Source organism: Strix aluco, chromosome 10, assembly GCF_031877795.1.
Source record: "Strix aluco isolate bStrAlu1 chromosome 10, bStrAlu1.hap1, whole genome shotgun sequence".
Taxonomy (NCBI): domain Eukaryota; kingdom Metazoa; phylum Chordata; class Aves; order Strigiformes; family Strigidae; genus Strix; species Strix aluco.
This window is the reverse complement of record NC_133940.1, coordinates 13,893,719-14,037,897: the sequence shown is the minus strand read 5'-3', so window position 1 is coordinate 14,037,897 and position 144,179 is coordinate 13,893,719. Positions and strand designations below refer to the sequence as shown.

General features: G+C 42.8%; 1 protein-coding gene across 1 annotated transcript; it reads left to right on the top strand.

Moving 5' to 3' along the window:
* Positions 1–42,384: 42,384 nt before the first annotated feature.
* On the top strand, positions 42,385–140,870 carry TRPC5 (transient receptor potential cation channel subfamily C member 5). The gene is made up of 11 exons (XM_074834982.1): positions 42,385–42,529; positions 73,083–73,481; positions 90,446–90,967; positions 106,713–107,049; positions 110,362–110,501; positions 114,564–114,886; positions 119,403–119,598; positions 135,628–135,834; positions 136,018–136,059; positions 137,743–137,832; positions 138,559–140,870. The coding sequence occupies exons 2-11, from the start codon at positions 73,104–73,106 to the stop codon at positions 139,291–139,293; spliced, it is 2,970 nt and encodes a 989-aa protein (XP_074691083.1). The 5' UTR covers positions 42,385–42,529; positions 73,083–73,103; the 3' UTR covers positions 139,294–140,870.
* The last annotated feature ends 3,309 nt before the right edge of the window (positions 140,871–144,179 follow it).

Sequence of the window (144,179 nt, the reverse complement as noted above, 5' to 3'; positions counted from 1 at the left end):
TTCCTCCATCCAAATTCTGCCTCCCTCTGCCAAATTTTCACTCACTGCGAGACCCAAGAATCCAACTGTCCTACTGTGAACTTTTGCATAAAATGTTCAAAAAACTGCTTGTCATGTGCAAAAGCCAGGCTGATAACGCTGATTCCCTACAAGGACAAAATCAATTGAGTTCTCACAGCCTGGTGCAAACACTGAGTCATCCTGCAGCCTCTGGAGCTGCTCGGAATCCCAGTTAACCACTTGCTTGTTCCCACAGCAGCTACAAGGGGAGAAATTAAGATCTCAGGAAAGTTGTGGCTGCCCCCTCCCTGGCAGTGTTCAAGGCCAGGTTGGACGGGGCTTTGAGCAACCTGGTCTAGTAGAAGGTGTCCCTGCCCATGGCGGGGGTATTGGAACTAGATGATCTTAAAGGTCCTTTCCCACCCAAACCATTCCATGATTCTATGATTCTATGGAATTCCCAAGTAGCACCTCCGGCACTCACATAAACAGGGATTTGAGATGTCACAGTGGTGTGGGGTGTCCTCCCATGTCATTGCCAATAACCAACATGAGAGAGGAGAGGGACCATGAGAAAGGTCTGTGTTGAGTAGGTGGGAACCCTCTTTGTGTTAAGCACCATCCTCGTCTCACACCATAACACTCAAATCATCATGTTGAAACAAACTGATTTCCCTCCAGCCTGCCTCTGCTCAGATCTCCACGCTGCTCATCCTTCTTTGGAGAAATCCATGGGTTTTCCTTGCAAGGACCGATTGTGTTTACTGGCATGCAGAGCTCATCCTTGACCCTCCCGTATGGAGCAAAAGCTTGGTTTGCTGCAACCTTGTTGAGGGGTGCTCTTTGGGGCTCTGGCTGATGCATGGGTTAAGAGCAGTCTCTTATCTTGATGGACTCCCCATTTTTAAGGATTAATACTTTTTTTAAAAAAAAAAAAAAGAAAGGAAAAGGAAAGAAGAGCCATTGTGAATTCGGGAATGGATGCCAGTGCGAAGAGAGTTTATTTTCTGCCTGCAATGCTGAAGCACAGAGGGGAAAGCAGCAACTGCTGCCTTGGCTCAGTTACACACCAGCTGTGTGCAGGCACCAGGACCACAAACGGTGGTCTGCATCTGTGGAGACAGCCGGTTAGATGATCTTTGCAAGAGAAAACAGTAAAAAACAGTGATCATACATACAGTGCCTATCTGGTATCTGAGCTCAAAAGCAAGCCTCCCACTCGCTCTTGGCCTGATCGAGTTGGTGCAGCTGGGGGGTGCTGGGTCCATTCCAGCACTGGGGCTTACGCTCTGTGCCGTTGTCACAGCTGCAACACCCAGCACCTCACTGACACCTTGCATTGTATGAAAATGGCCCTCCATGTCACGTTTGGGGAATTTATAGAAAATAAGGATGCCTTGGGTGTCCATCCACTGAGCATGCCCACCTCATACCAGGTTATAATTTACAGTTTATAACTCTGCTTTTCTAGAGTTGTGGTTGAATTTCCAGTGCTTTGTGTGCAGTCCTGCTTTTTAACGTGGCTTCTGAAGTGTCAGAGACACTTTCCATTCTGCACTCCCTAAAAAGGCAGAATTTCTGCCCAACTCTGATCTTTAAAGCTCCCTCATGATAAAAATAGATAGAATGGAAAAAAAACATGTGCTGGCTTTATCATCTCCTGCCCTGTGGGCTTCCGGCTGTGCCCTTCCCGAGTGGCAGGCAGAGGTGGTTCACAAGTCACCTAAGAAGAGGCAATTTCCGTAATATTAGACAATTATCAACAATTTTGTGAAAAAAAAACCCCAAATCCTTAATGTTTGCTCAGAACAACGTCTTTGATGTTTGGTTGCCAATTCCGGACGTGTCCTTTGGTTCCTGCCTGAGCACAGGGTCTCTCAGAGGAGCTCTGCCTTCCTTCCCCAGCCTGTGCCCGCAGCAGCCTGGCTCCTACCGCCTTGCGTGTCTGAGCCATTGCGTTTCCTTTCACTCTTAAATCACATTGGCTTTGACTCCTATTCCTCCCTTTTATTTTCCTGAAATGAACTTTAAATGGCCTCCTCCATGTCTCCCTGGTCTAGGTCTGGAAGGAATTTGCCATGTGATAACTCATCTGATTACACTTCTTTTGCTCATGTTAGCTTTTTTTCCTTACATACTAATTTTTTTTTTTTCCTTTTTGCATCTGTTTTCCAATGCCGTGGTCATACAGGTATCACCACGGATAACACCCTTGGGGCTGAGCCTGCTCGTGAACCTGGGAGGAAGCTGGACTCTGTGTCAAGCTGGGGACACTTGGCTGGGGGGACCACACAGTTCATTGGGTGCTAAAATCAGAGGCAAATTCATGTACAAAAGTACTGGCAAAGGAGCTAGTGAGCATCCAACCTCCTGCAGCACCACCACAGTCAGAAACTGCCCTTCACATTACTACTTCAACAGCCCCAAGCTATAAATCCTACCACCATCTTCCCCTCTGTATATAGGGCTGGAAAGTACAGCTGTCGTTCCCAGGTGTAGCAGTGCCTGTACGAACAGAAGCCATAAACACCATCCCCAAGATGTATCACAGGCTCAGGAGACAGGGCTGAAAAACAGAAACAAATTAGGAAAATAGTGGTAACTAATATTTTTTTCCTGAACCAAGCCATATTGCTGTCAATGTGACTCAGACGTTTTTCATTTATTGTCTCTGATTTTCCCATTTCTTAAAAAGCAGAAAGGTCAGGGAAGTGATTTCTGTTACAGCAATTCAGAGGAGGAAATTTTTTAAAGGAGTTTTTCAAAGAGGAAAATACAAAAGGATAGCTTTTCTTAAAAGAAAAAAAGATGCCTGGCAATAAAAAAAATCACCATAAAGCAGGCAACTTTGTAAAAAGATTATTTTAACAACATTTGACAACAGTAACGGTGAGTTATTCTGAAAAATCCCATCTGTGTTTTCACAGAGGTACAAGGAGACAAGGATGGGGTAGAGGGGAGCCTACTTGTTTGGCTTGAGTATTTGGGAAATAGGGAAACTTTGCATAACTCGGACAGCAAGGATGAAAGGCAATATAGTTCTTGGTAAAACTGCTAATAAGAACAAAGAGGTTTATCAACATTATATTCTCTGTGTCTTGAGTACCTTCCTGTATTTCAGCCAAATTTCTGAGACTATGCAAAACCCAACTGATGGAAGAGAGAAGAAGTAAAGCCTCCATGGATTTGTGTTGTTAAGCTGGGAAAACTATGGCAATGGGCTCCAGTCCAGGTGGTAAGGGCCAAAGGAAGCTTTGCTGGATTTTGTGCCAGGTAATTTCTGACCTGAGAAATGTGAGAAAGCAAATTTCTGACTTGCTTAATTGCTTAGTGATGCTGAAAGACTGTCTAAATAGTCAATAGGGAATGATAAGGCATAGGGGCTAGCCAGGATCAAATGGGGGTCTCCTGCCTGACCTGGGCTTGCTGTGTCGAGCAGAGGAGCGTCCCTGTCCAGGAGAGATGCTCACTCCACGACCAAGCTGGTGATCTCTCCCTGCACACATCTCATCTTTGGGAAGTGGCTGACTTGAGGGCATTTTTAAAGTGCCATTTATTTAAATTTTGCTGTTTAATCTAACGCCCCTGCTGCAAGGCTGACGTGGCTGTAGCAGTGAAAATGCAATTCTGGTTTAAAAATAACATCCCCATGGAGGACGTCATTTTAGATCCATTTTTCACGCAAACTTATGAAAAAGGTCTTGTTTAATTCATTTCTAGATGGAAGTGGGGTTGGATCTCTGTAAACGGTGATGTGGTACCACTAATAATACCTTGTAACTTGCTGTACTTGCATGCATAGGCTTCTCATCAGACTAAAGATCTGCTTGTAGATAAGATGGAGAGTTTATAAAGCAGCATAATTAATAACCCACTATATTATTGCTTACCCATCCTTCCTGCCAACCCACAACAGGCCCAAATAAATGATAATTACTAGAGCAAATGACACAGAAATATGGCTCCAGCATTCCTCCAGAAAGCACTAATGTTTTTTAGAAGTTATTTGGCCATCAGGAGTGATTGGGAAGGGTGCCACTCCCGGCAGAACAGCGTTGCTTCTCCTCTGAGCCTGCCTTACTGCAACAGGCAGTTGCCTGCGTGATCTCAGTGTCCCAGGGCTGATGGATGGCTGCTGTGCTTCATGTGTTGGGAAGTGACAACATAGATGGATTATCCCTAATTTTGAGTCCAGTTTAGCAGTCAATTCACCATCAGTTTCTAGCAGGCAACCAAATTGTTTTTGCCTTGAGTTTTCCTTAAGTAATGCCTTAATTTTGGGCTGCTGTTAATCAATAGAAATAAGGCCAGATTTTGATGTAATTAATCCCCTATTTAAGCACCTGAGCACCTCTGCAGTCCGTCCCAGGATGTGCAGTGGGGCTGGTTGCAAAGCCCACACATGCAGCAGGCAGAGCTTAGGAGGAAAAACCACAACAACAACAGTCTTCTGGGAAGGAAAACAAACACCTACAACTTTTATTTTCCAGCTGTATTAATTATTCAAGAACTGAAAGAGACGCTGGGAGATATTAATGTGGTTGGGCGAGAGGAAGGATTGCTGGTTTATGAGGAAGGCGGAAAGGGGCTGCGTCACGCTGCAGGGTCCCTGAGCTGTGTTGCCCAGGGCAAACAGGCACCTGGGCACCCGCACAGCAAAGCCAGCATCTCCCATCTCCTAGGGGAGATGAAACAAATCTTTAAAGTAAATGTCGGGGAATGGATTTTGTTTTGCCACATCAATCATTGTGCCCTCCGTGGGGTTGCCTTCCTCTGTAGGGTGGGTCCCCCGGGGGAGACCCCACACGACCCCAGTTCCCTACCCGGGCTGGATCTGCCCCATCAGTTGGTGCTTAGGGCTGTCATTGGCTTTTCTTTGTAGAGAAGGCTGCAAAGAGTCATTCACCTATTTAAACCCAAGGGGACATGGGACTGCTGACGTGGCAGTGAGGTTTACACTGAGGGAGAATGCTTTCTCCTAAGGGATTGCGGCTTCCTCTGCTCAATAAGCAGCCATGACCATTTCATATATCTGTTGAGAATATTTAGGTTTTTAGACACTATAAATCTTGTTTTCAGATAAAAGATCCATGAAGCCCAAAAATGTGCTTCCTTCCTGAGCACTTTTCCAGTCCCTTGAATTCAATGCGCACAATAATGAGTGTTAGGTTTAACCTCATTGTTAGCACTTTCCCCACTGCATATTTACAGTTGCATGAGACTGGAGTCACAGTCTCCTCCTAATTTTTCCTGCTCCTGCTGGGGATGGCAAAATCATTTCCAGGGCTGTAATTTGGAAATAATGTTCGTCAAGAGACTAAAGAACAGCAAGATCAAATTGGTGCCATTCTCCCAGCAGGCTGCGAGAGAGCAGAGAGCAGCGTCTGGCGGGGCTGCTTGAAAGGATGGATGAGGGGTGAGGCATGCCAGTCACTCCTGAAAGAGCTGAAACTAAAATATTGCATGTTGCAGTTGTTTTCTGTGGGGTGGTTTGCAATATTTCTGTTGCAGTGCACCCCTCAGGCCTCCAAGCAGGAGGGAGAGGCTGGAGGCTCTGGCTGCAGCATTCACATGCTCCATCACACCTTTTCCTGACCCAAAATCGTGTCTGGGAATATTTTCACAACTTGAAGGAGAGCTGAGCCTCCTCTGTCATGTTGGTTTCCAGGCAGCTTAGCCCCAGCTTATCTTAAACAGCCTGATATCTCAACTAGAAAATTCCCACAGGAATAAGTGTTTGTGCTGCATTTCTGTTGCAACTGCCAGAAAAACAAATCAAAGGGCTTTTCTCCTCAACGTATTGAGCCCTGACACCAAGAAAGGCATTTTCCATCAGCACAGGCAGAGGCCATGGTCCCCAGTCAAAAATGTCCAACTCCCAGCAAGGGCTGAGGGCATCGGGAGAGCTGCTGCTGTCTGTGGGCGCTATCGGGGAGTATGTCCCTATCGACAGTTTCTATTGTAGGTGCAATTGCCAGCTCTATACAAAACATTTTCTTTACAAAGAAGCATTTTATTTTAGCTGTAGGTATGAGAAAGAGCATTGATGTGATTGCTTGCAACACAGGACATCAAACAAGGAGGAGGCAGTGAGTATAATGAGACCTCGGGCAAGGAACAAAATTTGATTTTGAAGGATGAGGCTTCAGGGGATGCTCGTTTTTTTGATACAAAAACACTTTCCTATGCCTGGAAGTAAAGCCTGAATCTATGCAGCCCTGCTTGCTGGGGAAGAGAGGAGGAAATGAAGGTAAAAGCTTGCTCCAATTTCATTTGGAAGGGAAAAAGGAGAGGGAAGCAGCACTCTGCACCCTGACCCAGCTGCCCCAGGCAGGGGGCACTGGCAGAGGTGCTGGGGGTTCATCTCAAGGAGCAGAAAACAAACAACATTTTGCTAATACCCAGATACCAAACACACTCCTGGGGTGCAGGTGACACTGTCGATAGGCCAAAGGTTTTCCCTTAACACCCCGTTTTCATGATTCAAATTTTGGTAGAAGCAGGGAACTTTGTGCATCTCTCACCCCAGGCACTGCAAAAGGCCCAGTCCCGCAGTGTCACACCACCCCAAGCATGTCAGAGGCACCGGAGGACACAAACTCTGCAGTCCAATGCTGATTTCCATGCAGTGCAGGAGGAGCAGAGCGCCTGGGAAGGAGGACATGGGCCGCAGCCCACAGGCTCCAGGAATGACTGGGGACCAGCCTGCCGCCACAGAGTCAGGGCTACTGGCATTTCATGGGAGATCAGCTACCTCCAGGTGAAAAAGAAACCTCCTGGGCTGGCAAACCATGTGAATGTGCAAAGCAAAAGGCTACACTGAGCGCCGCAGCAATAGCAGATTTGTGCTACTAAATTCTGCCTGAGCTGGGATGATTTTCTGCCATTCTCATGAGCAGCAGCAAGTTGAATCCCATGTACTAAATGGCATTTTGGCACTTAGCAGTGAATGATGGATTCTCTCAGCCACCTCCCCCCTCTCCTCCCTAATGAGCTCCAAGCAGTTGGTGAACAACACTGGATCTTTAATTTTATAAGACGTGTGTGAGAAGAACAGATATTTGTTCTTGGCAGGCTGCTTCAATCAGTTCAGTCTTTAAAGCGATCGGCCTCAGAGCAGTTATCAGCTTACCAGAGCACTCTTCGCAGTCCCTGTGATGTCGCACTGAGTCCATCCAAATGCCTTGCTTGGGTTTCTGAGTTTTACCCCTATTACAGTCTCGTCCTGACATCCCACAGAGCAACTCTCTCCCCTTGACCATGTTTTCTCCAGCCCTGGATTTGCACTTCTTGGCTTTGGCTGGAACCCGAGCCTGTGTTCAGGTCTTCTTATAGACACCATATATATATATATATATATCTTACACATATGAATGCCTTGAAGGTGGCCATATGCAAGGGCTGGGAACAGCAGGAGTGGCCTCTTCCCTCACTCTGATTGTTTGTCTTGGAGAGGGGATGCCCTATCACCCAGCAGAGCAGAGCCACTGCCAGGAGGCACCAGTGGAGCAGGGGGTAATTAATCAGAGGTCACTCCCTTTTTCACACTAGCATCATGTAGGAAAACCCAGACACCGTGTCCCACACGCGGGCAGCAGCATGGCTGTTTTGGCTTGTGATTCCCTGAGCCCCAGGAGGCTGTTAAGCAGTTATCCTCATGCTGGCTGGGGCTTTAGCTTCTGTGTAACTCTGTTTTCCGCAACGGTCTGCTGCTGTGGGTGGAAAAAAAATCCTAAAGTCATACGATTTTGAAGTGCCTTAAAATCCGAGTGGGAAATGCTGCGCGTGTTCTTGTGCAAGCTTTAATGCATGATTTAGTGTACATTTTTGTGCATGCTTTAGTGCACGCTTTTGCACACACTTTAGTGCACACTCTTGTGAAAGGGCTTGCTGGGATGCTGGGCAATGCAGGGGAAGGATAAGCTTGGCAGAGGCCTCTGGGAGCTGTTGGGAGAGGGTCCCCATGGCGAGGGAGGCTGGCAGCTGGGAGGCAGGAGGCAGAGGAGGAGCAGGAGCATCACACCATGCTGCTACCCAGGCTTCAACTGCAGCAATGCCAGCCCCGGGTCCCTGCTAGCAAAGAGCAAAGGGGCTGTTAGCTGAATGCTTGGCTTTCTCCTAACAGCCCTACTGAAAAAAACAGGCTTGGGAAAACTAAGAGCTGCTCACAGGCTCGGAGCAGGGTGGGAGAGGCGTGTCCAGGGCAGCTGAGCCCTCCCAAGGCTGTTTCCATCAGATTTCACTTTAAAATTATTTTAGTGGCAAGACAAAAGTGAAGTCTGCAGGAGGGAGTGCAGAGTGACTGTCACTTGTGCCACTGAATTTACATGGGGAAAAAAAGGTGATTGAACTCTGAGGACTGGGACATCCTGCAAGACTCAAATGCCCTATTTCTGGGCTGAGGATCCACAGGGCTGGTGGGGTGACACCAGGGCTCATCTCAGAGCAGCCAAATCCCTTTAACCTGGCAGAAACCTGGCCAGGAAGAGAGAGTCAGGTGTCCATCTCCTTTACCAGGGCTAGACAAGAGTCACAGCTTTGCTCCTCAATGAAGAGAAACAGCAAGTGAAAAGTGCTAGTCTGTACTTAAATACATCAGAGAGGGAGAAGGAAACATCCAGGAGGAGATGACACAACACACTTGTCACTCAGCAGTTATTGACAAGACTAATTTGTTTCTAAATGCTGCAATAAAATGATTCCCAGAATAGTGCAGCTGTATCATTATGGGGAAAGTAATAATTAAATCTTACTTATTGGTTTTCATATATACATGCGTGGATGTGTGTGTAATGTTAAATATTGTTGAAGTAGGAAGGTAAAGCACCTAGAAGTCTTGAAAACCATCTTCAGGTCCCAGCTTTGCTGCTGTCCTCATCGGGAACAGGACCTGGCTCTAAACACAGCCTGCAATGCTGCTCCTCACGAGATCTCCAGGTGCTTTACAAACACTAACACATCTGTCCTTGGAAACTGTCTCACAAAGCAAGGTGGGTATTTTCTATTACCATAGCATGGACATGGGAGATATTACAGGTTACAAGCCCCTGGTCTGATTTTCTATGACTTGTCAAGTAACCATGGGATTCAAGTCTCCATAGAAACATCTGTCATTTTAAAAATGTTTACCCATAAAAAAATAAATTGGTGATAGATGCCTTGCAGACCTAATTTTGCCTGCCAAACTGATTAAAATAGTACTGGGGGGAGAAAAAAAGACAAGAAAAAGCTTTTGCTGTTCTTCTCCAAACAATTTAATCTTACCAGCTGTCACATAACACAAACCATGCCCCAGGCTGCTTTTGAGTACCTGAGCTCTTCTGCTTCCCTTCTGACCTCTCATTTTTGATAGTGTCTCTTTAGAGATCCCTCTTGTTTGTGTAGCACTGCTTTAGAGGGAAGTGATGTGCCAACTATTAATACCAAATTACTGTTCATTCCAGAAAAAATACATCTCCTCCATCACGACGATGGATCCACGAGCTATTGCAGAATTGGGTGGCTGGAACATGTGGGCCTGGGCAGGTTGAAAACCTGAATCAAAGCCTGATCTGGTTTAATGATTTGACAGCTTAGTTTCAGCTTTGGTCCCTTCAAAGCAGAGGGCAGGCTGATCTGCCAAACATCAAAGCCAGATAAGCAACTTTGCCCTGGAAGGCAGTAATGCCATCAAAGGCTTTGGGGATCTTGGTCACTGGTTAGAGCTCAGGGTTCATTTGAGTGTTATGCTTCATAAACTATTTTAATTCAACAATATTTTAATCTTATCCCATTGTCTTCTGTCTCCCAAGTAATTCCCATTACTAACTAGACACAGAGCCCTGGCCTTGGAAGACATGACTCTCTTTTCCATCTCTGCTTAGCTGGAGGGATGGCACACTTGGGCAGCCTGTCTGCTCCTACCTCTGTCCTAAAACCAGCACACAGGAGGGCACTGAGATGGGCTCATCAGCAATGGCTACCTTCATGTTGATTCTGTATACACAAAAGCAAATGAAAGGACAGGGGGAGAAATTTCCCACCTGTCAAGAGGGTTCAGGCAGCAGCAGAAATTTCCCAGTGGGGTCGCTCCTGTCTTGTCAGATCCCTTCACACGGATGTGATTCCTCACCCATCAGCTTCAGTCCCCAGAACCACCAGCTCTTATGCTTCAGAGAATATAATTGTTTCTGGGAGGGCCGGACAGCAGCCTGCATGGCGCAGACACACGTGGACCAGTGCGGTTGGAGGGTCTGGGATGCTGTGCAGCGCCAGCAGCCATCCAGGCCAGGCAGCGGGTGGTGATGCCGAACACAGCACAGCAGTTCTGACATCCTTCTGCCTTTGGGGTTTGCCGTGGTGCCAGGAACTCCTGAAGGAATTTCATATTTGCTTGGCTATAACACAGTTACGGTTTGATACAGTTAAGAATAAACTTTGCTGTAAATTTCAGGGATTTATTATATGTCTCCTTGCTGGTTTTGAGTTGAACCATTGAAACCAGGACAGCTGACTCATGGGACTGTGCCCTTGGCCCTGCTGCTGGGGTGTAGCATGGCTCTTCTCCCAGGCTAAAACCCTTAAGTGAATTATCCTCCTGATCTGGACCAGAAACACACTGAGCTTCATCCCTGGCAGTGCCACTGAAGCATGGCACAGAGTCAGCTCTGGGGATGCTAAAATGGATGGGAAAACATGGGGGTGAAGGCCCAGCCCTGCAGGGGTGAGGCTGCCACATGGTTAGGACACTCTGCTTTTTCAGGGGGAGTGGAAGGATTTGAGGTGTGTCTCATTTGCAGCTGAGATTTTGCCATGAAATAATAGGTTTTCCTGTCACTTTAGCAAAGCTTTGCCTCTGTAACTCCTTTCTTTGTCCCACCTCCCTCACTGCCGGCAGATAAACCCTCCTGTAACTCTGTCTCTAAGCCAGGTCCTGCCTCACAGCCTCCCCAGGCCCCCACAAAGGGCAGGTCCCCTGTGCTGTGCCATGCCGTGTTGTGCTGTGCTAGGCCATGCCGTGTCATTCCATGCCATGCCAGGGGTCTTTACTGTCTCCAACTTGCACACCCACATGGAGGGAGGGATCCTGAAGTTATGTGCAAGTAATGGACCTACAGAGGCTCCTGGTGACTCTGCAGAGACCCCAGACCCCAACTTAGATACTTAAAATCAGAGAGCAAAAAACCCCCAAGACATGTAATGCCTAAACAGTATATAAGGAAACAGATATTTCATTAAGAAAAAAAATCTCTTAATTGTAACAGTCTCATAGTGAGACAATAAGTCATTTGACCAACATTTTCAGACTTACTGCAGGACTAAATGGTTAAAATAAAAGAAAGAAAACCCAATGAAATAAGAGTCTTGAGCAGGTTTTTTTTCCCCTGACCCAGAATAAATGATACTTCAAAATAGATGACATAACATTTCATGACTTATTGTTCTTTAAAAAATCATTAAGTCAACAACTGTTAGACTGACTCCTGGGAGCAAACTTGGGAATGCCATTAATATTAAAGTCCAGGACATCTGTCAGTGTAAACGCTGTCTCTTTGCAACTCTTTATTTGCAGGTTGAAAATAATTTCTGTAGTCAATACATATTTGAGTCACACTTGTAGGAGAGTGAAAAATACCTCCTGGTTTAAGGGTGTCAGATTCTCCACTGGAGATCTGTGCCGAAATAAAGAATATTTAACTTTGAGAAAAGTTAAATTCTATTCACCATGCCCTATAGGCAGTTACTTTTAAAGAAATTAGGGTAGCAGTTGTTGTAATTTAGAGTCTCTTACACGCATAATACAAAGCAATGAAAAATAAGACATGCTCAAGTCTGCTCAATGCCTTGAGAGAATGTACTTTAAATTATTCAAAGCAGTTTGTCTCTCATGTGGTATGCACGAAGCCCCTACATTCATCCCCCTCTCTTGGGAGCTAAAGGCAGGGGAAGGCAGCTGCAGGAAGGAGGAGGGCTGTGAGCACACTTTGACTGCTGCCAATGAGGTGTTTTGGCTCTGTCTCACCTTGATGTGGGGCAAAACCCCTCTGCCCTCAGTGGGATGCTGTGCCACGGTGCTGTGCTGGGATTCCCCCTCCCGTCTCTCAGAGCCCGTTTTTGGAAGAGCGGCTCATTCAGTAGCAGCCAAACATGAGTGACAGAGCTTAGAGCATGCACAGTGATAAAAATCCTTCTCTTTTTCCCTGGAGAAGTGCAGACTGTAGTCCACGGGGCAGTACTGTGTGTTGGCCTGTGGGGCTCCAACATGAGACCATTGTCCTCCTGGCCAGCATCTCCCAGCTCTCAGGTGGAGTTGTGCTTACTTTTCACAGAATCACAGAATCACAGAATCAACTATGTTGGAAAGGACCTTGAAGATCATCTAGTCCAACCATTAACCTAGTACCGCCAGTTCCCATCTACACCATATAAATTTCTTTCCTGGCGGGGAAGTATTTGCTTCACAGATAGCACTGGGCATGAAGAAAGCTCTGCAAGTGTTGGCTTCCTGGGGTGAGAAACCTGGGAGCTTTGATGAAGGAGTGCAAGCAAAGGAGAGAAAAAAACATTTAAAGAGCAAGTCGTGGGCACAGCATGGCTCAGGGCTCCACTTAGCACCTTCAAAGGCCAAGAAGAAATTTATCTTTTTTTTTAATATGTTCAAACCCAGGGCCATTATGAAACCTTTTCATTACAAAATTTGGTTCTGAATTTGCCCTGGCAGCCCTCTAAGGGGATGCTTCCAGCACAGAGAAACAAGAGGTCTCACAATGATTGATGGAAATACAGAAATATTTGGAAACATTAACAGCAGGGTCAGACAGGAATGGAAACTCGATGAAGCGGAGGTCCAGCTCAGTAATTTAAGTGGAACCAGCTTATCAGGAGGTCCTAAAATAGAGCTGGGTTGGTAACACTGCCCCAAACCTTCACTTTTTAACATAACAGTAAGGTTTTTCACTAGGATTTCTGGCAGAGTTTCTCTTTGCGAGTAAAGCAAACCCTTACAGACATCTCTGGGACTGGCAGTGCCTGGGCTCCTTCTGCAGCACAAGACCAGAACCAGGGCTTTGCTTGGAGCCACATGACTTCAGTGTGGCCCTGGCCACCTTCTCACCGTGATCCTAAAGAGGTCCTTGAGGAATGAAGGCAGTCCAGTGGCCTTTCTACTTGTCTCCCTCTGCCACTTGAGCAAAGAATTCAGTTTGGCAATAGGAGCTTACTATATAGCATAGTATATATAAGCAGGTAAACCTGCCTTCTCCATGAAGCAGAGGAAAACACTGTAGCCTGTGACGGATTACAGACAGGGCCAAATCTCTCATGTGGCTGAGGAAGATAGGCCCTCACAATTCCCTCCAGGAGCCAGTTTGTTGTACACCAATTGACATGAAATAAAATCCGGTCTAGAGAAATGGAGAGGTTATGAAGACTGAATGAAACACAAGAGCTGAGCTCTGCTCTGCTGCCTGGCTGCTGTGGTCCAGCCCTGTTTGCATCTGGGAAGCAGGGAACAAGAAGTCTAAAAATTAGACCTAGTATTACTATTAGGCTTAATATTTTCCAAGGTGGAGGGAATAATGTGTCAGCTTAAACCTGGTGGGTGGGATCAGTTCTAGTTTAGTGAGTTGTTTCCACCAAGCAGAGCCCACGGGAGCTGCAGAGCTGCCCTTCACAGCAGGGACAGACTATCCATCACCTCTCAGATCCAAGCTGGATGCTTGGAGGAAGGTGCAAGTGATGTCCATGAGCAGTATCCCATCACTGCTTTCCAAGGACATGGCCTCCATCAGTCCCTGAGGCTGTCCCTGTGCAGGGACATGGTCCATGCTGTCCTAGAAAGAGGACACGTGTGTGGCATCCCAAGCAAAGTGATTGCCTGGAGAATACAGCACCTGAATGCTGACAATTAGTATGTGGCTTTTAGCTGCAGAAATGACTAAAACATTTAGAACAATTTGTTTAAATAAAAAAGAAAGTCAGATGTCTGATTTTATTTTAAAAAGGCTAAGGTTCCTCCCTTTTATCTTCCAGATAGTTCAATAGCAGCTAGATTTGGTTTGGGCTGGCTTTCAATTTTTATTTTGCTATTTCTACTTAATAAGATGCTTTTGAGATGAGAGCTGGGGCTGTCCAGGTTACTCAGCCAGCCTTTTCCCCTCAGTTTAAAGATGCAGATGGGATGAAAGTTCATTTTGTAAACAAGGTGGCCTCTAAAGGAGGCTGAATGTGAAGATGAGGCAAGGAATATTTTGACATTTTATGCAAAATGTGTTACAAATTAAAATCTCAGCCTTGTAGAAGAATACAGACTCCTTGGCATCACCAAGCCTTTCTCAGGGAGGGCAGGATGCTCGTGAGGACGTGTGTGGCTCCTCTGCTGTATCACAGTCACAGACCCTAAATAACTCTGGTTATTTAGAGGCTGAGAAGACATTAACAAATATTCTCCTCCCGATGAAATCAATTTAATTGGCTTGACTCGGCTAGGAATAATGGTATACTTCATCTCCTCTTTGGGCATTTTTCAGACTATGTGCAGTGGCTGTAAAAACAGTTTTTATGATCTTCCTTCGATGGAATAATGAAATGAAATCCCCTATGTCCGATGCACCAAGCACTATAATTCATGGGTGAAACAAGAACGTGTGTTTGGGGGACAGCTCAGGACAGAAGGCAGGTTTTATTTATTGGGTTCAGGGTTTTTTTTGCTACTGCACTTCATTTCATTATGTAATGTCTCATACTATATTCAGCATTAATTCATGGGGCATTATTTGAAGCTTATAATGTAAAACCAGTGAAGTGTGTACTGGATGAGTGTTTTATGTGTGTGCACAATTACTTTGCTGAATCTGTTTTATCTGCTTTCAAGTGCTTCTTTCTCATATATCCCAATGTTTTAAATAGCATTTTTATTAAAGTGTTTAGGATTTAAGTAGGTAAACTCTACTGAATGATGCTTTCTGGGGATCTCTGGCATTTAAAAAATTAAAGTGGTATAGCTGAGCCTGGCTTAATTCTCTGAGCTCTTTAGCATGCGTTGCGTGATTCAGATGCCAAAATTGGGGCTCTCTATATCCTCTTCAGTCCTATGACCAAAGTAGACAGAAAAATTTGGATGAATTGCAGAAGTGGTAGATCAGAGGTCTTGAGACCTCTCAAACTGTCCAAAGCCAGCATTGCCCCATGGAGACAGTACAAAAGCCATCGGCACCAAGCTAACATTTCAAGCAATAAAAATGAAGTTGTTCCAGTTCTAAAGGCAGCAAGTTACCTGGCTGCATAACTGCATGTGACAGCCAGCATCTGTAACACTGTCGTGCACTGGGATTTTTGGTTACTGCCTCTGCTTTTCCAAACCACTTATTTGTTCAACCATTTGTACATTCTTCTTCTTTTTTAGGGAGACTCTTTCATGATGTGCTCATCACTGAGTGTTCAGGTTTATACCTACTCTTAGAAACCTGCCCTGATCAGGGCAGAGACAGGACTTGCAAGGGCCATAAACCCCTTGATCCCTCCTGTTGGGGCAGAGATGGAGACCTGCAGTGCATGAGCTCTGCACTCGCTTCTGCTTTCGGGGTAGCAAAGAGGGGTCAAAGATGAGTGAGACAGAGCAATGAGGGGGGGAAGGATGGTTTTGGGAGCCTGGTTTGGGCACTGAATTGCCAGTCTCACTGTCGGCAAATTCAGACCCCTTTTTGTTATCTGGTACTTGTTCCTGCTCCCCTTACCTCCCTGGGGAACCAGGCACATCCCCAAATCTCGGGATGCACTGAGCGCAAAGACTGACTCCAACATACACGTGCACACATGCACTCACACACATGCATCGCATCAGCTTTCTCTGCTGTGACCCTCCCAGCCCACAGCAGAAAGCACAGAGCCTCCTCGCACTCCGACCTGCATTTTTGCATGCCCAAAGAGAACAGTTTCCCTGCAGAGAGCACGCTGCAACATGCGCTGCAGCAAACCTGTCACCGGTGCAATTCACGGCAGTGCTGTGTGAGAGAGGTTTGTTTCCATCTGCTGTGGATGAGATGTCTGGCTCCTGTTCCCTTTTTTAGCCGTATTTTGCCTCCTGTGTGCCATGCCATGAGGCCTCGCAGCAGGCTGCCATCGCTCCGGGGCTCTGCGCATCCCACCCGGGGGGCAGAGCAAAACTGCCTCATGATGAATGAAGATAAATGGTGATCTCACGCTGATGGGCTCATTAAATTAACCCTTAAAAACACTTCAGCCCATATAGATCAGCGGGGCATGGGCAGCCTCTCCCCCCTCCTGCCCAGCCACCCGCAGCCGGGGGACAAGTGCAACTGAAGAGCCCTGCTCGCTCCATTAAACACTAAACTGCTGTAATGAAGTGTGATGGCAGTGATAAACCCCGCCGTTAGCTCCTGCCTTTGGGACATGAGAGCTGTCCGGGCTGCAGGGAAAGGCTGGGACCCTGTGCAGACCCGCTACGGGAGAGAGGGACACGCAGAGCAAAGCTCCCCGGAGTCCCCATCCCCAGGAACGACTTTGCAGTCGAGCTGTGCGAGGGATACACTCGGCATTTCTGCACAGCATTTCAACATACCTGTTTGCTTATGCTCCCCTCACGGTCAGATGCTTCTGCCCGTTGTATTTTACATCATTCTTCAGCTTGTAAAAAACTTTCCAGAATACCGTTTGCCCTTTCTTTACATGTTATTAGGTTTTTCTGCTGTTTTACAGAGTCTGCCATAGTATGTGCCTGCTCTTAATGCTTTGGAAATTACTGTATATTTATAATGTGTTCTGGATTTCCTGCATCTTCATCCGTATGGATTAGAGATGCTGCAGTTCAGTGGTGATAGAATAATTTTAAAGAGAAAAAAATATATATGGGAAATATTATGAATGCAGGAGCTTAAAACTGAAATTATTTTTATGGTTTATATTATTTTATCTCCATGAAACAGATAAACATGGAAAACCACAGCTTTCTAACCGCGGCTGGTCAAACAAATCATGTACTCGGACAGAGACACAGCTGAAGCCTGGGAAAGCGGCTGTGTTTTAGGCATCTGCCTAATGATCACAGCAGTGGGATTTGAGTGGCAATCGTGGTACAAGGCAGGTATCAGCCAGTTCAGTCAGATGAGGATAAATGTGACTTTTGGAGCCAGTGAGATGACGGTGGGGTCAGGTACTCAACCTCCCCTACACCTTGCAGGGTGGGGTCTTTGTGCTGGGTGGAACACAAACACAAACATATTGAAAGCAACAAAATCTATTTAAAGATCCAGTTTGGCAAAGACTGTAAGCTTACAAGATGCTTCATCCCTGTTCATTGAGTACTTAATCCACTTTGGAGATGTATTTATCTATAAGCACAGCCGCAGATCCCGCAGAGTGTATGAGATGGGATTCATGTTCATACAGCTAAGCACGTGCTTAAGTGCTTTGCTGAACAAGATACTCAGAAGCTTAAATGGTGGTGCATGTCTGATGCTGAGAGCAGGATCAGGCCCTCTGTTTGTATCAACAAATCTGACTTTAAATCGTGGCAAAACCACTACTTGTATTATACGTGAGAGCCCTTCTATTGCCATCAGCTTTTTCAGCTGTGGCAACAAATCCAAAAGCATGTCTGGAGTTTGTAGCCTGAATGTTTGCCTATTAAAAATATGTCTACAAGGAAAGCACATTTGTGGGTTATGTGGTTCAGGATGGGAGGATATGAGCACCCTTTCCCAGGGTTTTGAGTGATAGAGTCCAGCACTGTGCCCTGGGCACAACCAGGAGCCCCTGCCTTGAGGATATGGGTTGTGGCACTGACCCCACCTGAGGGGACTCCAGCTCTGACCTCACCAGAAATGTACCCCAAGTGTGCATGAAATTGCAAGGCAGAATCTGTTCTGCTGTGTAAACAGGGGATTTTCTTTCTTTCCATATAAATCATCTGAAGTTCCATGCTTCCTGCCCATCATGATGTGATGCTTTGAAGACAAGAGAAGAAAAAGTGATGGATGTGTGTGGTTGCAGAGGACAGAAGTCAGACTGGGAAGTTTTGATAGATACTGAAAGCCCATCTAGGTTTTCAGCCAACTATAAATTCATTTTGCAGTAGACAGATCATTAGAGAATGAGAAAGGAACAAAAAAGCCCAAACCCCTTTTCTGGCACAGATGGGGGATTTTTTCACATCACTTGGAAACTCCTGGGTATGGTACAGGATGTTTCACATGGTCACTGAGATTTCAACGTATGCGATGTGGAAAATATGTGTTTCCCATAGCAAACACATACAGCACAGCAGCTAAGCCCCATTAATCCTTATTTAACTTGCTAACCATACTGTCAAATCTTATTCCTATACTAATAACTGATAATATTTTACTTTACATTGGGTTTTTCCTGCACCTTGGGGTTGGTGGAGCCACATTTATCACTGTGCCAGCTGAGCTGAAGGGAAAGCTGTGTTCTGGCAGTGCTGAGGAGCTGCTGAAGGATGTTCCTTTTTTGGGGGTTCATCACTTCACATGCCCTGAACACCATAAGGATCAGCCAAATGCCAGAGAAAGGCAGAGGCAATGGTCAAGGCCATGAACATTCGTCCTGCTCCTTATTTTCTTGTGGACTTTGTGGCCACCAACAGGTTACACACACCTCTGAAGCAGAAATAACCCTTCCCACATCCTGCCCCTTGCCATTAGGGACTGTAGGTCTAGGCAATGGGACTGGAGTCACATATAGCAGCCCACACTGCACAGCTCCACTCTCAGCAAGATTAAGGAGCAGAAGAAAGCAGTTAAGGAACAAGTCTGGTAATTTTGCTAATTCTCAGACCCTATATTGTTATTTATGTAGTCCTGTGGAGAAGGAGAGTCACAGGTCCCATTGTCCTCTCCCCCAAGCCATGAGCTGCTGTTACAGCCCAGTGCACTGACCAAATTGCTCAGCCATATTCTTCCAGCAGCATGCCTTGATCTTCCTGCATTTGGAGAGCAGTGATGCCTTTAAATAATGCACTGTCAGTTGATTAACAAATATACTACCCCAAGTCAGATATAGTGCTACATCTACTCCTCCAAACCATAGGATCATAGAATACCAGGTTGGAAGGGACCTCAAGGATCACCTGGTCCAGCCTTTCTTGGCAAAAACACGGTTTAGACAAGATGGCCCAGCTGAATCATAAAAATTCTTGGGGAATCCACCACTTCCCTGGGATGATTATTCCAGTGGCTGATTGTTCTCATCGTGAAACATTGTCCTCTTGTGTCCAATTGGAATCTCCCCAGGAGTAACTTGTACCCATTACCCCTCGTCTTTTCCATGTGACTCCTTGTAAAAAGGGAGTCTCCATCTGCTTTGCATTCACCCTTTCAATACTGGAACATGGTGATAAGGTCTGCCCTAATCCTTCTCTTCTCAAGGCTGAACAAACCCAGCTCTCTCAGCCTGTCCTCACAGGGCAGGCTGCCCAGTCCCCTGATCATCTTTGTGGCCCTTCTCTGGGCCCTCTCCAGCCTGTCCACAATGTTTTTGTATAGTGGGGACCAAAACTGAACACAGTATTTCAAGTGTGGCCTGACAAGGACTGAGTAGAGTGGGATAATGACTTCATCTCTGCTGGTGATGCCCTTGCTGATGCAGCCCAGCACCCCGTTGGCTTTTTTTTTGCAGCAGCACACTGTTGACCATATTGAGCTTGTTGTCCACCAGGACCCCCAGGTCCCTTTCCACAGAGCAGCTCCCCAGCCAGGTAGATCCCAGCCTGTGCTCCACTCCTGATTATGTTTTCCCAGGTGCAAGACCTTACACTTGTCCTCGTTGAATGCCATCAGGTTCTTGTTAGCCCACTCTTCCAGCCTATCCAGGTCTTCCTGCAGGGTGGCTCTCCCTTCTGAAGTGTCCACTTCCCCACTCCATTTGGTATCATCAGCAAACTCCATCAGGGTACCCTTGATTCCATCACCCAGATCACTTATGAAGATATTAAGCAGCAGTGGACCCAATATCAACCCCTGGGGGACCCCACTTGTGTCAGGTTGCCAGTTTGACAAGGAGCTATGTACCACCACCCTCTGGGTGCGGCCGGTCAGCCAGTTCCCCACCCACCACACAGACCTCTTGTCTAGACGATAACGCATCAGTTTCTCTAGGAGGAGGCTGTGGGGAACCATATTGAAAGCCTTGGAGAAATCCATAATCCATAATGTCTCAATCAAAATGCAATGATACAGCATTTATCCTCCCCTTGTTTATTATTTCTGAGTTGTCTTTAAACATATATCTCATTTAGGGCAAACCAAGTCACAGCTATATTAGATTACAGCAAGGAAATAGGATTATTTTAAGTAGATAATATAAAACATGCCTATGGAAACTCCATGCTAATTGCATTATCTTTGGTACATTGTGAAAGAATTATCTGTATTGTATTAGGTGGTGGAAACATGCCAAAATGCTATTTAAAATGTGAGTGGGTTATAACGACAAGTCAGTCATTGGTCACAAATAAATTAAAAGGCAGGAGATGTTTGCATTCATCATTTCTGACTTTCATTTTGTACCCTCTCTCCCAAGGCTGTGGCTGTGGAGACCAACCGCACGCCAATGGCTTAAACACAGAGGTGAAGCTCTTGTGATTGTATTTCCCATCAGACAGCCCTTTCAACTCCAATCCTTGCTGCTTGGAAAACATGAGAGATGACTCTAAAGAGCATGGAGAGCAAGTGCCAGCAAACGCCACTTGTAGTCAGTGGTTCTGTTTTTGTGAAACATTAAAGTTTCCATCATAATTTGTCCAATCTGGACCAAATGACAGTGACAAAATTTGTAACGATTTTTTTTCTCCTGCTGACAACTGGCTGGGAACAACACAGGCGGCTGTCAGCAGCGTCATGGTGTGCTTGGAACTGGAGCCCAACCAAGTGTCATCAGCAGGATCGGAGATAATTTATTTGACAGGCTACTAATGAACCTAAATATGACAACAAAAATGACTTTCTAATCTACCCAAGAATTTAGAAACTGAAAAACCTGATTAGAGTCTCAGTCTGGGGGTCACACTGCCCTTAGCCCCACAGCTCACAACTGCTGAAGATTCAGAAGAAAATTTTAAAAATTACTGAATTGCCAGCAATTTGTCTGAGACAGCTGAGAGTCAGGCTGTGGTCCTGGCAACCCAGGTCCCTCATCTGTTGCTGTCTCTGCCAAGTCTCACCATGCAGCCCTGGACAACTGACCTCCATTTTCTCCTGAAGGTGGATAGCAGCTACTTCCTGTTTAAAAAAGCTCCATTTGAACACAAATCATAAAACACAGATCAGAGGACTAACACTGGTGAATCTCATTTGAATGCATCTAATATCTTTGGCTTGGAGGAAGGGAGATGGGAAATTTTATTGCTTTTAAGGAGTTCAAAACCTTCAAGATTTTCATTAACAAAATCACGTTGTTCTACAGAAAACTGACCCTGAAGAAAGCAACATCAGCTTTTTTCTTTAAGCCTATGGAAATACCTCGGGTCATTGTTTGCTTCATTCTTTAAAGCTTTGTGCCGCTCTGGGTTCACGCCACATGGATGTTATCCCTGTCTCACTCCAGTTTTCAGCTCAACCGCTGAGGCAGAGAAGCTGGAACCCTCTGGGCCTCCCCAGGAGACAGAAACCCACCAAATGCTCTCCAGGGCAGCCTGAAAAAGCCCAGAACATCAAAGCGGTTCAGCAATCCATCCCCTTTTTCCTCCAAAGCACTCGGAGCAGTAGTGATTTCCTGGAAGACAGCTAACAGGCCCAATTAAACCTGGCTTTCAATGAAATTTTTGCAATTGCTACCCGTGCTGCTCTCAGGCCTCATGTATTAATTATTCCTTTTCCCAGGCTCTTCAGTGGGCCCGTTACAAAAAGAAAAAAGGCAAAATTAAAAGCACATTCCCTGATTAAATCCCCGCTCTGGTCTTTCTGGTTTTAACCACCTCCCTGTGGCTAAAACCCCTCATTTTACTGAATTCTGCTCAGGCAGGGAAGGGAAGCAAAGGATGGGCATTTGGTGCTTGGGCTCACCTGGGCCCACACCAGCCCTGTGGAGAAGCTGCTGGAGCAGCAGCCCCAACACCCAGCAAGCCAGGATGGTCCAGCAAGAGAAAATCTGAGACACACTTTAACAGGCCAGTATTGCCTGGTGGAGTTTAGCCTGGGGATGTATTTTAAGCAAGGAAATAGGATTTCTTTGCAATTTTCTACTACTTTCCCATTTCGCTCACATGGCAGTTCACCTGTCTCTGCTTAACTGAACGGAACACAAGCTGTTGTGGCTTGATTGAGAGCTTATATGGTTTTTCTTGCCTCGGTTTCCAGGCGCATTTCTCCAGGGCATAGAAGCCAGCGGGGACGTGCGGGAGTCGTGTGTAGGTTGCTCCAGTGTGTGCCAATAAAATGTTCGCAGCACATGAGGCGCTTGCCGGGAAGATACGGGAAATCTGTTGCTGAGAAAGGATTTGAGAAATGTTTGTGCCAGTTTACAAACTTTTTTGGCAAGTGAGGGTTTTGTACTCTGCCACCTATAAAAGAGGCATCTTGGGGAACAGTGAATTGCCAGTGATGGGCTCTGTGGGAGATACAAATCACAGCTAAGCTGCTTTTATTCTCAGATCCTATATTGTTATTTATGCAGTCAATTATAGAGCCGTGTGCTAAATTGTACATCTGAGGAACCTCTGACAACCAGACCAGCACGTAGCTCACTAGTCCAACGTTCCCAGGTGTCTCTCCAGCTTCCTGATCTCTGGTGATTTTGAAAGACACTTTTCACAGAAATGTGCCCTTCTTCCCACCTAAAAGTAAAATTTTGTGTCAAAATTACATGTTGTTGAAATCCAGCTTGGGCGATATTCTGCTCATAGCCTTTGGCAGATTTCAGGTCTCATTTTGTAGCTCATTAGATCTGGGAGTAGGAACCTCTACCATTTGATACAGAAATGTTGTCATTGAGGACCATAATGATTTCATCTAGTTTTGGATGACAATGAAATATGAGATTTGATAATAATGACATTCCATGGCAGCTGCTTGTAGAAGTTTTCTGGGTTTTAATGTCAATCTGCATCTCTTGTCAATGCTTTATTCAGAATTTGCTGCAATGCCCTTGCCTTCTAGGAGAAATGATGAAAGAAATAGCCCTTAACTCAGCAAAATATTTCTGAGTAAGAGATTTTTGGTAGGATAACTGGCTGCAAATTAACTAATTTTTTTTTGTATGAAAAGCTTGTTATTTTGAAGATAAATTTGCAAAGAAAATTTTCCATTAGAAAACCTGCATGAAAGAATGTCTCCATTTTCTATGTCATTATTAATAACATTGCTCTATGAGCAGTGTAATTAAGATATTCATCAAATACCTTAATATCTATATATCAAATATCTAGTTTCAAATCTGATGTAGAAATGAATCTTTTAAAACTTTGGTTTTCAATAAGAAGATGTCATTCTTGGTAAATTAGGATAAAGTCCATTATTTTCCTTTAGCTGTACATGTGGTGTAAAATATTAAAAGCATTTCAAAATGTTATTGATTTTCCCATAAGTGTGACAATTCCAACAAATGGTACCTTCAGAATATATGATATATCATTACAGGGGTTCCGGGTAGTGACCCTATTAAAAATATCTGTTGCCAGCATGCATAGAAAGCATTATCAAGACCATATTACCCCCAAACACTTTATGAGCCAGTGATATGCATTCACTGAGCCAGAAAGCCTCTGGCCTCCTTCCACTGAATTCAGTGGAGTTGGATGATGAAGATTTTGGCTTCATAAACTGCAGTATCAGCCACCTGGATAAATGGCATGTTTTGCAGGCGCGCGAGCGGTGCCCTGGGCCCTGCCCACAGCTCCATCCCTGCCAAAGCATCCACCCCCTGACCTTGCCAGGCTTTCCTTGTCCCTCCTCCAGCTCCCAAATAATTTCTCTGTTTTCAGTCCCCTGTCCCCGGCTGTCGGTATCATCATGGGGGATTGTGCCCATGCGCAGGGAGTCGTCCCCGTGTCCCTGGCTGCTCTGCATGCAGAGCTGTTTTTTTTCTCTCTGAGCTTATCCACAGGGCCTGCGAGGGCTCACGGGGTGTTCTGCAAATTTCCAAAAATATCAGGATTGAGGGCAAAGAGGAGGCAAGTTTGACTATCATGAGTGAGAGAAAGAAAACTGAATTTAGCAAGATATCTCGGCTTTTTAGTGAGGAGGTGTGCTCCTGACCTGCGGTACCCCAGTCCCTTCTGGTGCCCGTCATCTGCTGCTCCGAAAACGGGCTCTGAAATACAAAGTTGGGGATAAAGTGCCTGCACCAGATGAAGGGAGGAGGGCCTGGATGACAGGACAGGTAGGCCTGGGGAGGTTTACTGTGAGGAGGTTGCTCCCCATCACCCCTGCTTCACCCAGATACCCACTCATGGCACCCACCAGCAGCTTGGCAGAGATGGACAAGCCAACAGAGACCATTACCAGAGCATCACCCACTTTTGGTGCAGATGCTCTCAAACTGAATCCTTCCCATGAGGACAAACGTGGTGTTTAGGTATGACCTTGACTCTTTAACACATTACCTATGATAGTTGTAGGAATACCCAAGACATCTGCTGCTTCAAATGCTGGCCTGTGGCACCCCGAAGTGCTGGGCACTCGCTAATACCCTCATTCCAGCACTGCCCACTACTCCCTGAGATAAACTGGTGCATCTTAAACCACAAGCAAATTAAAAATTGCAGCATGGCTGCAGCAAGCCATGTTGCAGAAATCTTCCAGTTGTCTGCACCAGCTATTTATTTGCCTCTGTCTGCCTCAAAAGCAGACAGCTCTTCCAGTCATCCTCAGGATTTCTGCTGATGATTAATGCACAGCAGGAGCATCTGGAAAGCCTCAGATGAAACAGACTGTGGTAAACGGATCACTTTTGTAAGTGATAATGAAAATGCCATTTTGTCCTTTGTGAACACCCCAGCTGGCTCTGGACCCACCCCAGCATGGGCAGAAGTAGGGCCATTTTTATTCGAGGGTCACTTTCATTAGAGACATCTGGGGCTTTCAGAGGACACAGCTGCACCAAACACCAAGAGTATGCCATGATTGGCTCCTTATATTGTGCTGGGAGATCCTTGGACACAGGACAGTGGAGTCATCCTCTTTTCTATTCCTTCTTCCACTTGCAGTGCTATATTGCAATTCCTTGGACTGCAGCTGGACTCATCTACAGAGAGCAGGTGGGCTGGGAGAATAAAGATAAGGAATGTGCTTTATACTCAGCTTTCAAGCAAGAGTGATAACTGTGCATTTCAAAGGATGTCTACCAAGAAGTAGGGCTGTTATATGTGTTTAATTAATTTGAAAAATGGTCTGTTGTTTTTCTGTGTTCTTATTCTTTTAATACCATTCTGCTTTTTCTCAGTTAAATATATGTCAAGAGCTGCAGCTATTTTGCTGGGAGCAAAAAACCCTGTTTCCTTACCTGTTTCTGTTGCTGTTCTCTATAAAATGTTGAGAACATAAGACACCACAAAGATACAGTTCTGTGACAGCATTTACTCTCTACATGCTAACAGGCCCAAGTATATATAAATGTGCATATACACATACTAGTGTGCATGTGTATATATATATATACACATGTACACTGCTAAGACACTGGAATTGGGTGGGTTTTGCCATAGACATCCCAGAGACCACCTGGGGTCCCAAGCTCTTTAAAGGGATGCCTCTCTGTCTCCAGGCAGAGGGAGGTAATAAGTCAGAAACAACTAATGACATCATTTATCTCCGCTAGAGCCTACTTTTTTGTTACTTCAGACTGTGCACAGGAGATAGGATTCACACCAGGCAGAAGAGTGTACGACTACCAGTCCTGAGCCACGTTTCTAGCCATTATAAGCCTCACTCCCCTTCTTCTGACAACCTTTTGGCTCAAGAGCACATATCCTCTCCTGATCTCTCAAAATACCGCATGACTCAGTTACATGGACATCCTTTGCTATCATTTGCACTTTCTTGTTCTTACAACAAAATCATGACAATTTCTTCCTGCAGTTAGGGAGCTGCTCTTACCTGAAAGGGTGAGAAACTCTGATTTAGGGGAAGTTTCTGGTCTTCCTGGTGCCATTTACATTTTGCCTTCACTGACATTATCCCCAATGTAATATAAATGAAATCAGAAATAAATCGTCCTTTCTTTTTACCAGTAAATCAACTTTTTCCTTCCTTCACTTTACACCTCTACAGCCTTGTATTACATGTGTCGTACAAATGAAAGCCCAGCTGTAGCAGATTTCTAAAGGCACAAACACTGCTTTGGTGGATACGCCAGGGATGACAAACACTATCAGGATGCAAACCTGGGTGTTTTGCTCTTTATCTAAATTTGGGCTAGAGTCACATTATGCTCTAGTCTCATAGTAGGGGTGAGCAACAATTACAGGATGAATGAATATACATATGTGTGTATATATACACGTGTACAGAACCACTGAGAAATTTTTTATCATACAGTATGTCTGAAATGCAATTGCAGATAAGAGATCCTACACTTAGGAAACGCATGTAGTATCAACATCCTCTGCTTTGCCAAGCCCAAAGCCTTGGGGATATATCAGATCCAGTGAAATGCAGAGAGTGCCATTCAGAGATGGGATCTAAATTTGGAAATTTTCCTGCTTCTTTCTGTTACAAGTTTACTACATGGGAAATATTTTCCCAGATCACAGCAAAAATCACAGGGCTGACTTTGTCAATCACCATCTTCTTGCTGGAGCCTGGGAACGCACTAATATGATAATGATTCCTTTAAGTCCCCGGCTGATTAGGTGTGAACAATGACTGATGACTCCTGTATCATTAGGGATTTCCTTTCCCTCCCCTCTTCTCCCCATTTGGGAACACCAGAAGAAATGTTTGCTAAACAAGAAGTAGTGCCCTGCCTTTTCCTTGATTAAAAAGTTCCCCCCAAAAAGGAGGAACTAAATTTGGAATTTATATATAAAGAGCTGGTGCCACATGAGTCGTACCATAACTCTCCACCCCGTGAGGCAAGGAGCCAGCCAGCAGGGAACGTGCCAGCGCAGAACACCCACCACTTGTCACTCTTCTGCTGTGCACAAAGCTCTGCAACCAAGACACTTCTTTCCCATTACCTCCGGGGGTTACGTTGGCATATTTTATGTCCTTTAATAGCACCTGATGTTAAATACAAAATGACAGTAATATATTGTAGAGTTTATAAAAAATCACTGAGGGCTTTCATATCAGGAGGCAGCTCCAAAGCTGACTGGAGGGTTTTACACATGCATGGGAAATGCATATGAAGACAAACGTCTTTTTTTTTAACTGAACTTTATTATTAAGAGACACTCAAAAAAGAGAAGCAGGGAACGTCTTGGATTCCAACAGAATGCAGAATGCAGAATCAAAGATGTGGTGAACAATCGCATCATTATATGTCAGAAGTGAAGTTAATTTCAAAGGGGTGAAATTTCTCATTAAAAGCTAAAAAAATATACAGATGGCACTCATTTAAAGTGTGCTTTTATGAAAAAAATGGGCTCTATGTATCTGCTTGTCTTCTGACTTGACACTGCCGCATCCAAAGCTGAAATGTGTGCTCAGATTTATCTCTGAGACTTTTTTAATAATGTATGTTCATTATGGATTATTTTCCAATGTGTTGTAAAGTCAATGGGCATAATACTCTCCTGAGGGCTCGGGGACTTTTATGTGCCACTTTGAAAGATGAGGTGCACCTTGGAAATTCAAAGAAAACTTGATTTGTGGGTAAGAGACAACACTTCATTGCAGGGAGCATTCAAGTTACAGATGTCTTCTCTCCTTCTCCTTCACTGCACCTCCTGAGCAGCATGCAGAAACATCCAGACCAGTCTGAGACAGCCTATGCTGAATGCAGGAGGTGATAAACTGAGAGCATGCACATCAGAGATGCTTCCAAAATTAAGAATAGACAGGTTTAGTGAGGAATAATACTGGTACATGTGTTTTGGGACTATTTTTACTTTCATATCCAATTTTGCAAAGTGCTCCCTAGCACACCTGATGACAAGGGACACTGCAGGCTCACCGTGTGCCAGAGACTTTCCCACTGGATTTTTGGCTACAAACCAGGGCCAGAAAATACTGCATGTGGAGCCAAATGATACTCCAAGAGGAGAAGCAGTCTGCCACAGCTGCCCAGTGCATCAGCTCGATGCTTCAAATTAAGGTGTCTAACGAGGACTTTTGACCAGTGAGGGGCTGACAAGGCAAATAAATTAACAACTTGCACAGCTCAGAAGCAAAGAGGTGACTGAGCAGCATAGCCATTTGTTATTCAGAGTAATTTCTCCAGTTAGGTGGCAAACAACTTGCAATTGTGAAGGATGATATTTTCTGGGGAAGTGGAGCTGTCACAGCACTATTTGGATCTTAAATTAAGGCCACCAACTTTCACTGCTGTGGTATGCTGAGGTGGGAGGGGGTCATACCAAATGCTGAAGCTCCCCTTCCTCCCCAGTATCCTGCCATAGTTACCACCAGTCTGGAAAGGGACCTCGAGAGCTGCTGGGTTAGTATTGCTTATGCAACTGAAAACAGACGTAACAATGATGAAAAACTAGATTTTTATGTGGTGCTCCTTTACCAGCACATTCCTGGCTAAATTTGAAGTTGCTCTACAGCAGGGGAGACACTGGGAAAGCAAATGCTCCTGACAAAGCTCGGTGGGACTCTGCAGTTTGCCCAGGCTTATCCCAGGACAGGAACCACTTTGGCATCAGCAAATGTTTCATGTGCTCACTGAAACGTCGGGAACCAAAAGAAGTATTAAAATCAAACACGCAACTGTTCCCTGGCTGCAGGAAGCAGAACCTCGCCACGGCAGGGCAGCAGCTGCTCTTCACACTGTTCTCAAGGACCAGGTAGCATGAGCATTACAATTAGTGAACAGAATTAATTCATTCTTGATTCAGTCTTTAATTTCAATGTTCTCCAAGGGGAATCTTTCTGAGACTTAAGAGTTGAAAGCAGAGCACAATGCAAGAAAATGAGAACATGCTCAATATAACTAACGATGCAGACAACTTCCTCCCACAGAAATTATATTATATACAGGAGCTTATTTCATCTTTCGCTCTAGGGGAACGTATTATAAATTCTGTTTACTAGAGCAGCCTGAGACAAAATGCTTGCATTTCCTAACATGGAGGAGCCTGGCAGATTCCCTTGCATTGTTCACAGCTCTTAGTTGTACCAGCTCACTTTTCTGCTTTACTGTGTGTTTCTAGTAGTACCACCGTGATGGCAGAGCCTTCAAAAGAGTAAGAAGTGCTGGACTCTAAGAAGTCCCAGTATAAACTTTCCTCAGTGGGAAGAAAATTATTATCTTCCCTCATTTTGTTTCATGCACAGAACTAAATGAATCAGATAATAGAAATCACAGGCTGAAGAAGGTAGTGATTTGCAGGAAAATTTGTTTCCACTGGTTTTGAGCAGAATAGGCATGGGAAAAATCGATCAGATCAGAGACACTAGCTCAGAAAGGATCAAGATGCATTTGACTTTTTAGGATTAATTTTCTTTTAAGCTGCTTATTGTAAGAAATGTGGTTGTGTAAAGAACAACATAATTACATGTGAGGAAAGATGGGCTGAAGAGAAAGCAAAGCTGATAGCCCAAATGGATCAGTTAATTATCTTTAAAAACTAATTTTTTGGAGGAAATCATGTCTTTCTGAAATGATGCTAACCTTTGGTCACAACTCCCTGGTTGTACTGGAAAGTATCGTCTAATGCATGCTAAGGAAATGAAACTGAGTAGAAGCGGCAAAAAAAAGAGATAGCACAGGGATGGGAGAGTGTGTGTGTGTGTGTGTGTGTGTGTGTGTGTCTGCTCCCCCCCCCAAACTCTGCTCCCATTGGTGCACCAGCTTAGCTGCTTTTGTGTAGAGAGGATGAGTGAGAAAAATTGTCCCTGTACGTTAATCTTGATTTGGGCTGGGGGAAGTCTTGAAAAGATGGAAGGTTTTTGCTTTTGCTTGCTGTTCAAGGCATGGTGGATTGACAGCACTGGAGCAAGTTTTGTGATAAAAGCCTGAGCTACCAGTTCAGTGTTGCTTGAGGATTAAGGCAAGAGCACCTCTCTTGACGCTCTCCCCTACTCTTGCTGTTACTGAAAATGCTTCTCAAGCAGTAGTTATGGTCCTGGTTAGCTGAGGGAGGTCTAGAGGCCATCAAGCCCCTTTAGTATTCTGGGAGAGAGAAGGTTTGATCTGCCCAAGATACAGATGGTAAAAACTGTCTTTTACTTCTTCACCAATAATTAGCTCCAGAAAACAACAAAAACAGCAAAAACATCCTGATCAGACTAATTACTTTGCTGCATGTTCCCAGCCTTGGGCAGGAATAACTGTCTAAAATTTCCCAAAGGGGGTCCTGGAGGGCCTATTCCCACTCACCATTTGAAGACCACCCACTTGGATGTCACATTGAGTATCTCCCTGGGTACAGAGGTGTCTGGAAGGTATTTAAAGCACTGGCATTACACACTTACTGCTTTTAATTGTATTTTCAACTTAAATTGGTTTTATACCACATGAGGTATGAGAGTCTGTGCTGGTAGGGAAAGCTAGTGCTAATCCGCAGGAAGAGTCTCATCTCTGTATATTCCTCATGCTCATCTTTCAGTCAAGTGACTGCAGATTAAGACCCCACAGAGAATACATCTGCAGAGAAAATGGTTACAGCAGCATCTTTATGAAAGCTCTCTGAATGGATTGAGGTACATGGAGGGAAATAAGTCATGGGGAGAAGGGAGATGGGGAGATGCACTCTCCCCAAGGCTCATGAGCAGCAGGATTTCGACCACTCTCTGCACAACTTGTTTTTATAACATTATTTTCACTTGGTTTGATGGAACTGGTTGTGATGTACACACAAGATGTGTTTGCTGTGGCAGGTGTCACTGCTGGTCCTATAGCAGAGTGTGTTTGTGTTTACCAGTACTGTGGGACACGATCCATCCTGAGCCCAGGACCACAGTCCACCTGGAGCTGCAGAAAACAGGCCTTAGCTACTAAAAGCATATAAACATAATGTAATTTCTAAATACACACCATTGGAGAAACACACACCCGATCCCTTAGAAAGGCTGAGACAGGCAAAACATGGTGTCTTCACTCTGCAAAGGTCTGGTTTGTTCAAGTCTCATCCCGTCTCTGCTATCCCAAAGTCCTTTAGATATGGGAAGGCACTGTGAGAATAAGAAAAAGTTGATAACGTCAGTTAGGGCCAATATAGATATATATATATTAGAGGCTTTAAGGATTTGGATTTCATGGTACACATACCCAAGGTTTTTGAAAGAAGCACTGTGCTGTTTGCTTTTGCCAACCTCACTGCTGCGTGGTCTGCTCAGCCAGGTTTGCTCCTCAGGGAGCTTTCCTGCAGACACACAGGGTCATACCATCTTCTGGGTTATTAGAGCAGCTGTGTCAATACTGGCCAAACTATACTAAACTGCCTCCTTGTTTCCATAGTGACATTTCTGCTTATATGAGTAATTTTGGGTTCTTCTTTGTCACACTCAAAAACACAAAGCATAAAGGAGATATAACAGGCAATGTAACTACTATGCATCAAGTGCATGTCCCAACTGGGACCAGTGGAGCTGCATCCATAGGGGACAGCACTGTACAGACACACCTTCCTGGGGCAGTGCAACTGCACAGATGTCTGTCCCCCATTTTCTGGTGTACAAATACCCCAAGGAGCAAATTGTCTTCAGCTTTGTTTCCCAGCTTGCTAATGATACCTGCCTAAAGGACAGGCATCTGAGAGCATCAGATACCCAAAATAATCTCAGAATACAGTGCCTGGTAGATTGGCTGTGGACCAACATGAGACCAGTGGTAGTGCTCTGGAGTCCATCCAGATGTGACTCTGAACCTCGGTAATTCCTAATCCTTCAAATGGGAAAAATCTTCTTTTCAGAGAAAACCACTACAACTCTTCTGACCTCTCATCTCTTTGCTCTTAGGGTTAAGTCCTTGCTACTAAGATTAAGTTTGGGTTTACCGGTAGAGGTGGTTCAGTCTCCAGCACCAGTCTGCATGGTGTCTTGTATCTACAGTGCTCCTCTGCTCTTCATGGTTCAATGAGAGCTGTAGCTACATCATTACTCTAACCTTGTGCGAGTTAGTGAAAAAACAGCAACTTGTGGTTACATGTGTTTTACCAAATTCACATTCTCTAATTGCAAAAGAGACTCCACAGTCTGAAGAACAAAAGACCAGGGTCTAGTGATCAACGTGATAAATTTGGCCATGTGTGCTCTGTTTGTTCAGTGGAGTACAGTTGTCAAATAATAGGCTTCCAGGCTCTGTGAAGCAAATTAATTTTGTATCCTTTAATCAAAAAACTTATATTTTTCAAAACAATACCCTCTTTTCCTTCCCTGAGGGCCCTGCAGAGCATAAAGCAATGCACAGAAAGAAGAGAAATAGATGGAGAAAATAAACATAGTGACAACATGACAAATCTTTATAATCTGGTAGAAATTTCGTTCTTTTTTTATTGCTGCATGAATCTGAGCCTGGATTTCTGTTATCTGCTGTGGTAAATAAGAATGAATTAATGTGAAAAAAAGTGTATTTATAGCATGAATATACTGCTGAGTAATATAGTGGGTTTTGCTGCTTGGGAACACAGAGACCAAGTCTTATCCCAGTGAAACACTTTTGTCACCCTGCCAAGTACATCCTGCTGACAAATCCTAAATCCGTGAACAACCGGGGCCATAGGATTGCCTATGTGTGAGTCAACCACGACTCCAGGATTGGAAGATAGCAAGTAGATAATCAGTTAAAATAAAAAATACTGTTTTTTTAGAGAATATGTGAATTAACAGTGGAACTCCTTGCCACAGGATGCTGTGGGTGCTAGAAGATCACAAAGTTCAAAAGGAAGCAGGAAAAATTAAAGAAGGAAAACATCACTGAGGTGTCTCAAATACAAAGACAACATCTCTGGACTGGGAAGTCCTGGGGCTGCAAACTGTGGGAGTTTGGGAGCATTTCCTAGGAAAGTGTTGTTACCTGCTTGCCCCTTTTGTAATCTCTCCTGTCTGCTAGACAGATCTTCAGCATGGTGCAGCATGATCATTGCTATCTTCTCACTGAAGGATTTGCCAACAGGCTCTGTCACTTGTGCTGCACTTGTGCTGCTGTGCCTAAAATGGCAAGAAATTACGGGATTTCCAGACCCTAAGTGTTTAGGCCTTTCTGATTCAGGGACAAAGAGAAGGAGTTTGGGTTAAATGGATAAGAGCCCTAATGTAAATAAGGCACTGATATCTTCAGTATCATGCCATGGACACTGGATGTGAGCAGGATTAGACTATATGGTGCCCAAAGCACTGATGCCTTGGAGGTTCCCTCTCTTAAGTAGTGACTTAAGAATGATCTTCAAGAAAGCATAGACCCAGCATTTTGGTGTTTCTTAACGCAGGATGAACCCAGTTTTTAACAAGCTCATCTTCCCCCAGAACAGTTTTTCATACAAGACATACTGTGTTTTTGTATTTATTCTCTGTGATAAAGCTTTCCTAGGGCTCAGTCAGGTACAATTTTGGTGTTTAGCACTGTCTCAGCAATCTCATCTGGATGAGTAAGAAAACTGAACATATCTCTCCTTTTCTCTTATTCTGGAGTGTCAGAAGAGAATGAAAATGAGTTGAATGGCCTCTCTACCTATTCCAAACAAACTTCTGTTTCCCCCTGTAAGTGTGGTTGAAAGGAGCTCTCATTCATGTTAGTGTCTACCCTGCGGAACTAGCTAACAGATAGGGCAAGAGGGTGAAAAATGGTTATAAGCTCTCATTTTCAAATTACTAGCTTTGTGTATTGCAAATTCATAAATAATGCTGGGGAATATCTCTCTTACCCCAGTGGGAGCAGACACATCACTGGGTTACATTGCTTTCGTGTGTCATTAGTCTTCCCAACCACTCTTATCTCATGACTAAATAAATAGAGTTTACGTCTTCAAGGGGGACTCACAGCAACATTTTGGATTCCCTGTTCCCTCACACCTTAATTCTGATCCAGATTAAGGGACCCACTTCAGTGAATACCTGATTTTCAGCAGGTGTGATAACTACAGTGAGACTTTTCATGTGCTGAGAATCAGGCACTCACCTAACTATCATCTCAGTGAATCAAGATCTGAAATTTTCTCTTTGTGAAGTGAACATGTGCACAGAGATGAAACACATGCAGTTAACAATGGTACAACATTTCACATACACCTGAATGGGCGATCAGCATTTTATCAGGAATGACGGCTATCTCTGCATACTACCTGAAAGGAATATATTTAGCAGCAGAATTCGTAAGCCTAGATTTCAAGCACTGTGTGAATATGCAAGGCACTTCAAGGCTGTTGAACACCTCATCTGTTGCCACCAAGGAACACTTAATAAAAAGCAGCTATAATAATCCTTGCAGAAATGCCAGCGTTGATTGTGAATGTTTGAAGATACATCTTTGGACCTTTGCCAAAGGCCTCTCAACCAACCGCCTGCAAGGTCAGATGGCTGCTGGCTGAGATGCCTCTGCCCCTGTAGGCATCGGGTCAGGTCTGCCATCAACAAACGGCCTGGGGAGAAGGACTGGCAGTGCCAGCTGGTGCCAGCCCATTTCTCACTGGCAAAATCACTTCAGCATAGAGAGAGTTTCTTTTTGAGAGCAGTGAGGAAGGCCTCGCTACTAGGGAGCAAGGAAGATGTCAGAGCACCAAGTTATTACTCACTGCAATTACATTTATGCTTAAAATTATGGATTAAACCCTATCTACGAGGTCTACAAAGAATAACAGATAAATTCAGTCAATGCTCTGCTTTAATTTTTTCAGATGAATGTTTCTTTTTATACCAAGCATATGGTGCACTAGATTTCAAGTCCCATTGATAAAGACTCTAATCTCTGTAGTCTCTTTATTATATTTTTCCATTTTCTGCTGAGTTGGAAAAAGGCGTTGCATACCATCTGTCAGCGTGATCATAGTGCAATTTGCAGAAGTTTCAGACCGGTACAGCATTAGTAGCAGCTCGCTTATGGAAGCAATATAGCCCCATTAAAGAGTTACTTCACAAACAAAAACTCATTTGTGCAGCATGTTAATGACAATAATGCAAATGAATCTGTCATGTTTGTAGCTACTATCCCTAACCACCCTATTCATGAATATATGGTAATTAAGCTATTATTGCAAATATAACTGTGTCAGCACTACTAAATTAAGGGCTGTACTGTAAATAAAAATGGGGTCATAAAAAGAAAAGAAGGCAGTAAAAGATGACGGATAGAAATACTAAAGGCAAGGTAGCAGAGGCTTTGCACACCAAAGGAATTTATTTTAAAAGCTCCTACTAAAGGATCTGTTTTGATGCCATAGCTTGAAATTGCAGATGAATGCTGATACATAAAAAATTAGTTCTTTTTGTTCTCAAATGCAATACTAAATCCCATGACACTTGCAAGATTGCGATGAAACCAATGAGCGATCATCAACATACTACCTCTCCACTGTGACTCCATCTCTGAGCTCATTAACAACTATGTAAGGTATGGAAAGATGACTGAACAGACCCCTTTTGTAAAAGTTTGCAACAGAAAAGTGAGAGGTTCCTATTCCCAAAGAGTAATCTGTAGTCTGGACTGCACAAAATCAGTTTTTCTTATTTGGTAAAGTCAATCCCACTGTATACTTTCTGTCTCTTGTGTTGTTCCCAGTGCAGCTAGTTTTAAAAGCTGAACAAAATTATTCCCACATGAAGAACCCTATTTCTATTCAACAGAAGAGAAATTGGATATTTGTGGCAGAAACAATTTTGTTACACAAATTTAAATCATGAGAAATGCCACTGAAATCAATATTTTGCTTAGGCTCAACTTGCATATAAATGAAATTGGAGTCTGGCTCTAAGTGACCAACTCCAGGGGTACACCACCAGTCTTGTTGGTGAGACCTGGACAGCCATTATCATGCTTCAGTTTGAAAGACGTAAGGATTGAAGAGATGGAAAGAAAAAGTCCTGAATTAAAATACATGTCCTTACTGAGGGAGAGAGAGAAAAGATGGGAATGATTCAGTCTGGGGAGGTGATACACAGATGCACAGAAAGAAGGGTAGACAATCATGAGCCATATATTGCATATTCTGCATTTGCAGATTTTCCTGAGTCCGTGATTTTCATAGAACATAAAACCAAAGAGTGCAATGATCAAAACTGCAAGACACTGCATGCAAAGAAAGGCACTGTGGTAATTAGTCTGAGAGATGCACAGCAGATACACAGCACTGAAGGTGGCACATAGTGAGATTTAACTGTAAAGTGAGAGTTTTCTCCACTGTATCAGATAGAGGAAGTTTATGTTTTTCTAAAGGATATAACCCCTCCTGCTTCAGCACAGAAGCCAATTGCCAGCAGAGATTGGAAGATGCCTTTTCTCCAGGCTGTTTATTCCACTTCCATCTACAGTGTGATTTCCTGCCTTTTTTCTCTAACTCAGCTAGAACAGAGCCCTGACAAGGATAGGGTGCTGTATTTGATGTCCCCACTATGCAAATCCTAATTAAACATGGACAAGGATATGCTGCATTGGTTTGCTGGTAAACTCCCTAGAGATTAATTTATATAGGGACAGGCACAGTATACAGCTAAGTGGTTCAACAGCATTTTGAGATATTGTCTGGGAAGAAGAGAGCTGGATGAACTCTCAAATCTGCATCAGCTAGCAGCCACCACCCATAGCCGATCCCCTTCGAAATATCTTTGACAACTCTGAGGGTCTGAACTGGAGCCAGCTGTGGATTTTACAAGTGGCTCCTCTATCACTCAAGTGCGGGGCACAAACCATCCAGTACAGAAGTGATCACCTTCCAACCTGGCATTTCAAGCAGTTTGTGCTCCAAATCCTCACTCCTTTCTCACCTCTTCGGTCCCTCCTGGGGCTTAGCCTGAGGCTGTGGATGGGGAATACAGTACCATCGGAAACACGCTGCAGCTGCTGCAGGTAGAGCTGACAGGAAACCCTTCCCACTGCCCTCTCAGGCAAGCATTTGACAGCACTTGCTTTTGCCCAGCTGGCATGGGATGAGAGAAATGACTTTGCCAGTAAGTTTCCTGCTCCATCTAGAGATTCAGTGGTTTTCTTCAAATGCAGGGTGGCTCGGGGTCGCTGGGGAAAGTAAGCTTGTGAGCCAAGGACAAAACGTAACAATAATAATGTGAGGCAGTGATGGAATGTAAAATAGTTTCAGTCACTTAATACAAAGTAAACCGTGACTAGCTCAGGAGTAATTATTTATTTTTAAAACTCTCCTTTTTAAAGAATTAAGAACGACATACTAAGGAAAGACCAAGTTTGAAGACAGATATCCAAACCAGAACAAGCAAGCATAAAGGCAAATTTTCAAAGGTATTCATCATAAAGGCTAAAATTAGAGGTGAATTGTGGGAAGATGGAAATTAAACTCCTTTGGTCTCATACAAGTGCCTGCAAATAGCAGCACATGCTTGAGTGCCCCTGGCTGCCGAGCCCTCTGTAGCTCCCCAGGGCTGTGTGCGGTTACACCATGCTCTTCCCATGATATTTATTGCCAGGTCAAGGCCTTTGCTTCCTTTCTGACAATTCAAATATGTACTAAACCCCCCATCTGTTTCTGCGGGGGGAATTGTCAGGGCATTTCTGAGAACAGACCATCAGGTGCACGAGCATGAGCTCTGCCAGCAGGCGCAGGGAAGCCGTGCTGGGGCCAGCATGCCCTGCAGAACTGCACACGCGGGCCACATGCAAGGGGAGCGTGAGGAGGGCCCAGTAAATACATTACAACCTGCGTTTGCAGTGAGCAAGAGACACATGCACAGAAGGAGCAAATAGCATTAAGTTAATGAGCAGCAATCTATAAAACAGCGGTGTGAGCGCTGCTCGTGGTCATCAATCTCCTCCGGGCTCCTGCAGGTAGCAGCACTCGTGAAACAATGCACTCGTGTAACAGAGTCAAAGCTGACTTGATTCATGCTGAAGGACTGAAATAAAGTTGAAGGAGGGAATAACTTGTTTTGAGGCTGTCTTTCTAAGGGGTAATTTTTGTCATTTCACCTGCTGTACAGCTCAGTGATAGCCTTTCCAGAAAATAACCATCCTGATGTGAGCAGCCAAACAGACTGGTGGTATGTCTGTCTGCAAGTGAGAAAGAAAAATGTAAATTCTTTATTAGCAAAAGAGAAAAAAGGACCATGAGTTTAACAAGTAAATTGAGACAAACTGCCCTTGGGCTAACACATCCATTGCAGGATGGAAAGGGATATTGTGACAACAGGAACTAAACTCAATTTTCTGTACAGTTGAGTGGGAGCAGCAGGTGTAAATCCTAGGGCCTGATCCTCCCTGATGTGAATCTGTGCTCTGCCACCAACTTGTCCTGATTGCGCACCAGGGAAGCAGCTGGCCTGGAGTGTTTGCTCAGTATGCATTCTCTGGAGCAAAAAAGATGGAATCCAAAATAATGACAATAAAGGTAATCCAAAATAAAATGAAAACTACTGAAGGAGAGGCATAGAAATCTCCTGCTCATGTCTGCATCACCAGCTGTAGCCCCAAACATCTTGTCAAGCTATATTTCATCAAGCTGCACCATTTCTTGCAAATACAAGTAAAATGGCAGCCCTGCAGGGATTACCTGCTGCCCAGTTAACAGCAAAAAGATTTTGAAGTGCAGAAAGTTAAAAAGATTTCCAGTTTCCTACTTTAATTTTCATGTTCTGATGACCTGAGGTCATCTGAGGCAGCGATAAAAAAAAAGAAAAAAAAAATCTATGGTATTTTCTTAAGGGACGAATTATTTTTAGCCATGGAGATTTAAAGCTCTCTCCAAGTTCTTGAACTTTCAGAACTTTTCTTCACTAAGGAGCTTGACAGCAAAGCAGGTTCTCTTTTTCCCAACTTTTCAACTGATCTAATTAAAATATGCAAAATCTCCCTTTCTGCACGATGAAGGAGCACATTCTTTTTTTTGCAGCGAGATAAAAGGAATTTTCCAGAGGCTTTATTTCTAAGAATAATTGCTCCCCTCTCTGTTTTTAGGGCTCAGCTACTGTCCTGCTTCACTTTATGGTAGAGAAACAGGAAATAAACTTGTTAAACATTTTACTTGTTTTTGTTCTTGAGATTACTGGCACCAGACAGCTTTTGTGAGATGAAATGTGTTGTCAGTGCACCACTGGGCCTGATTCTGATTGACACTGGTACCACCACACACTGCCAGAGCTTGGTGTAAATGGAAATCTGGTCCTTTATGCTTTAATTTAGTTCAGGTGGCTCCAGAGGAGTGACTTCCCAAAGGGGACATACATATATATATTTTTTTAATGGAGTTTGGGTTAGTATTGCTTTTCAAAAATGACACTGCTTTTTAATCAACCTGCATTTATGAGATTTTTAGGGGGTGTTTTTGAGTGAAGCTCCCCTCTACCCAGCACACTGTCACAGCCCTGGGACCAGAGGGAGTGTAAGCTGCAGTTTTTCCCCGTTTCCCTGCTTGCAGGGCAGCCTTGCCACCAGCATTGGTCACCAGATCTCCAACACCTTTTCCTATCATCCCCTGGGGCAGCATTGCACCCTTTTTATATGTGGAAAAATCAACCCTTTGCTCTTACAAACTGTGGTCAGCTTGTAAGAGGCCCTGGCTGCACAGAACCCAGGGCCAGGATCTGCTGTAAAATGCAGAGTAAAAATGCTATAGAGGATATACAAAAGAAAATTAATTAAACTGCTCAGAAGGGATTGCTAGAGAAGCCCTGACCTATGCTGTCACTATACAATGACCTGAGGCTTTTGCTTCATGGTTGCAAATTTTTTTTCTTTCTCGCTAAAACTATTTTCTGTCCATAATCTGAACCTAATCTTGACTGCTAAAGGGACTCTCTCCTTGGGCTCAAGGCCATTCCCTGGCAGTAAATTCAGTTCATCCCACTGGAACAGGGACAAATGGATGTCATTTACAAAGCCAACTGCACCCACTCAGCACATACACGTATATACGGTACAGCAAAACCCCTGCAGCAATGCATCACGTGTCCCAGTCCTTGGATTTAAAACCCAGACAAACTCTTAAGCACAGGTTGACTGAATCTGAGCAGTAAGAAAATAATTTTGTGTTCTTGGACTGACACAAAATGCAGGCAGAAGTTTTGAATAAATTATTTGCTCTGAATCATTTAGTCAGCGCTACTCAGTACCTCGGAGGACAAGGAGGGCTTTTAAACATTTGCAGTGATAAAATACTGAGTTGACTCTAGTCCTATTTTGCAGGGGAAGAACTGTTCGTCCCCATGCTCTGACCGATTTAACTTGTGCATTCCTAGTGTGGCTGCTGGTAGGCTCCGGCACTTTGAACTGCGGAGCCCATTGCTGTCTGCGTAACATTGTTGTGCCCCATTAAAGCCATTGTGGCATTTCACCTTATAGGTGGGTGCATCTCTGTGACAGATAAAGTGGTCCCTGTGCACAGACTGCAGCTAGTAAAGTGCTTTCTTATGAAAAGTGCTAGCAAAGTGCAGTGTGTTCAGAGTGTTAGTATGTATTATTCATCCTTTAATAATATCACAGAAAAATTTAGGAGAGTATGGCAACAATTTTTGTCATTAAAGAGGGTAGGACATGGGTTTGACGTGTCTATAAGGCCAATTACAAACTCCTCTTGAGCATCAAGTCTCGGTTTTAAGCATAAAGTGGTAAGAAAGGCTCATTGTAGTAATTATGGTACTTACAAAGGATAAACAATGTAATGTTGGGATTTTGTGCCCATAACAGAACCACAGGGGAGTAGCGTGGGGGAGCAGGGGAAGAAACTCAACGTGCTCCTGCACGGGTGCTTCTAGGATGGTGTGATCCTCCCCATAACAGGTCTGGCTGTGGGCAGTGTCACAGCGTGACAGTGAAGGCAGGATTGGTGTGAATGCCTCTGTTGGAGCTTCGCTCTTCTGGCATGAATAAAGTGCTATGCTCAGCTTAAAAGTGTGGAAAGAGGGGAAGTGAGCCCCAGCATAACCAGTGATGCCTGGGGGGGTCAGTGGGAAACAGAAGGAGGGAAAGACAGAAAAAGGCCCTCCTGCTGACCAGAGGGAAGCTTTCCTGGCCAGGGAAAAGGTAAAAACTGCATTTCACCAGATTCAGTCTGTCAGTAAATGGGTTATGAGATTTTCTCAGTTATCTAGTAGATTTAGACACCCGTGTGTCAAAGAGTCTGGGAAACAAAGAGGAGAGAGGAACTCAGAGCCCTGAGGTGGCTGGAAAGTTCAAGTCGAGAGCTGGTCACTGAACTGGGTACCCCTCGACGGTGTGCTGATGGGTACTAATGGCCTGGCAGGAAATCTGGCTGGATGCGGCCAAGGCAGGCCTTTAGCTTTGCCCCACGCCGGGGCCCCAAGCTGGGGTGCCTGAGGTGCCAGACCACCCACAGCAGCTCGTCACTCCAAGGGCTCTCACTGCCCCAGGAGCAGCCGGGACAGAGGGACACCCCTCAGCCTCCCCGCTTCAGGCTCAGCCGGTGGTGGCCCAGTGTTGTGCCCAGGCCAGGCCCTGAGGGGTGTGAGGGACCGTGGGGGTGGAGGGGTGGGGGGTTGTGTGGATGTGGGTGTGGATGTGGGGGTGTGAGGGTGCGTTTGTGGGCGTGTGGGTGGATATGGGGGTGTGTAGGGGGGTGGGTGTGTGTGGGTGAATGTGTGTGTGGGGGGGCGGCTGTGTGTGGGGGTGTGTGTTGGGGGTGTGGGTGGGGTGAGGGTGGGTGGGTGTGTGTGTGAGGGGAGTCTGTGTGTGTTTGTGAGTGTGGGGGGGTGTGTTTGTGGGTGTGTAAGGGGAGTCTGTATTGTGTATGTCTGTGTGTGAGAGAGGAGGCGGTACGTGTGTGAGGGGAGGATGTGTGTGTGAGTGTGTGAGGGGCGGCTGCATCCGTGTGAGTGTGTGAGGGGAGGGTGTATGTGTGTGTCTGCGTGTGTGTGCGAGGGGCGGCTGTACCCGTGTGAGTGTGTGAGGGGAGGGTGTATCCGTGCGGGTGAGGGGCGGCGTGTGCCTGTGAGGGAGTGCGAGGGGCGCTGCGTGTGCCTGGGCGCGACGCTCCGCTTCGGCTCGGGCCCGGCAGCCGCCGAGGGGCGGTCGGAGGCGGCGGGGGCGGCAGGGAGCACCGCGGGCACCCGGCTTTTTTGGACGGGGTCGCAGCCCTGCCCGGCGCCTGCCCGCTGCCGGGGCGAGGAGCGCGATGCCGCGCCCGCCCTGCCCTGCCTGCCGGCGGCCCCGCGGCTCCGCGCCGCCGGCAGCAGCGTAGCGCCCGCCCGCCTCGGGCACCGGCTGGGCAGCGCGGGCGGGGCGGCATGGGGGCTCCCGCCCCCCGCGGCGCTCGGCGCGGAGCGGATTACAAATGAGCGGCGCGGCCCGGCGCCCCGGGTCCGCGGGCACCCCGGCATGTAGAGCCTGACGGAGCGGCGCGGAGGTGAGCGGCCCCCCGGCGCGGGAGAGGGGGGACGGGGCGGCTGGCGGGCGCGCACCTTGCGCGGGGAGCGGCCCCTCGGCCGCGGGGCCTGGCAGGAGGACGGGGCTGAGAGCCCCCCCTCCGTCCCCTCTCGGCGCTTCCCGAACTTGGAGCCGCGGCTGTTAAATACTCCCCTCGCCCCGCGTCCTCGGGTGCCGCACACCCGCCGCGTGTGACAGGGGCCGCTCCTTTTCATCACCCCCCCCCCCACACACACACCCCCCCCCCCCGGCTTGGAGGGGTTCTCCCGCTGAAGTTGCCAGCCCCCGAGCGGCCGCGGTGCAGCAGGGCCGGGCCGGGCGGCGGGGCCGCGCTTCCCCGCGGGAGTTCCCGGCACCGCCGGGACGTTCAGCCTAAGGGACGGTGCTGAATTTTAGCTGTCTTTGCGCTAAATGACAGCGCTACCCCGTCAGCCACCTGCTTCCTCACATGTACGGGTTAAATACAAACGTAAGTTGTTATTAATTAGGGCATCCTTTTGACCTGGCTGTGAGTCGTCTCGCTGACCCACGAGCCCTCAAAATGGGAAAGGTAACACTAATCTCGGAGGGGGTGTTCTCTGCTGTGATGCTCGCAGAAGAAATGCCTCATTTATCATCCCCTCGGTCCACAAACTATCGGGCATCTTGCAGTTTATAGTTTACCAAATTCCGCAGCCTAAAAAAAAAGTCAGGGATGATTTTCAAGACTCTTCGTAAGTTCATTTGTTTACTATGGAGCCGTGACTTCAATGGTCTCTTTGGTATAAAAACCTTCTGCTTGTGTGATATTTTTGGTGGCATTGACAACAGATTTGTTAGTCATGGTTATGAATATGGTAATGTGCAAGTCTTCCATTAAATTCTACATGCTCTAGGTAACATGGTTGAACAGTCATGTATGAAGTCTTACATCCTCACTGCTGCTGCAAGGGAGTTGCTTTGAACTTCCAGTCCGTTTGATCACTTCCTCTTAACTTTTCCACTCTATTATAAAAAATAATTAATCTTCCTGCTGGTCAGATGTAACCCCCAAGTTTTGTGTCAGGTGCACCTCCTTGCAAGCAAGCTTATGTAATGCGGCGCCCTATGCAGAATGCAAGAAGTGATGGAAGGAAAGATTTTTGGGAAGAGGATGGTCATGTGGTTACAGTGCCTCCGTGTGTGTGCATGTCCCCATGGGAGAAGAACTGAGGAGGGTTATTTACTTCTGTTCTGTGGACATCCTGCCTGATCCTGGGCAAGTCTCTCAGTCTTCTTCGGTGTTGCCTGCCTTCTCCATAAAATATGGCTTATCCGGTGTTACTGCTTCTCAGGGCTGTGTGAAGCTTCTCAGAAGCCCTTGAAAACACTTTTCAGCCAGGGAGGTACTGTGTAAATGCAAATTACTATATTGCTGTTTTAAAAATGCTTTTCAGAAGTTAAAGCGGTATCTTTAGGCAGTTTATTGAAACTGCAGCCAAATGTCTTTTCAGACAGCTCCAAAGCAGACTAAAGAAACTATTTTCTTGAGTAATACTCCCCTGTAAAGAAATCTAGTGTCATTTCTCAAGAAAAGAAAAAAAAAAAAACAACCCACATTTGGGTGTTATCAGATGTGTCACTCTTTGTTCTGTCCATGAATATTTACCCCCACTTTCTCTGCATGTAACTTGGCAGTAATTATCAGCTGGAGAAACACTTCAGTCCTAGACTCTTTAACCTGTAAGTGGTAGATGAAGACATGAAAGAGCTTACCCTGACGATTACATCAAACTGACCCACTGTGAGTCCACTGGTCTCTGTGGTATGGCTTTGCTGTTCCATCTGGTTGTACTGTTACTCCGAGATTTAGCAATGATCAATATGCTGCCAGTTAGGAGCAAGTCTTCCTAGGCAAGAACTATGTCTCAGATACTGCTACAGGGCACATTTCTAGCATTAAAAATAAAGAAAAAGGTCCAGGTCCTGGCTTTTTTTTTTTTTTTTTTTTTTTTTTAAAGCTATGAAAAGAAACTAGATGGAAAATGACTTGAGTTTGGGACTAACCTCTGATCAGCTTTAATTTATCATGCAAGTACATAGAACATTAACAGAATTCCTTAGTTTTATTACTGGGATTTTGGGAAAAGTCTTTATATTTTGATGTGCATTGCTTTCATTCTAGCATATTGAAATGTCATTGGTTTTGTAATACATTTTTTAAAAGGCATGGTTATTTTTCTTAACCACCTTCTGCTTTGGTAGAATCTCAATAGCTTCTCAGAATCGCATTTGAGGTAATGCAAGATACAAAATTCTTTGATTAGCTTGCTTTTTGCAAAGATTTATTTTCAGGCAACATTAAAAAAATTCTTAGAATCGCAGTTCTGAGGTCTTTTCATGTTGTGGATTTAATAGACAAGGTACTGTCAGCTGAGTTATGAGTCTTGCTAATAATATGATTATGTTGGTTTTTGAGAGATATAGTTCTTGAAAACGTACCTAAGAGGAAAAAATTCACAAAAGCTATGTGCAAATAATTTTTTTTCCTACAACAGATGGAAGAGCTCGATAATCACCACTCAAGGGTGGCTAAAATTAGTTTGAAACAGAAAAGATTATTCCTACAAGTACAGTAGTATAATTTGTATGAAATGAGCCAAATCCTACTAATTGTTACACTGGTGTAAATATAGAGTAATTCCTTTGCCTGGAGTTGCTCCTTCTTTATGAAGTAATGTAGAACACAGGGGATTATGATGCTGTTGATTTGTAGTTCTTCTTGACATATTTGGTATATTTGTAGTTCTTCTTGAAACCCAGTGGCAGAATATGGCCCAGAATTTAGCCTCCTGTTCTCATGTTCACAGTAACATAATATTCACTCACTGAGACTCCAATTCAAAATTTGCTGTAATATGATTGTGGGTAGAGGGTTGCTGAGTGACTCAGATGAATGTAGCTCAGAGTAAACAAACATGTAAATCATTTCTGGCTAGAGAGAGAGAAAGGAAAACATGAGAGAACAGAGAAAAGCCAACCTCAAGGATGAGACATTTATAATGACATGATCAGCAGGGATCACCAAGTTCAGCAGGATTCAGCCATCAAAAACTCAGGACTGTATTTGCCAGAGTCTTTTACCTTTGGTAATGAGAGGAACCTGTATGAAGTGAGTGCCTAAATGCAAGTATTACAAGCAAGCAGAGTTTTCCACCTGCTAGGTCTGGTACAAAGGTGAGCAGGCTCATCTCGAAAGCTACATTTGGGCACATTTAAATGGCCCACTATGAGACCTGGGAACCAGGTATACTGCCTGTCTCAGAGAGGCAGGATGCTGCCAGTGACTGATTGGTGGTCTCTACAATGTCCAATTGGGGAAAAATATGAGCTAGCCAGAGATTCCTGGAGGTTTCTGAACCCAAAATCCTGGCTAGCAGTGTGGTGTTGGTATGACTAACTGCAGAAGGATTCCAGACCCAGCTTGTGGTTCAGGTTAAGGAGTACCAGAGCAAGTCAGTGGCTTTGAAACAACTGTAGGTTTCTTCTTAGCTAGGTGATTCTCTAGCACAAAATCAGAGCAAGGCAAGGGCTATTCTCATTTGTATTTCCTGCCAAGGGAGACGACCAGTCAGCACAAATCACTGCAACAGAGCATCTTGCCAGTCCCAGTGCAGTTAAAAGGCATAGGAGGATGGAGCTGTCTCTGTGTGTGGGAGACTGCAGTCACCAGAAAGCTGGGGCAGAATTTTTATCCCTTTCAGCTGTCTGAGCTATTACGCTTCAGTGTGTTTTCAGGGTAAGTTAGGTTAAGTTTACTCTTGGGGAAGCAAGAAATGTGCTGGCATCCAGGGCTGAAATGAGGAGAGCTGGGACTCGTACCCTTCTGCTGCACAAGGATCAGTTCCCCAGAGCTCTGCCTCCATGATGGCTAACCTGCCTCCTGTTTTGGCCACTTTTACCGTCATGGTAAAGAGAGGATGCTGTGTTGTTTTGTGAAGTTGTTCAACATAAAACCTGGGCTCTTCCTGAGATTTCCTGTCTTGGAAAGCAATGAGGAGTCTTTAGAGTGAAGCATGGCCATAGGTATGGCATCCTTGCAGTGTTTTCTATGAGATGATGGCTGTGAAGGGAAGGAACTGGAGAGACAAGGTATATTTCCCTATGTGTATGAATAGCAGATAGACCTCAGTCGTCATTTCTCCATTTTTTAATTTTCTTTAGAGTACATCAGGTTTTATATAATGTTGGTCAGAGCAGCCATGATAAGAGACTTGACTTAGGCAGCAGGATAATTTTTGCAAATAGGAATTATGGGTGTTTCTGTTAGATTGTTAGACACGTATTATTATTTATTCTCAGCTCAATCTCTGGATTCAAGCCAGGAAGCTACTTTGTTCTTATTCCCTTCTCTCAGTCTCTCTCCCTCTTCATGTGCAATGAACATGTTCCAGTGAGAATTGAAGCAATTTCCTGGCCCCCTTCATGTGTCCTGCATCTCTTTTGCATCCTTAGAGAGGAATCTGATTCACTGTTTGGGAAAGACTGATTTAAGCACCTGAATAGAGTCAGATGTGTTTCCTATCATGTCTGTTAATTAAATTGTAATGCTCATTACCACAGGATGCTGTGGAGGGCAAAAGCATAAGCAGGTTGAAAAAGATGAGATGAGTTCACAACGAACAGAGAGTGGATAGGAAGCACGATGGTCTGGATGTAACCTCTGGCTCTTTATGAATTGCCAGAGGCAGGGAGAGTGCAGAAGGGAACAGTCACTGTAAATGCAGTGGACACAGACTGCTGCCCATCACCAGAGATAACATCCTGGGATAGAAGGACCATGGGTCTAATCTCTTCCTGTGCTCTCCCCACACATAGCTTGCTGAAACAGCAATTCACTTTCTTCTCAGTAAAATACAGAGGGAAGAACAAATCTTATGGAATAGTGTTTATTGGGCATTTTGGTTACAGAATGATAACCACAGTAGAGATTTCAGCCTGCTCACACAGGTGTTAATGGATTAACATAGGAAGCTGCAAGAATTTCATTGTGTGAAGCCTTACTGGCAAAGCAGTGTGTGAGGATGAAGCCATTTGGGGCTCAGGGCACTGACTGGGACAAGAAGATGAAATAATTCCACTCTCTCATTCAGTCTTTGTGTCCTATTCGTTCTGGTTTGTGCCACATTATGAAATGGAGGTGCTGATCTCTTACTTAGCCCGGAGCTGCAGTTAATGGAAATATCTGTATTATGTGTATTGGGGTATTTGAAAGTTTCCAGGTGGAAAGACTTCCAGGTTTATAAAATTGCCCTAATGCCCTAAAATTGTTACTAATGGTAACAAGAGAAATAAAGATTCCTAGGATGTCAGCGCCTCATCACTGACTCTTCACCCTCCTCTTGGGAGGCCAGGTTAGATGCAGGGACATGGTCACTGAAAAAATGGACAAGGGTGAGATGGATCCCCAAGATACAGCTAGGAAGACTATTTCAAAGAGAAGCATCTGCTGCGAGAGAGGGATTTTTTTAACAGGAGACGAGAGGTTACGTTGGCAAAGGAAGTAACACCTGATGTAGGGAAGAGGACAGGAGAGCACAGAGAATGTTCAAACAAAAGATGTGAAGTCCCTGCAGTATATGTAAGGCTATAGTGACAATCCTTTACCCAGATCTTTCTTTCCTGTATAACACCATCAGGGGATCCTCATTTGGGAAGAGCAGACTGAGTCTCTGAAGAATCCTAAAAGTCTTTGTAAGTTTGCTTTTCCAGCAATATCCTGTTTCTTCAGCAAGAAGACAAAGACTAACCTCCCTCTTGGGAAAGTCCATGAGGGCCGTATCTGGAGCTGGCTGTGCCCAGTGGCTCCACAGGGGTTGCTGGAGAGAACAGAGCTGCCCAGCCAGCAGCCCTGTTCTTCACCAGCCTCCTGGTTCCTCGACAGGGAGAGCAGCTCCCATGAGGTCCTGGCTGACACCCCATTGCCAGCTCCCGCTATCAGAGGGGTGTACGACAGAAGATAGATACAACATGACCACGTCACTGATCCTGACAGACACCGAGTCCCCTGCTCTGTGCCCTAGATATAAGGGGCACAAACTGAACCCAGACCAGGGGTGTGCTCTATAGCTGGGAGAAGGGCTTCAGGCTTCTCAGACTCAAGGTCTAAAATAAGTGTCTGCCTTAAAATGTGCATCTTTGTTTAAGCCTGGAGCTCTGTGTTTATGGAGTGTTAGGGCAAATGTTCTGACATTTGTCTGTGGGTTTCTATTGATCTTGAAATCACGCCAAGTTTGAAATTATATCTTTCCAGCTCTCCTTACTTTTTCACCATATACAGGGGTTGATGCTGGTGTGCACTGTACTAAGATTACACAAAGAGTTGGTGTCGAGGAGTGATATGTTATGGTCCTGCAAGCACGCGCGCCTGTGCACACACACAAAATGGCTTCACTTCCACATTGTCTCCTGCAGTTTTCCCTGCACCCTGTCTGTAACCTAATCAAACAGGCTGAGCAGCTGGTGAGTGGGCGCCTTGCCTGTCAAAGACATGGGTATGAATATCAGCAGTCAACAAGCCATCACATTAGCTATTGGCACAAAATGTAATTAGTGAGGGTAGACACCCCTCCCAAAAATAAACCCATTGCTGTCCACAGAAGGCACATGAACCCCTGGTTGACTGAAATAGTTTGGGAAAAGAAAGAAGTTGAAGAGTGGCTTGGATGAAAGTGATATATGCAGGATGCCGCAATGGGTGAAAGAAAGAGGTGTTTTAGAAGTCTTCTAGCTTTTTATCTGAGGGTTTCCGATGAATCTCCAGTCAAAAATAGTTCACCTGCACTGGCCATGCATCTATGGAGTGGGTCAGGTAGCACAAATACTAGCAGATCTTTCTGGGTTGTCTTTTGATTTTGCCAAAGATTTGAATGTATGCATGAATGGAACAAAACAGAAAATGAGGCGTTTTTCCTACAAAAACCTTACAGATACCCAAAATGCCATTCCAGCCTACCAACATAACAGTCACCAAGCCCCAAAAGTTTGTAAGTTTTTATGCAAAATGGAGCATCTTGAGAAGTCAAGAGCCTGGTAGTTAAATCAGCAGAGGGCTCTGGAGAGGAAAGGAAAGGATGGGATTCAGGCTGCCAACACAAGGGTGGCCTGGCCCAAAGTCTGTTTGGTCTTTCTTGTATGGAAGAAAGATCAGATTTGTCAGAGCTATTAGCTCTGTTTGGTCCCTGCTCAGAGACATTTCCAGTCCAAGGCTAAGCTCAATTCTCAGAATTCCCAATTCTTGCCTGTCTGAAGGAAAATGTGGCTCTAATTGGCCTGTCCTCTTTCACCAGTCCTGGGGCTGGCCATGGGTTGAATTGCTGATGACATCTGAAGGGACCCTCTGGACCTGTGAGTGAGCACAGAAGCAGCAGTGTGTAATGGAAAAATTCCCACTGACTTCACTGCACTTTGGATCTGGGCTTGAAGAACGATGTTTTATTTCAGATGTTCTCACTGTCCTCTGAATGGCTTATTTGCATTCTTTTCTAAGGCCCAATAGCTGATGGCACCAGAATTCAGGGTGAAGTATTTGGGGTGTCATGAAGGAGCAGGGTTGCTGCCATGACCTTCCCACGCGCGTTTGGATTAATTCTTTTCTTACAAAAATCAACTGGAAACAAAGCTCCCTCCCCTGTGGCACTGACCTATGCAGAGCAGGCTGGTTCAGGGCTGTTTTGTGTGTTCACTTTTTTAGGATCAGAGCCTTTCTTTTTTTCCTGCTTCTGCATGCAGAGCTTCTCCTCAGTGACCGGAGGTGTGTATGTGGAGCAGGGACACCTGCCTTCACTGGCGGGGCAGGTGACTTGTGAAGGTGACCTCTTCAGAAGCATCTTTCTGTCCTTCCCAGAATGGGGGCTGACTCAGCCCAGGAGTTTGGGCTTGTTTTCAGGCTCAGCCCTTGGTAAGCATGGAGTTACAAATAGCTGGATAAAAGCAGAGTGCATTGTTTTGCACTGTGACAGGCTGAGGTGAAGGGAATTAAAGAGTTGCTCCAGACGGGGTCAGAGAGATGTGTTTCCTGCAGTCCTGCTACGTAGCCCCTTTCATGGCAGTGCTCTTTTAGAGTCCTTTAATCTGGTTATTCTGCTTGGCTGAAGTCCTTTAGCCACCAAACTTGCAGCACCGAGACTGCGGTGCTGTGAGAGGATCCTGTGCTTGATTGTTCCTACATTTGAACTGCAATAAGACCACAAACACCTGTCAAATCTCCGCTGCTGTCAGATTATTCACAGCAGCTACATTGTTAGATGGATTTTGTTGTTGTTTACAGACATTTCAGAACCTGATCCAGGTTCTACAAATGGCTCTGGTATTCCTGGATGTTTGGCCAAACACATTTTTGCCAGCAATGGCTTGTAGACTGGTCTCTCACTTTCTGTGAGGCCTGTGGGAAAATCTGGGCAGCCACAGGATGTGGCTCTCCTTGATCCAGACACTGATGCTTGAGCTTGAGAACCTTCTCTGTTCAAATGCCCTCCAGTAGTACTGGCAGGCTGAGTGCTGTTGTACACATGACAGCATGGCGTTTCCTCCCTTTTCAAGTGATAACCATGCATGAGTGGGTACACGCTGAGGCATACAGCAGTGTGCAATCACACAGCAGTGAGGCCTGGTCTGTGGCGTGTTCCTATGCTTAAATGTTGAAGTGTTATGAAGAGAATGCAGAGTTTCGAAAGAAATTGAATTAGGCTTTTAGTTCTCGTTCATTTCTGGAAAATCTGAAGTATGTTAAATGGTATTAATACTGTGCCCATATTGCAGTTGCTGTTTAAATCGGCTTTATGGATTGAGCCTCTTAACATGGAGTTAGGATAGATTAGCAGCATCGTCACCCATTTTACAGACAAGGAAAGAGAAACACAGCAGCATACTCATGATCATGCAAGATCAAAAAGTCAAAGCCAGGTCTTCTGCTTCCTTGATGCCACAGCACACAAAGCTGTCACTGAGTTCAGTTTATTAATTCAGAAGCAAAAGAACAGTGTGCAACTAATAATGTGGTTACATGAGGGATACCAACATGCTGTGTAGATTTTGTGATGGATGGATTCCTGTTTTAATCATCTTTTATAGCTCCAACATATACAATACACCTTTGTGAGTACTAAATGGGGAATCAAGTCATAAAGAATTTAGACTTCAGACAGGGGGGCACAAAGCCCAGCCCACTTCCCACAAAGAGGCCATTAGCAGTGATGCAGTTGCAGACGGACACATTGTGTTGTTATGACCAGTTTAAACTCAATATTGAACATGTCCAGTGCTAAAATGGGACTGGCAGTTGCGAACATAAAGTAGGATATTTATGGAATAATTATGAAACACTCTTAGATGGAGGATCCAAGCGAGAGAGCTCGCAGAAGAAGCTCCTGTAGAAGTTTGTAGAAGCAGCATGTAGGTTGATTCTTTGCCTGTCTTGCTGGATGGTGGGGAATGGATCAAGCTGTGGGGCAGTCTTTTTTCTCCATTACGTAGATGTCAATCTTATTGCTGCTAAGGTCAGCCCAAAACAGGGGTAAAGGACTGAATTCTAATCTGCAAATATGAAAAGTGAAGAATATGGGCAGGTCTTGTCTTCAGTAGAAGTAAAGTCTTTTATAGCAAACATCGTTTATAAATATCATGGATAACTGATGCTATTCAAAAGTACTGGTTTGTTTCCAAATTAACCAACACATAACTAGATCTACTCTTTTCTCATTTAAATTCACTATTTTTTTATCTTGGTTTGGATCCAGAGGCCTGATCAACTGGTTTTTTATCCAGCACTTCTGTTGAATCCATATGGATCAATTATCATTACCAAGAGCATCGTTAGTCCTAAACAGAACCTCTCACACCTGAAAAACGAATGCTGGAAACAACCTTCTCAGACTGCAGAATTTTTCTAGCCTAGATGGACCACCTCTGTGCAGTAGGGATGCTGGAGACACAGAGGGGTGTTTGAATACCAAAAGGTTTTTTAGTTTGACCATCTCTGTTTTCATAGAGGTTTGGAGAATGACTGCATTTTGCATGAGTGCCCGAGTCTGGTGAATACTACAAAGTAATGAACTGTTCCCGGTGAAAACCCAGTCATCTGCATTAGACCAGCCCACTATGTGTTTGTAGCGCTGCTGATGGTGCCTTTCATGTCTGGGCAGCTGGGGAGACCTTATGGGGCAGAAAAACATAGATTTAGCCCATAGGAAATACTAGAACCCAACCGCATGTGATTATTTCAATAAAAAATCCTGTTTGTATTTGTTACAGCCCAGGAACATACCATGACCTGACCATTGTCTTTACGCTCCTGGATAATGTCAGTACAGTCTTTGCAGAGCACCCTCCAACCTTTCATCTTACTAAGACACCCCGTTTTTGCATGCAGATAGATAAGGTGCCAGGAGATGGTCCTGCAAATTTGTGCTTTTATTTGGTCCTAAAGCTCCCCTGCTGCACACATCCAAGCCCAGCAAAGCACTGGTGACATATGGACAGAGACATACTCCTAAATTGGCACTTGTTGTCTTCTCTTGCTTTTTTTGGGGGTGCTGAGTAGGGAAGATGTAGCTCAAAAGTGAGAGTGACAATAGACTAACTCAAAACATAGCACGCTTTGGGGCTAAGAACTGAAGAAGTTCAATAACAGCATGTGATAGACTACCTTGGTGGTACATGAAATGAGAAGCAAAGCATGGAGATACTTTGATGTGGTACCAAAGCTTTGCAGTACCTTCCCTGCTGAGTTAGAGCAGAGTTTTAATTTGGTGAGTCTACTCAATGGCATCAGCCCAGTGTAATGAAGCAGGAAGGAGTCCAGAATAGTGGCTTCGTGTTTCAGTTTTACCTGTGCAACTAGGAATTCTGTCACTGAAGTCAGCAAGACAAGTGAATCTGCGTAAGTAGAAGGAAATTTAGAGTGCGCAAGGTCCATTTGAAACAAATCTGCTCTGCTTTGGCTGAAGTAATGTGAAGGAAGAGCATAGTAAATTAGTAACTAACATTAGAAGGGAAAATAGAAAAGGAAGTTAAAAGAAATGAGAACTCTTAAGTATTTTCTTGCACTAAGATGTCATATAAATATATACAGACTTAATTAGGAGAAGGTTACTTGAAATCTCAAAGCCAGCTATCAGCTTCCCACTTTCTCACAATATTTTGTTACAGCCTACTATAAAAAAGGCATTTAATTAAAACAGATTTATTCATCTAATCATGCAGGTGTTACAATGAGACACTGTTTCCAGAACTTGGGTCTTTTTGTTTAACTTAATGGAAAGTAATAATATCATGGGAAAGGTATCTCCCATGTTAATAGGCAGTATTCATCCCTTGTACATTAGCACTGGTTTGTTCTGTCTTTGCCCTGAGCCTAGCAGACTGCAAACACACTATGGGATTTTGTCCCGCATTTTACATGTGTAAAGGGAGGATTTTCCCTGAGATGTTTTCAGTTGTAATGGTGTAGTTGCTTATATTGCTTACTTAGACTTCTCTGTGTGCCCTAAGGATTTGCAGTCCTATGCTAATGTAATACATAGAGTCACCTTGACTTCACATTTATCAGCTTATGCAAGTGCTAACCTTTTACTGCACTGCAACAGAAATGTCATTCCTGTTCAGCCTCGAGATGACAAACAAACAGCTTCATTGTCAATAACAGATTTAGGAGGCTGGCTGACTCAGTGGCTTTGGGAGCATAGTTCTTGTCAAATACTACACAAACCAAAGTGGGCAATCTTGTTTTTTTCCCCAAGGAGGGATGGTGTTTGTTTGTTTGAGTGGTTTCGCCTTTTTCAGGCTTTAAGGTGGGCATACTTGAGGTACACTGAATATTTCCTGCCAGCTTTCCACTCACTATCTGTGGCATTATCTGGTGCAGTGTTGGAGCTTGTTTTGGAGCAGCTTGAACTGTAGGATCCTTGGCAGGAATGCAGTATCCCTAGAGCTATCACTGTCCCTCATTTTCTTTTATAGAAAGTTGAAGTCCAGAATGAAATTTGGGAAACATATGCAGAGCATTTGACTTTTTCAACCTGAAATGTCAGCCAAGTAACATTTGTGGAACCAGTATAGCCAGACACCAGGCAATAGTCACTCTGTAACAGCCTGGACTATCCTGCTAAGGATTTACAAGGAGACCCAGTAGCTCACCTGAAATAGAGGGGAATTCTTGGAGGAGTCTAGCTTCTTTTACCCAGACCCCTCACTCCTGTAGCTCCCCTTGAAGGTGATGCATGGTATCTTGGCTAAGTCAGCAGAGGTTTGGGACTGGTGTTAGTATTAGCATGGTATGTTGAGCAGGCTTGCTGGCTTCAGAGGGTGTCTCACTAACCAAGTGGGACACTACTTTACCTGACCTAGCACATTCAAAGTGAGCTTGAGTGCTGCTGTCATTAAAAGCACCACAGAAAACTCAGAGCACAAATAAAGGGAAACTGGGCAATAATCTTCACAGAAAAAAAAAACTATTTCAAGGCCCAGAATATACCCTTAGCAAAACATTTTGATTTTGCCAAGGAAAATAAGTCATCCATGACTGAGTGAGGGTGGACTGTTCTGTGACACCTCGGGGATGAAAGAAAATCCAGAGAACTAGGAGGAATAAGAAGGACTTGAGGCAGAAAAGCATCTGCAGTTGGAATTCCTCCAAACTGCATACTCTGAATAAATGCCACTTGGAGCCTCAAGACTTGGCCTTGGGGAAAGGTACAAGGACTGTAGTGCTTCCCTTCCCATTGCAAGCGTGTATGGGCAGGAGACGAGCAGGCATCACTGGGGTCAAAGAGAACGATAGTAACACAGCTAGTGCAGGGTGTGATGCATAATAGCGTGCCAGGGTCAGTCGGGTCAGCAGCAAGAAGTACCTTTAATTATTTTAAGGTAGAGCTTGGAGCAAAAGAAGGGCAGAGGGAAGAGCTGTGGTCGCCATAATAATATGTGTAGAGCCCAGGGCTTATAGCCCTCCTCCCCTTCATCAGTCATCCTCCCCATGGAAATACAGAGGCAACCAGTGGGGGGAAAAAACCCAATCTGTGTGTTCAAGTAACTAATTTCTAACAAACACAAAAGTGCTTGGATTCATCCACTAAACTGACATGGAGTCAATTAATTGCAGTAGACTTTGAATGTGTCTTGTAGGAGACAGGAGAAATTCCTGAATGCATAGGATTGAACTGAGACATTTAAGAGATGCACCAATTCTCACTCCAACTGAAATACCCCTCTTGCAAGGAGAAAGGCTGACAAATGAGTGGATGAGTTCTTGCCTTGGGAACTATAGGATGAGCAACAACAGCAGCATCATTGTGGGGAGAAAGGTAGTGCTTGTGCTCACATAGAGCCAAACAGGTGAATAGCTAACTTTGCAGCTATGTAAAATCAGGGAACCCTTTGTGGGTGTGGCTGATGCCCTACAGTTTTCCGTGCTTGCTTATATCTGTATGAAAGCTGGAGAACATGTATGTGGCTGTTCGGCACAGCTTCTGCAAGCTGCTCTTCTGGAGCAGGAGAACAGTATTTGTGGTTGTCAGAGGTGCTTGCTGGTAGTAAGATCTACACTACTGTGTTTTGATCAGAAATCAGTAAAGATGGACTTGAAATGTAGCTCTGAAAATAGCTCTGGAAAGAAGAAGCCAGACTGACTGGGCCAAAGGTATGCAAGCAAGAAAGCAAATAGCAAGCAACTGGCCTAATGCATTTTAGACAAAATTGAAAAGAGGTCTTCACTGACAGCAAAATCCAGCTAAAAAAGAGAATGCAAGGACTCCTCAGAGTGCTGGAGGGCACAGGAAAGCTGGCACTGAATCTAGCTTCCTACTTGAGAGCTGTGCTGTGCAAAGGTATTTGGTGGGCAGGGGATGAAAACCTTAAAAAAACAGGGACTGAAGAAGCTGAGGAAAGATAGCTAGGCTACAAGTACTGTAACATTAAACAGAAAGATACTTCTGGTCCATTGTGGCACTTCAGAACACAGGGCCTAGGAAACAACCTCAGTACATTGAGAAGAATTTGGCCTTAGTTCATCAGTGTAAAAAATCCATTGTTTTATTTATTTTTTCATGCATGTGCTAGCTGAAACTAGCTACTAAATACAAATACTAAATACAAAACCATTCTTTATTATAGTTATAGAAAGGGACCTGAAAAATGAGGTCTTGAGAAAATTTTGGACCTGAATACTTTCAGTGAAGCCAAATTAAATCCTGTATGTAATTAAGCTGGTAGGGATGCAGGGTTATTCTAAAGAGTCAAAGAATTAATTTTACATTTGTGACAATGTACCCCCAAGCAAAATCAGGCTCAGTATTTTAATCAATCATGTAGTCCATCTAGAAACAGCTCAGAATTTGAGGAAAGTCCCAATTTTCTCTTGCAATGATGCATGTAACGTATCAAGTCTTCAATGGATACTTTTTTTTGCAGTCATTTTTGCTATTTTGTTATGAAAACTTGATTGTGGGTAATAAAATTTAATGGACAGTGTTCAAGAATGCTAACAGCTAATTAGATGAACAAAAAAATGTGTAAAACTAACCGTAGAGCTTGAAATTATAGAACTGTACATGGTCATTATGCCCATGCCCATTGAAAGTGTAAGTGAAAAAAATCCCCAGGACTTCATTTAATATCTTTGCCAATTGTTTGTTATACAAGCTGGGTTTAGCCTTTTGGATCTGTTTTTTAACCAGACACTTTATCTGCGTTGTATGTCTGGAAAGAACAGTGCTGACAGTATCTTGAAAATGAGAGCTGTGCAGTGAGAGAAAGTTATTGAAGCTAGGAGGAAGGCAAAAAATGAATTCTAGAAACAGAATACATTCCTGTTACAGCAACTAAGACCAGGGCCTATTGTGTGTCTTTACTTGTAGCCACCAGTGATGTAATATACTCTGAAACCAAATGAGAGAAGCAAAGAGAAGTGCATACCTGAAAAACTACTTTCTCAAAGGTGCAGCAGAAAGGCAGTGGAAAAATCCCCAGTTTGCTGTGTCACTGGGACGTGGCTGTCAGATAGATCAAATGCTGCTGCTAAAACTCCCAGCCAGAATCCTGATTTCTTTTCAATCCCATAGAAGCTCTCAGCACCTCAAGGATTTTACACACCCTTTATTTTGCCACATTTGATGGAGTATACTTTATAACAGACAGACCCGATTCTGGTGGGAACCACCAGACCCTTCACACAACTGACATGAGAAGCCAAAGTCAGAGCAGAGCTGGGGACTAATCTCATTTCCCACACATTAATTCTGCTTGTTTTGCTGTAGACCTGATGATCTGTGAGAAACTCGGCTGATGTGGTTATGCTGTTTCTTCAGTCATCCCAGAGGCCGTTCCCAGCCCTCCTGACAGCTTTGAAGGTTTGCAGAAAGCTAAGCCTCAGGTAGCTAGACAGTGGGGATCTTAGCTTGATACTCATTTCTCTAGTCAATGTCAAAAGACCTGCTCCTCTGGAAATAACTCTCAGAAGGGAGGATTACATCGTGAACACTGTGTTCACAGTAGGAGGTAATTCAGAGTCCAGGACTGGGGACAGACCGAGCAAGCAAGAGGTAGAAGTACCTCTCCAGTCTCTACTCATTAAAATAGCATATGTCAGGTGAAACCGCATCTGAGTGATGTCTGACATCTGCAATGGTCCAGCCAGCAGTTTGCATAGTTATTTAAATTCTCTGTCTGTGTTTTCTGTGTTTCAATGAACACCCTGAGCATAGCTCCCTTTCTGTTTGCTTCCTGTACAAATTTTGTTCATGCAGCCCCTTTTAGGTGGGGCAGAATAGGTGATAGTGTCTTCAAACATCACCCAGGCACGGAGGTAGGAAGGATAAATAATGCAAACTGGTGACTTTCCATCTCTGTTCTTGTATAAGGACTGGAATTGCAATCAGCATTGATACCTTGACAATCATGCCCCAGAATTAGCCCCTCACTGAGAGATGGATAGGACTGTTCAAACCTCCCTGAGCCTTTTGTTCCTTTCCCAGGCCCTCTGCTAACTCCTGATCTAAGCATCAGATCCCCACATTTTCAGATTTTCTTCACAGCCATCATAGATGGAAGCTTTCAGATCAGAAATCAAGAGGAAAAAAAGCAACAGGAAGGTGAAAGAAAATGAGGATTTGAGAGAACAGTGCCTGTCAGAAGAGGCTAGCAGTCCATCATCACTGTACATCTGCTGCTGCAGTGCCTTGTTCTACTGAAATCATCAGTAGGGCAAACAGCTGTGCTACCTTGAAGCCTTACTCTCCTCTACAGTCTTCCATACATAGTTCAGCCATCAGTCAGTGGTTGAGGTGTGAGCCTGGAGTGGAATGGGGTTCTTTGCAGGCCCTAGGCTTCCTGTTGAAAGTTGGTAGTGTCTCCTGCTTTTCTTAGAAAATGGGGGTGATGATACTTTCTATTCTGCAGGGAACCCTAACCAGAGGTGCTATTAAGCAAAGATTTGCAGGAGGAGGGCACTTAGGCCCAGGGCTTTAAAGAAGAAGGAGAGAAATTTGAAAATAGTGCCTGTCTGGTAATATACATGCTGTTTGCATTTCAGTCTATAGCCACAGTTATGACTGTGCTTAAATAAAGTTGTCTAGTGTGTAACATATTTTCTCAGCTGATTTTAAGCTCTGCATGGCAGTAATAGAGGTGTCTTGGAGTAGAGAAGCTTCAGCAGGCCTTGGCTGTAAGTAAGCACGTATAGAAATTCATTTCTTTTCTGCCAAAAGTGGTGTTAAATTGGTGGCTGTTTTATCTGATTGAGTCAAAGGGATCCTCTCACGCTACATGTGAGCAAGGGTGTATGATATCTAGCTGGCATGATTTAATGGCCTTATAAAACTCTTCATGGAGAATACCCAGTGATGCTTCTGCACTGTGTTGACTGAGTGATAACACCCTTTCAGTTTATAAATAGCAGAGCAGGCAATCCTTAAAGTGTGCAGGCGTGAGTCAGTGTACAAAAGGCCACCGTTACCCTGACCTGCCTGGTACCAGAGCAGAGCACAGACACGCCTTGCTGCATGGACCATGCTGGGTTTTTTTCCAGCCAGGAAAGGGCTTACAGAGAAGGTGGTGCCATGGCCTGGAGGGAAGGTTTGGCATGCCCAAATCAAGCAGCTGTACTACTGCTGAGTCCATGGGCTCCAAAGCCCCATTCCTCCCCTCTCTGCCACCTCAGATCTGCAAACTTTGGTTTAAAGTTAATGAGATTTTTAAACCTAGAGAATTTGGGACACTTTCTCTCTTGGTTTCTGAATCAATGAAGTTCACTCAGTGACTCACACTCTTTACTTCACACCCTAGAGGCTAGAAACTTTTTTTTTTCCAGAAGAACACATTCTCATGTAATTATTGAACTCCCAAAGCTCAGGGCTGAAAATAAACCCCAGCAAATGTGGCTAGACTCCCAAGGAAGTGACAAGCATGGCATGACTGTAATCTAGTGTAGTCTAGTCGTGCAGACTGTGAACAGTTATGGAGAGCACACAACCCTAGGGAAAATTGCTCTCCTGGGGTAAAACAACTCCATGATACACTGTTAAGAGTGATACCACTTACATGACCTTCCTGAGGCCTGCTCAGCCCTGACTGCGTGGTGTGGTTTATCCTCAATCTCAATCTTAATGCCAAAACAGTTCCTTTCAGAGTCACTTTACAGATAGTGCATTGCTGCTCCATTGGCAGAGATCAGTATCTTGTAAGCCATCTGTACTGTAAGAAACAATGCTATCTTGTCAGGGAGATGGTGAGAACGATATCCTACATGTTGTATATCTGCGATTTATCAGCTCTGCATAGACATCCAGGAAAGACAGGTGCATAAAAAGCACAGCTAAAGGTGCATCAGGAACACACATATAGGAAGAAACCTCAGGAAGCCAAGAGCAAAGACTTTTTGCACGTAGATGTTGTTTGAGTAAATTAAGCAATTAGTCACCTTTCTTCTTTGTAGGTTCAGTGCTCATTATTCCTTTCATGTGCAGTAAATCACAATTTTGATGTATGTCTACCATGATCTGACCTACATTTTATATAGAAGCCAGGAAAACATAAACCAATTCTGCAAAGCGATATTCAGGGAAAGTAGAAGAGCAGTGCATTAAAATTGCAGGTGCGTGGGGAGGAGAGGCCACAGCTACTGCCTTGTAGGGTCCACACATTGTCTCATGCCTCATTCCTTTGCCAGAAGTATAACTCTCCTGCCTGGCAGAAATATCTGAGAGATGCCCAAAGGACAGGAGGGGGGCAGAGGTCTGTGGCATCCCAGTAACTCCAGACACCAGTTAGAAGGGCTAGTTGGATGAGAGCAGAAGCAAAGAGCCTTTACAGAGCCTAGGAGGGGATGGGAGATCCCTATAAGGAGAGGAAAAGAAAACTAGTAAAGACAGCTGTGGTAATTACCACTTCAGGGGTGATTTTCATTAACCTGCAAGATCTTCCTCTCAGCAGAAATCAGACAGGAAAGGGGAAAGTTAAGCTGTGTTAGAAGAGACCTGAGAGGGAGGAGAAGGGAGAAAGGAAGGACAGGTCGTCCTCTCAAGAGAACCTGGGGGAGAAGAAGTAATGCCCTGAATCGGTCTGTGAATCCAACAGTGAAGACAGACCCAGGGGCAAGGTATTTGTTAACTGTTTTCTTTTTAAAGTTTGCAAAACATTAGTATTTTAAATAGTTTATTCTTCATTAGCATAATTAAGAATACACAAGTCTAAACTCACTGAAAACAGAATTAACAAATTAGCAGGTGCAGGAATTTGGAAGCAAGAGGTTTTGGAAAACAGAGCTTGCAAATGTCGGCATTAAGTAGAGCAGTGAAATCGTGCCAAGCCTTATTTATGGATTTGTGCATTTCCTTTGCATAGGCCCACTCCTGCAGCCAGAGGAATACATCTCAATTTAAACATGAACCCCCTGCAGTTATACTGTAGCTGAGCCTAAAACTGAGAGCATACAAAATAAATCTCTTCTGAAGAAAAACTGACGAGCCTCACCTCAGATGTCTCTTGAAAGCCGACATATCTTGAATGAACACTTAACTGAACAGGGAAGCAAACTGCAAAATTAAATCCAAAAGAAAATGGGAGAAAATTTTAGAATAGCATCTCGAAAAAAGAAAATACAAAAATAAAGCAGCAACATTAAGCTATACTGCAGACAAGAACTTGGGGAGGAAGAAAAAAGCATCTTATGCCCATGTGAGAAGTTCCCCTTAGGAAGACCAAGGACTTCCAAGATAACATCCTGCAGAATTTTCAGCATGTGACACAGTAGCCCTGTGGAATATTTAAAATAAGGTGTTTCCCTTGTAAGGTGGGACATTTCCATTTTTTTTATCATTACTTCTTGTGCAACCTTTCATGGGACAGAACTATTGTCCCCCGTCAGGGCGTGGGCCCCAGGAGAGGGAAGTCATTGCCGTCAGAGTGGAAAAGGGTGCCAGAAGGCTTCCACTGCAAGATCATGTGAGCCCAAGGGAGAGAGACTGCAGTATTGCTGTTAACCACAGTGGCTGCCTGTAAGGTGAGGAGCAGGTGTAGGCAGAGGCAAAGCTCCTGCTTGGTTCTCTCCATACAGAAGGCAACAATAGGGCAGGGGAAGGGCATTTCACATCCCTCTAAAGGGGCTCAGTGACTCAGCTTCCCTGGAGGCATTCTGACTGCAGATAGCTCTGGCATTGTGCTTGTCTCAGTAGACACCAAAGGATCTGTTACACATATTAAGCTATACATATATACATATGTGTATTTCTGGGCAAATTTGGCCAATTATCACTTGCTATCATGAACAGATGAAGCAAGTCACTTCACTTCTGTTTGCTGTGGATTTCCTGTCCATACAATGAGAGGATGAATGTTGTCTGTCCTTTAAAAAGTACTTTTAGATATGTGGCTGAAAAGCCACGTAAGAGATGAGTGTTACTCTTCTTGGTAGCCAAAGGGCACAATGTAAGTTTGCAAAGATTAAGAAATAACATGGTTACTCCTACAAATCTCTGACCCAAGTCTCTGATTTTGTAAGAATGATCTGGTAGTTGAATAAGCAAGTTTTAGACTGGAGATATTATTCAGGAACCTTATTAGGACATTAATAGAAGCAAATATCTGTGTCCTATGTGTTTCTTTACTTACAAGCAGTATAACAGTATTACTCCTCTTCCATACTGCTTTATGTCTGTGTAGCATTTTTTTTGTGTCTTTTAGATTCACATGCTTAATTTTTTAGAGAACAACATTTTTCCATTTTGAATTAATGTTTTTTTATCTCCTCTAGCCTTTCTGTGGGTCTTCAAAAACTGTCCAGTTTGCAGTTCTAGGCTCTTTCCTGAACTATCTTAAAGAACTAGGATTTGGCTTCTTTATTTTATCTGCAGACTATTCTGTTTATTATCATTTTCAAGGGAATCTCCCTCCCACTTTCTATGAAGATTTCTCTTTTCTTTTTTCTGCATTTCTACCTCCCCATAAAATACCCTGCTTTACTGCACAGCTGAGGCAGTCATTTTGTCAAGGGACTGTCTCAGCAGACGTGGCAGTGAAGGATGCTAGGACCAGGCCCAACTTGTGCAAAACCATGACCAACAGAAACTGTGATTGCACTACCATTGCAGTCTGTAACACTTAATCTCCATCATTTTAAAACGTTACATTCAGCAAGACCTTTTGCTTGTAGAAATGTTTTGCCTTCTCAGCCCTACAACCATCTGGGTGGTTCAGACTACAGAATTTGCTGGCGAGGTGTGCCTGAACCAGCCGGGGTCCAACATGGTGGGGAAGCTGCACAGCAGAGGGGACTGCGCCCTGCATCAACTGGTGCTAGTGAAGGAGAGGTAATCCCCCCATGCTGAGGTGTGCTGCATTCAAATCAGTCACCTGCTCTAAGTACTTCAAATATTTGGATTTTTCAGAATTTTCTTCCTCTGTCTGGAAGCCCCTAAGAAATCATTCTTTCTCCTGTGAAGGTTTTAGAAAGGAGAGATGTCTGAAAGCTTGTTCCCTTTCCACAGAGCTCAGGCACACAAGTGTCGCTGCCAGGCACTAGTACCCTCACAGGAGCAGGGCAGCTGCTCCTTGCCCATCGGGAGCTCTCTTTTTGGTTCCATTTGTGCAAATGACTGTGAAATGCAAGTGCTGTGCTCGCTGCCCTTGGGGCACAGATTCCTTGTGTTCCTGTCCCCTGTGTTCAGTAGCCGCAGGGAATTTGGCTTTTAATTGCTCCATATTTACCATAGTTTGGAAATTAACTCAGGGAAGCAGTATTCATGGGTCTTGCACTTTTTCATCTCCAAAAGGTGCTGCAGGTGAACATAGTATTGTCTAAAACAGCCTTTCTTTGCAATTGGGAGACAGTTACGTGGGAATTGAGCACATGATTTTTACTCTTCTTTCCAAGAACCTCCAGTCTGGTTTGAATGACAAAATTAGGAACAAAACTAAAATGGAGCCAGAGCTGGAGTCACTCTTGCACAGTAACCCTGGACACTGTCAGCGTAGCAGCCTGCAGGTGATGGCTGCTGCATACGCTGGGTCTTGGCTGTATTTTTACACAGGTGCCAGTGAAAACAGTTCCAGCAGAGCTTGTTCAGAAATGGTAACTGATAACCATGAATAAATCCAACCATTCCTGAGACAAGAAACAGAGCCTAAACAACTGTCACTGTTAGTTATTGCTTGCTGCAACTGCCCTTTCCTCATCTCAGCAACTGTGCCGTAATCTTGTATTTTCCTTTTGCGACTGGGTAGTTTACTTGCACTTTCAGCCAGGCTGAGGCAGGTCATCAGCTCTCCTAGAGACAATGTTCACAGATTAACTTGTTGATTGAAGAAATGATTACAACGCTTGTTGAGCGAGAGTGGGAACAGGCAAAAAAAATCTCTTCAATAAAATACAGCAGCTAGAGATTACAAACAGCAGGCGCAAAAACAGTGGACATAGAGCAGAGAGATGATAATGATGCCATGCCACATTAGTGCTGCATTAGCAGATAAGACAACAGGGTGGCTTGCTTGACAGTATTTCTCAGTGTAGTTGACATCTCTTTTTTGTTGTTAGATGGTGAAAAATGAGTAGATAGCCCATCTCAAAAGAGTAGGGCTCAGAGCAATGACGTCAGACAGACAAAATAAGCTTTCTGTTCTGTCTGCATTTTCAAAGATACACACTGTGAATATATTCCAGGGCGCTTTTTTTTAAACTCCTCAGAATGGTACATTTTTATTTATTCACACCTATGTGATAGCTGTGTGGAAAGAAGTGGGAGAATTACACACTGTAAATGCTTCATTGTAATAGTAGCTAAAAGCATGTGCTGCAGTCATTGCATCACCAGGAAGTCATTTTAGTAGCCCAGAGTGATTTTTGTTGAGGTAATTCTGAAATACTCCAGGGATGGGTCAATACTACCCCCTCCCTCTGCCTCCCAAATGGGAGCTTTGTAATTGGCTCTGCACCAGACGTTTTTTCTGTCATCCTTTCCATTAAGACATGCTGGAAGCTGTGTGTTGCATTCAGGAGAGATGAAACCAAATCTGGGCTACCTAAACCCTGCAAAGACCATGCTGGCAGATCTGGAGATAGACACAGATGTGGCTCGCCCTGAACCCAGGGTTGACTGTTGGCCCACGTTCTGCATGGCTGCTTAGGCTGTGTGCGAATCACAACAGCAAGGAGTAGAGATGTCCTGGTTATTATTGTCCAGAGGCCGGAGAAAGCAGTCTGAAGTCAAACGTATCAGCAACTTCCCTGGAATGCAAACACTATACATGTGTGCGTGGAATGAATTTCTGTTTGATAAATTCAGGCAAGCTTGGTATTAGCTTTTGCTGTCATTTCCCAAGAAAGGGTACTGTTTTTTGTTTGAGTTCACTTGCAGAGTATAAGGCTGAGCAGCCTCATACCAGCTTGGTCACAGGCTGTAACAGATTCTGGTTTAAGCTCACACATCTAGGGCTTGTCCAGATTAATATGAAATGCTGCAATTTCTTCTGTGCAACTAAACAGAAATTAATGAAGCTAATGAAGGTTATAACACAAACTAGGTGTTTCTTAATACTGTTTCCTTGGTGACTTTCACCCTTAAATGACACTAGCACATCCTGTTCAGGCAAGAGGCCTTAAGAGTCATGTGTGATGGAGGAGTAGGTAGCAAATACGCTGAGCTGAGCCAGGCGACTACAAATCTTTTTCCACCGTGGCAAAGCAGAGTCTCCCAGAGAATTGTTTTCCCCTGTTACCCTGTTAAAACTCAGGGCTTTACTCAGTTGGATTAATTAAGCAGCCTGCCCACAAAATGTAGTGACTGTGTATCTACTGAAATGTTGTTACAGTGTGTATTTTAAAATACAGCTAAAATACACAATTAAGAAGTTTCCCATTGAGGAGAAACTAACTTATTTAAGTCACGGATGTACAAAACGTAAATGTCTGGACAACACCTTTTTGAAATACAGTTCTGCTGAAGAGAACATCAAGCTCAGCAGGTGGGAGATGGAGGACAGAGAACCACTGGGGGCAAAAGAGAGAATAATAACTTTTCTGGCTTGCTACAGGTGATCATTGGTAGCAGTGAATCAGTGGTAGCCCATCTCTGCAGCTCCATGGAAAAAGGCCCTTTGAGAACATCTTGTTCCTGTGAAGCAATGGTCTGCTCCTGTCCCCAGAGCTATGAAAGACTCAAGTGCTGAAGCGGTAGGTTCAATAGAGAAACCTAGCAAGAACAGAAAAAAATTCATAGCTGGCTTGAAGAGGAGAGCAAGCAGTGTGAAATGTCTCATCTTTTTAAATGGTTAGGTTTATGATATGAGTTATTCTCTATGGTCAGGTCAATCCAGATATGAAGAAGGGCTTGTGTGCTGGCAAACTTGTCAGTTTTGTTTCCAACTACAGCAGTTAGATACAACAAATGCAAAAGTCTTTTCCTGCAAATTTTCCTTACTTACATCTGCAGATGGGTATAGTTATCATGGAACTTTCCATCTCTCCAAAATTAAACCTTCCTTTTCCATCCTGAACACCAGCCTTGGCTACCAGCTAGCTGGCTTTGATTCTGCAGAGATATGGCGAGGTGGAGCCTTGCATCTACAAACCCCTCTGTGAAACTCATGGGATGTTTCAGGCCGGTAGAGCTCAGCCTAACACCAAGGCCAGTTTCATTGTGTTCTTCTCTCTGGGTTCTTCTGCTCTAGTCATCACTAGAGCATGGGAGAGCCCTTCAGCTCCTCACCAAGACAACATGATTCACATCTGTAACATGCTGGCTTTTAGGCTCTCCCCATGGGTTTAAGCGTATGTGGTGGAGTGTCAAGATTTGTTATTTTCCTTTGAATTACGTCTGTAGCTGTGCTCCTCTGCTTGAGGAGGCAAGGTCAAGCCAAGTGCTTTGCCCATGGAATGGAATGGAAAGTGGTAAATTTTGCAATGCTCTTTACTTTGTGGGCAAGTTTGTGCTACAGAGTCATACAGGCTCTCAGTAAGGCTGTGTCCAGCAGAGAGAGCTTATTCATCTAGTAGAGAATTCAGCTGTGCCAAGATTTCCATCCTCTAGCATTAGGCAGCCTGGACTGACATGATTGAGCATCCTAAAGTCAGAAGACTGAGAACTGAGTTTGATTCCTAAATTTTAGTTAGGACCACTGATTGCTTAGAGAGGAACAGGTACTTTGTTAAGCCCAACAGTATCTCCAAGCATGCTACATATGCGATATCTTTTGTAATGATATGTTTGTATATACATATATATACCCATATGCAGTTGGTCATGACTCATCAATTGATTATGCAGCGGAAGAGAATTATACCAAAGAGTTGGCCTTTCCAAATCAAACATATATATCTTCGATAATTGTCACCATCCCCAGGAAGTTAAGAATTGCAGCTGGGACTTGAGTCAAATTATGACATTTTGAGTTACTGGCAAAGAATTTTCTTTTGGCTTCTGTAAATTTATAATCTGAAGTTTGAGGTTGTCTTCTTTTACAAACACCTCTCAGATTAGAAGGTTACATGCAGTACCCCAGTGACTGTATGTATTCTTAACTATGTCTGAAGTGATGACGAGTGAAAAACGTTCTAAGAAGAATTTTTCTCTGCATCTTCTAAGGACATACCCTCCAATGTGAATCATGAACGACTGCAGCCTTGCATTTTTATCACATACTCTATTAGTGCTCTCCTTTTCACTCATCTTGGGCAGTGAAACTAGATTACTCATCTCCAATTTTATTAGCTGTCAGTTTCTCATTTTTGTGTTGTACTGAACCCTGCAAGTTTTGGAAAGCACTTATTCCAGGGGAATGATATATCTTATATAACTTATGAGCTGAATATAAACTTCCTGAGATCATGGGGCCTTTGCTAAATGGAATTTACACAGCCATATACACCAGAAGGTCATTGCAATTTTATAATTTTAAAATACTTCTGAGGTTGTACATTTATTCAGTAGTAGCTCTTTTTGCATTTAAAGGCATTAGGAAAAATTTCTGCTTCTGACCAAAAAGGTGGTGAGTATGATGCAGAGATATCATGAGAAGCAGTGAGACTTAGGGTTGCAATCTGGTTCCCACTGAACTCCATGAAAAAAGCAATTTTCTGAAACAAGAAGGTATCTTTGCAGAACAAAAGGAACTGCAGAATGTTACAAAGTCAGTTTTATTTCCTCAAAGTGTGGGAGGTATAAGCTCAGTCAGGCATTGTTAGTAAATAACATCTAGAGCACTTAAAAGAAGGATCCAATCACAAATTCAATTGGTCTATTAACTACATGTAATATTATTTACCTAAGTGGCCCTTCTGGACTATTTCATAACTCAGGTTTATAACCTTTTTAAAAAAGATCAATATTACTGAGCACGCAGCCTCTGAGCATGATGAAAGAGTCTGGCCGTTTTAGCAGTTATGGTCCATGATTTCCAGACCTGAAGTCCAGATTAGAAATGCAAAATGAGGAAAATACTCTCCCTGAAATACTAAAAAGAAAAAATAGCCTTGGAGAGAAGGATGGAGGGAAGCAGTGAAGATGTGTGGCAAGAGATCAGTTCTTTTATTGGGCTGATACAACTAGAAAATACAGGCAGGCTTTCCAGCACATAAACCCTCTGCAGATCTGAGAGAGAAGATGTAGTGACATTTAAAGCCACACACACAGTTTTGCCAACATGTGTCAGAGTGAATCTCCAGTAGGAGGGAACAACCAACCGCTCTATTTGCAACTTGGCAGATGGGGTGTTTTGTTGTCTGCTCTAATGTGTGATGCGAGTTGGCTGCTCGTACTGAGTCCCATCACGTGGGAAAGGTGGCTCTTGTCTATTGATCGTGTGTTCAAGATCCAGAATTTGATTTGTTCGTCAGGTAGTCAGATGCTCACCTCAGCTGCGAGTGATGAGCTCCAATATCTAAATTCAATACTCCTACAAGTCTCCTTCCATTACACAGGGAGCTCAGCAATCAGGAGCAATGGTGCTTTTCTGCCTCTTAATCAGCATCATAAAAAGTCAAATGATGATAAAAGCAAATAAAAGCCAGGAAGGTCCTATTTTATAATGGGCCTAGTGACTACATGGATGTAAACCAGCACTGGCTCCCGCCCTTTCAGTTATACTCACCTCATTTCATACAGGTCATTCTGATTCCCGTGAGAGAGTGGCATGTGGGAGAATGTAGTACATGCAAAGTGGGAAATGAGGGATGGTTCTACTGCTAACAGATCCTAAAAAAAATTTTAGTGGAAACTCATGAAATTCTTAGAGACAAAAGGCAGTGCTGCTGAGTGACCTTTTCCTGTCTATCTTCATTAACCATGTCTCAAACTAATGACTACTACTTAGTGCAGCTCCCCTGGCTCTTCTTTCTCCTTGCCCTCTCCTCACTGCTTCTTACACATTGCTCAGGCAGCCCCCCTGGCCTTTTCCCATGCTACCATGCATCACTCTAGATTTTGTGCAATTTTTATAATGTTCTCTGACAAGAAACATTAGAAAAGAAAGCTAATTTTCATTCTTTCTGTTTGTTCCTCCTTGGTGCTGAAGCAATCTCTGGTTCACCTGGGCATGATACATCAGTGTGATGAACTGATCATTTGGTATCAAGTCGTGATTCAGGGTGGGAGACACGCAAGGGTGTTGAGGACAGTGCAGTGTCTGTAGAGAGTGCTGACTTTAGATTTCTTAACAGTTGGTGACATGTTTAAAGGCACTTAGTTTTCAACAAAAGCCATTGGTTTCAGCCCTCAACTGAAGTAATGCCATTCCCATGTGATTGTAATGTGTCCATCCCAAGAGTCCAGTCCAAAAGCAGGCAGCAGGAGATCCCAACAAACCCACCTGTGGCAGCTGTGATGCCATTTCACTCTTCAGAGTGTTGTTGCAGGGGATATGTCTGAAGATCTGTCTGAATTGAGTGTTGGAAGATGCAGAGAAATTTTTGCAGGGATAGAAAAACCATTTTGTGTTATTAGACAAAGTAATGTAGCTGGAAACCTTCCTTCCCCACACCAGACAAGCTGTTTCTGCCAGGTGTGGCTGCTTTTCAGGGGCTAAAGCTCTCATTTCTGTGCCAGGTGACATAGAAGTGGTGTCAGGCTGAAATGGCTTGAAGATTTGGACTAAGTTCAGGAAGAAGGGCAGCTCAGCTGCAGAGAGGTGATAGAGTCCAAACTGAGTAGTAAGTCCTCTTTCCCTTGTGTAGTTTGTTGTCTGGCTTTCTTAGTTTTTCTACACCTGTTTGTGCTGCAGGTATCACCATTGCATTAGCCAGTCATCTGCAATCAGGCATAGACTGGAAAAAAATTTCCTTGCCCCAAATACTAACTCAAGTAGCAGAAAATGCCTCTTTGTGCAGAGAATTCATATGGAAAATGTGCGTTTTCAGGCCCTCTGCACAGATTCCAAAATTTTAAGGTGACTGTGCTTCTATTTTTGCTACCTTTCAGGTACTTTATTGTTTCTTTAGGCATGTGTGAATTGCGTACCCCTTTTCTTACCTGGATTTCATCAATGTTTGTCATTTTGTAATTGTTAAGCAGGAGACAGTACCACTCTGGGACAAACAAGTGGTCTAGGGTCTACCAGCATTGTCTGTTTCTTTCACCAAGAGGTGCTGCCTCCAGGAGATTGGTGGTGTTGGGAAGCAATAGCTAGAGAGCAGTGACCCTAGGGCTCTTTTGTTTCATCCACATGTTTGACTGATGCTCTGTTAGCCAGTTTTGGAAGAGAAAGACATCAGGTTTGGAAGGTCCATGTGTAATTGTACAGGATCTCAGGTTGAGGGGTGGCTCAACAGCTAAAGGTTTTGCTGAAATATTCCATGTAACCCAGCCAGGCATATATTTGTTTTGATACTGCATGCTATCATTTCCAAACCCAGTCAGCAGTGTCTGTTTGTTAGGCTGTGCAGACGATGGCATGAGAAGAATTCAGGGCAAATCATTAATTTTGTGAATCTTTCCTGTTTGGTTTTATTGCAGGTTTTTATGTGCTTGAAGTATTAACAAAGTGCTTTCTTGGACTGGGGTTGTACTGGGAGGTGAGATCTCACTGAGAAGTCAAGATATCTGAAGCTTTCTTTTCTTTCTATAAAATTGTTGGAAAGGAAAGGGATCCAATTCTGGCATGATGTTTCATAAGGTGACATTTGTTGTAACTCATTGCAAATGTTATTCACCATCTACAAAACATTCAATTAAACTGAAGAGCAGTGAAAAATACCCGGTTCCACTTTAGCAGCTGCGCTTGTCACCAGAATCCCTCAGGTTTTTTGGTGCCAACAGATTCCCCCCTGGAGACCTCCACACAACTGCTGCTGTCCTCTGCCACCAGTCCCCACTGGTTGCTGCCCCCTGCTCCTGTGATTGTCACACAAGGAAAAATTTCCCTTCCCGATTGGGCTTATCCTTACTTTCCTAAAGATCTCTTTGGTCCTTACTTGTTATCAGACTTGTTCTGCATCCTTTTGTGTCATGTCAGTATTCAGTGGGAATTGGCTGGACCCCACAGGGATAACATTTTCAAAAACGACATTTGAAAAATGACTTGTGATCCTTGGTTCTTTTGAAAATCAGAGAAGTTGGTTATGCATGCAGTTTATTGAGACTTCAAGCTCCTAAGTCATTCAAGATTGTTTCTTAGTCCTAAAAGCTTTAGTGGCATAACATTTTCATAGAAAATAAGCCAATATATTTATGATGCTTTCTGTTCAGATCATAGGTCCTTTTGCCTCTACCACTTTCACACGTGCTTCAGGTTGAAGCATATGTGCAGATCGCTGTAACTCTGGAAATGTAAGAAACAAAAACTTTTCTTGTAGGAAACCAGGATGCTAAGAGACCACATTTTTTGAGATGCCAAACTCGTTACAGATCTCTGGCTCCCCAGGAAATTCGCAGATGTAACTTTGCTGTATGCTACAACCACCCACTATTTTGCAGTGTCAGCTGGGCTGGAGCTCAGATCCACCCACTCCCGCCGCACTGGGCCTGTTACACTGGAGCTGAAGGCAAAATGCAAATTGGCTCTGCTGAAGACGGTTGCCTTATGGCATGCAGTGGGATGGTAAAAACAGAACCTATGGCGTCTCACTCCTGGTTCGGCACCTGAACCACAAGATCCTCCTTCTCATTATCTCTTTATCAAAACCTCCTATTTTCCCTGGATAGGGCACTAAAATGGAACAAAACTCTGGCTAATTTGCTGCAGGAAACCATTGAGCTTTGGGCAAGGAGATGCAGTAAGTCATCCAATTAGTTGCAGCAGCTGGTGTCCCCTGGTCCTGATTTAATGCGGTTTATCGATGCCAAACAGAGGTAGATAAGCATAGCTCTTCTTTCCCTTACATGTGAATACCTGTCCAGCCCATGTTTCCTGACTTCAGTCACCTGTTAGGCTCTTTGAGCTGTGGAAAGGAACAGCAATTCATTCAGTTTGCTACACTTATTTCAGGGCAGGGTTTACTTCTCGTTTTCCTAGACCATAAACAACATCACTGCCTCTGAAGAGCAAGGGTGGTGGCTTTCTACATCAGCCTGTCTTTAGGTCCTATTTATAAATGAGGAGAGTGAGAAAATATGTTTAAAAACATGCAAGCTTTAAAAATAAAACTATGACCTAGTCAAAGAGTAAACATTAAGGAAAAATAAAAAACTATTTTAAGAGATGGCAGCAGAGAAGAAGCTGCAAAAATAATCAAAAGAAATCTTATTACTGTAAATACACCTATTTGCACGTGCAATAGATTATCCATAAACAAGATCATGCTTCTGACCAGATAAAAGAAATCAATGGCATAGTGTGTAAACCAGATTTTAAAATTTACTCAGTGTCTGTCATTCTGCATACCTCTTCTGAGTAGTGGTGTAACCTTTATTTTTTCAGGTAGCCTTTTAATGTGGGGTTGCTCAGGGGGTGTTACAGTCACTGTCTTGAGAATAAAACAGCTTATAAAGGGATTGGAAGCTTTTACCACGATGGACCTTTGGAAATTTGTCCCCTGTGAGGAACAGAGAGGGGTTGCTTGTCTGCTTTGTCACTTATGCATGCTTCTTCTTCCCCCATAGGTTTCCTGGTCACTATGAACAATGGCCCAGCTATACTACAAAAAGGTAAACTATTCACCGTACAGAGATCGGATCCCGTTACAGATCGTGCGAGCAGAGGCAGAGCTCTCACTGGAAGAGAAGGCCTACCTCAGCGCTGTGGAGAAGGGGGACTATGCCAGTGTGAAACATGCCTTGCAAGAGGCAGAGATCTATTACAACATCAACATTAACTGTATGGATCCTCTTGGTCGCAGTGCCCTTTTAATAGCCATAGAGAATGAAAATCTGGAGATCATGGAGTTGCTTTTGAGCCACAGTGTGTATGTGGGAGATGCTCTGCTGTATGCAATACGGAAAGAGGTGGTGGGAGCTGTGGAGCTGCTGCTGAATTACAGAAAGCCAAGTGGTGAGAAACAGGTTAGTTGAATGTTCCAGTTCAGTTTTAAGCTATTATCCTGCGTTAGAAAAGTAGTACTGCACAGAGGGCTGCTGTGCAGGAGTCATAAACCAAAGTTTTTAATGTAGGTCTATTGCTTTAAATGCCCAGAGTAGACATGGGCAGTCCTGTTTGGATGATAACTTTCCAGTCTGAGCAAACATGTTCTGCCTGGCTTAAATACTCAGCATTTTCAATTTCACTCAGTGTTCTTTTTCAGTCTTACAGTGTTTGTGAACATACTGATTTATAGGTTGATTTATAGATGCGCACTTTGTAAAGGAATTTAGGGCTGTCTGAGAGTATATTACAATCTATAAATATGAATTATTGCCATGCTGTTGTACTGGTATTAAGTGGAATTACTTTTCATAAGTAAATCCTGAAAACACACAAGCTTATAAATAACTGTAAGCAAGCAAACAGTCTGCTAGGTTTCAGTACTTAACTGTAGTACAGACATATCATCTTGGTCTCCATCTCCAGAGAGCTCTAGTTCAGAAATACTGAGGCAGTACATAACGTTACCACATGAGCTAAGCAGCTATATATCTGAGCAGTGAACAACTATGACTTGTAGGAAGGATCCTTAGCTACAAAGCCATCAGTAAGTTACATAAGGATCTTTGTGAAAAACCACGAAGTCTGATTCCTGTCACTTCAAGTGTCACATATCACACTGTCCGTAACTTTTTCTTTTTGCTTCTTTTCATTTGCGAGTACTACTGCCAGTAACTAGAATAGTTTATCTACATTACTGACTTCTGACAATTTTTGCATGTTCACTGCTTAGAAAGGAACATTAAAAACTTGAATAATCCTTGATATATCAAGCCTCGTTTTGAAGTCTACTTGAACACATCCCTCTGTGTGTGAAAGAAGAAAATGCAGTCATTCATAGAAGAAAATGTTTTCAATGGATAGGTCCTTTAGTACATAGTTTTTCAATAGTAATTTTATGTAGCCAAAGCAAACAGGAAGGATCAACCCTGACAACATTCAGGAGTGTTCAGCTGAATACTTAGATAAAGCAGCATTCTGCATGCCATAGCAATGTGATTCTAATATGTGGTTTAAGCACTAGGGAGATGAAGAATCTCTTCTATAAGACCTAAAAATTGAAATACTAGCACTAGGTTTTAGTCTGACAAAATATAAATAACAAAATATGGACCATACATGGAGAATGAGCCATTTTTTTCTCGGTCTTCTAGAAAGTTTGACAATCCTATAGGCCAACTGGACAGAAAGTACAATAGAAGAAAAGGTTTTTTTCAGTAGCATGAGGAACTGCCAGTAGTTATTGCAGGTTAATGACAAGTTTCTCCTGAAATGTCATGGAAAGCAAGTGATGGGATTCATGTGGATTTGTGAAAACTCTCTTGAATGCAAAAACTTGTGTCCACTTAAATTCACAGCCTTGCTGGCTTAACTGGACAGAGACAGAGGTCCATGAGATAAGGTTGATGTTTTGCAGCTGAAATTCAGCTCCAGTGTCTCTAGTTCTGTGATACATTTCATAGTAGGTCTGTTTCCTTTTTCTCTCTCTGTCAGTGTGCAGCTATCCTTCTGTAGCTAGGTTTCTATCTGCTGTGCAGTTTACAACTTGAAGGAGAACATGTGTGTGGGAGAAGAGATGCAGTGCCAGTTTCAGCTTTATTTACGAGGTTTGTTACAAGACCAGATTTCATCAGTATGTTTTAGACTAGTACTGCCTTGATGCAAGATCCTATGTACAAACTAGGATTAACTTCCCTGGCTGCGGTTCAGGTTCTTCTGTAGAGTGCAGGAAACATTTGCCAGTCAAAGGCCGCAGGACTGGACTTCTATTTCAGCAGTTTCACTGATTGTTCATGCAGTGATGGCAATTAACATTTATTTCATGCAGTGTGATATAACATTAAACTGGAAGAAGTGCTTAGTTAAGCAAAGTTGGGACAAAGTTGGTTAGCTTGTCAAATCACAAAGCTAGCATAGGAGGACTTTCTGTACACAGGTTTCTGATGCTATTCCACAGCAGTATTGATATATGTTCAGTAATTATCTTTGCTGGACCCTTTCTCAGAAACTCCTTTGGGAATCCCATACCTAATTGCTTTCACAAAAAGCACCTGATAAATCACATTAGCACAGCTTTGTCCCACACAGCTTCTTATATGTTCTAAAACATACAGAAAACCTGCTTTTTTTGTTGAGTAGTAATAAAAATTCACACTTCATGAAATGGCTTCCGTCTAACTGAGAAATTTGTAGGATAGTGTCACAGCACTTCTTATATATAAGATTTAGTATAATCTATTCGTTAAATGTACACAAGGTTCAGTTTTCCTGAACAAACAGCTCCTTGACTCCTGTAGAAGCCTGCTTCCAATTAGGGGCTGTCTGTTTCTCTTTGCTGCGCTCTGGGCAAAGGTACAGAAGCAGCATCTTCTGATGGCTGTCTCTTAAATGTTCAGTACATCACCTTCATTCATCTGGGGTCTGTGAAAACCTGTTAGTCCCCATTTTCCTGCTGTCGGCCTCTGAGAAGTTACTATTTGACGCTATACCAAAGTCTTGTTTCTCTAACTGCCAGGCATGAAGAGCTGTTCCTATTTGCATCTGTTCACGTCAGCTCAGTTAATTGTTGTCTTTGCATCTCAAAAGCAGCTGAATAGCATCATTCAGCATAATCCATTTTATGGGCATGTATCTTCACTCATTCCCACAACCTTGTCATTGTACTGCAATCCTGACCAAAAATGTTACAGGTTGCATTATGCCAGCTCTTGTGGGGTCACAGTGACTGTATCTAGCAAAAGATACACCCAAAACAAGGTAGAAAACCATGGCCCCTTACAGACTTGACCTGCAAAGAGGTTTTGCTCACCAGCCACAGTGTCTCTAAAAGGTGATGTGTCCTGGGCACTCCATACCTTGAGTCTCTTGAGAGCTGCCAGAGGGGAAGAGCTCTGCTTTTCCCCTGTATGCTGACCTTTCCAGGGAGCAGAAGTGAAAAAAAATTTCAAATATAAGAAGTGACCTTTGCTGTGTTCCTTATGTAAGAGAATCAGGGTCTCATTCATGATGTAAGGGACAGGGAGAAATGGATGAAGAGACTGGGACGCAGAGATGCTTGTGTCCTGTTATTAAGTGAACGCAGGCAGTCATTACTCTGCAAACCTTTGCTAGACTGCTGTTTAAGTGCCATTTACTGAAAATACCATGACAATGGCAGGGGTAAGTCATAGCCAGTAACTATAACAACACACTTCTCCCACACTGCAGCTGTGCATGTAAGGGGTGTCTGGGAGAGGAAGAAATTACTCTGTTTACATGTGGAGCGTATGAGAGCCAGGAACATGAACCATCTTTCTCTAAAAGCTGCTACAAAGCACATGATAGATGAGTGTGCTGAACAGTGATGTGTTCGAGTAGATGTATTTCCTTTTAGGTTTACCTCCAAGCAAGGCTCACAGGCTATTTTAAGAACTTATAATTTCTCCTCAAATCTGTTCTGCCCAGTCCTGACAATTTACAGCCACGGTTTGGGGTACTCCTCTGTGAGTGTCTTGATAAACCTGGGAAGAAGGCTTCACCAGTTACAGCCAGAATAACTCTATGGCTAATAAAGTTACAGCTGTTTTGAAAGATACTATCACCTATAGGAGATTTTGGGTTCAGCGAGAGAGTCATCTTGGTGAAAACATCTTACTTCAGCTACCATGGGAAGACCACAGAGGTGTGCTGGTATGCTTCACTCCCAGCAAAGAGTAAAGCCCAGGCTTTAAAGGACCCATTCTCTTCTTCAGATCAGAGCTAACCTCTCCTCAGATATACCACACCATGCTCTGAGGTGCACTCTCACTTTTTTTTTTTTTTTTTTTTACTGTCAGTGTGTAAGCATAGTCCTGAGTGTGATGGAAGATGCCTGTGTGCAGAGCATGTAGTGCCCCAGGCTGCGACAGCTCTGCCCACCCACCGCAGCATAAGTAGGAGCTTTGCTGACCTCAGCGGGACGTGGTCTAGACTTGGCACAACACTAAGAGCTGAATTCTCAGGAAAATAAAGGAAAATTCAGTTATCTACTCAAAATAGATTAAGTAACAGAAGAGCTTTTCTAGTTCTGTGATTTTTACAAGTTCACTTGTTATTTCCAAGTGTTATGTAATTTACTCCAGTTAATCATCTGAGCTTTCTTTTTAACCCATAATTCTCTTTGGCCAGTCACTTTGTATTGCTGATTGGTCACTTAAATAGTAGGATAGTTTGTTTTTCCCCAAATAGATGACAGACATTTGGAAAGAAAGCAGCCTATTCATGAATATTAAGAGGAACAACAAAACAAACTAATATTCATGGAACCTGAAGGGTCTGCAAGTGTTGCTTTTCCTGCAGAGATTTATAGTCAGTGAATATGTATTCCCCAGGAAATAAAAGTGAGCCTAATCTGGTGCTTTGATAGTTATTATTTGCTTTTCAGGACAGTGAAGAGTCTGATACTGTACTGCATAGTGGCAGAAGAGTAGTATACATGTACTGCAGACTGCTTGGGATGGCAATCCATACTCAGGTCTTCCACATGATAAGTGTCATGTTATTTAAATAAATAAGATAACAAACCACTGAATAATCATCAGAAGGAGTGGGGCCGGGTTAGAAATAGTAAAAAACAGCACACACAGGTGCAGTATTGACTTTGGCCCAGGCTTATTGAGTCAGGTGGCTCATCTCATTTGGAGTAGGAATGTTAAACTGCAAAGTTGTTTGTGCACAGGACAGGTCCAATACATACAATGGCAAAACAAGATTTTTTGTACTATTCTATAGGTACATATCAAAACCAGAGATCTAGCTGGGGTCCTGTGAAGTTGAAATTACAGGAAACTTGAAATTACTTGTTTAATTTTTTTTGATTCAGTACTCCCATAGGCACAAGGGAATGTATATATGAAGCCTGTTGAACAAATTATCTTTTCCAGTAAAATCTTCTGTCTCCCAACCTATTTGATCTTTTTTCCTAAAAGTCATATCAGAAATTTTTTTTACTATACAAACATCAATACTGTGGGTTATGTTTTTAGCCAGACTGGAGTCTGCACCTAAATTGCACCAGCAAAGAGGAGGGAATACACGTCTGTAAATTCACATTTTCCCTACATACTTGATTCACTTTCAATTTATCATTAGTAATAGTTGTATTTCCAGACATTTTGAAGCCCACTGAAATCAGTACAAACTTTCCTTTTGACTCCAGATGAGGTCTTCAGGGGCATTTTTTTAATAGTCTCTTGTGTGAATCCTGTGAAGTGGTCCCAGTTCTCCACTAAACACAGATCACAGCTCACAGGGCAGCACTCAGTTTGCACAGATCTCACATAGTTTTTTGCCTTGCTACAGTGGGTGTGTTTCCAGCGCACCAGACACAGTCTGTGCTGACTGCTGAGTCCTCCTTCCATTCTTTAAGAAGCTGTAAACCAGTCATCAGAATTATACACGTTCACGGTGTATCCATAAGCACCTTTACGGATAGCTGTTTTCTTCACAGCAATCAGAGCTGACATCAAATGTTTACATAAGGATGATACTAGCATCTCTCTGGTATCTGCCAAAATTAGCAATTTGCTCATGGCAGATGGCTCCAAATTAATCTGGTTCACAGATGGGACTACAAATGCAATTCCTCAATAATGAGAATAAAATGAAAAGGGATCTCAGTATTTATGACTGTGAATCAGTTTGTTTCGATGATCCAAAGGTGTTCTGAATCAATGAGATCTCAACAGATACCTATCGATACATCTTCCAAAAGAAGGAGCTTTACAGATATAAACCCTGGAAGAGTATGGTTGTGAAGAGAAAACTATAGAGAATAAAAGGCAGGTTTGCAGTCTTAGTTGCTAATCCTCAGATACCTGCTGGTGGAAGGTCGCTGCACTTGATAGTATTAGCAAACTTAAAATTTGACCTCAAAAATCCTCTTTCAGATGAGCTGATGAGTAAAAATCTGCCTTAATCTCTGTGTAAATATTATAGTTTAACAGCCTAGAGACAATCTTTTGTGAACCAGAAATTATATGTTACATTAAACCATTTTATTCTTGCCCAAATCCAGTAACTTTCTTGATACAATGTGGTTTAGCTTAATTTTCCTACTCACATAGAGTTCTTTGTCCTGTATGCAGAGTCCAGTGCAAAGTTTAGCTCTTACCATCAATGGCCCTTGATATCTGCAGACTTGCTGATACTTATTAGATGTACAAGCTCATTGCTAGCATTGTCAGCCCTGTGCTAATCACTGACAGGACTTTTTTAAGTCAAAGGAAGCAGATCAGTTGTCAGGTATCTCATGACATAAAAGCTAGATCCTGCAGGCAATTAGAAAGAGAAGAGTTTTAGAAGCAGCTGGTTGTTCCTCATGGCCTGGCTGAAGTGGTTACTGCGGATCTGTCTCACCTGCAGGCAAAGCACGGAGAGGTTCCCTGTGGCAGGACCAGAGGATCTGGGGTTTGTAGCTGTGAGAAATGTTATCCTGTCTCCTTCAGTAAAAGGTTTATGTTTCTTTTAGAGGGGAAGGAGAGACTTGTGGACTTCCCAGCTGAAATTGCTAAGCCTTGCAGCACTGACTCCTAACCTATAAGCTGAGGATGAATGTGGGGAGATTGCTCACATACAGGCTGAACGAAGAAGTCTTGCTTACACGGTGGCAATAGACATTCTGGGTGCATGTGCTGTCTTCTTCTGGAATGTCATGAACAGGGCCAGTGCCATTGAGATTTGCAAAGGTGTGAAGTACAACACAGTGATCAAACCCAGTGCAAGCAGACCTGTGTAGCCCTTCTGCAATGTTAACCATTGCATAGCAGCAGTATTTGTGTTCTTCCTTGAGTTTAGAAAGGTCAGCTAATTCAGGAAGGTGTTGCTGAAACCTGGGCATCTGTATCAAGCCTATAGGCATGACCTGTTCTCATTGAGTTCTTGCTATTGAGCACTGTAACAGAGAGGGTAACAGGCTGATTGGTATGACTCAGTGCAGATACTGTGCCCTTTGATATGACTCAAACCAGCCATTTCCATGTTAATATGAGAGGTTCAAAGTGAAAAGGGAAGGCTGAACTTGGTTAGATACACTCTGAGCAAGAGCTGGTTCTGAAGAATAGAAGCAGTTGAGAAAAACTGGCCACAAGTTCTCATTATGAAAATATTTGAAAGGCACAATAAGGAAGAAAGATTGTGTCTGAAAACAGAAAACTAGCTGTTACTGCTCCAAAGCCTAATGGGTCTGCTAGCATCCAAGCTTTTCATTATTTTTATTGATGCAGTAATAATTCACAGCTATAGTTAACATGCCTTTGACATTGGCGGCTGCCGTCGAAATGAATTCCATCTAATTAAACTAAACAACAGAGAAATCAAAGACCACTTCAGTTAATGATTACATTTAACTGGGAATTTCTTTCCTCCCTCCCCACTGCCTTCCTCCCCAAATAACCTTAAAACTATGAGAAGGAGGTGTGAGGCAAAACAAAGAACTGGGGTGATACATCGCATAGACCTAATGAGTAGCACTGCGGTGAGGGCTTGCAGGCTGCAGTGCCAGCTACCAGACACCTGACAGTGGCAAAGAAGTCACTGGCTCCTTCCCCTGGGCCAATGTAAAGTCTCTTAGTTCCTAGGAGAGCTGGTGGGATGAGGCCAAGAACTGCATCACAGCATGCACCACCATGTCGTGTTTGTAATTTAACATATAGACAGGTGGAAAAGTCAGGAATGCGCTGTTATAAAAGGGGCTTCCCAGGGAATTATCTTTATTAATTTGTGGGAGTGTTCTTAGCACTTGCCTGCGTTCACCAATGTGTTTTCAGTCTGGAGTGATGGATGTATGGGATTCAGCTGGGTGGACTACCTGTCACAAACTATTTATAGGGAAAAAAATTCCTGTGTTCCTACACAAGTAAACTTTCAGTCTCTCTATAGATCTGTTGATTAGGCGTTAAGTTTCAAAAAAACATATTTCATTACCAGCCCAGCATCCATTAATGTGCCTAGTTTACTCAGAAGCCTTTGCTCATAAGCCCCGATTACAGCACTAGCTGCTCCCTTACATCAGCCCCCTGACATCACACAACACATGTTTTTGCCTCTGATCTGTATGACTTCTGAAACCCAGAAGGGGCTTTTGACATGGCTATCGAGATTCCCTGATACAGGTATGCAGGAGAGTCTGCCTGGGGTAATAATTGGAACACATTTTCCAAGGAAAGCTTCATTGTATGGGGAAATTGAACATAACAAATTACAGGTTCCTCTGAAACAAAGCTCTGGGATCTATAAAGAACTGCAGGAGGATTTAGTAGGAGTCCCCTAGTCCTTATCTGGCTGTTAAATAGAGCTGTGCTTGGGTTTACAAAGTGGAATGGCACCTTTATGGCTTGTTTATCCCTGTGATGGACAGTCTTTTTGTGACAACAAGAGGCGGGGGGGGGCATCAAAAAGGCAAGATGATGGAGAACAGTATTCTCCCTTCTCTCCGCATTGTTACAGCAAGGGAAGGCTGTAATCCAAGGTCTGTGCTCTCTGTCATTGCCTTGGGAGAACATGTTGGAAAACCGCTCAGGCCTGCAAGAGGCTCAGGGTCACGTGTATCGTTGGTACTTAATGCATGGCAGTGCGAGAGGGCTCATGTGCTCCACTTAAATACTCTTCAGGCAGACAGATGATGAGTTAGAGGCAATCTCTGAAGCATGAGGAGCATATAATTAGCTAGATGTTTTGAACTACCTAGCATTAGAAATAACAAAGGAAGTCACTGCCTAAGTGGTAATAAAGGAAGATCACAACCACATAGATTTTATTCTCATGTGAGATCCTGCCACCTGTCTAGGTTGTAATTTCCTTGCTGTCACAAACTCTGGGGTCTTTTCAGAAGTCACAGTGTCTTCTTGGTTAGTATAACAATGCCAGAAGCACAGCTTAATAGTCAAAATGGGGGGAAACGCAGCCTCCTGCTTTGTGAGCATCAAGATGTTTTTGTGCAACATCAGACAGTGCTGGGCTGGCACCAGATGCAGTCACTCGCTCCTCTCTGAGTTATCTTATGATCGAATCTGATTCTTTTCTATTTTTTTAAAAGAATGTGATTGAATAGGAACACAACCCCAGCTCTCCCAAGCAAAAAGCCTCCCTTTTCAAGCCCTGTTAGCAACATATTACCTCACCTAAACTTAATGAAACATCTCTCATCCACACGCGGTAATAAATTACAAGAAATAGGGACATTTTATGTACAACGATGACACAAAAGGCTATAGATAGCATGATTATTAGCCTATATTAGCACATCTTGTCCTTGTTACCACTAATAATAGAAAATACAGAGACCAGATAAAATGAATTAAAAAGCTGGACAATTCTTCCCTCCTAGAATAAATCCTGGAAAATATTAGAAAAAGAGTAGCCATAATAAAACAAAGATTACCTTGAAGACAACCTGCAAATTTCCAGCTAATCATGGACTGTCTTTGTTTCAACATGCTTGGTGCCAGGAGGCGGCTTTCCATAAAACAAAAAAATATCTAAGGTGCAGCGATGTTCCAAGGCCTTTAGTGTAGTTAAGAATTTTACAGGACTGGATTAAGTAAGCTCTTTAACAAAATTTATTTCCAAACTTAAAAACAACATTAAAAATTGTTAGGCTTTGGTCTTTATTTTTCCCCAAAACAGCTGCTCCTATCACAGAGTAACTCTTAAAATAGTAATGAAGAAAGGTAAAAAAATGAACAAACAGTATTTTATATTTCTAAATGGGGAGAACCCAGCTTCAGCCATATATGAACTAGTCTGCCTATCCAGACTTCAGGAGACAACTTATTTTACTCGCATGTCAGCAATACTGGATTTACATATGAGTTGGTATCACAGGGTCTCAGGAAAAAGATCTAGCAAGCAGCCAGGGAATCTCTGCCTTTTGGCAAGGCTTTGGTAGATCCATAACATGCTGTGAGCCAGGTTCTGATGTCAATGTCACTTTTTCTCTAGCGGCTTCATTAATGTCTGGATTTGTAACAGTCCCAAACTTCTGTCCCTTGGTTTTTTTTAACTGGACAAGTGTCATTATTCAGCTAGCTCCAGACTATGTAAGCGTACGATAAAACCAAGATTCATTTGATAGTTGGTCTTATCATAGAGATAATGTGGCAGAACATGTTAAGTTGTGACTACAATGACTTCTCAACCATTCTGACACAGATGAGAAGCCATAACCAGAAGAGGGTGCAATTGCTTATGGCACCACACTGGTCTTCTCTAAATAACGGTAGGCACTTGCTAGTCCCTCTTCCTGCTGGATTCAGTACTTCCTAGCTGGGACAAGACACAGGAATTCAAGGCAAAGCAGACCTCAAGACTGCACTTCATTTAAATACAAGAGGTTCAAACACAAGCTAACTGTTTAACAGCATCCCTCTGTGACTTGAAAGATAAACTCCACACTGACTGCACTCTTTCTTCATTTCATCAAGTGCCTCATCTTACTTCCTCATCTTATTTCCTCCACCCACATCAGAAAGGGACAGTGGCTTAGAGGAGAGTGTGCTCTGTCTGGAATAAGTTGCCATAGGCCATTTAGATGCATATTTGCAAAATCCTCTGCTGAAGGGTTCTCTCTGGATTCTTCTTTTTAATCCCCAACAGAAAAGTTATTATGTAGCGTCAGCCACAAATGGTGACATCTTTTGACAATCTTTCTGGCTGTGCTGCATTTCCTAAACACATGGCTGAACACAAGTTCTGATGCAGTTCTGCCACTGTCAAATGCCCTAGGTTTCAGTTTAGCTCTGAAAACTAATCCCTTGGGTCTACCTCCTTTTTTAAACACATGGATAAGAAGCCAAATTAAAACGAAGAATCTAGAGCAGATATATCTGTATTTTGCTTTTATTTATCAGTTGCAGAGAAAAAAAGGTTGGTTATACAGGTATCACAAATCTAATTTTTCACATTATTTCAGTAGTAATGCATTACATCATGCTATTTTTTTATTCAAAGATAACTATTTCAGTGTTAATATGTACCACCTGGTAACCTTGAATCAGTATTTGGCTTGCTACAAGGCACTAAAAGGTACTAATTTTTTCTGGTTTACAGTATCAGTCTGAGGGGCAGAGACTTTATTTGGCTTTACAGGCGCATCACTGAGCAGATTTTACACCAGAAGGAGCCTTTTCTTCAGCTGGATATTCTGGGACAGCTGTATTGAAATCACTGGTATATTTCAGTAACAACAGCAGAGCTTGCCCAAAACTACATCTGCAACCATGTGAGCTTTATGCCAGAGTTACAAACTTGTTCATAACCAGTACAAAAGCCCTTAAAGTACATTACTTTTTTGCTATCAGTTTGTGTTGTTCGTTATATTTCATTAACCAAATTACATCATTTCAGTCAATGAATTGCTCTAGAGAAAAAACAACCACCCTATTAATACAGATACTGTTACTGCAATACAAGATGTTTCTCAAGGCAACTCTGATTAAGATACTCAGTTAATTGAAACCTGCACCACTGCATCACTTAAACTGAATGCTTAAATTTATAGAAGCATGTAACATTTCTCCAGAGTCTCACATAAGGAAACAAATGCCCATGGGGTTCTGTCACTGGAAGAATTTGTTTATGGGTTTAGGCAAGGAGCAGGATTCAATTGGTCATGCCAGTCACAATATGTATTTTTTTCAAGACCCTTTTGCTGGTAACATGGCTGAGCTGCAGTCTAGCAACACTGACTCTGGCTCTCATGCTCTATTTATAGAGCTGCAGCTAGAAGTACCACAGGATTGTGATTCTGAACGAAATCACAGTCACTGCTAAAGCTCCTTCTGACCGTTGAACCTCGTGCTAAATTGATGTAGTACAAAATCTTCTTTTCAGAATGACAGAAATTGACTGTGCCTCTTACCACTCTTGTGGATGGTATATGCACCTCCTCCATAGGGTTGCATGCAGAAAAACAAACTAGAAGTAGGAAACCCTTGCTCAGTAAGTTCCCCAGGCTTCCATTTCTCTAAGTGTTACATTTGAAGTTTTCCAGTGAGGTTGCATGAGTTTGTTTTGTTTAGTAAAACATTGTTTTGGCAATTAGAAAATCTTTTATAAGATATAGTTGTATCAAAAAGTTACGCAAGCTGAAAATAACACAGATTAACATGTTTATAGTTAATGTTAACATGGCTATAGTTAAAGTTTATTATGCCAGTCTAGGTGAGGTGCTAGTTTATGGAATGGAGATAGCTTGAAAATGGGGCAATTCCACCTGCAACAGGTAAAAGTATTGTTAGTTATTTTCAAGCAAAAGTGGCAGCATTCTCAATGCCAGACAGGATGCATATTTAGATTGTTTCTGACCCAAGAAGTTTACAATTAGAGATTAACAAAACTAAAAAAGTAAAGGATTTTGTGATTAGGCTTTCTAGATATTCTTTTCAGTTCAGGTCTGAAGCACTGAAGGGTTATCTGGGGAGACTGCAGTTGTGATCACCAGTAAAGGTGAACACTGAGGAGAGACCTGAACATGAAGGGAGACTAGTATCTGGTAGGGTTATCAGACCATAATCAGGAGGACTGTCAATGCAGAGGGGCAGAAAAGGATAAGACAGAGATAGAAACATAAAAGCACTCCCAAATTAGACAGAGCCAGACTCTGTTCAAAGATTTTGCACTTGACTGGCTAGTTCTTTTGCTGCAGAACAGGTTTTTTTTCACCTAGTTGTTCTTTTTTATATGCATAGGTAGGTGACAGATACTGTAGAAGCACTATAGCTTGCTTTGAAATCTTGCTGTGTTTAAAGACAGATATTAGCTTCCATGGTCCATAAAAGGCAAAAGATGCATTCGTATTGGTCATTTAGTTTGGTTGAGGAGCATGCTTTTGAGCTGTATCTCCTTAACCTCCCCATTTACTGCAATTTGGTTCACATTGCTGAGCAGTGTCAGAGCACTTGAGCTGGATTGCTTTTACACAACACTAAACCAGAGGACCTGCTCCAGGGAAACTCAGATACCAGACTAGATTAAGTCCAAAGTAAAACTCAAAAAATACCTACAACAAGGCCATCAGGTCTTCAGTGTCAGGGTTTTTTTGCTCTGTAGTTCTGCTTCTCTTACACTGTACTAGTTACTAACATAAGCAGAGATTCCTGCTCTTCCTATCCAGAGCTTCTTTCTAGCAGTGTGCTATTTACTGGAAAACTTGTTTTTCTGTTCAGAGGAGAGTTATACTAAACAGTGCTTTTATGTGAGCTAATCCTGCATTTTCTTCTCCTCTAATGAGTTAAGCTTGTTTCTCCCCACCACCTCCTTTTTAAATAAAGGAGATTTTTCACTCACTGCAGCATCATTCAGAGGAGCAGCAGTACGGTGGTAAGCAGCCTACCTTTATGAGGATTAGGTCTAGAAAGATAGTAACAAGCATTCGGTCACTTGTTGTTAATGGTAGCATTACTTTCTTAAGTGAATGTTACCAAGATGAAAGACAGACAAGGCACATGCTTCTATGCAAGTAGTGACAATAAGGTTCTGAAGGACTCAGCTTAACAGCCTGTGTCAGGTGATGAGGTTAATGGAAAAGAATTTGTTATTCAGGTCACTTAATGAAAATAACCTTGGAAGAGCTTAGCAGAGCCCTTGGGGTAGAATAATTTATTCCTCTTCTGCTTCCATCACTGTAAGTTAACCCAAGACATAGAAGAAGCTGATCTAAACATGAACTCAACCTGTCAGAGTAGTGCAGGAGGAACATCAGCAATTACAATGCATTGTTGTAATCTCTGCTGCCCCTCCAGTGATAATACATAGAATACAGCCTTCAGAGCAAAGGCTTGCTTTGCATAGCCCCATCTTTAAAAAACAGACAGTTTGTTAAGATGCAGGTAATCAAAACAGTGTGCAAGACAACAACAAAAATATGCACCCCAAGACATACAGACAGTCAGAGAGGGCCCTGGGGGTGTTGATTGACAGCCAGCTGAACAGGAGCCAGCAGTGTGCCCGGGTGGCCAAGAAGGCCAATGGTATCCTGGCTTGCATCAGAAATAGCGTGGCCAGCAGGAACAGGGAAGTGATCTTGCCCCTGTACTCGGCACTGGTGAGGCCGCACCTCAATTACTGTGTTCAGTTTTGGGCCCCTCACTACAAAAAGGACATTGAATTACTCGAGCGTGTCCAGAGAAGGGCAACGAAGCTGGTGAAGGGTCTGGAGCACATGTCGTACGAGGAACGGCTGAGGGAACTGGGGGTGTTTAGTCTGGAGAAGAGGAGGCTGAGGGGAGACCTCATCGCCCTCTACAACTACCTGAAAGGAGGGTACAGAGAGCTGGGGATGAGTCTCTTTAACCAAGTAGCAAGTGATAGGACAAGAGGGAATGGCCTCAAGTTGCGCCAGGGAAGGTTTAGACTAGATATTAGGAAGCATTTCTTTACAGAACGGGTTGTTGGGCATTGGAATGGGCTGCCCAGGGAGGTGGTGGAGTCCCCATCCCTGGAGGTGTTTAAGAGTAGGGTCGACATAGCGCTGAGGGATCTGGTGTAGTTGGGAACTGTCAGTGTTAGGTTAACGGTTGGACTAGATGATCTTCAAGGTCTTTTCCAACCTAGATGATTCTGTGATATAATTTTTAGCCAATACATGGTCTTTGGATCAGCCAGGCATAGAAAAGAGAGAGGCCACAGCAGCCGTCATTTGCACTATTCCTGCTCTGTGTTTTGGTGGTTTGTTTTGCTGCTCAGCTGTAATCAGAAATAAGCTTCAGCTCCAGTAATTTGAGCCCTTAGACTGATCTGCTGCTCCCAGACCCCAGGAAGCCCCTATGTCTCTGCACCACCGTTTCACTTCTTAGCCCTTAATTAAAAGTGCTGCACACTGCCCAGGAAAACATCACAGCTGCTGCCTGAGTCCTAACAAAGTAGTGCACCATTTTTGAGGTGAGGGCTTGTGACATGAGACAGAATAAGGCATGAGGGATCACTTGATAGATACCCCCAATTTGATCCCAAACCTTGGGACAACCATTTTGAGAGTTCTAGATCCAGATGTAGATAACCTCAGGAGTAGACAGAAGCAGACAAGTTTAGCACTATCCTCACCTGTAACATTACTACCCTGTCAGCAAGTGCCCATTTCATATTCTGAGCAACATGAATACCTCATCTGTGTAAAGCTGAAAATCCTTTTCACGGCCCTGGGTACAATAACTTCTATATAGAAAAACAAGATTAAACTTGACAGTAATAGGAGTGACAGAGGGGAAAGCATTCTTCCTTTGAGGCAGAGGTGTGAATACAGCAGCCAGTGACTGACTGAAAAAGGAGGCGAAAAAAGATAAATGCAATTATTCAAGTACCAAGGCTTTTAAAAAATGCTTCTAAGAGAGAAAAAAAGAGAAATCCACACCTTTCTCTTGACATTTAACAAACTACCTAAACGAGCTAAGCAAAGGAAAAGAAAGTCAAAGACCTTACAAAAAGAGTTGCTTTCAGCTTTTTGTTACTACCTACGTTAAAATACATTTCTCCAACCTCGCTAGGAGACACCAAGCCCTCTATGACCCACAGCAAATCCTCATAACCATTCTCTCTTCTTCCCCATAAGCCTTATTTATTGGCTCCCTCCTGGCTGCCTCTGTAGGGACCAGACTTGTTAGCAAAGCCTCTTTACACCTGTGTGTCTGTAGGCTGCCAGAGATTTAACTCCACATGTGCTGCATCCAGGGTAGCAGACTTGTATTATTCCCAAAAATACCTTTAGCCACCCAGTGAGCCCTGCTCCAGTAAATGACCCTGCATCTCAGTGCGGTGCCAACCTTTGGGAGAGTGCTGTCTATTGTGAACAGAATGTCCTGCTGTCACAGCTGGGTTATGTAGACATTTATCAATCAACTACAGCCCAGGAGTCTTTAGCTCTTTAGTGCTATAGAGGCACTTAACTCCCAGGGAACTCAAATTCAGTGGTTAGAGGTTCACTGTCTCATAACCAGTCTTAGGTATATCCACCAGAAGGATTTCTAACCCTTTACTTCATGCTACTTTATCGCTGCTTTACTTTTGGATTTTTACAGACTGAGTAATGTTTCCTGTCATTAGGACTCTGACAATAGTTTCTCTGAAATGCCTTTGACATTTGCCAGGGGAAACAGGCCTACAGTTCACCAAACCCAGCAATCACCCTTGAGCAACAGGATGCCAACTGCCAGGGCAAGAGTGGTGGGCACACGAAGTACAGTATGCTTGAGTAATGATTAACACACAACAAAGAGAGCTGCCTGCGCTGCAAATGGAAACACACTGCGTCCTTCGGATGTAAGAGCATTTTGGTCTAATTTTGCACTCTGCATATAGTAATAAGACACAACAGGGTGTGCATTAAGCTCGTCTTCTGAGAAGTGCAACAGTAGCTGAATAATGCACACCCTGGAGTGTCTTATTTGTAGTGGACTATGGCTCATTAATTTTACATTTAAATTTTTTCAAAACCATTTAAAAAAAAAATCTATTCTGAGGGCGGTTATGTAATGTATCCTTCCACTGAAAAGTATTCTCAAATAAAAACAGTAGGGAAAAGGTGAGGAAGAGCTTTGCTCAACTGCAGACCAGTGTTTGATTTGGTTTGAGTAGGGCCTCCAATGAGCATGTTCTTGGCATGCAAATGCAGATATATAATTCAAATAATGATAGTTATGGAAATCTATTCAGTGTTCACTCTTTTCTAGACTTCCCTTTCTTGGAATGACTTGGGGGAAGATGGTTTTGTCAGAGCAACAGTGTGTATGTGTGCATGGATACAATAGAATTCAAAGAACAGAGGGTGTTATAAAAACTCTGTTTTGTTATGACATCACTTCAAAAGTATGAAGGAGGGACATCTGATTTCTGCTGTTCCACATGAAATGTGACTATGGTTTATCCCTTTATATAGGTTCCAACCTTGATGATGGACACCCAGTTTTCAGAATTCACTCCAGATATCACCCCAATAATGCTGGCGGCTCACACCAACAACTATGAAATCATCAAACTGCTTGTCCAAAGACGGGTAACAATTCCACGCCCACACCAGATCAGATGCAACTGTGTGGAATGTGTCTCCAGTTCAGAGGTGGACAGCCTGAGGCATTCCAGGTCAAGGCTGAACATCTACAAAGCCTTAGCCAGCCCTTCGCTGATTGCCTTATCAAGCGAGGACCCTATCTTGACGGCCTTCCGACTGGGCTGGGAGCTGAAGGAGCTCAGCAAAGTGGAAAATGAGTTCAAGGCTGAATATGAAGAGCTTTCACAGCAGTGCAAGCGTTTTGCTAAGGACCTATTGGATCAAGCACGGAGTTCCCGAGAATTGGAGATCATTCTCAATCACAGAGATGATCAAAGTGAAGAGCTGGATCCCCAAAAATGTCATGATTTGGCAAAGCTAAAGGTAGCAATAAAGTATCACCAGAAAGAGGTAAGAGTCATCTAAATGCAAAGGTGTATGAAGGCTTCATGTACTGGGTACAGTGATTCATTTCACTAGTCTCCATGGGTTTGTTCAGGGTTGCTGTCTGTGAGCCACAGGGGTGAGTCTGGATTGATTGGAGAACCATGTGCAAATGGGCTAGTCACAAACCAGGAGGTTCAGCACACCTTGGTGACAGCATGAATCCGATGAGTTAAGTGCAACAGGATTGGCACTTGCTGCAGTGGGTTATGGCTTCTATGGCACTGATGCTTTCTGTTTCAAAGATACTTGAAGCTCATTTCATTGTAACCTATCCCACTGCAAAGAACAGCCTTCAGAGATTTCCAAGTTTGTTAGCTCCAAAAGCTTTTCCTAGTAGCTGCTTTTATCCAGGAACCAAAAGCCGAAAGGGGTTGCCTGGTTCATGAATGTCTTGACTGCAGGAAACAATATAATAGACAATTCCCATCCTCCGGCCACCAAACACTTCCTAGCACCCATTCAACACTAACTTATAAGGGCCAGAGAAACAACAGCATCAAAAGAGAGCAAGAGAGATCATGAGCACTTTCACTGTCCTAAGTCTCCATGTTACCCGCAATTTTGTTAGATGAAAATGCTCATGTAATGCTAGACAGTGGATCACGTCATGCAAATACTGCTTCACACCTGAGACACCTCAGGTTGATTCTTGCTCCTTGATTCATCTGTGTTTTGGGAACTGAGAAGCAATTCCCAGAAATTCAAACTCCTACCCATAGTACCACAAAGACATACTTCAGCTAAAGGCCACAGAGCCTTTCAGAAGCCCTGAAAATTCAGAGATTTATAAGTTAATTCAATAAAGCCACTAACCCAAGGAGAATGCTGACAACAGTTTCATTAGTTGGCTCTGGATTTACTTTCTCTTTCCAAACCTGGACAGAATTTAGTAGATGATACATTACTGTTGGCCAGTGGTGTTCCAGGTTATCTGAAGGAGGAATTTAACTTGCTTGGTTGAGGAACTGAATTGCAGTGTCTATTACATTCTTCTGTGTCTAGAGGGTGACAGAAGTGGCTGAAAAGCCTGCCACACTACTCTTTTCATTGTCTTCCCCACATTTGACACTTGGTTTTATGCATTGACCCAGATGAGGACAGCCTGATATGATACATTCCAGCTCCCTTAATGGCTGCTCATATCATCTGACGTACAGTAGTCAAGTGAAGGATGCAGATGTTCCTTTCTTCCCTTTGCTCTGTTACACCTCCTCAGTACCAGCCCCTTGACGCAACAAGCTGGAGCCGAAGCCTCAAGATTTCTGGGATCACTTACTGCTCTTAGTGGGCTACTCCAGTGAAGTGTCAGCAAGGCTCACTGGCTTCATGTCAGGTTGTGGTTTTTACTCTAGCTCACAGGGTTAAGTAACACTGTAAGTGCTTTAGGGACATGAACGAGTAGTGAAGAATTAGTCTGGAGAAGGGCAATAGAGGTCAAATCTTCCTTGAACCTCAGAAGGGCAGAAACTGTACTTCTGTTTTTTTCTACTGGCCTGATAGCCACAGACGCTGCACCCACATAGACCCTTCAGCAGCCAGGATATCACTGGCACTGCTGTGTGTGGATCACTGCTGATTTCAATGTCTTGTCTCAGTTCAGGCTCGCTATTGTCATCCAAGCATAAGTCTGTGGCTACCCTTATCTTCTTTAAGGCTACCCTTATCACATTAAGAAACTGCAAGTCTGAAGGAGTTCACTAGATATGAAATGTAGTGCTGAACAGTCCTGAAGCTCTTTTATTTTGAAGTAACAAATTTTTAATCTTTGCTTGCTTGCTTGACAGTTTTTATCTCTTTTTTTAAGGCATATTTGACTGAATTCCAAACATATGGGCAAATTCCATGTTTTGTGACATATTCATGACAGTTCCAGTGTATAAATAATAGCAAATATGCTCTGTGTTGCTAGCTAAAGTCAGTGCTGTTTCCAGGTAGAATACTGGTGGGCAGAGACAGAACGAATGGGTTTGGGAAACGAGCACTACTGAACTCCCTCATCCTACCTGGTTAATTACAAATACCTTGATGCATCCTGCAGGATGGTGTTTATATGCAACAAAATATTGCAGTAGTTTTCTTGTCATGATAATCAGTCCAATACAAAACACCAAGCAAGATACAAACATCATTCCCAGCTTCTGAAAACAATGAATAGGAACATTTGTCAGGGAGACCCTAAGAAATGCCTTTTAATCATGATTGAAGAGTATCAGAGAATTTTTGTGAGGACGGGAAGGAAAATACAAGCACGTTCGGTTTTGTGAAAGACAGTTCTGCAGAGGAAAACAGCAGACGTTTTAAAAGTAAATCATTTTGTTCCACTGAAGCTTTTTATGTCTTAACGTTAAATGGGATTGGATTGGATGGAGAAGCTTTTTATAGCTTAATGTTGACAAAGTTACAAGTCAAATCTCTAGTAGTTTAAGACAAATATGCAAAGTAGACCTTAGTTATTTTCTGGGGCTGTAGATTATTACCGCAGTTGTTAGTTCTTTATATTCAGCATCAAAAATGCGTAATCTGACATTGATTTTAGACTAATTGCTAGACAAATTTCCTGCAGCTTTTTCCTTTTTGAGTGAAATAAACCAAAAAATTTCTCCCCAAATATGAAATTATTCCATTTCAGCTTAATTGGGCAGATATGTTCAATGTCAAGGTTCTTTACAGAGAAGTTGTTAAGAGGGAGTTGGTAAAAAGATCATTGCCTTTGGATGGAGGGGTAGTACTGTGTGATTTGAGTAGGGAGTAGATCTTAATGTTACTTTTTCTTTGTACCAGCATAAGTGATCTGGGAATTCAAGAGTACTCTTCACCAGATACATTATTCATTCTTCTTCTCTCCAAGGCATTTCAGATGAATCCACCATGCTTTGTTTTTTCCCCCACATTGCACTCCCATACTGAAAAGTAGGTGCTGGTTTGTTCCAGGTACAGAAAAATAACAGCATTCAAATTTATAGTGCATGTTGATGATCTCCAGCAGCGAACATACAGGACTGAAAAAAGTCCCAATGGGAAAAGTTAGACATCTATGGGCAGTTCTTGCTCCAAACTGGGCCCTTGGAGGAAAGCTTTTTAAAGCTAGTTAGGCTGCTAAATATGCAGGTAAGTAGGCAATACATTTTTAAACAGTATAATCTGGTTAAGTGCCTAAATCCTGTTGGAGATTAGACATTTATCTGGCATTTTGATATTCTACTGCAGAATTAGCTGCATCTTTTGGCACGTAGCTACTGGAGAAAAATCTGATCTTGTATGTTAAGTTTTAGCAAACAATTAGCGATCAGCCCCACCACAGACACAAATCCCTGTTCCCTGTGCTGAATCCAGTAAACATACTCACGGTATACACAACTTCATCTTTTGATCCGGCCTGAGTGCCTCAGTCTTCACAGTGAGCAACCTGGATGAGGGCTGGATTAGCAAGGGGAACCACCTCAGTTCAGTCTTACCTCCAGAGGAATACTAGCCCCCTCACAAAGGCTCCACCTCAGTCTGTATCCCCAGGTAAATCCCACTGCCAGTGCATTTCTGCCTCATGATGCAGATACAGGTTTCATCTTTACCAAGGTAGAAAAATCACCGATTCTTTTTTTTTTCAACAAAAACCCCTGGGAGGTACAAGTTTTGATTACTCCTAAACGTTATATGTGTTGAGTATTTTATAAACTGAAAAATGTGTTGCTCATGAGAAAGAAGACCTTTTTCCTTTGGAGGAGGGCCAAAACAATGGAGAAGAAATGTCTTGCTTTTCATGTTTGTTTTTAATAAGCCTGTATATCCTAGAAGGTAAATTACTGTTTACAAAGAAGGAAAAATTTCAATTATACAGGAAAGATTAAAATGTGCCCTAAGGTAGCTTTGTAGTATATTTTATAGTAGTAAATGTTAAAACCATGCTGTGTAATGTTCACATGGTCCCTGTCCATCTTATCTTAAGTGTAGAATGGTTGTCCTCAGTTTCAAATTGCAAAAGGACCCTGATCATTTCTTTAGAAGATAGGAAGGACTTAATAGCTGTGATCACTGTTTGCATGGCAGTGACCAAATATTAGAAAGAAATGAGGACAGCTCTAGTAGACTATGAAACATGATGAATTAGGTCCAGCACAGACACAGCAGTTTAGTCTGTTCACTTTTGAAAGAAATTATTTTCGTAGAATCATGGCAATTCATGGTCTAAGAGACAAGTACGCTTTTCATAAATGGTCTGCAATATATGGCATTTGTCTTCATATTATTACTTTTCAAATTCTTTTATTCATGACTAATTTTGGAAGGAGAAAGGTGCTGAAGACTTAATATGAAAAGGCACAGCTCAGCTGTTGAGGATCAATCTTCACTATGTTGTTCTGGCACCAAATTAGCTCTGCATTTGTTAATTTGTTTGCATTTCTAAGAAAAGATCAGGAAAAGTCATCTCTTAGGATCTTGCCAGTCACGGAAAGCACAGTTGTCTGTACAGCGTACCATCACTGTATTAGAGAATCAGAGCATAGGCAGAATGCAAATATAATTTTTATGTCCTTTAAGGTTTTTTTACACTGCCAAAATAATGTAAAGCAACCATAGTGTAGCAGTGAATCAGGTCTAAAAGGGCAGATTTCTCCTTGTATATAACATTCTGCTAAGCCACACGAATAGCAATATACATTCAGCCTTTTCCTGCTTTCCTGCTCTCCATCACAGGTCATTCACATCTTCAAAATGAAGTGAAACAGTAGTGGGTTTTTAGTGCTTTGCATTTTTCTGGTACTGATAGCTGCAAATGGCTGTGCAGGTTTAGTTTATATGTCTGTAAGAAACACACACAATACAAGGCACTCAGAAAAAAAATTATTTTACTTATGTCTCTAGTTTCACTGAATTAGATCAAAGAAGTGCATGAAGTTACCTCTCAGAAACCTTAACCTTAGCCTCTCTTACTGTACTCTAAATCAATGACAGGAGAGGAGAGAAGTGGAATCATTTGCTTTTCTAATTTAAAAACAGTGTTCTTTGCTGTTTTCTCTTCAGGATGAAGCTTCAAAAATTTTAGTTCTTTTTTTCCAATACATTTACATAGACAAGTACCTCCTGAGATATAGTACTGGAGTGGATGAATAATCATCCCTGCCATGCCACATATTTTTCAGCTGTGTCTTGACTCTTGTCAACTGTGTGGCTGCGGTTAAGAAGCACAGCATCATTCTCCAGGGAGTATCCATAAACCTGGCAAATTTCTAAGGACACTTCAGTTGGTGTATAAAAAGAGCTTTTAAAAATATCAGAGTTGCATGAAGAATGAAGTGCGAGGTCTGCGAAAATCAAAGCTCATCTACTGCACCTTGTTTACCTGTTTTGATAGCCATTCAGGTATCTTGATGGGTAGCCACAGATCTTTCTTTGCTTGCAGAGTGCACTAAGTTACTCTCCTGTGGTTTGGTCTGTTTTCTTGCCACACTGCCTGGAGGTATAATGATACAGGGCTGAATATTTGTATTGTGCTCTTTAAAGGCACACTAAAAAGCTAGCTTTTCAGTGAGCCTGCACAGCTCAAAAGATTAATAAACAGGCTTTTGCTTTCAGCTTTCTAGAGTGAAATCATACCATGTCATGAAAAGAGCTTTATTAAGACTAGACTGGGGAAGCAGAGCTGCAAATTGTGGAAGCTCTTTTCCTTTCTAGTGACCTGGAACATCCATATCCCTTAGGGTATTAGATGGTTGAGGATGGTGTGGTTACACTATGTCCAGATCAGTCCTACACCACAAACCTGAATGTGAGTTTAGGGATTTCAAAAGCACTGAATGTCCAAATGTCACCTTTCATTTTCCAAAAGCACTCATTCATTCATTATTGTATGCAGCAAAGTTACCATCTGATAGGTGAACAGTGGCCTATGCTAAATTAACTGTTTTTTTCTCAGACCCAGTCCCAGCAGGCAGATGACCATATTACAAAATCTTCCATGCATGTGGTACTAACTGAGCTGTTATTGACAGTCCCGGTGGCAGGTGGGGAGACTTACCTGCATTTGCACCCTTATAACAGTCTTTCCTGCTGATTGCTCGTGGGGCAGCAGGGTGAGTGGTGCATATCATGGAGCCCCTACTCTATGGGTTTGTGCAGTTGCCAGATCTATTTGTTCAGCTTTGGAAATTAGCATGGAAATTTAACCCATACAGCTGCATTATGTTACAAAAATTAGGACAAGTGGCATTTAAGTGTAACTTCTCTCCAAACTTGGAAGAAGAAGAAGAAATATTCAGAGAACTGATGGTTCATCAATTTGACAAAGTGGACTTGAATGTTTATTTGAGGAAACAGTATTATTTGGTATATTATTCACGTAACACCAAAATGTTCTAACTTGATGAAGGTTAGCCACATATTGCAGCTGTCACAGAACAGAACTGCAGAAGACTTTCTTTTGACAGCAAAATCATCTCTGACTAATCTTGCCATGCACAAATTTGAAAAAACAACATAAGACCATTATGTCAGTCAAGGACAAGGACTCTGCTTGTGTTAGTGTAATGTGTAACAGGCAGCAAATGCCTGGATCATTCTTTAAGCAATGTTTGGTGCCTCATGCCTCCGACTTAAATTACCTCTTGGACAAAGACAGGAAATATGTTGAAATCTAAAAGGATTGCCACTGTTTTAAGAACATTCAAGAATGATTTAGTGAGTTTGTCAGTTCCCTTAACTTCATGTATCCCATTAGTCTTCTTGCCAGCAAGAGAAGAGGCTTGTAAAGCCCAGGTTAAAGTACAGGGCATGATTGATTTGCTTTCTGTAGACAACAGAAACTGGAAAGGAGAGGTGATGCCTTCTATATTGTATAAGCCAAGTGTTCAGTCTTACCGCATCTGAAGGTCTAGAGTGCCTTTCAGAATCAGCTTTACATCAGTAGTGAAGACTATATCATGTTCTTTCATACTTCACTTTGAATGATATCCTGAAATAATAAACTCTGTGGAAAAAATATTGGTATGGATTCTTCCTTTTGGATATAGAAGTGGTCATTGTTATTTATCTGATTTCTGTGAATTTCAGCTTTACTTCTGTTGCTTAATGTAGAGTGTTACGAAACTCTATAGAGAAAAGAACTGAGATTCCACTCCCCTTACACCTCTTATGTATAGATCAGATCCATCATCATCCACACGAGCCATTTATCTCATGATTGAGAACACAGTTACCTCATAGTTCTTCTCTCCAAGAAAAGTGAGATGGATAGATGGTTTAATCATAACCCCCCCAAACTGAGATCTTGTGCAGAATGGCATTTAAAAGCTGTGACTGCAGTTTTTGTGTTCTCATTCTTTCTCTACAATCCCCAGCTGGCTGAGTACACATCCTTCAGTAAAGAATATGTCCTCCTCACCCTACATCGGTGATATTACTCAGAAGCAGAGATAGCCTTTAGAGGTTCCCAAGAATATGAGAAGTGTTTATAGTATGCTTGTCTGTTCTTTCCCGGATATTGGAATAGATTTACACATTCAAGAGAAGGTAAGGTAGAAAGAAAAAGAAACCAAAATTAAATAGTTTCAGCATAGATATTTCTCAGGTCAGAAAGGAAGCAAGTGAAAATATTTTTAGAACTTTTTATTAATACTAATAGGGTAAAGTAGGTATGTATTTAAAAATACTTGTGAATGACTTTTAAAATTCTCATGTTTGCTTTACTTATCACTTATTTAATGTAAATGTTAGAAATTCACTACGGAGAATAAACCCAGCTTTTTACTTAAAAGTCAATACCTTCTCCACTTCAGCAAAAGCCTGAGAGCTCCTGGAATTCATTTGCAAGATCTGTAACTCTTGAAGTGCTGCCTTAGGAAACTGCAAGATTTGTCTCTAAACAGTTTTTAGCCTGAGTGTTTTTGCAGTACTTCTGTAGGATGTGTCCGATATCCCCTGTTCAGCTCTTGGAAACAAGTTAGTGTGTTGTGAATGGACTGTCTCTCTTAGGTATGTTGCTCATATTCAGCACTTTGCCTTTGGAAACCCAGTCTATGCCTACTTAATCTTTGTAACAGAACTGTATTCTGAAATGTTTGCTGAAATACTTCCTACAGGAATTTATTTATCAACTGTAGTCTGCTTGTCTGCTGAAATAAATGCTGAAAAGTTTTGCTTACGTCTGGACTCTTGCTCAGGGTCTGGCCCAGATGAACATGTTCTGGTGGGGTGGTTGCTAACAGAGGATGGCCTGCAGAAGCACCAGTCAGCAGCTTGCCTTTATTCAATGCAGAATTTATGCCTGCACTTAAATCCTGCTGACACAGGCCATAAATACAAACCTATAGCTAAATACACGTTTACGCGCTCTGAGTAGAGATGGATTTAATTTCAAGCTTACTGTTAATTGCTTCTTCCATGGGTAGGTACCTAGGATTTGCAAGCCTCTACCTTTGTCCTAGAATATATGGGACCTCTTTTATTTAAATATTTAAGATAATCCAAAATAAATTTGTGAAAAATATGAATTTTGATGGAACTGTAGCAGGCTTTTAGAGGTTATTCAGTCTTTCCTTTTGTCAGCATTCACATCACTGGTGAATTTCCAATTGCTACTGCTTAAGCAGAGTTCATGTCTGCTACCATCAAGAGATGTGTTATGGGTAGGAGACCTTTAGTTAAGATTCATGTGTCATCATCACTTAAAATATTTTAAGAACAGATTAGACAAAATTCTGTATAATTGAGGCCGTATGTTCATCTGTGGAGGATCTGGAGTTTATTTTATTCACCAGAAGAGGGACTGAGCAATTTGGGTAGCACCTGGTTTTCTTGCAGGACTCTTCCAGCTCAGCTAGTGAACTTCTTAAATGGCAGGAATGACTGCCATTTGGATTTGCATCAGTGCTTCCCTGTTAGCAGCAACAGGCGTGTGAGTAGTAGCTGTGTTTTTGGTAGGATATTCACCCTAGATTTTCCTGAGAAAAAAATACTATCTCTTGGAAGCGTCTGATGAGAAATGTTGAGTTGTATTCCCTTTTCCCTGGGTTATATAGCCTTCCCTCCAACTTCTTTATCTCATTTCTTCCTTTTTTCCTGTTGCAGAAAGTACTTAATTAACAGGATGAACAACCATTAGGTGTTTACCCTCTGCAACTCATATTTCAGCAGCAGAATGTAAATAACTTTGCAGTCATTAACAAGGTTGAACTTTAAAAAGAAATGTGCTACAAAAGAGGATTTTCTTATTCATCACACTGTGTGCATCACTGCAAATTTGAGGAGGCTGGTATTTCTTACGTAGAATATCTGATCTCATAGGGCTTACTGGCTCTCTGCAGCAGACATCAAATTAGGCCACAGATAGTTTATCTCTTCTGTCTTGCGCTAATTTAGAAATGTAGCTCTTTTGAGTATTGCCCACTGGAATTTCCTTTAAGAGCAATCAAACCAATAGAACAACCATGTTTCCTTTCTTCCTCAGAAGATCCTGCCCTTGGTACAAAATGGAGGCAGAGTGGTTTGTTGCACTGGAAGTGTGTTGTGCTACTTGGTTCTGAGCAGGAGCATCTGCAGGATTTGGGAGTGCAGGAAGAAGATGGATTTTAAAAGTTAATTTGTTTGTATACCATTTCATGTTCCTGAAGTCAGAGTAAAGAGGATCACTTCATTACACAGTGTGATCCATATGCCTGTTGATGTTGTGCCAAGTGTTACAGCACGTTTGAGCTATTGGACACTGTGTATTAAGCTTTGTGGGTTCAGACATTAAGATTTGGCATTGATTGATAAACCCAAGCCTGTGGTAGGACTGACAGTGTAGGAGTTTCTCTGTCTTCATGGGAGTAAGGAAATTGTAGCCAGTTGGTTCTGAAAATTCAAGTACAAAAGGCTGTGCTCTCCCCAGTCCAGCTGCAGTTGTATTGATGTGTGGGGGGTAGGTACTTCTGTGCCTGGGTAGGTCACCCCTGCTAGTGACCTGGATGAAGAGACCTGCTGCTCCCAGCCCTGCCTGCTCACACTGTGCTCGCCAGCACTGGGAGGAGACGTGTGTCTTCAGCTGCATCTCCCTTCAGTCTGCCAGAGAGAGGGTGCAAGGCAGTACCTCTGCAGGATGGGACAGGGCTTTCTACTGAGTGGAGAATGGCAATGGCATTTATCCTTTTCATGACAGAACTGGATTCACAGGAAATCTACATTCTTTACAGATCTAGCTAAAATACACACTTATGCTACTACATCAGACAGTGCAGTTGCCCAGTTGTCACACAGATTGCAAAATGTAGCTCAGTTCATGTGAAAATGTGCGTTTCCAAAGCCAGAATAGCTTTAATTGTAGAGGGCAGCAGTATATAATGATACCCCCCAAACACAGTAACCTTGCAGGTATTCAGCTGCAATATTTTAGTGCTGTTGGTGAGATCTGACCTATAGAAATGAGTGTCACACAGGGGAACTAAAGTTAATTTCATAACTCCCATGCCACATTTGATTCTCAATGGTAACCTCACTGGGAGCTGATGCAGCTGACTGATAGAACTCGATCCTGCTTATTAACACAGAGCTCTGCAGTTACAAATTAGTGCTTATTCAGCTATGAAGAGCATTCACTATCACCATCCACAGCACGAGTACAGAAAAGAACTCCCAACAAACTCCAAACAGAAGAGCCTGTTGGCAGCAGTCACAATAATCAGAATAAACGCAGAGAGATACTGTGCTCAGCCCCTGTGATGTCTATCAGGGAGCTATTTCAGTTGCTCCCTGAGGCATTCACATCTCAGCCCATCTGTGTCTGATCCTAAATTACTTACGACTGTGAGAGATAAGGGATTTCCCCATAGATAAGGGGAGGGGGGGTGGGACATAATTTCTGTGTTTGATATTTATATTAATGGAACAGCATGCGGAAAGCATTTAATTCCTGAGAAGAAGAATTTAGGTGACATAAAAATATCAGTAAAGATTAGATATTAAGACAAAGAAACTCCATCCAGCAGCTGCTTTTTTCCCTTAAAAATTTTCCCCTTGGTAGAGGATCAAGTGACAATGAGTGTGATGAACATTGAAAATGAAATTCTCTAATAGCACAATCCAGCTGCAAGCCAAATGTTACACAAAGACCCTGGCAAGACTGAAAGAAGTAAGAGAGAACATAAAATACTTTGTATTGCAGTACTCTCTACCCTCTAAGTGCTTCCCAACCATGACTGAAGTTGCTGATCTCACTTCTTGGAAAGGCAAAGATACTTATCCCTATTTTCAGAAGCCAGAAGACTGAGCATTTTTCCCACTGGTGACACAGTGGCATTGTCCTCACAAGAAGATACTCTGAGTTGCATCTTATCTCCTAGTAATTAAGTGAACTGTATCTTCAGCTAGGGACAGGTTCTGCTCAACAGGTAATGGAGCAGGAGCTTGCTCTTTGGAGTACCTCGCCCAGAAATGCATCTATAGACTTAGGGACAACCCTGGATAATGTTACATCAGCACTACCACAGGCTTCATAGCATTGAGTGTTTACTTCATGCATTAGCTGAATCAAATATAAATGCCACCTTTTGGAAACATTTTTTTTCATTAATGCAGCTGTGAGAACATTCTCCATCATGTCTGTGGGATGATGTCTTGTGCTGCCATTTGTAATAGAGATTGGAGGCTCCTATAATGCAGCAGTCCTTGAAAAAAAATGCTTGATACTGTGCTTGTTACGTATTGGAGAAATACACTGTTTGCAAGTCATATGCTCATCTTCTTGAACAGAGAGCTTCTGATACAGTATATCTGCCTCCGATTCTGGACCATCTACAAAACTGGGACAATAGGCAGTTTTTTAAATGATCACAATCTCTCCTTTTCATTGTGCAGAAACTTTTAACTGATACCAAATCCTGTTACATACGGTATGTTCATGTGAAATGATGGAAGACTATGATATACACATGCACTATTTCTATCTAAAGCAAATGAAAGCCTTTGCAAAAAGGTGAAAAAAACCCAACATATTTGGGACCCTACTTACGTGGAAAGAGAACTTGTACTCAGGAAAGGCCTTGGCATAAGTAGTGTTGGAGAAGTCCACTTGCTTTTCCAGATCTCAGTTCTATTTGCAAAGTAGAAATAAGATTGTTTTCTTAATTTTATGAAGAAATTTGAAATTATGGATGGTAACAAAAGTTCCACGATATTATTGCAGTTTCAGGCTACTTCAGACTTAATGGGGCTAAAGCTGAGCTTTTTCATGTTTTTATATTTTATGTGCATTGATTTAGCAGTATGAATCCTAGGCAATCTTTAATGAATTGAGCATTCAATGGTTTAGTCTAGTCAATGAATTTGATGGTTTAGACTAGGTAACAACACCTAGAAGCAAAGATGAGGCCAACATTCACAGAACTACTTAGTGAAATAGCTAGTTTCTGTATTGTTTAAAGTTAACAGAAAGTTACTGAAAGCAATTGGTTCTTTAGGCTTAGTTGATTCCTTCACCAAGGGCTTAGTTGACTCCTTCATTCTAATTCAGAATTCCAGTGTTTCTGCACACTGCAAATTTTGTTTTTCAGCTAACTATAGTCCTTGCACTACTTGAGATCTAAGCTGTAGTATTTACTAATTTTAAATCTGTGATTAATAAGTTGGACTTATGAGTTGGAATGAGTTAGTAAAAGCCTACATTGGTGAGGGCTTAGCCTTACCTTTAATAAAGACAGCATTTGATGGTTTGTGACATTCAGGAGAGTTTCTTTCTGTGGTGTGCTTAAATTTCCCTTAGGCCATTTTCAGTGAGGTTGGAATGGGCTTGATTGGAAAATTTAATGGCTTTTTCCATTCTCTTTTGCCAAGCTGGTCTTTAAAACTGCTCTTTCATGATGTGTGAATTTCTCTCCATTTGAAGAACTAACAGCAGATACAACACAGAAAGCAGGTTTTAGAAATGAGCTATTAGGCAGAGAAGAGGCACTTTAAGATGCCTGCAAGTTACACAGCAACCAGAGGAACATATAGTCATTTGATTTCTCAAATGACTCTGACTTTGACTCAAAGGAAAAACAGTTTTATTCTCCCCTTAGAGCTTTCTATCATATGTGATAAAGAGAAAATGTGTTTATACATTTTCCCCCTCAAAAAACCCCCACAACTGTACCTCATCTCAGAGAAACAGCAGCATCTATTACCATGTAAATTACCACAGAACACATCTGGTCACAGCTCCTGTTTGTGATCTTAAATGAGAAAATACAGCAGTGTAACCTTCCGTTTCTTCTAGCTTTTAGACATAACACGCTGACCCTTCTGAAATCATAGATTAAAACCCAACCAACCAAAGAACAATTGATGCTTGATGTTTTTTCAGTTTCTGTAGAATTGTTTCTTTCATCACTGTCCCAACTTGGAATTTTACAATAACATTTTCTGATCGTAACAAGCAACAGGTCTTGGCTTTTTCTGGAGATCATCACCATATCGACTATTGTCCAGTTTCTGCTGCATGCATGTGTAGGTTGATTTCAAATCGAATGCGTTTCTGATTTTCTTTTCTGATGTCCTCTGGAGCACAGTTGGCACTTGTATGTTAAATGCAGCAGTCATGTTTATTATAGTAACACCAGATAAACATTGAGCTTCATAAATGCCAGATACTCCTCTTGGAGATCTTATTTTCAATACTGATTTTGGTCATTCCATATATGTGAAGTACCTAGTCCACAAATGGTCTGATTCTGATATAAAAGCCTGTTATAGCATATAAAATGTATTCACAAAATCTAAAAATTCCTACAGAAATGAATGACTTTATCAGACTGAGCAACTAATATTTCCTTTCTCTTGACCTTGGTTTAGTAATTTTGAACATGGCAGAGACAATGCTCTGCTTGTATAGAATATTCCAAGAACTGCATATAAAAAGTACTCCCAATACTGGGCAGTTTTGGCAGTGAAGGAATATTTAAAAGATATAGCTGTCTGCTAAAGCTTTTATTAAGAAATTGTCTCTTTCACACCAAATCTGATCTCCTGGTGACTAAGACCTATGGGAAGTCCTAGGTATTGTTAGACATGATGAGAAGAGCCTTGTAACTGTCTCATAAATGCACGTGGTGGCTGATTCAGTATTAGCCCAGGCCATGTTTACACTGAGTGCAGTAGTGTCTACGTAGAGGCTTCTGCCAGGGTTGAATTTGGGGTGGCAAAACAGTAAGACTTTTCTTCAGAAGCCAGTCCCTTTGCTACCCTGGCATAGTCCTTCCAAGAGCTGGTTTAAATTGTAGTATTAAAAGAGTGCTTTGCATGATAAAATCTTCCCGGAGGGGAAAGAAGAGCATGGTGGCACCGCATCCCTCCCAGAGATCCCTTTTAAATATGGACAAGCCAAGTGTAATAAACAGTACTGTCATCTGCAGGTTACTCACCGCTTTGAGTCTCCTTTATAAGAGGTCTCTTCTCCTTGATAAATACTGCTAGTACTATTGTGTCCATTGAAAGTCTGATTCTTTATGATATAGCTGTGTCCGATCATAGATGTAGTTATATTGCTACAGGAGTATGTTTATCAATAACTATATATCCATGGTAGAACAGATTTTCTGGTTTAATTACAGCAAAGTAAGTACAACAAGCATCCTCAGAACAATAGTTGAGATTTTCTTTTGAACTTGCAGAGCCCAGTGAGAAATCTGCATTTAGTAGATCAGAATTGTATCTTCATTAAGATGGGTTAGAAATCAAATATGTAGAGAAAAACACAGTTGTGTTGGTCTTGCAGACATCTCTAATTAGCTACGGGTCTGAAAATTTTTGAAAACCACAGGGCTGTCCAGGTGTAATCAGGAACATAAAGTCTGCTGGCATAGACCAGAAATATCATGGTTTGAGTTTGAAATTCCAAAGGCTGTTAGGTATTAGAACAGTCTGAAGTAGTTGCAGCCTGAGCATATCTGGTATGGAGTCACTGAGATGCAATAAATCACTATCATAATGCTGGTTTTTACAGAGTGAAAGTAAACTTTCAAGTGTCACTTTTGGGACTGTGATCAAAGATTCCTTTTTTTGCCTCTGCTTAATCTCTTACATTTTACAACTACTCTCTTTCTTAATAGCGAGGCATGTTTACAAATGTGCTGTCCTGCTTCTCAACAGATGTCACCTGGCTGAACTTTACATTACTGCATGCTGTCTCATGCCCAGCCCATCCCACACACGCATATGCTGGCCTCCTTGCACAAAACCACGTGCAGCACCCCACACACTTCTGGAGACATTCTCTCTCCCTCTCTCTCTCTTCCTCTCTCACACACACACACACACACACACACACTCTCAGAGCTTTACACCTTTTCCCTCCTGTCTCATCTTTTAGTCACTTCTTAAAGATGCTGACAGTGATTTGTTTGAAGCGGTTGAAGCCTGAGACGTTCTGAAAAGAAGCGGGCTGAAAGAGAAATGCATGGGAAGAGAAAAAGCTTGTAGTAATTTTCATTGTATCACTTTTGCATGAGGCTTCATGTGAGGTGACTGATCTACATAAGGATGATTCAAATAGAAAAAGCCTCATAGAAGAAATCTGAAATCCTGTGTAGAAAAATAAGAGTGAAATATTCCTCCTTTCTTCCCTCTGTCTCCAAAATATGCTTTTCCACACCACAGCCAGCCCCAAACTTAATATGAGGGTCTGTGTGAGCTCTAACACATATATGAGGGGGAATGCACATGAAGTACCAGTCAGTAGTAATCTTTCTTTTTTTTTCCTCCTCAGTTTGTTGCTCAGCCAAACTGTCAGCAGCTACTAGCAACACTTTGGTATGACGGTTTTCCAGGATGGAGGCGGAAACACTGGGCAGTAAAACTCTTGACCTGTGTCACCATTGGACTGCTATTTCCTGTGCTATCTGTGGCATATCTGATTGCACCGAAGAGCAGGCTGGGACTGTTCATTAAAAAGCCATTTATAAAGTTTATCTGCCACACCGGCTCTTACCTAACCTTCCTCTTCATGCTCCTGCTGGCATCACAGCACATCGTCAGGACTGACCTTCACATGCAGGGACCACCTCCCACCATCGTGGAGTGGATGATCCTGCCCTGGGTTCTAGGTAAATCAGAAACACAAAAATGCCTGAGCCATAGTCACCTGACTCGCACCTGTGGCAACTGTGTGAAGACTTGTTCCTGATCTCAGCATCATCAACATGTAAAGAGATTTGGCAGCCAGCTTCAGTAACTGCATAAAACAGCTGGGCTCCTTCTGGAACAACAGATCCTGTTGGCCTAGGGCTCTTCTGCTGTTCATATTGCCATCTGAGATGCCTTTAGACATGACCCTGAGTAAATCGCAGCAGATACAGCTCTCTCCCTGCTTCCCCCATGCTCTGTGCAAGGAACGGGTTAGAAATTAGCTTCTGGGTCACGCTAGTAACAAATAGTGTCACTTCTCATGCTGGCTTAGTTCTGCTGGCTGGTACATGGCAGAAGGCAGCACCAAGAGCCTGTCTCTGCTTTCACCTTCTGACTGAACTGCTCCTGGAGCCAGTGCACAGGTACCAGGCCTGTTTATTCCTCGGCTCCCAGACTCCCAAATAGCCTACAGGAAGGCAGAAAAGGGAAGATAAACCTCACTCTGCCATGTGCCTCTGTGCTGATAAACACTGACCAAATGCATATCAAGTGTTCTAATATAAGCAGGAGAAGGAGGGAGTATTTATTATCAGAAGGTTAAATATGAGGCTCTTATTCCAGTCTGGCTTGGGCATCCACAGCTGCTGGGAAGCGTCCGTGTTCCAGAAAGCAGGATGTATGGGTGAGGTAGTGAGGTGGGATGGGACCAAGCAGATAGAGACACTGAGGGAGAGGAGCAGAGAAGCATAGTTGGATATATATTTTATGACAGAGAAGTATTTATCCTTTCAAACTGAGCTCCAGCACAACAGGAAATGAAAACCTATGAACTCTATCAGAAGCATGATCTCTCCTCTAATTAAGCTCCCATCTCCCTTGCTGTGCCATTAACATATAGCACCACTGTGAGCTGGGGTGTTATGAGGAGGTCTGCTCACGGGCAATGGTTTCCACACCGTTATAGCTCTCCTCCAGCTTCTGTCCATACAGCCCAGGTCAGTTCAGTGCAAAATCCCAGAGGTCAGGTAACAGTGAATTGAGACAGGGTAGTAGAGGTCAGTGGGGGGGGAAGCCATGCTGATGCTTTCTGAGGACAGCTCTCACAAACCTCAATCTCTGGAGCTCTCCTTACGGCTCCTCAGTGCTTCTCATGGGTCCACCCCTGCTTTCCTGTGCCTGCTGGCTCCCCTCTCCTGGTAAGCCTGGGCCCCAGCTCCTTGTTTCTGTGGTGGCTCTGGATCAGGCTGGTTCTGTGCTGAACGAACCTAGCTGTTCCCAGTGCCAAACCTAAAATTGCTGATGGAAAACGAGGAATGAAAGTAAGTGTTGCAAACATGTTCACAAATCACTCTCCATCGTGACCCAGGGCACTTTGCTCCTTGCATAGCTCTATCACAATTTACAAATGGTAACTCAAGCCTCGTTATCTTATTAAACTGATTTATGGCATTGAAATGCATGTGTTGGTAGAAACTTCAGAGTAAGCTGAGAAGGCTAAATGTCTTTTCTGAGCTTAGGTGATCTCTTCACTTTATCCTTAACTTCATGGTTAAAATTCAGGGAAATGGTAGGCATTTTAGCAAAATTGATTTGCAGATGAAAGAAGGATAATCCATTAAAAAAAACCCTTTCAAAATCACCTCTTACAGCTGTCTGCTCTTCTTTCTGAGTTCTTTTATTTTGGATAATTAGGAATATTGTGGGACTGTTTATTAAATGGAGAAATTAGAACAGTTTCACCAGATTAAAGGTGATTATTTAAGAAATATTTTCCACTATAAAAGGAGAGAGAGAACAGGCACACACAGCATTGCTGTAACTATAGTAACCAGCAATGATAACTCACTATAAATACAGTATATGAGTTCTTCAACAGGCCCCTCTCCATTGATTTATTTTATTTTATGTTTTTGTGTGCATGAAAAGATTTGGAGGCAGCTGTAATAAAATTATCTTATTGGCCTTGACATTATGCTTGCGTGATCATTGACCTGCTGGCTGGCAGCTGAAGAGCTAAGATTGATATCTGGATGTTTGCAGCAGTTCATTTCAACATTATCTGCTCTTCAAATTGAACTTTCAGGTCCTAAAACTTGAGTTGCAAGTAGTAAGTGACCACTGCAGTATCCTGTGGTGAGGTATGGGTAGCTATTAGGGTAACTATCTTGGTAATGCACCTGGAGGTGTATTTTGATGGGTTTTTTTAATTTTCACACGTTTCAGGTCTTCATTTCAAGGATAATGTTGTAAACTGGGTAATTCAAAATATCTGGGGGCTCTAAAGACATTCTCAGAAGCATGTAGGTGATGAAGGAGTCTAGCTGCCATTTGGTTTTTAATGGGACTTGGGCTTTCAAAAATACTTAATCAGTTCTACAATAAAGGACATATAAGTTACTTGAAATTAGAATTGTATGCCAGGTGAGTTTAGCAGTCTGGTTAATGAACTTCAGAAGCTGCCCCTCACCCCTCCAGTGGCAAGGAGTCATAGTGAAAGTTAGCAAGTGCCAAAAATTACTACCAGAAGGCATTTCAGAGTTGAGATGAGGGTCTCTGGCCATATCCTCAGGAACAAATATTCACCTTGCAAAACCTGTAGCCATATTTGACATTAGGTGAGTCATTGCTGAGAGATGCGATGCCAGGCTGCAGTGCCCTTTTTCATGCTGAGTCCTACCTTTTTTCATATTTAGTCCCTATGGGCTTTTTGTGCAGCAAGATGCATAAGTACAGTGACTGAGCATAGAGAACTAGTTCACTTCTTCCTTCTTCGGTGTGATATTTCCAGGTCAGGGGGGAAATGTACTGGTATGCAGAAACTGGTACTAGTGTTGCATGCTCTGCAGAGAAAGTCAGGAAAAATCAGTACTGTCCAATTGAGTAATGAATTACTTATAGTTCCTATGAGAGCAGACGTTCTATTAGAAACTACGCTAAATACAGTTGCTTAAATAGTTTATTCATACAGAACAAATTTCATCTGAGCCAATCCACTCATACTAGTTATAATTAACCTATGTTTCAAGCAGTCTCCTTGTATGTATATCTGGAGCCCTGGATAGGAAACCTAGGTCTTTTTCATATCTTTTCGTATCTTTCGAGACTACATTCCCCACAGAGATGGAAAATGTCTCCTAATCAGCAGTATTATACTTTGTAGAAGACAGGAGGAATGAGACATTTTTTCCAAGCTGTTAATTTAGATTTGTCTTTTGTTACATCAGATATACACAGTGCTTTAGTGGCAAATAATACCTCATCATGACAATGAACTCTCTTTCTTTCTACAGGTTTTATCTGGGGAGAAATCAAGGAAATGTGGGATGGTGGATTCAATGAGTACGTACATGACTGGTGGAATCTGATGGATTTTGCAATGAACTCCCTCTATCTTGCAACTATCTCCCTTAAAATTGTTGCCTACGTCAAGGTACAGTAACTTGGGAGAGAGAATTTGTAACTTGCTTGTGAGAACGGTAGTACATAGGGTACACAGGATTGTCAAAATCAGAATTACAGATCAGAGAGAACAGCTGCTTTTCAAGCAGTCCATTTTTGAAAGTTCACCTGGAAAGCTTATTAATTTGTTTGGAGAATGATTGTCTTTCTCATCCTTTGATCATCACTGTTTGATTAAGACTGAAGTAGATTGTTTGGGCATTGGGTAGAAGTTTCTCCACTTGCTGTCCCTTCTGTAGCTACTTAGTTGCCAAAGATACATTTTGTTTTCCATACTGACACTGGGCCTCTTTCAGTAATGCTGGACATAGTGAAAACATGATTTTAAAATAAAACAGTAAAGGAAAAAAACAAGAATAGGGTTATCTGAAAACATCTACAGCCAAGATTTATAATCTGTAGTCCTACAGATCTGTAGATTACTAATCAGAAGTTTGTGAAAAGTCTACTAAGAAAAGCAAACCTGCTAGTAGGAGGCTTCCATCTGACATAAAGGAGTCACCTTATTCTCTTCAATATATAGTTTTAAACTATAAGCAAAGAAATGACAAGGGAGAATGCTGGAGCTTTAACACCATGCAGATTCTTCACTGTCATGTTCCATTTATGGTGAGAACGCACATCAGAGCTCATCCTCAAAAGCACCTTCTGCATTTATAAACTTCTGATGCTCCAAGTTAGTGTATGCCCATGTTTTGAAGCCAGAGGATGGCCTGAAATAGTTTCCTTCTGTCTCTCTTTTTCAAAGACACAGACAAGACCCAAATGGCCTCCTGTAAACTTCCTTATGCAATGGCTCTCTGACTTCAGCTGGAGCTGCACGCTTGGCCTGATTCTTTTCTTGGTATGAATTAACAGTAACTTCACTACAGTTAGTATAATTACACAGGTGTAAATAAGGTAACTGCAGTCTGCTCCTTGGCCACTTACTTGCTTTCTAGTGTTGCTGTGCTACTGTGTTGGTTTTGCCCTGGTAGAAGGGTACTACTTCTTTTAGCCCAGCTCCTAATAACCAGGACAAGCACTTCCCCCATTGTTTAGTCTTACCCAAGCATGAACGCAGGCAGAGAGGAAAAGAGGAGAAAATTTCACAAAGCTTATTGACTCCAAAATGGCAGGGCTTTTATAAGAAACTTTAGCAAGCAGTCCTGCTATGGGGCCTTTTAAAAATCCAGAAGGCTGCATAGTGGTGAGATAGTTTTTCAAAGGGAAGAGCTTTAAGATAGTTGCTGCTCCCTGAAGAGGCAGCTCTGTAACAGCATCAAAGCAGGAACAGATTACGTCTTTTTTTCTCCCAATGTTCAGAACCAGTGAGGAAATTACAGACTTGAAAGGTTGGTCTTTAAACTGAGAGCAATACAAAAAAAAAAGCTAGAAATCATAAGAGTCACGAACAAATCTTAAAATGTTAACAATCTTGTTCTTTCTCACACACAAATTACTAGAAGAGCTGTGCATCCACGGATTTTTACAGTCACATACTGAGGTTTAAACTCTTAGCCAAACCACACATACAAAGGAAGTACAGCTTTTTTGTATACTCTGTAAGAACTACAGAAACTTGCAAGCTAACTACAAAGACCTATATGCCATCACACAAAAGAATGCTTCCAGGAATATATCTGTTTGAGTACATATCAGACCCACTTGGATTAAACCTGGTTGATCTAAGGTCTGCTCCTGATGAGGACCAATGTCAGACAATTCTGAGAGGTGCATAAAATTGTACGTAGGAGTAGTTCGGAAACAGCATGCTCACAGAAGTTCCCTCTGACCTGTGTCACTTAGAGGTTGCAGTATGCTCTGAAACATGAAGATTTATAACATTGATAATGGCTTCAAAACCTTTTGCAACATGACTTGTAAAGGTTTTTCTTATTTATAGAACAGCCCCGAGCTGGAAAAGGCTGCTATATATGCCAATATACCATATTCTAACACTTCTTAGAACTTCAAAGGATTACATGGACATTTAGCTTTCTGCCAAATATCAGAAAAATAAATTACGTGCTGACGCTAATATTTTCCATCCTTGTTTTTACATGGAGACTTATTTTTTCCTTGATTTGACTGGTTCCAAGACCTGGCCCTAATATTGTCCAATAGCAATGAAATCTTCAGGATAATTATAGGGTAAAAATACTTTCTTAATCAGTTTTCATTTGCTGCATTGAATTATCATGTAATGAGGAAGCATAAATGTGACTGCCTGGAGTAAATTCTTTGTACTATTCTGTATACATCTCTGCTATATTTCATCTTCATCTTCTGATGCCTAACCCAAACAACTCGAGCCTTCCTAAATACCCACCTTTATTAGATACCTCTGAAATCTTCAGTTCCTTTATTACCTATGATGCTATGCTGCTCTGAAGAGACTACTGTTTTCCAAGCAAGGATATACCAGCAGTTTATAAAGGGCCAAAATATGACCCCAACAAGTTGCTGTAAAAACAGATGTGAGATGAAGAAGACCTTTTCACATACCTTTATGTGCAGTCTATGCTAAACCCTAGCAGAGAGCCCCTGGGCTGCTGTGTCCAGCCAGCATGCAAAAGGGAATTGTGAACAACTGTGCAAATCTGCTCTCTAGGCAGGGGAAGCTTTCCAGTCACAACCATCCACCCCCACTGCTGGATACTGGCAAAAAGTTAACATGTCTGCCTGTTTGTAAATATTTTAAGACCCATCTTCAAATCAAGTTAACAGACTCAGGCCATGATGTTCACGTAATAAAGAACAGTTTGGAAATGTCAGAAGCAATCAGAGGTCATGCTGAAAAGCCTTTGTATCATGTCTCAGCTCCTTCATACAGAGGAATAGTTTGAAATATCAACTTGCTTTTAGCTGTGTCCTTAAAATAATTGTGAACTCATGTATTGGACCTTCATATTTAAATAGAAAAGCCCCTGCAAACTCATCTGTCAGTATGATATTGATACCATTTCATTTTAAAAGGTATAAAAATTATGTTACGAGTCCTAAATGCGCTGGCTACGCTATTAGTTATATTATTCTAAGTACATTTTTACCTTTTTATACATGTTAAATAAGCAGCAACAAATGTTAAAAGGACAATTATTCCTTGATATTAAAATGTCTTTGACTCCATTCTGTTGTGCCAGTGTAGTTAAGCCAGCGTAGTTACATTTATACAACCAGCTCTTTTGTGTTACCTATTTGCATCCGACTGCACTTTGCTCAGAAAATGCTTCTGCTTTTACAGTTACATGACGAACCAAGTTAATGTTATAATTGATGCACTCAAATGTATCCAGTGCTTCAGCTGTAATTATGACCTCCGCTTTAGCAACTCTCCTAAAATTGCCATGACAAATTAACTAATAAGAAAATTAATATGAAGAAAGCATTTTGGTTCTGGGCTGTTGGCACTTTTTTTGAGATTACTAGGGAAGGAAAGCATCCACTTCTTACACTCAATAGTTCATTGCTTTTCTTCTTCCCTCCCTTCTTCCTCACATTCTTCCTGAATTGTGCAGTGTTTTGAATGGGCAATCATATTTAGGAGGAAAAAGAAAAAAAAAGGTAATTGGAAATTTCCGACCTGAACCTGCTAAAGGGCGGTCTGAACCCCTTTAAATGTTGAAAGAGAAGGAGATTGTGTATGAACCCATGGACCTGAAGAACCCACAAACAATGAACTCAAGAATTCAGAAAGCCTGTTTTCTATATTTAGGCTAAGAACAGCCAACATAACAGAAGCCTCTAAAGAAAAGCTGGTCCCACAACTATCCATATCAGGGGTCATCATCTAGTAGGGAGAGTTCATAAGAAGGTATCATTACACCTAAGTCTCTGCCCTGATCAAGTCAGCTTCAATCCTGAATCTGGAATATTAGTCTGACAGTAACTGAGACTTAAAGAGTTTAAAAGTTAAAAATAAAAATACTGTGTCATCAGTACCTGCTCAGTATTTACATGTGAAGCATTAGTATTAGCAGGTGTGACTTTTTGAGTTATCTCAGAGTAATTACAACATAATTCACTTTTATAACCTTGTTATTTCTTTCAGTATAATGGTTCTCGTCCAAGGGAGGAATGGGAAATGTGGCACCCGACTCTCATTGCAGAAGCCCTCTTTGCAATATCCAACATTTTAAGTTCCTTGCGTCTCATATCCCTGTTTACAGCAAATTCACACCTGGGACCCTTGCAGATTTCTCTGGGACGCATGCTGCTAGACATCCTTAAATTCCTTTTTATCTACTGTCTGGTGCTTCTGGCTTTTGCCAATGGACTGAACCAGCTTTATTTTTATTACGAGACCAGTGCCTCGGAGGAACCCAACAACTGCAAGGGGATCCGATGTGAGAAACAGAACAATGCCTTCTCCACGTAAGACATCCTTTCTGTTTTTAAGATTGACTTTCACAGTCCCCTGTCCTACCTGCCTTTGCCTGTTGTCTGTCACTGCACTGAAAGTGCCTTTATTCATTCACAAATATCAGGTGAGCTGGTTGACTGTGCAGGAAAGGTGTGAGTTAACTGGAGCAGACATTCTGCTGAGCTTTGCTGTCAGAAAGACTCTTACTCAGGTCTAGAATTGGGAGACAATCATTTTAGTTCTGGACTAAAGAGTCTCCCTACATGATCCTGCAACTTAAATTTTACTATGGCTCCGTACAATTTCACTATATTTGAGAAAGCAAGTATCCTTTTGCCATAATAATTGTTTTGTCTGATTGCAGAGGAAAGGAGGGGAAACTAAACAAAATTTATAAAGCAATGGATAAACCTATGGAAAAAAGGTATTAATAAGTAATGTGATAGAGCAGAAACAACAATCTCATCTAGGGCATTTTATGCATATATGATGTTGCAGACTTCTGTGATTTTCCTTGCAGTGAGGTGAAACTAAAATCCCAGCAAAAAGGATTTTGCTGAAAATGCTGGTACTTTACTGAGATATTGGCATGGAAATTGCTGTGGTGACAGCTGGCAGGGCTGAAAGAGATAGCACATGCTGAAAAATAACATGAATTGTCTTTCTGATGTATTTGTTTTAATTACTAATAGTGGAAATAATTATAATAATCAGCCCCCACCCAATTGTTCTTGCTGCTTGCACAGTACTTAAAACACAATGGGAAGAGAAATAAATAAAGCACGGTCTAGAAAAAGGCCTACGCCCTGTAAACAAGCAAAACAAAACTGTTGTCCACCACTTTATGCTAAATTAAATAAAACTTGTCATAATGCCCAATAATTCTCCACCCTTCCTCAGCTGAAGGCTTGAGGTTAAGAAAGGATTTGTGCATATTTGCACTGTTATCAAAAGCAGATGATGGCTGAGGCCACATGACTTGGTTGGAAGAGGAAAGGCTCCATCATTGTCCTGCAGCCTCCCTCCTTAAAAGAAGTGAGGGATTTTCATGGGATAGAGTCCAGCCCTGAAAGAGCATCACGACCTAGAAGACCAGACATGCTGCCATTTTCTACTGCAGAGCAGGAACACCATAGGCTTGATTAATTTTCTCATTAAACCCATCTATATCTGGGAGAAGTGAATGGAACTGCACTGTGCTAATGAAAAACAGAATTAAAGACTTTGGTCTTTTTTCTATTTTAATTGCTTCGTATGTCCCAGAAATGTGTTGTGCTGCCCTTGCAGAGGAATTAAATAACAAATACTGTTCCTTGATCTACATCCATATTGATGCAGCAGCCAGAGGGAGGAATGTTTGGCAAGCACAATGTTTGTTAAGTGGCAAATTCTAGCTCACCAAGGGTCAAAACCACGAAGTTTAGGACTAGAGCCTGCCTTTCCCTGGAGCTATGGTGAACAGATGTATTCAGTTCTATTCTGGTTGGGGCCTGTCTCCATTGCAAACCAGTTGTTTTACAGATTTCACTGTCAGCACGTTAGTGGAGAAAACAACAGCAGGATTTGACTAAAGAAAAAAGAGCATTGGGTCAGCAGTGAAAAAAAAAGATCCCCAAGTTTGTAAGAAGGTGTAATATCTTGGGAACTAGAAATGATACAGAACCACTTAACGGAAAGCTTGCAGATCAGCTTAAATACAGACCACAATTTCTCCCACCCTAACATTCAGTTTAAACCCCCTGCCAAGGAGAATGTAGCACAGAAAGGAAATTGAGGGGGCTCAGCCTTTATGGCAGAGGTTTGTTTAAAACAAAATCACAGTGGGAGAGGATCCATTAGGACTGAGGTCTCCTGGCAGGGGACAGAATGCTCTGCAGTTACTTTTTGTTTGAGACTTGCTTAAGAAATTTATTTAACATGTTCTTAAAAGTTTAAATAGTCATTATTAACACCCCCAGTGCAAGCTGACATTTGGCCCTTGAGCAGATGCACAGCATGGGTGACTGGCTAAGAATGAGGAACCTGCAAAACAGAAAATTATATTGTTGGTCTGGGGAGAGCAAGCATGGCTGGAGTGAATTCAAGTCAGAGCTGGTGTTACCTCAAGTTTGCTCCTAGTTCATCCCTAAAGAAAGAATAAACGTAAAAAACTTTCAATCAGTACCCTTTGATTCCTACCAGCATTTCTAGGCAGTCACACAATAAGATCTAATTTTGTAAGGGAAGGAAAAGCAGGACGCCACTCATGTTTGTACAGCTTGTTTAAAATGTGACACCTATTTACCAGTGCATTATTTCCTATTACTCCCAAAGGATGGGTTTAATATTTTCTTGGTGAGGAAATTTTCTGCATCACAAACATAGATCACGGAAAAGTAATATTCCTTTGTGACAGCAATGAGGTGAAGTCATGAATAATTTAAGGTTTTATGCTTTGGCCTCACCATCCCTTAGAAGGCAGAGTGTCTACTGCTTAGGCAGGTAGTTTGAAAATAGCTTTATCGCTGTGATTCTGGCAACAAGGAGGGAGAAGAGAGACAGAGAGGAAGAGGAGTAACGGGTGGAGGAAATCACACCTTACTGCCTGCTGTGTCATTCTCACTGGAGGGTCACACTGATCGCTGGGGCCATTTCTCCAGGAACTACAGGAGGTCAGGAGGCTTCCTGCGGCAGAGGGGGGCACTTGCCATCTCTAAGCTGCTGTGGAGAGTGGTGGAGCTTTGAGATTTGTCCTGTTTGTTTAAGATCCAAAATATACTCAGCAGGAGGGGATAGTCTCCCAGTCACAATTTCCAAAATTCTTTTTTTAAAGCTGCTTCTCTGAAGTAGTGTGAACCCCACCTGAAACACTTACTGTGAAAAGAGATTGTGGTCCTGGCCTGTCATTAAACACTGAGGAAAGAGTAACTAAGTCTGACTTCTGTGCAAAGTTGTAGAAACCAGTCGCGCTCTTTTTCGGGAGGGACTACATGTCCACATGTAAATATACTGGCCTTAGTCTGGGCCCAAATTATACTCCTGGTTAATACTGTGAATTCAGAGCAATGCATTGATCAGTTCTAAGACTGATTTCAGTTCCATGACAGGAACTCATCTGTCTCCCCTGAGCCTACAGCCTAATCAGTACTTCTACTGCTAATAGTTAAAATAAGTTAAAAGATAGCTAGCACTCTACCATTTTTAGTAGAAAGTGCTTAGCATTCTTTGGTTAATCCTTATTTTACCACCTCACTTATTTAATAAATCTAACAAACAGCCTGACTTTTGGGAGAAAGGATTTTTGCTTTAAAGAGTCTTTATAATTTTGGCCAGTGAAAAACATAAGATACATCCACAAACCATACAGAAACTAAATCCCCATATAAAGCACAAGGGTACATGTGGAACAGATGCCCGGAGAAGCCGGGAGAACAGATTCGTGGTATGTCAAATAACATATCTGAATTATTTGTGTTGATTTTTCTAGTAGGAGCATTTGAATATATCTGCTGACCTCAGGCCAAAATGGAAACTCTTAAACAGGCATATAAATGTCATTTTTTGATGATATAAATGCCATATTTTGGAAAGCTAAACCAAAGATGCCCGAATAGAGCCATTATTTAGATTGCTGATTATGTATTTGACGTGATTGCAAAAGGTCACTTGTGTCTGGCAGAAGCAAATAGAGACCTGGGATGATCTCATCAGCTGTAAAGCACAGCGAGGTCAGGTCTAGTTCATCTATGGAAGGAAGACTTCAAAACAAGAAAACCTCTGGAGCTGAAGTGATGTGATGACTCTCTTTCATCTGAGTCATTACTGATTGGGTGTTGCAGTGTGCTAGTGAGGGCCCTGCACTGTGGTGGATGGGAGCTGCTGCACGAACAAGCCATAGCAACCAGCATTTTTGGCCATGTGCATTGCTAACAGTCGGGGTCTTAGCTCACTGGCCTGGTTTGCTTGCAGCTGAAGTAGTTGCAAGCTCTCAGACTGTATTAGAGCAAAAGGTGCAAGTGGATGTGATTTCTCACACCTCCTACCTCTATTGTGCACTATTTAACTACTACAGCCATGCTGTACTTGGGGATGGGCTCCCTGAATGTTTAGTCTGCATGTTAATGCAGGCACTGATTAAACAGGAGAGTTTATATCTATAGATAACAGCAGTATCACAGCATGGCAATTTTAATTAGAGGGCATATATTGTGGCTGTTCTTTACATGTGTGTAGAGCAGAAAAGGGAACCTTGGGTTCCTTCAAGGCAGTTTGGCTCATTGCATCTCACAAGGATGTGGACAGGGCTCTCAGACAGGTAGCAGATGTTGTTGCTGTGACACAACTCTTGCATGCATTGGCCAATGGGTCACTGTGGCTGGAGTTCAGGCTGCCTCCCAGGGAGAATAAATGGCTGTACTGAGCAGCTGCTCTGTGGTGACCCAGGCTCCCGATGTCTGTGTGTTCCCCACCTGAACACTGCCTGAACCAGGCATTGTTTTCCATTCCCCAGAGTCAGATAGCCAAATAAAAATCTGGTTTTATTTGCAGACTTTTTGAGACCCTCCAGTCACTCTTCTGGTCTGTGTTCGGTCTGCTGAATCTCTACGTCACCAACGTGAAAGCCAGACATGAGTTCACAGAATTTGTTGGGGCCACTATGTTTGGGACCTACAACGTCATCTCCCTTGTTGTGCTGCTGAACATGCTCATAGCCATGATGAACAACTCCTACCAGCTCATTGCTGTAAGTTATCTCATTCTCTCTCTTTTTTCTTTTATATTTTCTCCATGTGCCTCATCTGTTTGGCTTATAGCAAGTGTGTATCTTCTGGGATGCTGGAGACTGCTGCCCCCAGCTTTTGACAGCAGATAGTTGGGATTTCTACTCACCAGCCTGAATCATGCTTGCGGAGGCGGTTTTGCTCTGTTTGTAATGCTTCTTAGCTGGAAAAGGCTTATCAGCTGTGATCTGCCCTTGTCTTCTGCAGAGTAACCTCACTGATCACCTTGCCATTAGCAGCTGATTTACTTTGTAGCAGATAGGGTATATAAAGGGAAGCCTTCCCTCTGCTACCTGATGTTTGGTTTTAACTTGGGGGTGTTGTATTTTTTTTTCCTCTCACCTATTACTATTTTCTCAGTTGAAACCCTGTGTGTCAGGAGCGCAGTCCTATAATTTCTTATTCCACAATCTTCCCACTGAAATGAGATCATTTCCATCTGTAACACCAGCCAGTCTCCTGGCAGCTGACTCTGTAGACCTATAATCTCAGATTCCTGAGTAACCTCAGTGCCGGATGGATCTCAGCTGAGGCAGCTCAGGGCTGCCAGTTGGCTGTAGAGCCAAGTTTCAAACTTAACTTTATCTTCACTTGAATGGTCAAAACTGGTCCCTCTACTGTAATCTCATTCTGTGTACCTAAAAGCTAATCTGTACATCAATGATTAAATTTGTCAACAGACTGAAAACTAAAGCAACGTGGCTCTGCGTTTTAAGGCTCTTCAGGTAAACTACACAGAAACAGTATGGAAGGAAGAAGAGTCTTGTGTGCGCAGTACTTAAAGTAAACCAGGGGGAACTTCCTTCCAAGTTCTGAGAGCTAAGGTGGTAGGTTCAGAGATAATGAGGTGATGAAGTGTTACATCATCTGTGAACAGAAACAGGAGTTAGGAAAGTCATTTGTGTCCTCAGCTGGTCACTCAGAAGTACAGATAGAGTAGAGAGACTTCCTTCTCTGCTTTGGATGACTCTTGGTTTTACTCTGGAAGATAGAGGATAAAACAGAGAAAAAGAACTAGTACTAGCTCTCCTATTTCCATTCCCAACTTCCTGGACAAATCTCTGGGGAAGTGTATGGGTGAGCTGCTTTCCTGGCTAGAGCACACAGAGTATTGAGTTGTCTGCTTGAACATGTTCCACAACTGTTGTTGATCATCTGCTGATTCAAGTGGCTCCTAGATTTAGTTATCTAGTCATCTGAGCACAGACCCAGTCAAATCCTTGATCCTTTTGGACATCTGATCAGTATGAGAAAAACTGGACCATTGACCTTCCAAATGAGCAGAAAAGCAGCTTATCACAAAGGCATCTCTGCTTTATCAGTCTGCTTCAATGCTTTAAGTGCTTTCTCTTTGTTCAGTGCTACTCCTTGCATTCCAGGGAGACTGGAATGAGGGGCAGAAAACAAAGATACTCTCCTTGGCCATTTTCTCCCATTCCCCTTCCTTTATTGTCATCAAATAGGCTTGTCACTGACGCAAAGCCCAAACCTAAGATTGGGATAAGAATAGCAGTATTTGCTATTCACTGGGACACAAACCACTCATCATTCTTTTCCCCGAATAATTTGAGTGATGCAATGACACATTACAAACAATCCCACATGACTTAGAGAGACCCATCATAGCAATTAACTGAATGAAGTGAATGGTCCAGAGCAGACTGTTGTATTAATGTTTTTGTATATGGAGCAGTTGGGAACAGTGAGTTGCTCCATCAGAAATGCTTGTGAGAGACATGAGGGTAAGGGACTGAACTCACAGATAACATAGGCGTGACACACAGTTCAGCGTGCAGCATGAGCCCCCTACTCAGAAAAATGACAGTGAAAATGCTACAGGATACTTCTTTGACACTTAAGCTGTCATATTGCAATTGCTCCTGAGAGCAGTGACATTTCTTGGGAAGACAAGAGGCAGTCACTTCCAGTCTCTTCTTGTGCAGTGCATGCAGCTTGTTTTCTGAAGCTAGTATTTCTGCATGCTCACAGCATTCTCTCGGGGACAAGTTTTCTTCATGTGTCTTCTCAGGGCAAACATCAATTAATCTCTTCCCTGAAGAAAACAACTCATTAATAAATGTTGAGCTTCACAACTATGGGTCATTTTTTAACATTCTGTAACCAGGCCTACCCCTTTCTGAACCACAGTAGACTGGTTGCTAGACTGGGCATTTTATCCTCCTGGTATTTATATTACATTGAATACACATGGAATGACAGTAAGGAAAGGACAAGAAGCCCTTGAAGTGGGGTGGAGGTCTTCTTCTCAATACATCTGTAGGAAATCTTGTCCCATATGCACAGCGCTAGAGCTAGGCATCAGGGATGAGAGTGCATCTCTGCTTGCTGATTCCCCCTACAGTGGAGTGGTCAGGACATCTTAATTAGTTCCACTTGTTAATGAGCCAGTGGCACTGCTGCAATGCAAACAGTCCTTCTCCCCTCCTTTCTTCCAGGGACAAATATGTTAAATGCATTTGTAGCAGTTATTTTTTCAGGTTAGCTTTTCTCCATTGTCTCATATATACATGAATTTCTGCTGTGAGGTTAGAGAAAGGACTCTTCATTACATCTCCCCAGTATGGGGGTCAGGGCTTGGTAGTTAATTAAGCACTGTAGGCACACAGCATGAAACCACAGAGTATCTGTGGAAGACAGAGCACAGCAAGTAAAGAGTAAAACCTTCACACAGCTTTGAGTGATTCCTGACTCATGGAAAGAAGAATTTTTTTTGCCATAACTTTGTTGGTTTTTTTACTAAGCTATTTCAGACTTCAGTAAATAAATTTTTCTAGGAGTACCCTGAAGCAGTTTCAATATTGTTTTTTTTCATACAGCCCATTTTTCTGTTTTGCCAAACCACTGTCAAGAGCTGGTTATGGGAGACACTACATTTCACTGACAAAGCAAACAAAATCCAAATGCACACCAAAATTTCCATGTGCTTTGCAGTGTTTCAGTGTGTGAAGATCAGAATGCTCTGTACAAGCAGCACAGAATGCAACTGGATGTTATGCACTGCTGAGTCTCTCATCTCAATAACTTCCCACCTGTGACAAAAATACCATCACCTGATGAATAGAAGAGGAATATGTCACGATGACAAGAGGAAGGACAATAGAATTTATCTGAGAGTAGCCAGGTGGCTCCATCATTTGTAAGTGGCAGAAAGTAACAGAGGGGGTAATGAGGACACTGACAGGCTGTTTCTTATAGGTTCCCACTTGGCTGCAGCTGAAGTTACACAATCCTTCTGCCAGTTTGTAACTTTTTTCAAAACAATGTGATAGTGGGTGTTACTGGGGGTCCTAGGGTGCAGGTGCATTTTGGCCTTTCTGGTGCACAGGGGGCTCGTACGTTTTGCAGGGAATTAGCAATCTACACTTATTTTCTGAAACAATGTTCCTTGTGGACACATCCGTGATATTCTGGGAAGTCATGCAGGAATTAGTCACTGGAACTGAACCAACAGTTCTGACTCTGCAGCCGCAGGAGCAATAGGAAGCAAGATCGATGGAAGAACCGCAACTAGGCCGCATCTGCAGAGGAAAACCATAGGGCTGTGAACTCGTAATCTGAGCTCCAGGTGAGTTAGAGCGCTAAGTGGCGCACGACAGCACTGCAGCACTAGGCATCCCACTGACATATTAAGGAGAGATGTAAGCACTTGCAGCTTTCATATGTTTTAGTGAAGTACAACAATGCTTGATACCTCAGGGATAGCATCACACCAAACTAGGTCTGAGAAGAATTACCTCTGACTAAAGTGCACGGAAGTGAAGGTGTTACAGCTTAAAGTGTGTAGTACACGGTGTACGTGTGATGTTGGAATAATGACTTCACTCTAGCAATATGTATTAAGTTACAGAATTGTTTTGTATATTGTATTTTGTATCCTCCGTTGGTTTGTATGTCTATTATTTCAAGCTAGTTCATCTCAGACAGCTGTTACTGCAAAAGACAGCTGCACATTTAATTTTTTTAAGTGTATCTCTGTCAGTAGAGTGTATGACCAAATTGAAACATAGTTGCCAGTGTTCGGATTGGAGAAATTAGGGCATTGGACACCAAAATAGGAGTGCAGTTTTAAATGATGAAATGAAATAGAGTGGATTAGCACATACCGTGGAGAACAAGAATGAAAGTGATAAACATTTTGCATAGTAAAACAAAAGCTGTACAGTAAACAGAAAGAGTTGGTATATGCAGCTAAAAATAAGTGATTACCTTCAGGAAATTTTGACTGTAAGTGCAGGGATGCTGTACATGTAATTTTCTCTATTTTTGCAGAGTAGAGAGCTTAAAAATTAAAGCACAGAGGAATATAAAGATTTTTCAGTTTCCTATTACATTGTTTCCAAGATGACTTTGGATTTCCCCCAGGAAGTAGTATCAAACTTTTCTTGATCTACAAACAACAAGAATTCCTGTAGTTTTCTGCGCCAGCTGAACTCCCTCAGCACCATGGCAGTAATTGCTACCCAGTGTAATTCACAACAGCAGCAGAAATTCTTTTCCCCTTTGTGATCTATGACCCTTAGGACTGTAAAAAAATGTTGCACCTCCTCTGCTTGCATGACCTACACAGTAATTACTTGGTGGTTTTGCTAAGGAAGAATTTTACAAATCAATAAACTTAGTTCATGTTACACAGTTGGACAGTTCCTGCACGTGGCAGGTTTTGGGGTGATAGATTGTCCCCCTATAGAGATAAGGCCAGCTCCAAAACTTGGACTCAAATCTAAGCTATTGTAAAATGCCAGGAAGTGTTCATCTCACAAGCCCCATTTCAGAACCATTAATTTGAATTTCTTAGGAGAAATCAAGATGTACTTGTTTTTTAACTCTGTCATACAGCAGGAAATGAAATTATGCTCTTTTTATACTCCTGTTGCAAATACAAGCTGGGATTAATGTCTCTTGAAGCTTTTTATGGTGTAGCAAAACAACTAGGCTCTAGAAAGGGGATTAAATGGCTCTTCTTTGGTTTGCTAGCTGAATGAAATATCACTGTTTGTCCCCCAGCTTTATGACCCTCAGGGGCTCCAGCTGACCAACATACACATCCTGCTGTCACTGCCCATGTGCAGACCCCGTGTCCTGGGTGCAGGTAATACGCTCAAATCTTTTCTTCATTCTACAGTGCAACTATAATTACCCAAATCTCAATTACTGCGCTCCCAATTAATTGAAAATTGCAAATTCTCCTGAACTTACTCGATGCCTTTTGTGACATTTGGACAGGCAGATTTCTGTTACATTTCCCCATGGAGTGTGATATGTGTGAAGAAGTGTCGGACCCCTGCTCTCTATTTCCCTCTGGGTAGCACATGTTTAGAGGAATGGGATTGATGCCGAAGGCTGGGTGCTCTCTCTGGAGCTTATGAGTGGATGTGAGGGACAGCCAGCAGATCTTTATTTGAAAGTGAAGGGAAGTCTGTTGCAGCAGTGGTTGTGCCGTGATGGTACTATATAGCAAGAGGCCTGTGTGTGAAATTAGCCCTTGAGCCTCACTCTAGACTGGCAGGCAGCTTAATTGCTTTTTGTTAGCAAGCTAAAGTACTCATTTGAAGGTGTAGAACTGTTTGTCTTTTTGCTGGCTTTGGCCTAATTACATATAACCCATGGACTTGAATCAAGTTGTTAATATTCATCTGGTGTTTGCAGAGCCTCTAAATGGAAGCACTGGATGTGCTCTGACTTCACATGCTGCATCTTTCTTCTGTTGTTAGACTAGACAAAGCTAATTCTCTATCCTAGGGCCCGATCCTGCAAACCCCTGCTCATACAAGTATTGTCAGCAGGATCAGAAGGTTAATCCTTTCTGTTGTTTTCAGTCTTTGAAAACTCAGATACTTTTCTGACCCTGTGTACCACCATGGCCAAACCACTCTGGGGCTTATTCAGAGGAGCAGAAACGTTACATTAAGTAAAAAACAAGATGAGTTTGCAATCTGTAGATGACCCCTGGCTGATTTAAGATATTATGGGGAATTTGCTGGCATTTATATGGGTGGGTTCTGTTTTCTTTGGTGTAGTTAACACACCAGTAGCCTGTGTGACAGGTCAATAATTCTCTGCCCATTACATGTGAGGCAGCACAGCAAGGTTTGCTCTTGCTGCATGATAGGAGTTGAAGTATCCAGATGGAACCACATAGGTTGCAGCCCCTGCATTACCCCATCTTTTATTTAGGCCTGACAAGCTCAGTTAGCGTTATCTTGTGCTTTTGCATCGAGGGAACTTTTGTTAAAAAGGCAGAAGAAAAAAAGAGAAGTGAACGATAAAGAAAAAATATTACTGAGGAAAAAGCAGTGAAAAACTAAAAGGGATTTATCTTGAGAAGAGCTTTCACCCAATACTGAGCAATGGAAACAGCTGGTGTTAAGAATCCTCTGAAACATGACCTTTTAGATGCCAGTGCTTCACAGATTTTCATTTCAGCATGCTGCAATCTAGCAAATAAGTTGATGCTGATTACATAGGTGAAACAGGATACATACAACTCCATCCAGTTAAATGGGAAGCCATCTAATAATCTGAATGCTGTGCTGTGGCTCCTTGTCTGTTCTGTGGTCCGGCTCCCTGCAGCTCCTCAGCTGCAGACCCTGCTTTCAGAATCTGGGGAAGAAACAGGGGGTTCATCTCCTGAACCAGTGCTATCTGCACAGCTCAAGATCCACTCAGAGACTTGAGAGATCTCATACATTTATAATGGTTCCCTTTCTTTTGGCTCAAGGATATATTTAAACAATCAGGATGTTTAGCTAGGATTTTTCATTTTTGAGCTATTTTTCAACTTTTGGCAGCTAAGCTCATGCACTGCATTTAAGTGACTATGCAAGCAGGCTGACTTCCAGGGGTGTCAGGCACCTGCTTCTCCCACAGGTGCTATGACCTTTACAGACTCAGTAAAAGACATAGTCCAGCTCCCCTCCTTCGCTGAGGAAAGGCAGTTTATGACCAACCATAAAAGAGCAAAATACTAAAGCATTTGGTACCAGAATACATGTATGTACATGGTTTCATTGCTTAACTATGGAAGTTTGGGAATGATCATTTTATTCTTTTGGTTACTTTATTACTTTTGGCATAAAATGGTTGTAAAGCCTAAGGAGGTACAGTGAGGCTCAGAGCTTTGATTCAGGAAAATTCCAGCAACACATGAAAACAGCTCCCAGGGTCAGACCAGTAATGAATTTACAGTGTTACTACCCTTCTGGTCAGCTCTATGTGACCAGATATTCTGGTAAACATTTTTATAGCATGGGAGTCAGTGGCAAAGACCATCAGACATGCTTTGTGATTATTCATAATCAGAGCTCAGATCTAAAAGTTACAAATGGCCCTAATTAACACATTAAATGAACTGTTAGACCTTTAATACCTTTGTCACAGCTGACATCATATTTCCCATCTGAAACCACATCCATATAATGGCACAGACTGGATCTGGGGATCTGAAATTCACATGTGGATCCAAACTGGGATATTTTTTTTCTTAGGAATAATTTCTCTTGGGAAAAAAAAAAAAAAGAAACAAGAAATAAATAAAGAGAGGTACAGAGAAATACCCGATTCTGTTTTGTATCTGGCTCCCACCAGTCCAGCAATAAATTTCAAGACATTTCTTTTTCCTTGGAAGAGTCAAGTCCTAGGCTGACTGGCTATCCAGAAAAAAAATTAAAGGTAATATTCGGGAAATAGTACAAGTAGAAATGAGATTACATTTTTGGGGTTTTGCTTTTTGTTTTTTGAGGGTTTTTTGCTATGGTACTAACAGAATCATCAACACTTAAGCACTTTGGGTTAGACATACCTTCTCAGCCCACCGTTTCTCTACAGGCATGTGTGAATTACTTGAGTTTGACCTGGCTGGAGGTAGTTAACATTATCAGCACAGATGCACCTTATCTGACTTTCAGCATGAAAAGAGGCTCTTATCAGGCAGTGATAAAGGAGAGAGAATGGATGGCAGGAAGAACAAAGCCTAGTGATATCTTTCTCATTGTTTCCTCCTGCTGAGGCTTTTTTAGAGAACTGTTTGTCTGCATGACCTTCCTACTGCTCTGATTTATTTGACTATTAAAATAAGAACTGAACTTTGCTGGAATATGACTGAAGAAAAAAAAAAAGTGTCAGTTCAAATAATTTAACTGCACTAAAACCAGCACAATCCACAGTTCTGTGTGTTTTCTCAAATATAACATTCCCTGGCCTTCTCATTAGCTGTCGTTGTTTCCATCCAATATGCTGGTGGGAGATGAAAGGTAGTTGATATATATAACCTAAATGCATTGTGGAATGTAGCGCATTGCAAGCTATATACAAATTTTAATTATGAATATATTCTGCACATGGAAGATATAAATAGCAGAGATGCTAAAGCATGCATTTTCCAAGTACAAACAAACTGTTTCTCCAGAGCTGGGAAAATCAGCCAACTCGCAGTATGGAGGTCCACTCTGAGGAAGTGATGGCCAGTGCAACAGCTCATCTAATGGGCCTGCTGTGGTGTCACTCGGGAGTGAACGCCCGTGCTCTTTGCTTGACCTTGTGTATTCAGAAGCCATTAGTGTCTTTTTTTTCCATTGCAACCAGTGACCTGCCCCATTTCCATAATTTCCAAGCCTCTTTGGCTATGCTCCAAGGCAGGAGTCCTTTATCCATCTTATTATAAAATGCAGTCGCTGTGCTCTATGTCTTGTTGACACTGAACTGGCCATTCCCTTGATTGGTTTGAAGTGATGGACCTCAGACACTGCAAAATTAAGGAAGCTTTTCCTCGCTTCATCCGTTACAGTGTGTTCTTTTATGGGCTCTACTATGACTGGGATCATCATCCAGCTTTCAAGTTTTTAAGACTCACAATCCCATTGACGTCTTATCTGAAATGTCTGCTATGTAAAGATTTAGATTTTGGGGTTTTTCTCCCTTGTGCTCTGTTTGATTTCCTCACCTAAGGGCCTTGCTGCCTTCTGCCTTTTACCAGATAAGGATGGCTCTTCTCTGAAATCAAATCTTTACCTGTATCCTGGCCCAAGAATTCACTTTTCTTGTATCCCAGTGCTGGTATTTATTTATGAGTATTTCTTCAGGACCTGCCTGTGCTTCATGAAGGTCCTTTTCCTTTCCTGTGCTGGAGCCAGAAAGCACCCCGCATCCCTGGCTGAGCGGCTGCCCAAGGAGCAACTCTCCCTTCCCGCGCCGCACGCCATGCCCTTGCCCGTTTGCCTGTGTTGCGTGCTCGTGCACAGGGTTTGCTTTGTAGCTCTCCAGGCATGTTTTCCCTCACATCTGGGCACTCCTTCGCTTTTTATGTGCTGGTTTGCATCTGCTGTGGGCTTGTTCTCCCCAGGGCATTGCCACAGGCTCCTCTTCAAAGCTGTGTGTGGTTGGCATGGGGCCACTGCAGCTTCCCTGGTGCAAACGTCTGGTTGCTGGTCAGGACTCCGTTTGCTTTACCCAGTGCAGGGTGTGATTATGTGCTAGGCAGTACTTTCATCCTTTCTCTGGCTGTCTCATTCCCTAACTGTTCTAATTGCTTTTTCTAATGCTTAGATTGTTCTCCTTTAGTAATTTTTCTTGTATTGTTTTTGAGATTGATCCTATTAAGTTCTTATCCTTCAGTATGTCATCCCCAGCTTTGAAAGCAAAGTCATTTGTTGTCAGCTGCAGCAGAATTACCTATGCATTAATTGCCTTTGCAGGTCCCTGATTTTTCTCATAGACTTTTTTTTTCTTTTTATGACATATTTTTCTTTGAAAAGTATTAAGCATCATTTACCTCAAGTAGCCTGCTTGGATTTTTGCTGCTTGCGTCTCTGAACTTGTCATTAAACCCCCAAGCTCTGCTGATGTTATTACCAGTTTGTCCAACACATATTACAAAATTAACAGCTTTGAAACTGCACAAGAGTTGTCTGTGTCAGGTTCTGTAAAGATTAACTTTCTCCTGACCCTCTTTCTTGCAGTGCTTTCTGTTCAGGACACACAAGGGTATATTTCTTGTGCTAGCCTGCTTGAAAGCCATTGCTGATATATTGTCTGTGCGGTTTCCTGCTCTGGCTTTAGCAAGGAGCAATAAAGAGGCACGTGAGATAGAAACATACTAAATATTCCAGTTTAATGACTTCTGCACTTCGCAGTGCAGCTAATTACACAGCGAAAAAGAACCTTTGAAGTTCCTGTGCTTCTCAGGCAAGAAGCCTCCCTTACTCAATAGGCTGCAAATAAGATATGTCAGCGAGCGCTTTTTGAAGGTGAACACTGTATCTCCTCCTTCTTTCCTAGGAGAAAGTACTACATCTTATGGGGCTGCTGCTGGCACCTCCTGGGTGCAGTCCTGCTACTCCTGATGCAGAAATCATGCTGGCTTCTGCCAGCATTCTCAGCACAACGGGAAAGCTTCCCATGCCTCCTTCCCAGGCACTCAGCCATGGCCAGACAGCCTGGTCCTGAGGGGATTGTCACAGCCGCCTGTATCTGCATCTGACAGGCAGCAGCCTGATTTCCAGCTTAGCCCACTGACTGTTGTATCATAAAACACAAGAAAGGCACACACAGCCCTTTTTGTGCCAGCTAGAAAGATGCTAGATATCTTTATACATTATTCTTTCCAAATGGGTGTGGGGAGGATTTGCATCCCAGGAACATGCTGCTTAGAGGAAGGAGCAGAAGCCCTTGTGCACCTCTGTGTAGCGTAGAGGAGCTTAAGTAAATGTGATTGTTTTACAGGGGAAAAGTTTGAAGATGTCAGAGTGCCTGCCTGCCGAGTGTTATCATCATCTCAGCTTTATGTTTTAGCTGAGTGTTTGTACCATGGCTCTACACCAGCCTAATGCAGAGCTAACCATAGCGTGCAACGGCAGAGTGCAGGGAGCTGCCATAATCCATTTCAGCCTATCAGTCCTGAGCTCACTTAAACTATCCCAGTGCTTTCAGGGATGCTAATTCAAGAGTCACAAGATCGGGCTCCTGTGCCCCTATTAGCCGCAGGCTTCCCACTCCTCAGCCCTGTGCTTTGTTAAAAGTTCCTCCATCAGCTTTCCAGCCTCAAGGGAGCTGAAATACTAAACACATGAGGAAGCTGAGGAACTTAGAGGCTGCAGCAGTGGTAGCTATCTCATACAGAGAACTGAAACAGTCTTCCATTGCTGGGGTCTGCTCACCGGGTCAGTACCGGCTGAGGAGCTGGCTGTTATTTGGCAAAGTATGATCTAAACCATATGGCCCAGCAAGGAGATGGTGATGGAAATCTTTATAGAAAACATTTCACAAAATGTAAACAACAGGTTTTCTACACAGAGATAAAGATGGAGATTAATGCTTGAATTATCCTGGATAATTAGTGTAGCAGGTAATTATTTAAAATCTGGCACATCTGTGAATACATCACTTTAACTGAATTAGAAAATCCTTGCAACTGCTACAGTAAAATGGCTTCAGCAGTCCCACAGGGAAATCTTTTGGGGAGATTAATTCTCACTTCAAATGGCAGAGATTTGCAAGAGGATTATGTGGCTAGTATGACACATTTGCATTGTGATAGTAAGTGATATAGGGTTTTTTTTTTTCAGAGAGGAGTGCTGGTTTCTTTGCCTTGTGTTCTTTGAGCTTGAGGGCTCAGCCCTTTTAAGAAGTAGATTGTTTTATAGCTGAAACGATGAGCAGTGCTTGAAAGAAAATGGTGACAAGAACAAGGGCAAGAGCAACAGAAGCTCAAAGAGAGGACAGTGAAATCCAAACTTGGATTTAAATTCTTAAAGCAGCAAGGTCACAATTGCAAAGCTAGTGGATATGTTTGTTTTGCTTACTATAAATGTTACCAAAAAGTTGTCATCTAAGAACATTGTATGATGCAGCACAGGTCTGTGAGGATCCTGTCCTCACTGTGCAGTGGGTCTGCTTGAAGCTCCTCTCCATGGTGGAGTGCTGCAAGGGCACATCTTGCACTGCTGAGCTCCCCTCAGTGCGTGCCCTCTGCCAGCGCTCCCTGGGCAGGGGCAGCACATCTGCTTCCTCCCATCCTCTCTCTTAGGAAACACAGTTTTACTGAACCTCCTCCGGTTACATCCCTGGGGAGGCTCCAACACGCCATCTCCTGTGAGCCATCTCTGTCCCTCAGTGGCTAGTGCAGCACCACTGCAGGTGGCACTGAACCTTCCCGCAGGAGGTCCGGGCTTGTCCATCGCTGTGTAGCTTTGTGGGGAGCGTGGTGGCCCAGCCCAGGCTGAGCAAGGGAAGGGCCCTCGGGTTGGACTCTATTGGTATTCAGGAGCTCACTTGGGGTGTTCACTTAGTGCAATCTTTGCAACAGCTTTGATGCAAAGCAGGCTCAGCCTTGGGCAGCTCTCAGAAATTTAAATCTTGCCCAGCAGACTGCAGTCATTGGGGAGATGCACCAAAAACCTGGAGCACGTCTGGTGGTCCACTGGGCCACGTTCATAGCCAACTCAGTGACTGATGTACTGGCTGTAACTCCTGAGTGCTTCAGGTTTGAATTGGGTATTGAATGATTGCTGAAGTGTGGTACTCTTGGTACTCAACACAGGGAGGAGAGTTAGAAAATCTGTAGTTTTTGTGTGCAGATTTCACTGTTTAAAGCACTAAAGAGAGCTCTAACCAAGCAAATGGTGGTTTCCTGGCACACAAAGACATTCTCAGTAAAATTGAAATGTCTCTTTGCTGTATATTTCCAACACAAAAGTGCTGCCAGGAGCTCTCATCTGACTTGCTCAGGTTCTCAAAACATCAAGGTGAGTAATTGAGACAGGCTGAGTTTTTAAGCCCCAGGGAATTCACAGCAGCAGAAAAGAGAAAGAAAAGATACTTTGAGCTTTTTACAGGGGGTCTGTCTTCTAAGAGAGGTTATATTGCACTTGTTGACTGAGACTGCACAGGAAAAATTACAGGTGGGGCTGAAGCCAACATCCACCAGCCTCAGCCACAGACCCGTTTAGATCAACAGGGATTTGTTCAGACCAACTATAAAACTTCCCCAGTGAGAAACTCCCACTAAGTTTCACAGCACTACCCTGCACCTGCATTCAGCCCCTGGTCAAGCCTATATAGTCCCCTTAAGCTATTTTAAAATGAAAGAACAAAAACACTCTGTGCAGCAAAACTTTTTTAGCCCTTTTCTTCTTTTCTTTCCCAGAAACTAATTTGCAATCCCCAAGCTATAGATTTGCTTTATCCTCCTCTACAAACAGCATCCAACATCCACTGCTAAATTGCCTCTGCCTAGGACATGTCCTTTTCATAATGTGCTGAAGGAAATTGCTGCCAAGCCACCACACCTGATCCCACTCCATCACAGACGCTGGACCTTTGATGGACCTTTGTAGAAGGGAAGGGTGGATTTATAACCTTCTCCAAACTACCTTCTCCCTTCTGACTCCTCAACAGGACATTTACACCTACTTCTGTATTGACAAAAAACGTAAAATATACGTCTCTATCCAAAATAACAGTCTTTGCATTTTCCTTCAGTTACTGCCTTAGCCTGGACTCTCCAGCTCCCCAGACAGAGCTATCAGTGTTGCCAGGTGTCTGTAGTTCCTGCACACCCCGAGAAAGGCTTACTCACAGCAGGGCTGAATAACTCAATGCTGGTCTCATGCAGCTATTCCCCTACAACATGCTTTAGATTCTTGAACCAGCAGTGCAGCTCTTGTCTGCAGCCTTTCAAGATGCAGCCACCATTGGGTTTTCCCTGGTAGTGAGCATGTCCAGGTGGAGCACAGCAAGCTGCAGCTCAGGCCCCTTCTCTGCCAAGAAAGATTTGATCTCCTGCCTGTCCCACAGGCAGCGTGCCCTCCCCAGCGGCCCCTTGGCTCACCTGGCCTGTGATGCCAGTCATTCTTCTTCCAAAGGCTGTTTCAACTGAAGTTGTCCAGACCAGGAAATGTTCAGGTAGAAAGATGGGCATGAGTAAGCCTTTAGGATTGGGCAGGGAGCAACTGGCCCTACTTCTGGAAGAGGCTGGCACAGCTCTGCCTTTAACTCTGAGAAGTTATTAGGCAGGAGTCATCCTGTGGGCTGGTTGTGGAGCTTGGAGCACTAACCCAGAGTCTGGGAAGGAGGAACAGCAACTGCATGGCACCAGCTTCTCCTGCTCTCCTCTAGCTCTGCTGAGCTTGCTGCAGCCTGCAGGTAGAGACAAATGATTTAAAAATGAGCAGGACTTTTTTTTTTTTTGGGTGGCAATTATTTCTACTGCTGCAAACTGCATTTTTTACTACCCAGAACTTCATTTCCACCAGCATCAGCTTCTAGTGCTTCATGGTGATGCTGCAATCTCCACGCTTACGGGATCTGATAATGTATGAGGCAAAAAGGGGCATGGCAGGTTACTTCTCTGAGTCTACCTACAGCTTGAAATCAGCCCTTTTGGTAAGTTTACAGGCGATAGTAGTGTTCTGGGCTGATTCAGACCATCTGCAGAGACTAATGTGCTCCTGGGCCACTGAGGCAGTCGTTTTAAATTGAGAGATACATATAATTTGAATACACTACTAAAATGGAGTTCAGCTGCATCTCACTGTCAAAATGTGACTGTATTTTACCCATGTCAGAGCACTGGAGTGTAGCCAGAAAGCCAGTGTAGTAATTTTTTGGGCATGATGTTCAGCCATATTTTATTAAACTCCCTGTGCTACACTTCTGAGGGCTGCTGCCCTGCAGCCCAGCATCCCTCACTCAAGAGGGCTGCTTGTTCCAGCCTGGTTGAAATCTCCTCAGAAACTTAAAATCTCGCATTGTCCTTTTCTCCTACCTTGCACTGTTACTTAGCCTAAATCATCACAGCTTTGGTATAATCTCATGTCAGATACTGTTAATGTAAATGCTAAACAGCTAAAATGTCATAACCATCAGCTTAGTACTGCACTCTGCAATGATAACAATACACAAATTTACCATTTAAATTCAGTGTACTGTAGTAAGCTGTGTTCAGCACTGCTTGGCTTGAAGGCTTCAAATGATTTCCTTCCTTTTCTGCCTAATGTCAGAATTTCTGCAGAACATACAAAACAGTGGCAGTTTTTAACTTTAAAACTAGCATGAAACAGCATGAAATCTGTTTTGAATAGCTGCAGTATCTCTCTGAATCCAGGCTGTAGGTAGATGTCTCTGCCCTGATGTTGAAGGGAATATGCAATTTGTTACAGGGCAGAACAGCCTGTTGACTCCACAGACTAGATGGCAAATAGCTTGATCTGGGGATCACCATTTTGCAGTCTGTAAGGTCAGTGTCTTGCATAGACTCAGTATTTCTTTCCTGGTGACTGTATGGACTGTGTACCTATCTGTGCAGCTGTAAAATAATGCTATTAACTTTCCACCTTTACTTTATTGGGATGAAAAACACTAGAGCACAGCAAGCTAGCATGGTGATAGTATAAATGAAAAAAAACCCACCAAAAATCAAACAGTAGGATGTCTCCTGTTTTGTGTAAGGATAATGCAGAGGCAAGATCTAAAATATGGAACACATAAAATGTGTCACTTCATTCTAAGAGCTGAATTAATGGATGCTTTAAAAAGCAAACAAATCAAAAAATGCTATAGAAGATCTTTTTCCAGGGAAGAATGTGAGAATTCACTGGATTTGGACATGAGAAACAACGGTCTGTGATAATAGAAGTGCTAGCAAAAAGCAAAATAAGAAATGTGTTTTCTTGCTTCTTGTATTGGCACACTAATAAGCACAACCTCTAAAGGACGAAGCCAGGCTTTAGCATGTGAAATTCTTTTTGCTGAATATTGCTATCATCTCATTTCTCAGTGGTTGGTATTTTTACACTCTAGCTACATTTCACACTGATTTTTTTAAGTACACCCCCAGCAAGGGAGATGGAAGAAGCAATACTGCTTTGCCTGCAGCTGCAGAAATCCTTTATTGCTCACATGTCACCTCCTCAGCCATGGGCATTTGCTCCAGGAAAACCTGCCTGAAGCTGTTGATAGTCTCTTTCCTTCTCTCATAGGACCATGCAGATATTGAGTGGAAGTTTGCACGGACAAAGCTCTGGATGAGTTACTTTGATGAAGGTGCCACTCTGCCCCCTCCTTTTAACATTGTCCCAAGTCCCAAGTCAGTCTGGTACCTTTGCAAATGGATTCACAATCAGCTGTGCCCAGGCAATGACTCTGACAATGAACAGAAGAGGCATGAAAACCTCAAAACATTCACAGTAAGGCGCTGCATGGGGTTATACTTCATTATTTGAGGGTGCTTATGCATGTTGAGGATCGTGAGAGCCACTGCTCTGCCACTGAAGTAGAAGGTTGCTGGATCATAACTTGCTAAGAGCCATCAGGAGCTCTAAAGACAAGACTAAACAGGTAACATATCATCTGTGCCTTTCTCTTTGCAGGAACGGCATGCTGACAACCTGATTCAGAATCAACATTACCAGGTAAACTCTTGAGCACATAAAGTTTTTACTTGCTGTTTCTTCTCCCTGCTCTTTTTCTAATACCTCGATTCTTTCTTGCTTCTAGAATATATTTTGATAAGTGTAGATCCTCTAAGAGGATTTTGCTTATCATGGATTAAAACATTTCCTCATTAGAGGTGGGCTGGTTCAGTAAATCACTCCTAGCCTTTCACTCCCTTCAATGTAGTGGAAAACTTGCCAGGTATCAGTCTGTCTGCTGAAGTCAAAGGTGACATCCTTATTGCCATCAGAGGGAGCAGGCTGTCACGCCATCCTGATTAAAACTGGTTTTGCAGCAGTTTTACACACTCTTGAATTGTTCCTTTCCTGTTCCTTTTTGTAAAACATTCCTAACTAAAACAGTGGTTGGGATTTTCTTTTGTTTTGGACAGCTCAGGAAGGATACATGGTTTCTTTGTTGAATTGTGCTGGTTTTGTTTGTTCTCAACCTGCCTGTCATCCTACAAGTCAACCTACAAAAGGATGAAACTGTATTAAAAGCAACAGCGTCAATACTTGAATTCAGTGTGATGTATTATGCCAGCATGCTGTAAGAAAAAAAAAATCTCCAGAATGTTAGGTGGTACGTTAGGCTATACTGTCAAAAGCTATTAGTAATTTGTCTTACTTAGGACATCTCCTGCTTTTTGAAGAGTATTTTTATCTGAAGTTGATGTTTAACATAATTAGTCACCTTTGACAACAGACATTTGGTACTTTCTCTGCTTCACAGCACAGCTTACAGGTACCAACAGTGGGATCTCTTAACCTCCCAGTAAAACCTTGGTGCAGAGACCAGCTTCATGCTTGGTGTTGCTCAGACTTGTTATCCCTATTTATGAAATGTGGGAAATGAAGGGAAGGATTCTCTTCTGTATATAGAGAACAGCCTCTGTGCATGTTGGCTGGCACAGACAAATGTACAAGCTCGAAGTACCAGTTTGTTTATGTAAAGCCAGCAAGGAGGTTCACAAACACAGAGCAAAATGGATCTCACCCTACCAAAGATCTGCACTGTAACAAACAGCCCAGGTAACACAGAGGAGCGAGAGCCCTTAGAGAAGTCACTGAGGGTGTGATTCAGTCCTCCCAGCACTGCCCACAGACACTGCAGCAGCCTTGAAAGGAGTTTCTAACCTGCCATTCTGGAACGCCCAGGCAGCTGGCAGATGTGGCTTAACGTGAATGTGCATTGCCTCATGGGGTCCTGGCTGTTCTTCAGGTGATTTATTGTCAACACACCCTCCTTGGCTTTCAAATACTTGATAAACAATCTTCAAATGGCAAGCTTAGCCTATCAGGATACTCAGCATATACATGATATTGGTAATCTTAAAAACTGTCAGCAGCTGAGATTAAATGGCTTGAGGACATTGAAGAACATCAAGAATTTTTTCTCAATGACTTTTACGTATACAAAACAAGTACAAAACACCTGCTCACTGTAGTTAACAACTGAGCATTCAAGATGGAAGGTATATAACCATTTCCAAAAGTTTGTTCTGTTTAAAAGAAAGTGTTCTGTTTCTAATGGTAAGTGATTTTCTTTTTAGACAGCAGAGTCAGGACAGCCACTGTCAGTTAAGAACTCAGTGAAATACAGTAAGAACAGAGTTTGGTCTGAGCCAGCAGTTGAATCACTTGTATTGTTTCCTATTCCAGGAAGTGATAAGAAATCTTGTGAAAAGATATGTTGCGGCAATGATAAGAACTTCCAAAACCAATGAAGGTTTAACTGAAGAAAATTTCAAGGTAATTTTATATTCTTTAATAATAATTTATTATATTAATTCAAGTAGCCACTTGCAGAATTCGCACTAACTTGTTAAAAAGGTTTGTAACCTGCTGTGGAAATAGGATTATTACTGGAGCTGGGAATATATATGATGTGCATGTGGGATTCTTTTGACCAGAGAATATTATTATTTGAGTGTCTTTTCATGCAATCTCCTCTCAGATTTTAATATACAGTATGTTATGTAGACAAAAGCATTGGAAAATGGTAGGAATGAAGTATCTGATCTGAGTCAACACCACATTCCTAATCCTAACGCAGAGAGAGCCAAAGAATGAGTCTGGGTTAACAGCTATGAAGAACACTTACCAACAAAGTTAAAGTTGGTCTTATCAGCTAAACAGGATTTGTGCCATATTTCTAAATTTCAGCAGTGTTTCCTCTCTTCTATAACTGTCTTTGAATATTTTGGGGGGGGGGGGGCTGGTCAGAGGGGATTGGTCAAGAGGACTGGTCCCACAGCCTTTGGCGACAAAAATCTTGTGAGGTCTCCAATTCTCAGGATTACCAATACATTTTTTGTGTGTGTGTCACTGAATAATGAAGATGTATGTGGTATTCTTGTAAGCATGATTTGGTATCAGCCATTTGCATAACTCTGAACAGCTCTCCCAAGGGAACGTGATCATTCTTTCATGTCACAGATAAAGCTGCTGAGTAACTCATTTCTCCTCTCGCCCTAGGAATTGAAACAGGACATCTCAAGTTTTCGCTATGAAGTTCTTGACCTCTTAGGAAATAGGAAGCCCCAGAGGAGAAGTTATTCTACCAGCAGCACAGAGGTGTCCCAAAAGGATGAAACAAATGAGGATGGTGCTGGAGAAAAATCCAAAGCCAAGAGCGTGTCTTTCAATGTAGCCAACAAAAAAAAGGACTTCAACGTATCTGCTCTAATTAAAACTATGTCTGGGATTGATATGGTGGAAGAGAAGCCAAAAAGCAACGGGATCAGTAAGCGCTCCTTTGTCCGAAATGGAAATAGAGTGCAGAGACTTTCCAGCTCCAAGAAGGAGTCCTTTAAGAGACTGGGCCTGCTTTTCTCCAAGATGAATGGACATGTACCTGAACCAAATTCAGAACCCATGTACACTATTTCAGATGGAATTATTCAGCCACACTACATGTGGAAAGACATTAAATATTCTCAGATTGATAAAGAGAAAGAAGAGAATTGTTCCAAAAGTGAAATTAACCTCAATGAGGTGGACTACAGTGGGAACACAAGACGTACAGGACAGAGCAAGGAGTGCCCTGTGGTTTGTACCAGCTCCCTTCACTGTGCTTCCAGTATTTGTTCCTCTAATTCTAAACTTATAGACTCATCAGAGGATGTGTTTGATTCATGGGGAGAGGCCTGTGACTTGTTTATAAACCAGTGGAAAGAGGGGCAGGAGGATCATGTTACAACTCGGCTATAAGTAAAGCTATCTTAACACTTGCTGGAAAACTTAGCCAATTATTTGTAATTGTTTGCTCTCATCTGATTCAGCATTACTCTTTCCTTTCTGTCCACAGGTGAAAAAAAAAAGAAGTGTAGAAATACTTATGTTAGCCTATTTTATAGCCACCTGCACCTTTTTTAATTTACTTTTTTTACACTCACAAAAACTAAAGGTTTCACCATTTATAAGGTCCCTATAAACCACAGGAATCCCTTTGGATGCAGTCTGAGTCTTCAAACCCCACAGACTTCAGACACGCTGGTGGCCAAGTAAAGGATTTCTCCAGTGCTCATCGTCATCCCACCGCCACTGGGCTATCACTGCTGCTATCCAACACGATTGGCTCTGTGTCCTGCTCAGCTTTCCTTGTCAACACAACCAGCTGGTGGGCAGAGGCTTAGCAGGAGGCTGAGAATCGTATTTAAAATCTTTTCAGAAAGAGTTTCAACTTATAACTGGCTTTTTGCTTTCTTTAAGCAATACAACCTCTGATTCTTTCGGCTGTGTGTTTATTATATTAATATTGTAAATTGGTACTGAATAAGAGACCCCTTCGATCACCCAGCTAGAACATGTTATGATTTGCTTATTTACCTAGTTCCCATAAGAAATTCCCCCAGTAGGGAGCAGAATGACCTTCGAGTTAGGCTGACACTGGAAGCCAGCACCTGGCCTTGCTACCAACGTCTGTGTAGATGAACTGACCCCAAACCAGCTGTGGCTGCTTGAAACACAAACCTCACAGCCCTGAGCCTTGCCCTTACACCCCACCCCTTGAGCTGTATATGTTTTCTAAAATTCCTAATCTTACTTTCACTGCTGCAGAGAGGCTTTTTCTGCCTCTCTGATGGATGTCAGGCTTTAGGAAGAAAACCATCTTCCTGGTATATGGCAAGTGCTAAGAGAGCTCATCTTCCCTGGGCCTGTGAGCTGCATTTCTGAAAAGCAACCTAAGCAATAGCAGCTCAAACTGCATCTGGCAGCCTGGGAAATCTCTGGTAGTTCCTAAGGTGCAACAAAAAGGAGTGCAGTGGTAGATGTTACCTTTTATTTCTCCAGTTGTGGCAGTGTCTGGATAGGGCCTAGCAATGTCACTGCTTTTGTTCTACAGAGCATCAGAGAGGGGAGAAGACAACCCCATCAAGGGCAAAATGGTTGAATTCTTAACAGTGATTTTTTTTTTTTTTTAAACAATGTGATACTTGAACTTTCTTCTGCGGTGTTGCTAAGAAACACAGATGATTGGCACTTACTTACCACCACTTCAGAGCCGTTATTAGTCACCTGCTTTCTTAGAGGAAGCAAGTCCTGACAGGGAGCTCAGAAACAGCCTTCCCGAATGACAGAGCTTCGTTACTGCGCTCGCACAGTCACGCGTAAGGCTCTGTTCCCAGGAGAGGTTACATGAGCTGGAGCATATCCCAAGGGCGGTTGCCAAAAATCACCTCTTCTGTGAAGTGGGTTGTGAATTGCATTTGTAAAAGCAGAATGCTGGAAAATCTACACCTACCATTGGCACTGGTCAGATTTTACCAGCGAGGGGTAGGAGCAGCTCTCACCACAGCACAGGGGTCAGGAGGAAAGGGATTTCTCACTACAGCAGGCCCCAAAGAAGCGATGCTGGGACGCCTGCAGCCGGATACTCTGCCCGAGTTTTAAATCTGGCTCCCTCCTCTTGTTAAGGAAAACCACCTTGCTGGGTTTTCCCTTTGGGCACCTATACAGCATTATCTAAAGGTCACAATGGAGCACACTTGTATTGGAGAGATAAATGTGAAGCGTGCAGCAGCTCCTGTAGCAGAGTTGCAGATGCTAACACTTTGGGAAGTTTTCAGTACAGACCTCAATGTGGAGACCATGTCTCTAGGCCAGCTCTGGTGTTAAGAAAAATCAGCAACTGGGAGCAGAGACTCAAAAATGTTTCTGTATTCCTTGCTTATAAATGAAACCAGTCTTGTTTCCAGCATGCAGTATAAAGCCCAAAATATTTAAGCTTCTAGATGTGTTAGTGAAGGCAGAGTGAAAAGCAACAGATTTCAGGCTTTCATACTAATTGCAGGGTTAGAGTTGTCTTTGAAAACTGCGTCTCCTCTTCCTTTACAAAAGGCTGAGCAAACTAACATTGGCGCTACACAAGGAGACTTGCAAAATCTGAGGGTCAGAAGCAGCTTGCTGATCATTCGTGAAGAAATCCAGCACCCCTGCCTTTTAAGAGGCAAATCCATCAATACGCAAGAGCTGCAGTCAGAACCAACCACAAGCAATTCTCAAAGCAGCTCACCATAAAAGTCCTACCGTGTAATAAACCAAACTGAGCACATTTCTGGAAAGATGAACATTAGCAAGAGCTGCTACAGGGGGGGTGAAGGAAAGGATTTGAATCATTTTATGCCTCACCTCACCACACTGCAGTTTATGAACTCTACTTGACATGGGGCCAGCAAATCTTTACGGTATTTCCTGTGTAACGAGTAAGAATGAAAACAATTCAAGTATGGTCATGCAGATTGCATCAACTGAGTTCAAGGCTGAGACAGAAGCGGGGTTCATATCCATGGACAGTGGAAAGGCTTTTAAGATTTCCATGAGAGCAAGCATACTGCTACCGGTGATGATTATATTGTGTCATTCAAATGCAGCACTGCATTAACAGGTACAAATAACAAAATGAAATGCAATTAACTCCGCAGTGGTGCCCCCCAAAAATACAAAAATTGACACCGTGCAGCGCAAATCCCTTCTGTGCAAACTGAGTCATGTTCTCCTGCTGTGTCCTGAAAGGGCAGAGGTAGGAACTGCCACATTGGAGAGGCACGATGGATAATGCAGTCTGCAGAAATCTCTCGATAACGTTATGTTAAAGGCGAGAGGTACGTCACAGGGCTGTTTGGCTGTGGCTCCCCTGGGATTTGTTTCATGACTCAGATACTTCCTAGCTCCCAGCTATGAGCTCGTCTGAGCTGACTTTGGGATTTAACACAAATATTTGATTTGGCTGTTATTAATACATGTGTCCAGGAGTTTGCAAAACTGTCAGACTGGTCCCCCAAAAGGCAAAACTCTGTTTGATTGCATCTATGCATCCCCTTTGGTAGCAATAGACTTTATAGCAGCTGGTGAATTATTATTATTACTCTAAAACAGGAGCTTCAGGGGAAGGAAATTAAAGTATCTTGTGAAAAATACATTTGATAAGCAAAACCTGGGGTTTTTTAAATTCACTTGCAGTCACAGTATTTGGGATTTCACTAGCATTTTTCCATTTTCAATTGCTCAAAAAGAAAACATGTTTTAGTGAAAGTTATTCTTTCCTTCAGAGAAATCAGCGAACTACCCCTGTGCTGTCTGCACAAGCAACCAGGGTGGGAACTGGTGGGACACTTGGAGCTTCTCCTGTGAGGAGTTAAACTTCTCCTTGGCTTGGGTTCAAGATGCACAGCTGTGCTCCAACTGGTACATGCCTGGCCTTTATTCTGTGGGCTTCAATAATAATCCTTACATATATGCAAGGAATTTGGAATTAGGAATAATAGAGATCTCAACCTCTTGCCCTTTGTTTAGGTTTCTTGCTCTTGAAGTTGCTTTATTTCTCACTTCCCATCCCCAGTGTCATTTTTCACCTGGCTTTTTAAAGCAGCACACCTACAAATGATCACCAATTAAAAAGTGAACAAATAACATCCAGGGTTGAGAATATCAAATAGAGCTAGGAGGTGTTTGTACTCAGGTCAGAGATTAAAGAAGTTGTTTCAGAAACAAGAAATTAACTGACATATCTCTGCAGATATTTGGATAATTGCATTTGTATATTATTCACTTACTGGTATACATGTAAATACTCAAGTATTTGTATATGTGGTCCCTACAGAGGAAGCATGCACAGCGGTTAGAGCACAGGACTGCTGAGGTCTGTTCCCAGCTCTGCCACTGACTCACCTGTGACCTTGGGCAAGTCACTTAGCCTCTCTAATGCCTCAGTTTCCCCATCTGTAAAATAGGGATAATAATACTTACCTACCTCGCAGGGGGGGTTAGTTCATTATTTATAAGCACTTTCAGATCTTCAAATTAAAGGCGCTATATACAGTAAGAAGTTAATATTCGTAGCAGTAGTATGTACTTTTATTTTCTTACAACTAATTCAGGTTAGGATTTAACTGTATGTCTGTTATGATAGTTTTCTATGTAGGAAACTAGCATGGTTTCCCATGAAGGGAATTTAGGGGACTTCTGCAGTAGACAGAGAGCAGGAGCAGCATACCCTGGAAGCCTAAACGCTTAACACTCTTGCTTTTGTGATTTATGTCTCACCCTTAATGTCACCTCACTGTATTTGTGTTTCATCCTTTTTCTGATGGTACATGTAATATAATTTTTAGCAGGAACAGCCACTGTAAATATTAAAGACTATTTAAATAAATATATTAATCTATAAATATAAAACCTTACCTTTTAAAGAGGTTAAAATTGGTTGATGCAACAGACTTGTAAGCATGGGGAGGTTCCACAGGCAGCCCAGGACGGATGCACGCGCACAGGGCAGGATGCTGGAGTAGGGCTATAGGAAAACGTCACCAGATGTCATCGCCTCCTTCGCGTTCACTTTTCACCCCACTGCTGGCAAGGGCAGCAAGTCACGCAGGTGACAGGGTGTGGCAGGAGGGCGTGCAGCGCGCTGGGGCCGAGGGAGGCCATGCCTGGAGCTGAGCCGCCCTGCTGCCCGGTTTGCCCGAGGAGCTGGGTAGGGCAGCTCCGGCAGCACTGTGTCCCCAGCATGATGGCTGCTGGAGGAACCCCTCCCAGACAGCAGGAGACTGTCTTCTGTGTCCCTACGAGGGGGCTCTTTGCCCTCATTTCTCTGT

Excerpts from the sequence above, each read along its gene's own strand:
- TRPC5 (XM_074834982.1), top strand. The coding sequence starts at position 73,104 with ATGGCCCAGCTATACTACAAAAAGGTAAACTATTCACCGTACAGAGAT. Across the intron at positions 119,599-135,627 it reads ACTCCTACCAGCTCATTGCT|GACCATGCAGATATTGAGTG; the intron begins GTAAGTTATCTC and ends CTTCTCTCATAG. Across the intron at positions 136,060-137,742 it reads TTCAGAATCAACATTACCAG|GAAGTGATAAGAAATCTTGT; the intron begins GTAAACTCTTGA and ends TTCCTATTCCAG.